Raw genomic sequence first — 140124 nt, forward strand, 5'->3', positions numbered from 1 at the left:
CTAGTGAGGTAGCAAGAATCAGATATCTATCTGACAGCCTTACATTTGTACCTTACCTTTGTTGAAAGATCTCTCCCAGAATCTGGCAACCCGGACTTGAGTGGAGAAATTAATACACTATAAAAGACCCCCCAAAACAATCACATCACTACTGAAGCTCCTGCTCTTCTGTGTAAGTTTTTCCTCTTGCACAGTTGTACATGTGTGAAATAACAGATAACATAACAAGGGGCAGTGATGCCTGCTGGGAAACAGAACCATTAGAATTCATTGTAAGTCTGTGAGCCAACTAGCCATCAAGGTCGTGTGCCACAGGGGGCAGTACAAAATTTGAAATTTCTCTGATTCCCATTCCCACTACTACAGCAGTAATAGTTACTCAAGGATTTCCAAAAAGATTTGCAATTTTTACCTCTGAAGTTTTTGGATGCTCCATTCTGGTTTGATGGGACGACATTAGCTCAAGTATAATCCCATTGCTTATAATGGATAGTACTTGCATGTGAACAGTGGTGCTGTCCCACCAGAACATCTGCAGTGTTAGGAATCTTTCTGGAGGATTAGGAACAGTTAGATTGGGCGCAGGAGCATTGAACTTTATCAGTTCAGAAATCCACAATAATTAAGTGTCCAGTTTAGGACTATTAAGCAGACAAACTATAATCAAACAGACCCTGGATATAATAAATGGCAAGGATGCGGCTACCGACATCTTGATAATTAGCCTAAACCCTTGGAGAAAACTCCAGAAGATTTTCAAGGAAATGCATGCTGGTGTTCACAAATCTGTTTCAAATTTCAGCAGTGCCACTGCTTGTGTTGTCATACAAACCTTTATTATAAAGGAATGTGGTCTGCAAGCCCACTGGATCCATAAAGGGAATCTTGTGATGTTAGGGACCCAGTTATTGGGATTATGGATTGCTGTCAGTATTGTAACTTCCATTTATCAAAGCTTAGGAGTAGCAAGCAAAAGTAGCTTGTTGGGTAGATCTGTTTGGCACCATGCCATAAGTAGGGAAGGTGAAAATGAACCCATTTGCACACCCCATTCCCTGGTATTGTAGCCAATAGAATGTGGCTGATGGTTCAAAGGGCCAGTGTTTTTGCTGCTGGAATACTATCTATAACTTGGACAGGACCCTTAGGAACACTATGGGCAATGGTACATTCTCAAGCTGAAGAACTGAAAATTTTAATCAAAAAGCATAAGAAAACAATTGGTTATCAAAAGCAAATGACTGTTTCTATATTGGCCAGACTGTCAAGACTGTACCAGGAGTTGAGCAAACTGCTAAATAACATCGGTATGAGATTTTTATGGATTATACACCACCATCTGCAACTGGCATATTGTATCTTAGGTTGAAAATCAGGATCATTGTCTTTTTTTTCCTGTATTATATTTTTTTTAATGCATCCGAGTTAGTCCTAACATCATGCTGAAGGCATGTTATCTAATAATAAACTATGATGCTAGACTTTCCCTTGGAAGTGCTCAAAGCTTTCCCCTACCCTCACCCACAGTAAGGCAGGGAGAGTAGCAGTACCTCACCCACTGCAGCTTGGAACTTACCAGACTTTTTGCCTATACTTGAGTGGTGGATTGTGTGGACTCAGTTACTTGAGTCCTGCCCAGGTCTTGTCCTAACACACAGCTCATGCTAAAGCCTGATGAATGGAAATAGCAGTATTACTAAGCTAAAGTGAGAGCAACACGTACACTGGGTGAGAGAGTAAATTTTGGGGTTATTGCCTTTGTCAGCTAGTGAATTTGTGAATTAGTGGAAGTATGAAGTAGGGAATTATCAGCTAGACTAGGCTGCTGAAAGAAGATTGGGCCGTTGTTTGATTGTTACCTAATGAGGTAATGAAGTACAGATTGGCACACAAGAGACCATTGTCCTTTAAACTGGAGAGATCTAAAGGAACTCTGGCATGCATGTCATCCAGAGTCTGCTACGTGACTTTGCTGGCAGGCCACTGACTGTTTGTTCCTTTAGCAGGGGGTAGGTTTTCATTCAACTGCTTTCTGTCCCCTAAGTATTGCTTAGCTATAATAGGACAGAAATGTTTATAGAGAGCTGATACCTGTAATAGTACTGTGAAAATTGTCATTTCATGTTAAAAACAAAAGAAAACATTTCTAGTTTTGTCAAGCTCTGATAACAAGCTATGGTTTGTTTTCTTCTTTCAATCCTCCCATAAAATAAAAGATAGCAATTTATCAGTGCAAGGAGAAAAGAGAAAAGATGAGAGGAATGGAAGGGCTTTGCATTTCTGAACTTCATTTCCTATTTTTGTGCTGGGTGGCTCACTGAGATATCAGCTTTCACTGAACAAAAAAATTCCTTCCTCTGAGAGACTGGAGTCATGCCATCGTGCTGCTTCTTGCTTGACAAGTGTATATTAACTTAAATGGTTTGTTTCATCTGCTCCTTATGGTGCTTTTGTATTAGCACCGAGTGATGATTAAGAAAGGTCTCTTTTCTTTTTTATTCCAACTTTAGAAGTCACGATCACAGACACATTGTATGGGAATAAGGTGTATAATTTTAGCACGTTTTTTCCTACCAGAAGAATTAGACAGTTAGTCATGTGCTAAACAACATACTTTATTTCAGTGGAAACACTACAGAAAAGCATAGTCAAACTCTTCATTTTCCATACATGTATCTCTTCTCTTCCCATGACAGCCTAAGCCATTAATAATGAATGTTTCTAATTTTTTAAAAAATGTAATTTTTCTACATTTAGGTGAACGAAAGTGTGTCAGTTTTCTATATAGCATAGTTTTCCTGAGAGAAATTATGTATTTTATCAAATTATTTGCAACAAGCTTTTTTTTCCCCCTAGAATTAATTTTACAGTATCATTGGGGTTTATGCCAGGAAGTGATTGCTCCAGAGCCAGGAGCAATTGCAAAAACCCACATTGCAAAAACCGTGCTCAGACACTTTTTAGATCATCCTGGACAAGGTGGAAATGCTGACAGGACAGGAGGGCCGTGTCTTTATTCAAAGAAAAATTTTAGAACTTTATAAACACATTGCCTTCACAGAGTCAAGGCCCACCTCAACCCCTTGAAATAGAAATTAAAGGCAGCAGACTGGTCAGGACAAGAAGCAAAACAACAAGCTGTGCCAAGAAATGGAAAACACAGGAAAACAGGTTATCTGTTCTATTCATCACCCCGGGTAGTATTTTTCCTATATCGCAAACTGAAGCTGTAGTCCAGGAGTAGTAGGAGTGGGAAAGAAGGTGTGACCCTTGCACCATTTTCCATGGGAACCCTCCATGACAAGGCTATGGGTGTTTGCAGAGACAAGGCTGTGGCCACAGCAGCATGACAGGGCCAGCCTGGGAAGGGCTAGGGGAGGTGCTGCCTGGGCAGCTGAGGGCAGGCTTGCACAGCTCTGGGAAAAGGCCACAGAGCTGCAGACGGAGCCACAGCAACACCACCCACCCGCTCGGGCATTGCCGGCCTGCAGTGAAGCAGCTACAGGCTTTTTCAGAGAGCTGAGCTGATTTATAACCCCAAACCTGATTTAAAATGCCAGAGATGCAGTTCTTTCTCCTACCATTCAGCCATCAGGTTGTTTCTCAGCTACAACTACGTCATGCTATCCGTGTGTCTGTGTTCTCCAAAGACACACCTGGGCAGCAGGAAGCTCGTGTTGAACAGTTTGTATGATCAGGGATTAGGTAATGCTTGGCTGTGATGGATCAGAGGGGGAGGATTGAACTGCTGGGACCCCCCCACGGGGACCCCTTTTTTCAAACCAACTTTGTTGAATAGTGTGGATGTTGAAATAAAGCTGACTCAGAGCAGGAGCAGCTTTTTGCTGGGTGAGCTCCCTGGCAGCAGGTGCTTGTAAGAAGGTTTTCACCCACAGCTTTTTATCCGTAAAGAAATTGCAGATGGCACCTGGAAAAAGATGATGCTTGTCAGTATTCAGACTGTACCTCAACTATTTGTGATGCAAGATTAGTCATTTTCTGCTTAAATTTTTTCCTTTTAAATTAAGATTCTAAATCACTCCTTTGTTTCAGCTGCTGCAGATTTTAACTGCACAAGATGAAATCATCTGGGAGATGTCTACAGTTCTTTTGGTTAAAAGATTCAGGGAGAAAGATTTAATTCATAGAAAAATTATCAGTATAAGGGTATGTTTATTTTTGGTTTGTACAAGAGCAAGAACTCAACTTTCTCTTCAGGTTTAAAATCTGTGCCTTCTGCTCAATACATAAAGTGTCTGTACATTAACATTTTCCTGTTTCTTCTGTCTATGCAAGTTAGTCCAATAAAAAATAAACTACCTTCTCCTGGTTGTCAAGAAGTTTTAATTTTTTTGACTAGTACCCCACTACCAAATTCCCCAGGAATTGGCTTGGGTTGCATATAAAAAACACATACAGTTTTTACTTACCACTCCTAAAAGCCTGGGGAAAATGGACATAAATTCAAAATTTCTTGAGATTGTCTCAAAGGAAACTAGAAATTTGAATGGCTTATAAGGCTTGCTTGAAGCTGCTGTTGCCCACCTTTGTTTTGGGTGAAACTGAGCCTGCATGCACTGAAATATCTGGACCATGGGATTCTCTCCAGGACACACATTAATAAAAACTTTAATGATAAGTTCTGTCAGAGTTCTGAAATATTTGTAATGAATCATTCAGCACTACATATCGGCCTCCTCTTCTCCCACTGAGTCATAATTTTCAGTAGGAGTAAGCATGGGCAAAATGAAATTTTATGACCCCCTTTCGCCTTTCTCTCACGACTGGTCTACTGAACATCAGAGTTAATTAAAAGGCTGCTAGCAGGAATTAAATTTGGGGATATAAAATGGGCAGCTATCATCAGCTTCAGTGGTAATTTTAATAGGGAGAACATATAGGAGAGGCCCTCAGTGCCAGATACAAACATAAAATCTCATGGTGTCAAGGTTCAGAATTACAGATGAGAAAACATCTGCTCAGTTGCTAGCAGAACTTGAAAACACTTGAAATTCTCTAGTTATCTCCCAGAGAAGATTCACAGTTCTATATATCCTACAACTGAAATTCTATATCTGCTAAAATATCTGTTGGCTGAAACTGGAAAGAACAGCAGTGAAGTCCCAAGCTATGCCCAGTTTTCCCTTGGACAGTGGTGCTGGTGTCCATCCTTCTGTCATGGACCTGTGCTTCACACACAAAAGTAGCCAAGCCTTAGAGCTTCAGGGGGAAGGTGAATTCCATAGGTGCATATGTATTACCAGATGATAATGCCACACTTGTGGAGACAAGAGGACAGGAAGTAAGAATATGCCAGAGTCTCTGGAAATTGTGTTTCAGCCCTAGCAGAAATCTGAATCCAAAAGTCCCTCCACTGGGCAAACAGCTTAGGGTAGGATGTTCCAGGCCTTCAGCCTTGCTTGTTTCAGAACCACTGAACTGATTCTTTACTTTCAGGAATAGAAGACGTGTTCAGGAGCAGTGCTGGCACATTCAGCAAACCCTCTGGAATAAAAAGAAAAAAAGCATTGCTCTTCTGCAACCACTCAGGTGCCTTATGCTATTCATGAAGAAAGACAGGCTGTTCATTCTGCTACTGACATCAGTTTCTTGGTAAACATGCTGGATTTGAGGCTGTTTTGTAACGTGTCTGATTGTCCTCATGCAATGCACAAGAAGCACATGTAGCTATGGTATCTTATATTGCTAGGGTGGTCATTTAAATCCCAGCTTCCCTTTTGTAAACTTCAAAGTATGGAGTGCATAATTTGGTAGCATTAAATGTCTGAGTATATAGCATCCCTGTGTTATCTTCAAAACGTTTCTGTACTCTCAGGCAAACAAGAAGTTTTACCAAAAAAACTATAGGGAAAAACCCCACACTGCAAAAATGTCCAATTGCTTCTAAAATGGCATCCTATAAGAGGTGGTATAAAAACTGAAAAATAAAAAGATGCCAGCAAATTCTCTGTGCTGACTCACAATGAGGAAGGTTTTTAGAAATTCCTCAGATCCCGTTTTACTTTCATCATGTTCAAGTACAATCCTTTCAATAACACAGTTTCACTGACTCCAAAAATGAAAATCTGTAGTTTACCTTCTCCATGCAGTCCTGGAGCCCTGATTAAGAATAGTCTCTGATATATCAGCATGGTTTAGATTCTGGACAGGAGCTAAAGCAATGGCTGTGTGGAGATGTTGAATGAACCTGTGATTTCTGATGCTGTTATTTAGATAGTGCTGTTCCTGCCTTGGCTTGAAGGAATAAACATGATATATATGACAAAGTCTGAAAGATTGGGCCTCACATTTATGAAACTGGCATTCATGTCCAGCACTGTACAAGTGTTTTACAACAAACTAGAGTTGTACCAAAGGACCACCTTCTGTGTGAGGTACTGATAGGAGTACCTCAGCTGCGTCTGTCAAACATACACAATTGGAACAGATTGCTCAAAGGTGATGTGGAGTTTCCATTTTAAAAAATACTCAAAACATAGCTGGAAAAGATCCTGGAGAACCTGACCTAAGCTGACCTACCTTGGGGAGACTGCTAGTGGGGGAATAGATAACCCCCAGACATCTCTTCCAACATGTATTATTTTATGAATTTCCAAATTAGTGTTACCATCTGGTGGAGCAGGAGAGCAATAAGAAAGAGACTTTGTACCAGTGAGAGCAAGGTGGTGGTTCTGAGCTATTTTTAGATAATTTTAAGCTATACAAAGATACCACTCTTGGATGGGAACTAGTTTCTATCAAGGCAGCCTTGTGGGCAGGAGCAAGATCTGAGGCCTGTCTGCTCCTGCTGGTGTTGATGCATTTTATCAGCATAGCCTTGATCATCACATGGGAATGATTTCACTCATATAAACAGTGAATCCAGACATTTGGAGGGCACCTCTCCTCTGAAAATCATCTTGTCCCATGTGTTTCTGTGAGCGGAAGAAATTCAAAGTCAAGTTTCATGTTACTTCAGCATGTTTGATGTGAAGGAGATCCTCAAGTTAAAAGAAAATCAGAAGTGGTATTCACCTCTTATCTTTCAGTGTTGCAAGGAAATTTAGAATGCCTTCACATATTTTGTTACTTACCTTAGCACACTGAAATGAAAAAATACAAATAAATATTGAACAACAGACTAGAAATCACTTGCTGTGACTAAAGAGATAACAGATCATATCTAAGTTATTACTGACATTTGGTAGGCCTCATTTTTAGTTTGATTAATGGAATGTGCTTATATCAGGAATAATCAGCTCTGACAGAAATATGGAAAGAAGCTGAAATCTTTCCATAAATCGAGGTGTTAGAGACATCTATGAATTAAGACTATTTAGTATTAACTATCAAGAACTGCAGAAAAAAAGTAAAGCTAAAAATTAAATGCTGAAGTAATGAAGAAACCGATGGAATTATGAGCTATAAATCTAAGATTAATATATTATTTGAATAATTTTGTATCTGAATTAATTTCAAAAACATTGGTTTTTGTTTGGGAAAAAATCTGTGGTTGAGAACAAGCCAGTCTCTAGTTCTGGGCAAGTTAAAATATCTGTGAGTCCTAATGTTTCTATCTGACAGCTGTTGAATAATTTATAGAATGACATCTTCTTTGTTTACATCTAAAAATAGTAGTAGTAATTTAATAGCAAGTATAACTATTTTCATTCAAAATATCACTGATGCCCTTTGTGCAAAGGAACCGTATCTGTCTCTGTACTTGAACAATAGAAAAACTATGTAGTTTCTTTAGTTGTAGGAATCAGGGAAAGGGTCCTCCAGAGGGCCTTTGGGGTGCCAAGAGACTAACATGTACAGAGAGTCCTCCCTTCCTTTAGTAAAAGAAACTGATGGTAGGACCTCTTCTTTCACGCACTTGTCTTTTTCAGTAAAGACAGGCCAAAAGATAAACTTTTCCCAAATATTCTGGGCATTAACTGCTAAGAGTATCCTTGTTTATGGCACAAAATCTTCTTGTTCAGTGCTGCTGAGAAGGCTCTTTCCCCTCACTTCTAGTGGTTTTGCTGGCTGTTGTCTCGGCTTTGTCCTTGGTGTACAGCTGATAACAAGTGTTTATGGCTGGCTGGTACTGCAGGAGAAAGTGACACTTCTGAGCATTCTCCCTGCTGGCCATGCTGATAGAAAGGACGGTTAGATTGCTCTGCACGTTTCGAGGTCATTGCAGGACACATGAAGCCATAATTAAAGGGGGTTCCAAGTACCTGGAAAATGGAAATTACAACTTTAGGTTCTACAATAATTCAAGAAACTTATTCACTTCTCTCATTAATTTTTTGCACCTTTTACATCCTGTTTTTACTTTTGTGTTCTTGATGAATACCCTTTCTCCTCATAATAGATAAAGCTAGGGAATTTAATAAAGAAAAAATCCATGAAATTTCTTTAAAGCAAAGTTTCATTGGTCTAGAATGATATTGGTACAATACAATTTTCTCTTCTGTGATTCAGAAGCTCATGTGAGTCATACATTATTTCAAAGGCAGTCCCAAGGGCTCAGTCAAGGAAATATTTGGGCACCATTAAGTGCTGCTCTGTCCTTTGAGTCCTAGATGAGACAAAACCAGTAAAAAGGAACACAGCAAATGAGTGCCCTTGGAATGAATAAAATGGCATGCATTTATGTATTTTCTTTATTATCTTGCATTTTAATGACACTACTGAGAACGAGATTCCCTTTACATTGGTAATTATAAAGGAGAGCAGATGGCGAAGGCTTATCTTAAAGTGTTAATTAAAATAGCTTACACAGACAAGCCTCTACTTGAACAAAGTACATCAGGAAGATAGAAGACATGAGTGAGTGCCCTATTCCAGTGAATTATTCTTAAATAAAGCTACCTTGGAGCAAATCCATCAGAGATACTTAACATCACATCAGTGAAATCTCTTTCTCTCAAGTTCATGAAACAAGCACTAGATGACAGGTTCTAAGTGTGTGTTTCTGGAAGTGAAAGGAAGTCTGGGTTCACTAGGAGCGTTTGTATTCATGCCTGCCTTAGTAGGTGTTCAAATAAAACAAGTGAATCTTCCTCACTGTCTCTATAAGTTTGTTGGCAGGCGTGTGCAGGATCACTTCTGTGTGGGCTGTGCGGAACTGGAGGAATGCCAACTCCCCTTCGGGATTCATCCTGTTAATTCATACAGGTGACTCAACACGAGACAGTTGGTTCAGAGAGAGTGCCTAAGCCTCCCACCTTCGTGAGAACCAGTCTGAGGGTGGTAGCTGTCAGTCTGCAATACTCTGCTCTTGAAAGAACTCAGCTTGGTTACTGAAGACATCATTCTAGATGCTTGCTCTTTATTTTATTTTATTTTATTTTATTTTATTTTATTTTATTTTATGTTATGTGTTGTGATATGTTATGTGTTGTGATATGTTATGTGTTATGTGCTATGTTATGTGTTATGTGTTATGTTATGTTATGTTATGTTATGTTATGTTATGTTATGTTATGTTATGTTATGTTATGTTATGTTATGTTATGTTATGTTATGTTATGTTATGTTATGTTATGTTATGTTATGTTATGTTATTTGGGACAGAGCTCTGTAAGTCCTCAGCAGCAGCACATCACAGCCACCTAGATATTTTGTAAAGAAATACGAAGTCACCCACTGGATCAAGGACTAGAAGCCAGTTGTCCATATATACACTGAAATGATCACTGGGCTAGTCATACATACAAACTTTTTTTCTCATTTTATTATCTGAGCCACTACATTTTTATTTCAACTGTAAAAAAATGAAAGGCAAAGAGACGAATAGCATTCCCTCTTCTTCTTTTCTCCTTTGGCATTCTGAACTGCTGAAATGATGACATTGGAAGCTATGAAGATTGAGACTGGACTGCCCTCTTCAGTTCATTTTTTGTGCTGTTAACAATTTTGAGCTCTGGGTTATGAGTATGGAAGAATACAAAGTAAGATTGATGTGTGCCAACTTCAGTGTATTCATCTTAAGGGAAATTTTTTTCCCCAACCAGATACTGTAAACCTCTGTATACAGCTTTGTTTTTAAATAATAATAGGTGGAGGGAAACAGTATTTCTGTCAATTCTTTACATCACTTGTATTGGGTAAGTTTTGGCAGTGAAGACAGAAAATGTTAAAGATCATCTGGTAGGATAACAAGATGTCAAATGCTTTGACTGCCTTTCCTTAGGGGCTCAAGCTCTCAGACTGTTTTCTTTTCTGAAAGGTTACAGAAATAGCTAAAAGTTTGTCCTTCTAGCTGCAAAATTGTTCTTTAACCTTTGCTTGCTTAAAAAGTACGGTTGAGTGCAGTCTAGAAACATAACCAGTTAAATAGCTTCACAAATGTAGGTCTTGCTGGGTTCTTCTGTCATCTGCCCTTTTTATTTGATGTCATTAGATGTGCATGTGTTCTGAAGTACTGAAAAATTTTGGATGATTCAAAGTTGAACTGTGCTAAATGATTCCTGGTCCCTGAGCACAAGAAGACCAAGAAATCAACAAGTTTCAGGCTGGAATCTTCAGTGACTTATGGCATTATAACAGATCACAAATGCGTCTTGGCCTCATGGGAAGTGGAAGGTGAAAGAGATGGCTGTGGCTCACAGTGCAGGACGAGTGGGACAAGTACAGGAGAGGAAGCGTTCTTTGTGACTAAGCACTTCAAAAGAGTTCTGTTTGTAAATAGCCTACCTGGTTTTTCCTGTGAAAAATTAGTATTCAGGTCATATGCAAGACAGAAAACTGCATTTTCCCTTCAGGCTTTTTTTTCTTGTCCTATGTGCTTTGATGTTGCTGTTCTCATAGTGCTCACTCTCCTATAACAAGCTACAGTTAGGAGCAGCTTATGCTGGATTTTGTCTGAGCTCTGAGAATGCCTTTTAGATGCTGCACCTATTGTCAGGAAGTAGTCTAGATTTCAGACTTTAGTAGGGTTTTATAATGAATGTGTGGAAATTGGAAGCCCATTCCATTTTAAAAATCTCTCTGCTAGACTCAAAATTTAAACAATATGTTTTTGCAATAAAGCAAACTATCCACCAGGAACAGAATATTATGCCCTGAGCCTCAGAATGAGGCTGTTTGTCCTCTGTTCCTACTGCATCCTGTCATTCCCAAAAGACAGTCCCTACTGTCTCGTTCAGATGGTAAGCAGGAATTTAACTAGTATGGTTTTAGTAGCTTCTAGGTTCTAAGCAAACCTCTTCTACCCTGTGTTCTGAGCATTCAAGGCTGCTCAGAGAAAATAAAATACTGCAAGGAAAAAGTCTGAGATATTGTCAGATAACCTGATATGAAGACTTTTTGTACAGTACACTGTGTGATTATTTTTCTCCCTGTTCCAAAGAATAAAATAAGCTTCAGACCAGTATTACATCGAAAAATTGATGTATGAACCAGCTGCTAAGGAGATCCTTTCTAAATCTCACTTGACATTTCTGTTTCGATTTATAATGGGAAATATACTATATTAAAAATTGCTTTATAAATTACAGGTTTATTGCAGAGTTTATTCAATCGTTACTCCGTGCTATTACTGAGCTCCCAGTGATAGCATTGTTCATGCAGACTTAACATAGAAAGGCTGTTCTTCCCCCTCCTTTGTTTAGTGAGAACCAAAACCTGCACAATACTTTGACTTCTCTGTCTGATCTCTGAAATGTCATGTACATAAAGAAACAAAGCCCCTCCACAGCCCTTGTCTCCTCACTCTGTCTAAAGCAGACATCAGAGTCAAGACATCTTGTTATGATGATGCAATTATGAATGAACAAAAGTAAAAGTTAAAATCTAATTGTAAAATTTGGATTGAATCACACACAGTCAGTCTTTAGTCCACTGACACCTTCCCCATGCTCAGCCATAGAGGGGGACAGGATGAGGCTGTTGGTGCTATTTGTGTTTGTGTGTGTGCTGAGTATGTCTGTCTGTGGTGCTTTGTGTGTCCAGCCTTCTATACAGTACATAAATACTCTGTGTTTGTAACTCTGTGTACACAGTCGTGCTGGGAGTACATGCTGGATTCAGCCACTCTAAATTCTGAATTCCCAGTGGAACTACCAAATTTCATTATAAAATACCAAAGTGATGTTCCCACACATGATGTTTTACAAAACAGAGAACAGATAGTAGCTGATCAGGGTTCATTTGTTTAGATTGATAACTGGGTACAGAGGCTCTTCCAAAACACATCAGAACTGCCTATTACATAGAAGGAGGTGGGAAGGAAAAAAGGAAAATATAATGATGTCAAAAGAATAAATTAACCTGAATATGTCACAAGTAATTTTGGACCAAAACTACAATCTAAACCCAAACTAAGTTTAGTTTTTGTGTAGCTTAAAGAGACTGTCTGTTGGACACATTCATTATGGTCAGGTGTTGGGAAACATCTGAAGGAGAGGAGAACATATACATCATGAGAGAATCCACTGGAAAACGTTATAGGCAAGTAAAATATTCTTCTCTCATTTGTATTAAAACCACGCCGCCTTTTAACAATCAATGTGCTATTATTAGCATGGATTGTCATCACTTCATAGTCTTTGACTGGCCAGTATCTGAACTGGTGCCTACATCAATGCTTTGCAATAAAATTAGGCAGTGCTGTGCAGTATTTCATTACATTTTCTGATTAACATTTATTAGAGCAATTTTGCCAGACCAACATAAGGTGTTTCACAGTTTGATAGCTCTCCTTTCCTTTCAACGATTATTGTACCAGGGAACATTTTGAGGCCTTACATGATCCCACTTCTCATGGGATTCTAGAGATTGATTGTTTTGCTTCCTCTGATCTCAGAAAATCCTTGCCAAAAGGAGCAATTGTGCACATAACTAGCATTTCTTTCTTCTCATATACATCACTAATTTAATACCACTCCAGAAAATTTATGCTTTTGAAATTTGTGTCTTCAGTCATTAGGAAACTTTTGTATTCCGTGTGTTAATTACTTCCAGTAAGGCACAAAGTGCTTGTTTACTGAGATACTTTAACACCTGCCAATAGCTTGAACACGACCAGGTAGTTTTTATGGGTGACTGTTTGGGGTTCTAAATTTGCCCACAGCATTTCTGTCAATATATTTCAGTGCAACACTTCAACAGAATATGTTGACTGTAGCACATGTATGCGAACACCCTGACTTCTGCAGTGAAGACTTCCTCATCCTTTGAATTACTCATAAAATAACTGATATCTGTGTTCCCCAGGGCACAGGTAGAACCTCTTAATCTTTAATACTTGAATGAGACTTTCCTTCACCAAAGAATAGTGTAGGGAGGTTGTAAACAGAAAACAACTCAGATTCAGATATACCTCTAGCTTCTGGTGGAATCATGAGTCTGAAACGTACATTCAAAACATTATGGATATATTCCTGTAATTCATATTCTTTCTTTTTTTTTTCCTTTCGTCCAAGATCAACACCTCATCTATGGAGGTGTAGAAATGGCTATCCTTACTGGGAGTTTTGTCTCTGTCTAAAAAGTCTCTGGTTCAAAACTTTTTTTTTTTTTTTTTTTTTTTTTTTTTTTTTTTTTTTTTTTTTTTTTATCCATGAAAATTTCCATTTCTTGTTTGCCAAATCAAGTCAACTAGGCATTCGTTTCAGATTTTCAGTCTATGTTCACATGATTTTGATATCTGTTTCATGTTTTCCATTGCCTTTCAGTGTTTATACCCTGGACTGAGTCTGCAGTATAATGGTTGGGGAAGTTTCTGTTTTATTAGTAAACCTAAGACCAAAGAGGGCTCTTCCTGGAAAATGTGTGATATAATTGTGATGAATTCAAGACATCCTGTATCTTAAGAAGGGAGAATATCCATTGGGATGTGTCAGCTTTTCCAGGAGTCCTTGCTAGGCCATGGGTGTGGTGAAGTGTTGTGTGGAAGGATAAATGGGAGTGTGTGCAGGACTGTGATGTGGTTGATACTTTGCCCTTCAAACAAATAAATTTGTACTGCCTGACTGCCTGTGATTACATTTTTAATCAATTTATTAATCTGTACTGTTCCTCCTGAAGTATGTGCAAGTGTCAGAGCCCTGGCCTGAGCAGAATACAGCTGAATTGAACATGTTAAAGTGCTGAATGTGACGTGAAAAATTCATGGACTTAATAAGTATCTGAGTGAGAAGCGGTCAAAAGTTGTCAATAGCACTGTGAGGGACAGGGCACTTGAGGGGAGTTATGTGAAAGGTTTGGGGTCTGCGGGGCTCTGTCTGTGCCTACACTGAGAACTGGCATCCAGCCTTGCTGTGAGACGACGTAAAGATTGAACCACCCCCGCTGAGCACCACTACTTGGGGCTGGAGAAATACCCAGGGTCCCAGCCCTCACTAGGCAGGAAAGAGGATTGCCCTGCATCCCCTATCACAGAATCACAGGTTTGGGTTGGAAAGAACCTTGAAGTTCATCTAGTCCCAGCCTCCTTGCCATGGAGAGGGGTGTCTTCCACTAGACCAGGCTGCTCAAAGCCCATCCAGCTTGGCCTTGAACACTTCCAGGGTTGGGGCATCCACAGCCTCTGTGGGCAACATGTGCCAGTGCCTCACCACCCCCACAGTGAAGAATTTCTTCCCAATATCTAATTTAAACCTACTATCTTTCAGTTTGAAGCCATTTACATTTGGCCTGTCAATACATGACCTTTAGAAAGTTCATCTCTTGTTTTCTCATCTCCAAAATACTTTTTTTTTCCTCTCTGGTTCCTCTAGCAAACACACAGATACAGTGGGCATGCAGCTGAAGCACATGGGCTGTGGGCATGCAGAGTTATAATTTTAGGTGTGTATGATGTAAGCAATAACCTGTTCTGCAGTTGCCTTCATACTCACTGGGGACAGCACAGATACAAAACCACTTGCAGGGCCAAAACGCAAGGTCTGACCAAATGATTTTCAAAAAATGTTTGCTGATTTTTACCAAGGGGCTTCCAGGCAGTGAGCAAAAGTCTGGGGTGTGTTCAAAATAGATGACACTCCAATGTACTCCTATGTATTTTGCCATGTTACAGGTTGGTGTTGCCATGGTGTTCTAGATGTGAGAAGCTTGCCAGAGAGAGAAATTTCTGGCTAGACATCAGGTGGTCATAGCCGTCTTGCTGGCCCCAGTGTTGTTTATTTGAGTGCAATTTGTGCCGACAACTTCGGGTGAGTGGTCTTTGAATTGGCCTAATTGCAGTATATTTGTTCAGAAAAGCACTTAAACACACAGGCAGCTGTGTGCCAGTAAGAGCTGTGCTGAGGGGCAACTAAAAATGTGGTGGGTGTGTGTTAGTGCCACTCTGGCATGGGCAGAAACCACAAAGGCAAAATAAAGCAGTGTAATGAGTGTTATTTTCTGGTTTTTGTCACGAAAGGTCTTTTGCATGTCAGTCTCCAAATTACAGACCTGGAAGACTCAAGAAAATAACTTTTGCAATAATTCTGAGTGCCTGTTTGAGACAGAAAGGCATATAACCAAATGCAGTTCTGGGATGAGCCTGAAGCTCGAGAAACCTTAAGAATTTAAAAGTAAAAAGCCTGTTAGGAGGCGTATGGACACAAAATGTGAGGATGCAGGAAACATTTTCACAGGTTGAAAAGGCCATTTTATAACAACTAGCTGCTGAAGGAAGAGGAAAATCTGGTCACTCAGGATCTGATGTGTGTAAAAGGGAAGCTTCTAGATTGACTGTTTCCTTGCATTTTTGTTTAAGATTTAACAAACTCCACCACACTATGGGGTTTAAAATCCCTAAAGATTTTTTCTTTCTTTACTCTTTATTAATAATGTGCTTAAAAGTACGCATTTTGTTGACCATTCCAAAGACAATGATGAAATTAAATCCAGGAACAAGCTGGTGTTTTAAATAAAAAACATCAGAGCACAACCGAGATTTTTACCATTCTGAAGAAACATGTATACTTATTGCTATGAGATGCTAAAATTTTAAGGTCAACCTGAAGTCTTTGTGAGAAAGAGATGGTAGAGCAGGACACTTTACAAAGAGGAAATAGAAGTGAGAAAGAAAAAGGGTGCATAGGTCTTTTCAAATAACCTGCCAGCTGCTTGGCTGTATAGAGGTTTGTGTGATTAAGGCACAAGGCACAGGATTTGTACCTCCAGGCAGCTGTTAGAGTCTTATTGACACAGTGGTGGACAGATATCTTGCAAAAGAAACCTTGAGATTTGTTATAGATCATGGGAGTAGAATTAAAAGAGGGCTCTTTTTTGAAGTTACACAGTTGTTGACAGAACACCTCTGAATATAAAGGCTGTTTTTCAAAGATTTTTGCTATTGTGAAACCCAGGGGACTGCCTAATTTAAAAAAAAATTACTATTTTCTTTATTACCAGATACAGAACAAGACTGAATATCTTAATTAGATACAAGGTCACTGAAGGACCTGTTGGGAATATGACAGAAAGGCTGTGCTGGAGCTGGGGGAAGAGCTTTGTTTCATGCATTTCAGCTCTCCCTCTGCACCCCTCAGGTGGGAAAAGCCATCAGGAGCAGATGCACAGCCACACTGCCCAAAAACACTCATTGCCTTGGGGCACAGATCATGGTGGGTGTAAAAGGGGATGAGTGTGAGCGTGGTCAACACTGCTGGAGATAATGTTGTCCTTCCTTTTTCTGACTAGGTGAAATTATATCTCAGGCAGGAAAAAGGGAGTTTGGAATTTCCTGTATGATACAATGCTTGGGATGATATGGGAAAAGAGATACTCCACCAAAAGTGAGGTGTGTATTTCCATGGCACAAACTATTTACAGAATAGTAGCATGTAGTACAGGAACAATCCCATGCAGCACATAGTGCTGAATGAACTTTGCCTGAGGAAAAGTGTTGTTAAATCTGTGTGGCAAACTTATTCGAAGAACAAATCTTTACCATCTCAGTGCCATGTGAAATCCTGAATAATACATTTATTCTTTTGCACTGTCACTTTTCCTCACAGAACAACTGGTTTCATCCAGTGACTTAATCAGCGGTGAAATGGCAGCTTGGAGGTATGCCAAAGACCATTATGCATCTGTCAGAAATACGCATGTTTTAGGAGGCTATTTTCCAGTCCTTTTATTTGTTTAGAATGATACAAATGTGGCTTGGCTTCTGTGGCATTTCTGATGCAGAGGGGTAGCATAACCCTCCTCAGAAGGTGTTCGAAGAGACACCCCTATGCCAGCACATCGTGCTCGTGTTTACACGCCCAAGAAATTCCAGCTTGCTGGAGGGGTGGGAGGCCTGCATGACAGTCAAAGGGATTAATTGAAATGCTACAGACCAGTGGGGTAAATAAATCTGTTTTGACTATATAAACAGGGCTGGTTGTCCCCAGCTGTACGGTGGCTGGGAAAAATGATCTAAAAAAGGAGATGTAACACCTATATCAACCATGCAGAAGAGTAAAACCAGGGGAAAATGAGGAAAATAACCTTTGAATACCTAACCAGAAAGATTAGTCACCACAGAAGAGGATTTCTCACTAGCTGTTTTAGAAAACAAATGTACTTTAGAAACAGCTGTTCTCTGATTTACTTTTAGAACTTAAAAAGAATGGCAACAGTGAACTTCAGGACAAAAAAAAGAAAATAAGAATGTGATATGGATGTTGTCTGCTGTGCTACCATCCTCAAAAATACTGTGCAGTGTTCTTGTTACTTGCAACTTCTGTACAAAGGATTGCTTGGCAGATTCTTGTTCATTTTTTTTCTGTGGAAGGATATCCTTTGGCTAATTTCCAGATACCAGAAAGCATGGTAATTTTTAGATAATTTGATACACTCTGCTAGCAAATGGGAAGAGGATGAAATGTGATGACTAAGTGTGGAAAGAGTGGAATCTGACGATCACAGAAATCTTGATGTCATGCAGACAGTCCAAGTTTCTTTCCACCAAGAAAAAACATCACTAGTCTGAACACCAAGTGTGTGCAATCCATGCCCTCCCCCCCCCACCGTGCAGAAGCTGTTGGTTACGGCCTTCACAAAAAGGAATTGAGTTTTACCTCCTAAGAAAGCCTGCTTCATCCTTTGTAAATCTTAGGCTGCCTTTTTTCTTTTGTTTCATTTTGTTACATTTCACACTCATTTTGGGTGTCTCATGGCTGCAGTCTTCTTCTTCTTCTTCTTCTTCTTCTTCTTCTTCTTCTTCTTATTCTTATTCTTATTCTTATTCTTATTCTTATTCTTATTCTTATTCTTTCATCTTCTTTCTTCTTCTGCCACTCTTGGATCACGACTCAAGGAGCATGAACTCTGGATCATGACTCATTGTCCAGACTAATACAGTTTTGGCTCTGTCTGTCTCAACTTTCTGTCTTGTGGCCCCATAAGACCTTAAAGTAATGCTGGATCACATTTTTGCTCTTCATTTTTTCTATGAACTTTCTTTCTTACATAAAAGATGTTCTGGGAAATTATTTTCCAATATTCTCCTGTGAGTCCCATTTCAGTTCCCTAGTCCATCAGTTAGTAAGTTTGTAAAGAGCTATTGTTTAAGCCATATTTAACTTCAAACTTTCCTAAAGCCTCTTTAGATTTTTATAGTTTTCTCTTCCTCATCTCTTCAGTTATATATAACTTTTCCTTTTATCCTGATTATTAAAATGCCTATTGGAAGCCTGAGTCTACTTTACTCTGCTTTTAGTGCATTACTCTCCAAATGAAAGGAGATAGAAAATGGTTTTGACATTTGAGAAGAGATTTGGTTCTCCTTTCAGCCCTGTGTTGATGTCCTGTCATTTTAAATAAGTGGTTTTTATAATGTCTTACTGATATGTTCTACCCACCTTTATCAGTGCAGTACCCAACCAGTTATTACCCATTCTCTCCTTTACTAAGTTCTTTAGTTTCCAGATCCTGAAATACCAGTGATTTCTGCAGTTCCTCATGAGATTTTTTTTCCTTCTTCTCCCCTGTTGTGTTAGGCTTTTGACATAAAATGGAATGAGGACACCTCTCTGATGTTTGTGTGTCTGCAAAGTGGACTACTGCTAAGTTAGTAACACATGCTTCTTTAAGGATCTGAGTGCAATCCTTGTCCCCAAACTGCTTCAAAGCAGGCATAAGCATTAAGAAGTGATCTGGAAGGGTAAAGCATCACACACCAAGCCAGTGAGAGTCCCTGCCCTACCTGATTGCCCCATGTGAGTAAGGTGTTCAGAACTCTGGAGCAAAAGAGTAAGGAGAAAAAGAGATGAGAAATGGAGTGTGGATAGAGAAACTGGTAAATTAAAAATGAGGCAACAGTGTAAAAGAAGATGATAGAGGGGCATAAAACACAGATGTAAAAAATAGATTATTACCTTTAATATTAATCAATACTCTTTGTCATACGTGTTTGTCTGTGTTTCTCCTGAGAACATGAGGAAGATGATACGATGAATTACTTAAAGATTTGAGCTCTTCATCTCAGAAAAATCTCACACCACAGCATAAAGAGGTAAACGTTTTATGGTAATAGGATCAATAAAGACAATTTGCATTCATAAGGGAGGAAATGCTATGGCTTAATGACTTCTAAGATCAGGAACAAATTATGGGTTTGTACCAGTCTTTCAGTTATATCACTATATTCCATGTGAATGGTCACATAAAATTTAATAGCTGAAGATTAAAAAGAGCAATACCTTTCATTTACATTATCTGATAAAATGATTTTAACTTATAATTCTGCAATCAGTCTTAGTCAGCAAGCACTCGGTGCTTTAATGCAGAAGTGATTCATCAGATTACACAGCATCACAGCAGCTGTAGGTGCTGTCCAAATTCTGTCATTTCAAATCAAATGGTGAACAACTAGCCAAATGCTTTACAAACTCAGACATGCCACAAATGAATGCATTATTTCTGCTGTTTTCTTTGTCTTCAGCATTTTGGCACTTTTTTCTTGGTTCTGAGCTTCTTCAGGAGGTATAACTTAGATAAACCTGTTTAAATTTGATGAAATATTGATACAATAACATTGTGAATACCCTGTGATACCATTCCTGCAAACCATGGAATAATTTTAGCTCATGACTATGAGGTGTCTGTGCTCAAACTACAGTGGATCAAGCACTTCCTGAATTATGTCTGTTTCTGCTTTCTGCACTAAACACATTCTCTTCTCTCTACAAGACCTTTTTTCACTTTATCTTCTGTATAAGCAGTGTCAAATAAGTAAACTGTGTTGTTTTAGTCTGTAGTCCTGCTTTGTACTCTTTCTTGCAGGCCATGGATAAATTTTCCACCATACAATCCACACAGGAAAAGCTGTGCAAAGCTGAGAGATATAAAACACCAACAATAGACCTCAAAGATATACAGGAAAGAAATCTCAGGGACTAGAGAATTAAAACCAATCAAGATTATATTAAAGACCCCTGTGGCTGCCACTATCAGACTTTGTTGTAAAGGGGTAGCATCAACTAACACAGCTCTTTCGGGTTCAGTTTCTGATCCAACATTTAAATTCTTTCAGGAAGTCAAAGGCTCACTTAAATAGGTATTAAGAAATGGGGTTAAAATCTTTTGAATATGTCTGCTTTAAACAATAATACACATAGGTGGAATGAAGCTCCTACTGCTGAGGAAGAAATGTCCAGAAATGCTGGACATAGATATGCTTTTGAGACCTTTATTTTCATCAAGTCTTGGCCCGTTCTCGTGTATTGAGTGGTCATGTGGAGCTGGAGCACGTTAGGTGTGCTGTTGACACACACCTTCCAGTTCAGTTTGGTGGCAAAAGAATTCAGTCCCCATCCTGCAACACCCCTCCACCACGTGCACCACAGCAGTGAAGTGGGGGTGATCAGGACACTCACTTGAGGAATGTCCTCACGACCCAAACCAAAGCACTCTGCCACACAACCACCATGGCTAGTGCTAAACCAGCAGCCCCTTCATCGTGTCCTTCACCAGTGGAAGCAGAGGAGTGTGCTCTCTGGAAACACTGCATTAGGAAAAGACAGGAAGGCTTGCACTCAAAGTTTTATTTGAGTCCTCAGTTAACACAGTCAATAAAATTGGTTAACCAAATCACTTGCACTAAGCCCACATTACCATGGTTACATTGTTATTATAATTTAGCCAGCATGCCATTGCTAGCCAAAGAACAACCTCATAGTAATAAAAATATAAAATTTCTTATTTTTCTTCAATAAACAAGGTCACCATGATCTTTTGATCTAACTGAGCACTCTATTTATTTACCTACCTGTAATGCAACTCAGTTCTCAGGCCTAAGTATTCTCCACTCACCGTTTTGCAAAGCTGAAACGTTTCAGCTGGGAAAAGGGCTCCCAGTACTCCCCTGCAATGCTGAGCTCAGGAGTTTTGTTAGTTCACTGCTTACTACATCCAAAACAAACCCATGTTATGGAAGCTACACATGAGTAGTGAGCAGTCTGTTTACAGCTTAAGCTCCAGGATTACTCATCTCTACCCTATTTTCTGATTGTCATTTAAGTTTTCTGTACACCAGTAAGAACAGATGATTAATTTAGAAGTTAGTCCTGATTTCAATTGAGGCACTAAACTTGATGACTTTAGGATGTCCCTTCAGACTTTAGGATGACCCTTCAAACCCACACCCTACTTTGAATCTATGACCAGGAAAAAACTGTCTGCATATTTGTCCTAGAAAACCTGCAGTTCTCATAGCAATTAAACATTTTTTGCAATGAGTGTTTTATAGAATACTGTATACTCTTGTTCACCTAAAAGATAAATCAAACCCAAAGTGATGCACATAACTATATGATCAAGCAACACGACTTTTAGTGAAAGAATTCAAACTTCCCAAAGTCTACCTGATGAATGTGGAAAGAGCATCTCATAATACTAGACTTACCTAGATTTCTCAAAAAAATCCCCAAGTAGGCTGCTCTTGTATCATAGGATGTAGTAAATTTGTAAAAGTTTTGCTCCTCTTAGTAATGTAATGAAAATCCTTGATTGAAACTTCTGTATTTACATTAGGTCTAATCAGAAGCCCATATATAAAGTAACTTGATTGGGCCTATGTGATCTAGATTAATGGAAATTTACAGCATGTCTTTATCTTGCTCAAGATAGACCTTTTGAAAAATCAAGGCATCTTGAGTAATTCTTTTGTTTGCTAGATACTTTTTTTTTAGGTACAGACAACATAACCAAAAACCAGAGATAAACACTTGGTTAATGTGGTAGCAAAACTTGTTTCCTGATCAGCTATATATCTATATATATCTGTATATGTAGGAAAATATCTTTATATATATATATTTCTATGATTTTTATATATATATAAATACACTACTCTTATATGTTACCTACCCTTGCATCTATATTTAAATTTTAAGAAAGCTCTGACAGAAAAGCCATATGTCTTTATTAGTTTTAAAAAATCTGCTTGGAAAGGCATAGACTATCTAGGGATAGACTATCTAATATCACTCATTGTATACTGAACCCAGCTCTTCCGGTTATCATCAGTAGCTGGTAGAAAGGTTACACACATGTGGGTCAAAACAAAATTAAATGGAAGACGTGGGTCAAACTCTTCCTGCAATGCTCTTCACACAGATTTTTATGAACTATGAATTTTCAAGGTCATTCTTCATAACACTTCTTTATTACTTTCAACAAGCACAAAAGGCTTTAGAAACTCAGAACTCAAATACAGTATTCCTCGGAAAAGTGAAGGAAGAAAAACATCTTGAAAAACACAAATAAGAAGTGAAAAATAGTAAAAGTATTTCAAAATCCATAGTTTTTATTTGGCCAGATTGTAAAACAGATTGCCACCAGCCAAGTGTGTAATCTATTGCTTAAAACTATTTTGCTACCAGTAAAATAGAAAATAAATGTCATGGAAATTTTTGAAAACTGCCCCTGGATGTACAAGTCAGGAAGTCTGTCTTCGATGTAAAGAAAACTGAGTGAAAGTGGAATGAAAGAAAATTAATAGATCTGTGATCAATAAGTAAGCAACAGTCAACACAGTTTTTGTAGAGAGAAGTTGACCTTCACAAATTGATGAATTGTTCTTTTAGGCAGTGAAAAAGGAAATGGATAAGTATATTTGTATTTTTAAAAAGAAAAAAAATACAGTCAAGGTGTCTCCTCAAAAATGCTCTCATTAAAAAAAAAAGAAAAAATAGAAATAAGAAAAGATAAGAAAAATTGCTCATTTAAAGAGAGAAGATAAAAGATGAAGTTAAATAGCCAATTCTTACCACAGATCTTTTCCATTAACAGGAATATACCCTAGGATATAGGCTCAATAGGGTCACAAATTACCTAGAAATGCCATTGAATAATGAGAAGCCAAAATTATTCAAAATCAACAAAATTCAAACTGATCTCAAAGATTTGAAAAATGTCCTAGAATTTTAAAAGACTGTGAGATCAAATGGCAGAGGGAATTCAGTGTTACTAATTATGTAGCTGTGGGTAGGGCAGCAGGAAACAGCCCTGACTGCCCAGGTACAGCAATGGTGCTCCTGAGAGGAATCTTGGAGTTGTTGACAATCATTCTTGGTGAACACAAGTGCCCAAGGAAGGAAAAAAAAAAATGGAAATCAGGAATTAGAGAACAAAAACATTATTTTACTGTGCACAGTCCATTCCAGAATACTGTTTTTTGGTTTGGCTGCACAGTCTTTAAAGGATGAGTCACAACTTAAAAGTACAGAGCAATAAACAACAGTGAGCAGGAAATCAGAAAATCAGAAAATGGAAAATCCCAAGTGGTCCCAAAAAAGTGAAATATCATTCCGTGTTTTGTGTCTATTCTCATTCTGAAGGTCTCTCCTCAGCAACAACACAATCACAGCCTGGCTGGTAACCCTTCACAGACTCAGTCTGAATAGCAGCAAAGTGGAGGCTGAGGATGCCCCAGAACGACCTCTGCCATCAGCCCAGCATGGCCCAGAGTTTATCAGCAGAGAGTATCAGAGTTTATCAGCACACGTGGCTTTTGCCAGAGCTCAGGCAGAGCAGGAGCAAGCTCTGGGTGCTCCCACACCTCATAACTGCCTCACTGCTGGAATGCAGAATGGCAACTCGCTCTGGTGAACAGGCACTCACCTGGACAGGAGATCTGAGCATCATTTGTTACATGCATTTACTGTCTCATGTCCTATCAGCCAGCTACTCTCTTGACATTTGACACCTTTGGGACTGGAAAAAATAGCTCTCTTCTTGCCAGACATCCAAAGCTCCATAAAGGCCCAGAGTACTGCTGTGCCTTCTGTATGCTCCATGGGGAATTTCCTGAGCTGGATGTAGTTTAATACTTAAAGCCAAGGCAGCTTACAAGCACAGGCACAGGCCACTTCATGCCAGCTGGCTTCAGTGCCTGGGTATGTTTGCTACCAGGCATATTCAATTTGCTGGTAGAAACATTTGTTAGAGTTCAGTGTAATATCCCTTTCCCGTGCTGTCTTTTGATCAATTTCTACAGAGAACTCTTGCTGCTATTTCTTCTGTGATCTTTGTTCTCTGTGTGAAGTACTTTTGACCATGGATGACTCTGCCTTTGTGCAGACTGCCTGGCTCTGCCTGCTCTCTGCCTGTGTGGTTTTCTGGCCAGGCACCATCTGCCCTGACTAAATTCTGAGGGTACAAATAAGCCTCAACAGCCCTGTCCCAGCATTGCCTGGGACCTCCACCAAACACCCTGTCCCAAGGACCAGGAGCTCTGTTTAGGCTCAGCTCTGGATGCTCTGTTCAGCCCTGAGTCCAGTCACAGGAGTATTGATCTCCAGTTCACCTCTAGTCCTCACTGACCCAGTCATTGTCCTGAAGACAAAATTTCTGGCTTGACCAGGACCTGCCACAATAACATGAACATGCCTGGTGGTCTGGACCCTTGGCTGAAGCCAGTCACTGTCCCTGGTTCTGCCCTGCTCATCTTGCATAGGGGCTGTGGGACTGGGCTCTGGCTGAGACCCCAGCCCTGTCATCTGAGTTATAGCTTTTGTCCTTTAGGCAGCAGCAACCCATTGCTGCTCTTTGATGTGCCCTGATTCCTTTTCAAAAAAATATTTGTTTCTTGCAATGAGGATTACTGAGACAGGAACAGGACCCTGCTGCTCTGTGGTTTTGTTTCAACAAGGCAAGTGTTTTTATACCACTTATGAAGTCAGTCAATTTGTGTTATGTAGGATAATTGCACAGCATTTTCATTCTGTCTCTGCATGAAAATCTGTTAGCTTAGTAGATCCCCTCTACTGTCTCTCCTGTAATCTTCTGGCCAGTGTTAATATAGTCCATGGAGTCTGGGGTTATGTCTATTGACACAACACGAGTCAAACTGTGCCAAGCACATAATCTAATAGTGATACAGGATTCTCCAGGCTGATTAACATTTAATAAGCCCCTGTGGCAAGTGTTTAGCCTCTCCAACTGGCACACTCGTCAGCTATGCCTGGGCATGGTCTGGATGTGGGAACAACCCCAGCAGGCAGTGTGGAGATTATCATGCCCTCTGTCATGTTCACTCTGGCAGACTTAGAGCCCTACCCCAGCTGACCTTGACACAGTAACCTCTCTTACATGTCTATACTTTATAGAATCAGAGAGTCACAGAATGACTTGGGATAGAAGGGAGGGGACCCTAAAGTTCCAACCCCCTGAAAGGTCCTGGTCTAATACCTTTCATTAGACCAGGTTGGTCAGAGCTCCATTCAACATAACACTGAAACACCTTCAGGAATGGGGCATCCACAGCTTTTCTGGGCAACCTGTTCCAGACCCTCACTACTCTCAAATTAAAGAATTAAAGAATTTCTCTAATCTAAACCTAGTCTCTTTCAATTTGAATCCATTCCTCTTTGTCCTGTCACTGCATACCCTTGTCAAATCCGCTCTGCAGCCCTCTTGTAGACTACCCTAAACTTCAGGTACTGGAAGGTCACAATTAGGTCACCTCTAAACCATCCTTTCTTCAAGCTGAACAATCCAAATTCTCTCAGATTTTGCTCGCAGGAGAGGTGCTCCATCCCTTTGATCGTCTTCATCTCCATCCTCTGTACTCATTCCAACAGGTCCCTGTCCTCCCTATGCTGGGGGCCCCAGAGCTGGATGCAGCCCTGCAGGTGGGGTCTCAGCAGAGCAGAGGAGCAGAATCCCCTCCCTCCCCTGCTGCCCACGCTGCTTTGGATGCAGCCCAGGACACGTTTGGCTCTCTGGGCTGTGAGTGCCCATGGCTGGGTCATGTCCAGCCTCTCATCCACCAGCACCCCCAAGTCCTTCTGGGCAGGGCTGCTCTGGATCTCTTCATCCCCAGCTTCTCTTGGGGTTGTCCCTTAGGACCACATCAAGCACAGCCTTAGCTCTTTCTCTGCTACAAGGGAAATACCCATTTTTCTTCCTTCCTAGAATGTCAGATCAAGGGAAAAGAACTTTTTAGCTCTCACTATGGTCAAAGGACAGCAGGCATCTGTGTACACTAAGGAGATGGCAAGCATTTCCTCTCTTTGTTAAAATCTCCCATAGGATTGAGGGTTTGGAGAAGATTTGAGTACCAGCTGTTGTGTCTCTTGCCACTCAAAGAGGGTTAACAGAGCAGCTGGGACAGATAAGCTGCACATAGCTGAGCAGCCATGAAAAAATATAAATATTTAAGACAGAGCATACACAGAATCGAGATTGCAGTTCGTGTTCTGCTGTAGCTCAGCATGAATCCCAGTTCTTTGATAACACAGAGCTTTTGGTCACTGGCAGCCCAGGCTGGAATGCAGTGGCTCCTGTTCAGGGTCCCATTTTTCAACTAGGCTTCTTGGCCTAGTGTGCTGGGAAGGGAAAAAAGAGGCTGAGGATGCCATAAAGGGCTGCTACCACTCAGAGGGTATACACTCCAGAGGGTGTGCATGAGAGGGACCTGCACTACTCCCTTGAGTGTGAGTGATTGTATGCAGGGTATTATTTTATTCTTGACCAGGCAGATGGAGGGTCCTCACTTCAGCTGGAAAAACTAATTGTGTGTGCCCATCTGCAACCCTGAAAACGTTTCAGCTCAACAAATCATTCTGTGAGTCAGAAAGCACCAGTGTTGCAACCCCCTGCCAAATCAACCTGCGGATCAACCGGGAGATGTATGTGTGGCTCTGCCTAACATCTGGTTATTTAGCAAACAACACCTTGAAAACCTCAAGGATTGCAATGAGTCTCAGTGTTCCTAGTCTACATGCTTACCCCTCATGGCTAGGGATGCCAGATATGAGGGAAGTGAGTATACAGAAACTTAAATGTCAAAGAATATTTGTAAATAGTATCGTAAATTAAACACTAGTGTCATTGATTTTCAGCCCTGAATGAATAAAGCCTTAACTCTTTCCCATAGGCAAAGAACAGGGATGGCTCAGAGGCACTGACAAGGGCCACATCCCTGGGCCACCTCTCTATTCTTTGTCCATGGCAGAATCAAGTCAGCTTGGTTTCCATGGTTTCCAGCCGGGCGAGAAGGAGGAAAACAGGGATAGATTTTTGCAGGGATCGGGTGCTTGGTATGCAGTGTACACAAAGCTGGGCAATATGCCATCCCGAGTGAGGGGAGAAATCTTTCATCACTTCATCAGATAGTTTCCTATAGCAACTGCAGCAGTAAAAGCAATGGCAGTAAAAGCAGAGGCAGACAGCTGCATAGCAACCAGCCATGTCAGACCAAGGGTCCCACACCCCCTCCTCATGCAGGCACACTACTATTACAGAGCAATTTGATTAGGTACATGCATCTCCCAAACAAGCTTTGTAGGCACAGCACCCAAAGGATTCTATTTCCCTGCCCTGGAAGAGGATGACGAATCACACATGCTGACCTCAGAAATGTTCTCTGGAAAGCAACAAATGCTGCTGGATCTGCACAGTACCAGTGGAATGAAGCAGTAATCATGGCAACAGCCCCTGCCCACACCTAGTGTTAGCTACGACTCCACTGCAGGTTCCTCTGCCTCCTCCCTTTCCACCTCAAGGAATGGAGTACCTTCCACTTCACCACCCAGAGCCCACATCAGCCCTTGAGCAGCCCTGTCTGCCTGCTGCTGGTCAGTGATGGTTTGTGGTCACTGAGCACACTGTGCAGCCTGCACTACCCCCACCAGCTCAGAGCAAACCTGGTGGGTGCTGTCCAGGGCTCTGCTGCCAGGGAGACATCTTGGGAGCAGGAATGTTTACAACACAGATGCCAGAATAGAGGAGGTCTTGGAAATGGGGGAAGGTTGTAGCCACTTGCTGCAGACATGTTTATTCAATGCTGGTGTCTGGGCAGACCCAGGAGTGGGCCAGCAAAGGGTGCAGTGGTGGCCACTGGCTGCCCTCCCCAGGGCACCAACACCAGAGTTCTTCATGCAGAAGTACATCTCATCCCAGTGGAGAGTCTGGGCATTGTGCTGTGCTCCAAGAGAAGCCCAAAATCTTGGCAAGTGATTTTTTTTTTCCCTAGTTACCATTGAAAGATTTCCCCTCCTGCCATTGAGGGCCATGATTCCTTTTTTCCTTCCCAGGCAGGTGGAGAGGAGATCTCACCTCTATTCTTTCACCTCCTTGGCATGTCAGGCCCAGCTCAGGGGCTGAACTCAGCTCAGGTTGCTCTGAGCCAGTGTCAGTGCCTGGAGAAGGAAAGACACTGGGAGCAGGAGGAGGAGGAGTTGGGCTTTCTGAACACCAGAGGAATATTGCTCCAGAGCTGATCCCTGTCAGGAAGCGTGTGTGCCCTGCTGTGCTAGCTGCATCCATCTTCCTTGCACTTGAAAGACAGCAGACCATCTGACAGGGATGCTGGCCATGCAAGCCTGCTCTCCAGTGACTGATCCTTTGGTTTGTTTTCAAGTCAGGCTGACAGCTGAAGAGATGACAGATGGCCCACAGTGCAGACCTCTGTGTTTGCTGCCCAGTATCACGAAGCCTCTGATTCCAGCAAAAAGTCCAAGTTTTTTCCTTTCCTTTCCTTTCCTTTCCTTTCCTTTCCTTTCCTTTCCTTTCCTTTCCTTTCCTTTCCTTTCCTTTCCTTTCCTTTCCTTTCCTTTCCTTTCCTTTCCTTTCCTTTCCTTTCCTTTCCTTTCCTTTCCTTTCCTTTCCTTTCCTTTCCTTTCCTTTCCTTTCCTTTCCTTTCCTTTCCTTTCCTTTCCTTTCCTTTCCTTTCCTTTCCCTTCCCTTCCCTTCCCTTCCCTTCCCTTCCCTTCCCTTCCCTTCCCTTCCCTTCCTTCCCTTCCCTTCCCTTCCCTTCCCTTCCCTTCCCTTCCCTTCCCTTCCCTTCCCTTCCCTTCCCTTCCCTTCCCTTCCTTCCCTTCCCTTCCCTTCCCTTCCCTTCCCTTCCCTTCCCTTCCCCTTCCCTTCCCTTCCCTTCCCTTCCCTTCCCTTCCCTTCCCTTCCCTTCCCTTCCCTTCCCTTCCCTTACCTTCCCTTACCTTACCTTACCTTACCTTACCTTACCTTACCTTACCTTACCTTACCTTACCTTACCTTACCTTACCTTACCTTACCTTACCTTACCTTACCTTACCTTACCTTACCTTACCTTACCTTACCTTACGCTTACCTTACCTTACCTTACCTTACCTTACCTTACCTTACCTTACCTTACCTTACCTTACCTTTACCTTACCTTACCTTTACCTTACCTTACCTTACCTTACCTTACCTGCCAGAGGGAGAGGGACACTCCTCATGCCTGCTGCTGTTCTCAAGGCAGATGCCATGGGTGGTGGTGTTGAGGCAGGAGATCTGTGTCTAGCCCAGCATGAAAAGTAGACCACACAGGAATGGTCCCAAAAGAGGCAGCCTGTGATGCTACAGGCCAGGATTCTGGCTAAAGACCATGGAAGCTGAGGAGGATAGGAGGGTTTGTAGGGTCTCAGTTCCCAGAGGCAGGGTACAATGTCACAGCCAAATATTTGGTGACATTAGCAGAGTGGGGTCAGCCATGACCGGTTACACTGGATCAGCCTTTCAGGTCTCTAGTCAGCCTGGAACACATTACGGAGTTCTAAAATGCCCCCTGACACTGGCTCACAGTCTGTACTCCTCACATTGTCACACTGGGTCCCTCCAGACAGGGAGGGAAACACAGCAAACTTCTGCCCTTGCCTGCACTTCTTCTTTGCAGGGAACTGCCAGAAGTGGAGGGAACATGAATTCCCACCACACCAGAAGGCCGCTTTTCATTTGCCAAAATTGAGGTTCATGCTACCCTGGAGGTCAGATTCCCTTAAGCACATCAATAAAAATTGTTAATGATATTTCCCCAGCTAGATTCTTAAATAACCTTCTCTTTTGGCTGTTCATGGACTCCAGTGATCAGCCTTGCCTTCCTGTCTGGAGCAGCAGAATTTGCAAGCCTCCTTGGAGATAAGGCAAGGTACAAGCAAAAAAATTCAAACATCTGCTGCAGACTTCTGCAACAAGAGAGCACTGAGGATGATGAAAGAACAAACTGAAGAGGGAAATCATACATATAAATGAGGCAGAAAATCTTGGACATCTGGAGGTAGTGACGTCTGAACACAAGGAGGAAAAAGTGAGCTGAAAGGGATCAGCAAAACAACCAAGGACTTAACTGTAGGAGGGCTGAAGTCTGGCTCTAAAGCAGAACAGCAGGTGCAGTGTATATATTATGCTGTGACAAGGTTAATTCATCAAAAAATCTTTGCTAATTAGATTTGGCACAATGATTTTGTAATAGAACTGGTCATAGTATCTTGTGGGGCAAAACATTCTTAATGCAATAGTAATAAGTCTTAAAGCTGAACTCTGTCAAACACAAATAAGGGAGAATGAAATGCAGCTCTTACTAACACATACAAGCACATCTTATCAGCACAATGAAAAACAAAATATTAGCACATCTTATAGCAAGTACAAAAATGAAAATCATCTTTTGGTTCTAATTATGCAGCCAGAGCACTTGTCTGCAATAAAGACAACTTGTAATCTTCTTGAAGATTGTATCTACTTAGCATGTCCCAGAAGCAATAGCATCTCAGGACTGATGAAGAAGTAAAAACATGATTTTACAATAATTGTAAAACACATTGGGCCCTTTCTTGTGTTTGGGCCATTTGTACCAGCATTTACATCTTTCTCTTCCACACGAGGAGCAGTCAAAGCCTTTTGGGCTTTTGAAAATTTCACAGTCTTGTGGATTTGGAGGTCAGGGACAGCCTTAGCTGCCATGATCATGAGATGGTGGAGTTCAGGGTTGTGAGAGGAAGGAACAAGACAAATTGCTGAGTAACAAGTCTTGGCTTCAAGCTCAAGAATAGTTCATCCTGATGTGCAGAAATTCAAGGAAAAGTAGCCAGCAACTTTCACGTAGCTTCTGACTACAACAGGAACCAGGAACGTAGTACAAGGAGTTCCTGACTGAAGTCACATCTGAAAAATAATGAGCAAGAAGTGGAGGCAGGGAGATATCAACCAGAAGAGACAGTCTGAGCCCACAGGGGTGGGGTTGGGAAAGCCAAAGCCCATGTAATGTTGAATCTGGCAAGGGACGTGTAGGAAAACAAGGGGGGCTTCCACTGATGTACCATCAACAAACAGGGTACACAGAAAAACAGGGCCTGGTGCTGCACAGGGCAAGTCAGGAATAAACAAAGTGCTCAGTGCATCTTGGCTCAGACTTTACCAGCAAGGCCAGCCTTCAGGAAGGCACCAGGCCCTGGGAGCAGTGCAACAGTCTAGGGCAAGAAAGACTTCACCGTCATTTGAGTTATTAAATTAGGGAATGTTTAAAGAAACTGGACAGATGTGAGTCCATGTGACCTGATGGGATGACCTGCAAGAGCTGAGGTTGCTAGCTCAAGGGATAGTCTTATGACCTTATATAACCTTATCCCCTGGTCAGATAAGGATATGTTGCTTGCTTTGCCTTACAGTTAAGGCCATCAAAGACTGCTATAATTTGTTTACATCAAAAAGTAAAGTGCTACAGTTCTTGTTTCAAAAGCATCTGAAACATCAGGTAGAAAAGCAGCCTTTTGCAGAAAATCAATGCATTGATTTGCTTGGCTTTTTTTTTTTTTTTTTTTTAAACAAAGACAAGGAGAGAGCACAGAAAGAGATAAGGGTAAAATGAAGGCCCAAGCATGAAATCAGATATTTGTTTTGGAGCAAGGAAGACAGAAGCACTAAAAGAAAAGAAAAAAAGAGCAGTCTTTGCAGCAGGCATATGGAAATTCAATTTAATTGAAGATACTGTAATTTCTTTTTCAATCTGATGGTGTAGTGATGGCTTGATCAAAATAATGCAATTGACTTTGCATAGGGTGATGGCATTTTAATTTCCACATAGCTGATCAGACAAACACATTTGTTGTTTTATTCCTGCTTTTTATAGCCATCCATGACCATTTGCACATCTGGTCATCAATCTTTAAAAAGATTTAACACATCACAGAAAATTTCCCACATTTCAATTTTCATCAGCTTTGTAAAAAGAAATATGTCCCACTAATGAAAGAAAAAAAAAAGCAGAACACAAATATACATAAGGCTCAAATTGCACACTCATGAGCAGCAATTTCTCAAGGCCATTGTCTTATTTAGGAGAATACTGCTGCTGCAGAAACTATTATGTGCATCAATGATGTCTGAAACATGTAATGTTACCATTCATTTATCTCTATATCTAATAGAAGGGCTTGACTTTGTTCTTTCCCAGGAAGGAATGAAAATAGATCTTTTTTTTAAGAACAAATATTGGAGAAAAATATTTTGACTGAAAATATTTAAAAAACAATTTTTAAAAGAGCCTTATTTTAGAAATACCTACAAGCATCCTGTCAACATCAGTATAGAAGGGCATAGGCAGAGGGAAGTGATTAACTGGAACCACTGGCTCTTGCCATGCCAAATCAAGACAGATGAAATTTGCTAGAAATTTTAAAAAAGCAAATAAATATGAAAGGGAAAAATCAGATGTAGAAGAACAATGGAAATTAACAGTAGGACCTACAGGTAATGATACATAATTTGAGATAAAAAAGGCAGCACAAAATAATAGTAAGGCACTTAAAACCATCAGGACAGTCAAAGAATTGATGTCTCTTGAGAGTGACACCTTGAGAAAATGTGTTTCTTATACCAGGGATTCTGAAGAGATTATACTGGCAGTATCAATGCTTCTGTGCCACGATAATTGTTTTTTCTATTAAAAAAATCAAACTTTCAGGAATCAATATATTCTAGAGCTTGTAAATTATATTAAAATGTTATCCTTTTCAAGAATTAGGAAATAAGGATCTACAAAAACACACTGAAAATTGCATCTTCATTATTTTTAAAACTTAGCCTGCTTCGTGGGGAGAAGTGTAATGGCAACAGACTTTGTCTTCCACTGTGACAAACCTCAGTGAGTCAGAGTTCCATTGGCACCAGGCCTCATTTATGCAGTGACACCTCTACAGATTTATTTAAGCCATCCCTAACGTGTGCAGCTCAATAGGTTCCAGTCTGTACTGAAGGGCTTGTTTTTAAAGAATGCACTTTGAACTCCTGATTTGATTGCTGATGTACTGAATTCACACATTTTGCAGAATCAGAGGTTTATTCTCATCATTATGAGCCCTATAAGGACAAGAGGGCAAACGTCAGCCACCACTTACTTTTTTCAATCAAAAAACTTTAGTTTTTCTGTTGAGGCTGTTGATTTACCGTAGAAATGCAGTTCTTTACTGAATTTCACTTCACCTGCCTCTTTGATTTGCCTATGTTTCGTGTTCTAATAGTTCAAAAGACAGATGCAATGCATATTTAGATCTCTGCAACACAACCAAAATGTACTCAGGACTGTACAGTCATTACTACAAAAAAAAAAAAAAAAAGAGCCTAGAAAACAACTCTTTAATTCTAATGCAAGACAGCCTCTAAGTGACTGAAGCAAGATAAAAATTGACAAAAGTAATTGAACATAAAATTCTGTCCAGAATAGATGAGAGGTGTATGCTTTAATCTTTTAGTTTAATGTAGGTTTTTTGCAAAAAAAGGAGTTTGGCTGTTGGCCAAGGGTAACCCACCATACACTGCCTTCAAGCAGGAAAGGTGACCCTTCAAGGAAAAAATAATGTCAAGGAACCTATTGAAATTATAAGGAATATTTCCAAGCAATACAACAGTAAAAAAAAAAAAAAAAATCACTGAGTTTTAAACTTGTAAAATCAACCTGAAAAGGGATCTCCCATAGCTTTAAATTAATCTGACAGTATCTTCTCTTGTTTCACATATGAATTTATGCTAATGCTGGTTTGTGGTTGGATTAAAAGGAACCAGCTTTAATAGAAAAGTCAATTTACTGGAATTCAATCACAGATTTTCTTCACAGCTTTTGGCTAGGAAGTCTTAGTTTAATATAATTGAAGAAATGTTTTGTGATATTCTTAAACAAAGAAACAAAACAAAAAAATATTTAGAAAATAATGGAGAGAGCACCACTTTGTGCAGCTTTTAAAAATGTATTTTTTACCAAACTCAGAAATGCTTCTGTTGTGTCATCTTTAAATTTTTTGTTTTTCCTTAGAAATAATAGGCTAGATTCTGGGGGCTTTGCCTGCAGGTAGAACCTGATGGAAATCAAGGCTTGTTTTGTGCCACTACAGAAAGTGATCAGCAATTAGAAACCCATGTCCTTGTTTCAGTTTTACAGATAATTCAATGCATTGCAGACAGTAGTATTTCTTTATTTTATTCTAATAAATGCTGATCTGGGGCTAGGGTCTCTGTTAAAATTGTTTCTTTTTTGAACACATGAAAAATTAGGTTTCTTTCTCTTGGAGGAGAACAAATTCTACGTTTTATTGTTCTGATTTCTCAAGAACAAGAAGGCAAATGTAATTGTTTGTGTAGAAGTTTTTGCTTTCCCCAGCAACAATTTCAGCACTGCAAATGCAGTCCAGCGCCTCTGTCTGTAAACACAGAAATCCATCAGACTGTGCTGGGAGATGAACTCAGTCCTAACTGCCAAATGTTGCTATTTAATGAGATGCTGTGTTGTAAATATAAAGGAGCTTATTGACTGTTGTTGTGAACCAATGTTTTTAGGTGAGGGGCACAGGGAAAAGCTCTGTGGTTTTGCTGAAGGTAAAAGAAGATGTAAACGTATTTCTTTGCAGTTTTATTACAGCTTTTTATGTTCATGTTAGTCCCAGGGTACTCATGTTAAGCAAAGGAAAAATTCCTGAGTATACTTCCTATTGAAAGCATTATGTTCCTTTTAGCTATAACACTGAAAATGTGCCTTCTACATCACAAAGGGACATGAAAGGATATTTTAATAAAAGGATGACCCTCTCAGTAAAAATGCCTATTTTCCCCCTGTGCAGCACCTGCTGTCTCCCTATAAAACAAATGATTGATTCCGAATCACTTTGTATGGCAGAGTTACCTTGGGAACAAAATCGTGTACCAGCTGTGTCACAGCCATCACTCAACAATTAGCTGAACTGGTCCTCAAGCAGAAACAATGTCACTTTATCTCACAGGTCAAAGATTTCAGGTCAAAAGAACACAGCTCTGTATTTAATTTTGTATGTCTAAGTCAGTCTGCAAAAGGCTGGAAAGAGACTTATGGAGAAAACTAAGAGGAAATCTTATTCTTTTGCACAGAGATTTAATAAACTGAAACTGGCTAAAATTAAATATTGCACTCGTTCTCTAAAAATATATATTTCACTTTCAATACTGAGGCAACAGACCTTCCCATAAAATGTTACTCAGCTGCTAGATGAATCCTGTGATAAGTATGATAATCATGGACATCATGATCTTAGAGGTCCTTTCCAACCTAAATGATTCTGGTCCATAAAATGCACTTAGTCTTGTGACATAAGATAAAGACAAAAGGTTTGCTTAATTCTTGAGTATTTTGAAAAGAAATTTAAAATGCTAATTTAATCAATTCAGGATCCTTTATTAGTGAAACTAATACTGCTAAGACAGCTCAAGTGATGACTTCACAAGATTATATTTACTGTATTGACCTCAAACTTCTGAAATCAATGTAGTTTTGCTATTTTGCTTATAAAACCATCCTGAATGGTGGGACCCCAGCTCCCTAGTAAAGCATTCTATTTTACTAAAGACTTACAGGTCTACAGTAATTCTTTGAGATTACAATGATGCTTTGGGAAGGCTGACCTGAAACACAGACTGGACAGAGCTAAAAAATAAAGTAAGTATTTATTGAAAGGCCTCTAGGATACAGCTTGGGCAGGACAGGAGCCTGACCAGGGCTACACCCCGGGTAGACTAAGAATAGCCACAAAATGGCTGACTGGTCAAGAGATCTTACATTTTATAAGTTTTGGTCCATTTGCATATTGGGGTTTAATTGTCTAATTACAGCTTCAGGTTGTGAAGTCTCATTCTTCTTGTTTTCTCTTTTTAGTCCACCATAGTTTATGCTTTTGGGCTTGAAAGTTGTCCTTGGTCCTCAGCAGGAAAAGGATTTGTTTTGTCTACCTACGCTGTGAAGAGAGCTTACTGGCACTTAATATGAGGCTCAGAACTACATCCCTGGGCAGCACAGAATCTGAAAATATGAAAGCTAAAACCTAAGGCATCAGCAGCTTCCCTTATGAACCCTGATGCCCAGGCATGGCTACAGAATAAGAGTGCAGGGGGTGCAGGGGTGCAAGTGCAATGCATTTTTTTCAACCCTACCCATTCCTTCTCTCTCTTTCTCACAACAGGGAAGCAGTGAGAGGAGCAATCAGTCGATTTTTTCTGGACTTAAAGAAAAAAAAAAAAGGCAGCATCATGCCAGCACTAAAAGTATGCCACTCTGACTACTATGAGTGACAGCTTGCAGCAAGTTCAGTCTGGAGATCTGGGCCTGAGCTTGGTCTTTGAAATAATTTTACACACTTCCTTAAAACTGTAGGAAGAGTTTTGCTACAAGGGATCTCTTGAGGTCTAGCACAGTCCCCACCTTCTAGCTCTCATATTTTACTTCTGTAACACATCCTCCCCAACACTACAGTTTTTTGTAAATGACAAAAAGGATCAGTAAAGGTGATGCAGAGCAAAGTGGAGATGGGTACAAAACACAATGAGTACAAAAACAGGTAACCAGCAAGTTTTAATTGTTCACCAACCTTCATGACAGAAGAGTGGAATGTGTGAAAACCAACTAATCAGCTGGATTTCTAGCAACCTTCTAACAGGTGCATGGCAGCTACCCTTGTGGAGCAAGGCTTCCTTGTTCTGTGGCTTCAGCTTCCCAAGTTCAAGCAATGGGCTAGGAATGTGCAATCACTGTCAGAGGTCACACTCTGCTTTACAATCAGAGATATCTGAGCCAAGATTTTGTCTGAATGTATGGATTATCTCAAATTAGGAAACTAGTCACCTAAGGAGTTTTATACTGTTTTGGGGGGAGGCTTCTGGAGGGATAGGAAATATCAAAGAGACTTTGTGATGGAAAAGAAACAATCATTCATTGTTCCTTTACAATGAAGGTGTTATGTAAAGGTGAGTTGGGGTTTTTTTAATAGTGAGGTGCAGAGCAGAATTGCAGTGATCTTTATCAGATTTAACTGTTAATACTATCCTCTGTCTTTCTAAATACCTCTGGATTTGTATGTTTGGGTGCCTAAGAAATATTGACATGTAAGATGGTATCCACAGTCTGTCGATTGATAGAAAATATTGTGTATTATTTACAGAGGAGGAAGTAAATCATCTACTGCTAGAGAGATAAAGCTACAACAAAACTAAGCACTGGTCAAGGCTGTAAGGGATGGGCTAGGAAAGGATTCATACTAACAGTAACAAACGTTACAATGAAGTATTCCCGCAAAGGAAAAGTCTCCAATTAAGATAAAGGCACAATTTGTGTGTTATTCTAACATGAAATAGTTAATATTGCTTTAAACATCCTGGACATTTTGAAATATCTGACAGAGATGAAAGAAATAACATGAAGAGGTAAATTTTTATCTTTGATGACCTGTCATGAAATGTATTGAGTACCAGCTGCTGTGAATTTAATTTCAAAGTTGTTTTTGACAGCTTGTTCCAATTATATCCTTATTGAAAGGCTAGATTTTTGGTAGATTGACAAGTTTCCTTTTTATTTTTACCTTCTAATGAGCAAAACAATCTGTTACAGTATATTGATCCAGCTTATTTATTTCAGGATATTTAAAATATAGTCTGTTGTTCTTCTCTTCAGATACTCTTACCACCTGCAGTACAGCAAAATATATACTTGCATTTTCAAAAGTAGGTAGGGGGAAAGGTCACTTTTAAGGAATTAGTGCTTTTTCTGTGTAATGAAACTATATTAAGAGCTCTGAGCTTGTATTATTTAGAGGATTAAAGTATTTGAGTGTGTATTGACATAAGCACACTAAGCATCATTAGCCCCCTCCAGAAACACAGTAGACCATACAGCCTCCTTAAATGGCATGGATTATGACTAATATTTAGATACTATCAACATCTACTGGCCTGGTTCTGAGCAGTGCAGGAAGACCTGGTTGAGAATATCACAGTTGCAGAGTCATCCTGTGGCAGTGACAGTAACAGACGCAGAGTGTGGGAGCAACAAAGGCAGTCCCCGCATCCATTCAGTTTCCAGAGGGACACCATCAACGCAGGTGAGCTTCTCAAAGGATGGGAGACATCAGCCACAACTAGTAGCAGGGAACATTTTCATTGAGGCAAAGAAATATTTACTAAAGCAGACACTACCCAGAGAAGCGACAGAATCACCATCCTTGGAAGTTTTAAATACTGCCCAGAATGAGGCCTTGGCCAACCCCATCTAGCTTTGTGGTTAGCTCTGCTTGGAGCAGGTGACTACAGAGGACCTTCCAGCCTAAACCCTTCTCTGAGTCTATGACTTTTTAAAAAGAAGCTATAAATTAAATAAACCACTCTCCCAGGCAGCAGAGACAGCATTCTGATCATCCATCATATTGGAAATCCAGAATACATTCCACTTACTAGGGACAAGTTCAGAAAGGCCAGAAAGGAACTAGAGTGGTTGAATGGCAATGTAAAAGAAACAAGAGCAAGGACTGTTATGATCCTTCAGTAATGAGGAAAGAGGAAGGATGATCAATACTGCTGGATTAAATGTAAATGTATCCTAGGACTGTCCAGGCATGAAAACTAAGAATAAATCCTTTTTAAATGCTTCAGGAGATGAAAGGCAGAGAGGCGATCAGCAGAAATAATAAGGAAAGAGGATACAGAAGAGACAGAGAAAAAATAACTCATCTGTAGAAAAAATACTTATTGCCAAATTATTATTTCTCTAGCATTTCCATCTTACAGGATACATGAAGGATCAATATATTGTAACATGAAACGAGTTCAGGGATACAAAATATTTCTAAAGTTTAAGATAAGAATGCTGCAAACGAGCCAGCAGAAAAATTCCCAGAATAAAAATTTATGAGACTAAAAGAAGGACCTGGTCCTGAGATAGCAAAACAAAAATGTGCCAGATTGTGATTGTTGGTATAATTGATGGAGTACAGCTGATTTGGATAATTCAGCAATGAGGGCTGGGTCTCAATTTTCCTGATATTAATCATATTGCATTTTCATTTAACGTGCTTTTCCTGATAATTGAATAGCAGTGTGAGGTATTAATACTACTACAGCTGAAGTAGCATCCTAACGAGATGAATCAGATTATGACCATAATAAGAATTTCCACCTGTGTGAGCATTTGAATTTCCATTCTGTGAAACAAGAATGGAGATTTCAAAAATACACCTGTGGCTTTGAACACCACACATGAAAATGCACACATATTCATGGAACTTCATTAATACTGCAAGACTGCATTGCTAAACACTCAGCTCAAGACATATTTCTACAGTAATTGAGTCCTTGCTTGTTTATCTTGTAGTCTGAATGTTAAAAAGGAAAAGGGAATAACTCACCACGTTGTTTTTGGTTTTGTTTTGTTTTGTTTGGGGTTTTTTGTTTGTTTGGGGTTTTTTTGTTTTTTGGTTTTTGTTTTGTTTTGTTTTTTGGGTTTTGTTGTTGTTGTTTTTTGGTTTGGTTTTGTTTTGGTTTTTGTAAGCTTGTAATAGAGTATTTACTTATTATTTTCAAGGATCAAAAGAAGGACAGAATAATGCAAGTTAAGGTGGCAAAGACTCTTGGGAAGCCAGAAAGCCTAAAAAATTTGCAATAAATAACAAATAAATTCTGTATGCATGGTAAAAGCACATTTTTGTTTATTCTGATGGGACAATGTGCATTCATACTTTAGTAGTATGTAATATAGATTAGATTTATTGATAATTCATAAAAGCATGCAGTATTTTCTATCTGTTCATGCAATGGGATGGAGAATCAGAAAAGCATAAGAATTTCACCATATGTTTTGATGCTGGGAAATGCTGAACACATTCAGCTCTCGTTTAACTTTTAGATGGTTGATCAGAGTTTAAAAACTTTGTGCTATGGACAAGGAGATAACAATGTTGAAGTTAATATAGTTTATTAAAAATTTATATATACCTTCATCTAATACGACACCCCCGACCCCTCCCCAAATATTAAAAATCTATGAACCTTTACCCATATCTTCAAAAATTATTTGGAACAGATAAACCAGATAATAGTCATTATTTTTAAAATATCATAAATTAAGTAAAAAACAGATGGGGTTTGGGGTGTTATTTTGCAATGGTATGACTAAATATTTCTGACAGATTGCTGTTCAGCTTGAAATAGTTTCTAGTAACTTCCCTGTATACAGTAGATGATTCTATAATCAGGTACCCATCCTTCATTTACAATATTCAGCATTCAAAGATGAGCACAAAAATCCCAGATTATATTTCCCCCTTTTTTTACTATTTATCATTCTAAGTGTCTTTATTTTGCTTTTGGGAAGGAAAAAAAAAAAAAAAAACCAAAAACCAAAAACAAAAACCAAAAAAAAAAAAAAAAACCACAAAAAAACAAAACAAAAAAACCCCAAACAAACAAAAAAACACAAAAAAACCCAAAAAAAACCACAAAAAAAAAAAAACCAACAAAAAAAAACCAAAAACAACAACAACAACAAAAAAAACCCCAAAAAAACCAAAAAAAACCCACAAAGTTAATGTAAGCTTAGGAATTCTTTATCCCAAGTAATATTTATCCCAAAAAATAATTCTGTTATTTTTGAAGAAGCAGAAGAGTGCACATCGTGCCCTATTAATATTTAATATTGAATATTGAGTGTTTTGCAGTTCATTGCTTGAAGAGAGTGCACTAAAAATCAATTTGACTAATTGAATATAGTGCTGGAATGTAGTTAAATGTCTTTAGACCCCTTCCAACAAAAAAGCAGGTCTTCTATATATTTATACATATTCTATCAGAGTTAAAATCTGTCAGCCAATACTTCATCTCACTGCTTGAAAGGTTTTCTGCACTGCAATCTAAATTTGTCTCCTTTTATTGTGATTTCATCATCTTTATCCTTATTAATGTTTCTCTGTTTTGGTGTTAATGTTTTAACTACTTGCAGAGTGAAGTCATGGGTTTTAAACAAGACATACAGGCTGTTATTGCTTTACTTTGTCATGTAACTTCTCAGAACTGAAATCATTTTTACTCTCTGCTTTCAAATCTCTCCAGGATGTCAATACTGGGTAACAAGAACAGCCAAACAAGATTGCACATAGAGTCTTTGTTGTTTAACAATTGCTTAGAGTGCCTATTCTTTTCCTGGTGTGAGATGTTCTTCTTCTTCATATGCCAAACAAAACTTGGCAAAACACGCTGCACTCTGATTTATTGTCATTGCCTAGTCTCTTTCAGACTTTATATTGCTGAGAGGCAAGGCTACTTGGGCAAAGTCAATTTAACCCTCTCTTCTTGTTGTGCTCAGGGGGGAAATAACCATCTGCAGGAGCAACTTGGAAGGACTCCCGGTGTGATAAAGTGGGAATAGCAGTTGTTTATGAACAGCGACAGTGCCTTGTTATAATTTTTATTCACCACTCAGTCAGGTAGAATTCTAAATTCTTTTTTAAATAGACAACTTTCATTTGAAGAGAGATAAGAGTATTCTCTAAGCATGTGCAATTTGCCACTGTCTTTATGGGCTCTTTCACTTATTTGTATCAAGAAGGACCATCCTCCCTTCTCCAACAGGAAAAATATGCAAAGGAAAAAGAGACTGAGGAGAAAAAATATAAAAAGTAAACAAATACAACTAGCATGAGGGATAGAAAATGAAAGTAAAGGAAAGGAGTCAAAAAAGTAAAGCTGAAAAAAAGAGCAGAGGAGTGTATCACCCTTGTCCTAAAAGTCTTGTATTCTCTTGAATTTGCTTTAATATAATTTATTGAGCTTGCCATCTGTTCATAGATACCAATGAGGGCTCTGCCAGCTCTAGGGCAACAAGATGTTGTTGTCAAGATGTTTCTTCCCTGTTCCCACTAAATTGTTGTGTTAATGGATCAAAGCAAAATTTTTGACTACACAGGCTGAAAACCCAGAACAAACTCTCATTAATACCTTTTCAAAACATCCATATGAATCACATAATTGTGATTTGTTTGTGATTAACCTACTTCTGAAATGAGAAGTACTAATGTTCTTCTAGATCACAGGTATAGTGAGAAGAGGCAGAGGGCCTGTCATTCCTGGTAGTCATTTTACCTGCCCAAAGCTCTGGTGGTGGCTCTCCACATGCATGCTCATCATGCTTTCTCAGGATCAGCACCATTCATTGTCATGCTTGCAGTAGTTAGGGTACTTTGCCCAAACAACCTTCCTTCAAGCCCTCTCATTCTCCTTCCAAACTGCCCCAATGTCTTCAATGTCGATTTTTGTGGCACATTTGGGGATGGATAGTAGGTACAGGAATGGAGAGCAGGGAGACTGACTGTTGCAATTCACTGGAGTGAAGTGAAAAAGTTCTGCTGTGCTACGGGTAGGAACATGCTTGGGACAAGCAATTTAAGTCATTTAACTGAACTTCTTATCTCCCTGAAAACAATACCTAACGGGTTTCCCTATGAAAAACCTAATAATGGTTTTACAACCTTCCTTCTGGCAGCAGCTCACTGTGTGCCAGTAAATGCCTCCTCTTGCAATGCATTGCAAGGCAGAATTTTCCAGCTGCACTGGAATGATGTACAGTGGTGTCCCATGGACAGGGAGAGTGCTACGGACAGCTGAGGAGTGCATTCAGCACTGATGTGGTGTGGCTTTGGAAAGGATCTGCCTTTGGACAACACTCTCAGACACACAGTGTGATTCTTGGGTGTCCTGTGCAGGGCCAGGGGTTGGATTTAATGATCCTGATGGGTTCCTTCTGACTCAGCGATTCTATGATACATATGCATCCAGCATTCTCATTCTTCCTGATGAAGAATGCCCATGGAACACCTCTGTGGACCTGTCAAGTGAAATCTAATTACACTGAGATGAGCTGCAATTATGAAGTGGAGAGCAGCTACAAAATCCTGCCAGGTTTAGGCAACTCCATTAATCACTACAGAAGGCAGAGTCTGAAGTAACTTCTTTGTGCTTCTCTTTTGCAGACATCTTCTAAGATAGATTAAGGTATTCCTAAGGTATTCCTCTCTTGATACAAGCAGTTTTGAATTTGTTTAGGTGTGTGTTCAAGTCTTATTAAAATTTTTGAATGACTGTTTGTCTGGTCCTTTTCACTAAAGCTTCTCTGACAGACAATGGGAAAAACTCAGTGGACAACGATAACCCTTGTTTTGGTTGTTTTATCTTATAAAGTGCTGTTAATTTTGTGATAGGAATGTCCAAGAAATGCTGAGGCAGTATCTTCATTCCCCAGTGTAAAACACTTCATTCATAAAGTTATGGCTTTTCTCTCTGGTGGGTGATACAAAATTTTTGTTTCCTATCTATATCTGTTTTATCGGTTAGACACTGCTCCTGGATTTCTAAATTGTTTCATGCTTCACAGGAAGAAGATGTGCATTAAAGGCCCATTTCAACAGTAATAAAAATAGAATCTAATATGGAACAACATATTACAAGTGAAGACATCTGTTCACATTATTATGAGTCTCAGTCCAATTACATTCACTATAAATTATGGAAGAACAATTGAGATAAAAATGTGCATATTATTGTTTCAGAGCTTCAGGCTGAGTTGAAGACTAGGGCTCCATGCATCCTGAATTCTGAAAGCATTCCCTGAGATATCACAATACAGACTTACTCCAATAACATAAGAAATTATATTCAAAAGCAGGTGAAACACAAGTTTGAAGATATATTTAAACATTGGTTGGCCAAAAATACACCCCAGGATTTAAAAAATCTAGGATTTAAACACTGTCTCTAAATAGGAACCTGTGTCATGTCATACTGTCCTGCACAGATACTCTTCCAATGTCATATTTACCTTCTTTTAAAATTGGTCCTAGGTTTATATAGAAATCAGGAATATTCAATGCAATTCCACTTTGATGCAGCCATATCATTGGTGAATTTACCCCAGTGTTTTAAAAAAATTATTTCTAAATAATCTGGCTCTGTTGAGATGAGAAAGGATTTTATTTTTTCTGCAGGCATCAGCAGGATCATAGGATTATAGAATTCTATAGGTCAGAAGGGACCCATAAGGAACATCTGGCCCAAAATCTACCTCTAAACAGAACCAATTTAGATCACATTATTCAGGGCATTGACCAGTTACATTTTAAATAATTCTGAAGTTTGACATTTAACGAAGTCTCTCAGCAATCTCATTAATTTTATTTTTTCCCCTAACAATTAATTAGAATTTCACACTTTGCAATGTCTGTCCATTTCCTCTCACCCTATCATTTTTATCCCTAAAAGGCATCTGTCTCTATTTTTTCTAAACCGTCTCTTTCAGTAGTCAAAGAAATCAACAAGATCCTTCTCTTTTCCTTCCTGTAAATAGTAATGGAGTGGCAAAACTGGGCACAGTTGTCTTGATACATCAACAGCATTGAACAGAGAGGGGATAACACTACCTGCTGGCTTCACTCTTGCTTATGCAGTTTCAGTATCCTTTGTGCTTTATCACAGGGCTGCATGACTGACTCATCATGTTGTGCTCCTGAAAATCCCCAGGTCCTTTCTGACAGCAAATGATATCGATGAAAGAGAACTCTTTAAGGCTGGCATTATCTCAGTATAATTTCTTTAAAGAAAAGATTTAATAAACAGGGAGAGTATGAGATGGGTCCACTGTTAAACACATTCTAGCAACTCAGTTTGAGTTTATCAAAACAGATTGCTGTTGATTTACTTCATGTTATTGCCACATCTTTGTGTCACAATCTATTAATACCTCAGAGCTTCATCTTACCTCCATAAGAGGGCTTTTTATGAAATTAACCATCATTTTCTTCTCACTTTTGATACTAATAACCTATAATTGCTCAAGCACAAGAACGTAAAATGTAGTCTGTATCTACTCTGCAAATGAAAACTACATTTGCTGGCTGCCTTCAGTGACTCTGGTCAACCACTGGAAGCTGTCAGGCTGCTCTAGTATTCTGGTGTGTGAGCACCTTCCCCTTCACGCTTCCTGATGTGAGGGTAGGTTACTTGCCTGTGTGCTGCAATTAGGAAGTTCATGGACAAAAATTCCTTCCGGTTTTCCTAACTTCTGCTAGGATTCCATCTGTCATATGCTCTTTTGTTGGTTGTGATAGGAAGCCACAAGCTGGAAAGAAAATAAACATGTTTTGCATCTTGATTCACAAATGACTGACACAAACCTGAAATCTCTAACAATTGGCAACAAAATGGGAATAGCAGTGGTTGGACTGCAAGGCAGGATATAGATGAAAAACAGTGGTTCATGCTTTGGAGGTTATATATATACACACACATATATCTGGTAAATAACCTCTGTACAGACAGTATCTGGGTTTCAGTAGCTTGTAAGAAAGTTCCTTCTCATTTCAGCACATTGAGTCTGAACCTTTTGGTTTCCAGGAACACTATAAGGATCTCAGACCTCTGCAAGAGTGAAAGTTACTCAGGACTATGAACCTGTGTGTGTCAGGTTAGGTTAACAGCTTGGAATTATTATCTCCTTAATTTAGTGCTACGGTTACAGCAAATGCCTTGTTTTTCATTCAGTAAATGAAAACTAAACTGGGTAAACTATATCCACCACAGAACCATCTACTTGGGTATCACTTTCCAAAATCATTTTCTTCTCCCTTACATAGATTGGCTGATGGAGAGCTAATGCTTAGACAACAAAATAGGAAACTCAGACCACTAAAGGTATCCAGAATTATTTTATAAACATATCCATGGAATACGGTTGTTTTCTGTATGACAATGATAATTGTTATCATCAAGGATGGCATCTACCGATCTTACATTTTCTATCTTGCTAAGCTTTTCTACTTCTTCCTTTTTAACGAGGAAAACTAAGCAATTTTACTCCACCGTTCTATTGCTTTGATCTATTGCAGTAATCACTGCTTTTCTTTTACAATTGATAAATAATGGATCTTTTTCCTTTTTTTCCTGGCCTAACTAATTTTTCCAATCCCTCTCTGCATGTCATTCTTTCTAAACTGCTCATATGCTTCCTCTTAGAATTCATTCACTGGCCCTTGGATGCAGATCTAGTCTGGTTTTCTTTGTATGCCCTTGGTCTCTGAGCTCTTGTCGAGAGAAATTTCCTTTAGTGACAGGATAACACATTGGTCAGAACCTTGGGGTAGACCTGTTGCACTTTTCTAAAATAAATCCTACCAAAAATATCCAAAGATTTTTCTAACTCTAAAGTTAGGTCTTGTGAGAAGACCAACTGGACTGAGGTTATTTTGCTGACAATGAAAATTGTGTTTGGGGAGAGATAATTCAGAACAACCGTAAATAACTTTGTAAACCACTTTACCTGTGCTGATTGTCCACGCAAAGTTACATCAGATATTACAGTTATAACAAATACCTCACTGGAAATGTGTGCAAAGGCTAGTGCAATACTCACTGCTCCTTTTCTCAGGAAAACAACCAAGGAAAAAAAAAAGAAAACCAAACCAAAACCAACCTAAAACAAAACAAACCCAAACCAATCTTCAAAAAGTTGTTATCTGATTCTAAGCCAAAACAGTCCTAAATCCTGAGAAAGGGAAATTACTCTGAGCAAGTTTCAGACACATTTTGTAACACATGAAATGAGCTGTGTGCATACCTGGATTGTCCTTTTACAGAAGATATGGCAACAATATCTAGATTTTTAGTGTGACCTTGGTTTCTGACTATCATCTTATAAAAACAAGTGCAAGGATCTCCTGGTAGGAACTGGACATTGTTCCTTTGCTAGGGAAGAACTAGGTGTTGCTTATGGTTCACAGGAGAAATAAGGGACAGCATGGAGGCAGAAGTATACAGCCAAAGAGAAATCTGAACAGCTTTAGAGTTAGTTTGAGCTTTTCCTAATAGATCTGAGGGAGCTTATGCTTGACTTGCATGCACGGCATAGTCTGAGGTTTACTTTCACATTTGGTATAAAAAGTGGCTGAGTTCTCATGTGCATTTAAACATTTACTTTGCTGCTTCTCTATACATCAGCCATTGAAAGACTGTTTGTCAGAAATGACAACTTCACTGAGGTAAATGTGTTACCCATTTCTCAAGTACACTGTGCTAAATAGATTTGCTCTATCAGCAAAATTATCAACCATTTTTATGGTGTTTCAGGAATCTTTTTTGCTCCTGAATCCAAATTGCTGATTCAGTATATGTAAAATTATGACTCCAGATAATCCAAAATATTCTCTGGGAACATCTGTCCTATCAAGTAATTTAAGGGTTTGCCTCATGCCAGTTCCCTGGTTGTTCAAAATACACACACACATGTAGGTTTATTTGTTTCTGAGCACCATCTAGGAGTAAGTCCAACTAGTTTTCTCTGCAAAAAATGCAAATGTAGTTCCATCACCATTTGAAACAGCAAGTACAGGTAGGTGCGTGGCTCTTTCTGCCAAACTCAACCATCTTGATACAAGCACCTATGGCACAGAGGGCATGGACACACATTTTACCAGTGTTACAGAAACACCCATTCTGGTGGGCTGTGACAGAGTCCTTCATGGTGTCCCAAAGACTTTGAATGAAATGCCCACAACACCAAATATCTGTGTCCTAGGGCCATGGGCTTGGCCTGAGTCTCCTTTGGTCTTCAAAGACTGTGTGGTTCAAGCAAGCAGTCCTCCTGCTCTCAGCTGCATGGAGCTGGCCTTGCTCAGTTCCATTTACCCAAGCCAGGCCAGGCAGGGAGGGGGAACGAATGGGCATTTGGAGCACATGTAAAGGACAATGTCATGGATGGACACCAAGCCACTTAAGCAGTTCCAGCTACTGGGAGGCTGCTATAAGGACTCCCTAGACTCTTCTCCAGGATGAACAGCCCCAGCTCTCTCAGCCTTCCCTCATGCTGAAGATGCTTCATCATCTCTATGACCTCGTGCTGGACTTTCTCCAGTAAGTTCACATCTTGTTTTGTCCTCAGGAGCCTGGAGCTGAACACAGCAGTCCAGATATGTCTCACCAGTGCCAAGCAGAGGCGAAGGGTCACCTCTCTAGGCTGCTGCTCCTAAAGCAGTCCAAGATGTTTTTGGACTAGGCAGGCCCCAGCTCCTTGTTTCTCTCCCAGCTCCCCCAGATCTGACCACTCCTAAAGTGTGTGTGTGTTTATCGAGCTTTCACATTGTTTAACGCTTTGAAAGCAGAAATTTATCCATTCACAGCAATGCTCCTTCTGCAGCTTGTCTTAGTCATTGAAAATTCCTTACAAGTTTCAGTTACCACAAGGAGAATTTTTCATAAAAGGGCTGTAAACAACATATAATGTGAACATTTTCACAGCAACACATCCCACCTTCCAAGACAGCATTTTAGCTGGCAGCTAAGTTTACTTTACATTTTTAGCTTCTAAGGATGGCAGTTGATAATCTGTATATTATTAATCGTGACATATAAAGCAGTCAACATACCAATTTGGCAAAAGCAGTCTCATAGAGTATGCAGAATATGCATATAGTAAGTGGACTACTAATAAGGAGGTTCCCTGATGGTGAACAGGATTTTTCTTAGTATCATTATTATTGTGATAGTAAAATTATCTTGATCAATGCTCTGTTTTACTGGTGCATTTCTCTTGAGTGCTCCTAATGGTACAATCAGATGTGTGCAGGTCAACCACTGATTTTTTTATATATAACATTTCTACGATGAAGGGTAGAATCATGGCAAATTTTTGGAGAGAAATTGCTATCCTCATTAGAAAAAAACCCCAAACCAAACAAACTGGAATGAATGCAAGAATAGGCTAATAGGTCAACATAGAGGCATATTGACCTGCAAACATTTCTGTGCACATTCTGTTCTTGAGTTACAGAAACAAATTTAAGAGTATATTAGTGCACAAGAGACAAAAACAAAGTGTCGTCGTAAGTGGTGTCTTAAGTTCTTTTTTTCAGGCTAAGTGTGGATTCATTTTGACATTTGCTAGCGTTGGTAAAGCCTTCAAGTTTCATTTTTACTTGATCACTAAAAGGCAGCTTGATCTGACTGACAGATCAGTTTAGGAGAATGGTGGTAGTAGATTGCAGTCCTTTCTGCTGTCAAGCTTAGTGAGACTCTTTCACAAAGAAAAAAATCTTTGCAGCTGCTAAGATTAAAAAATATTGTACCTTTCTTTTTCTTTTAAATGTGCTGTGCTCCTGTGTAAATGTATTAGGATCCTTTTGCGAAAACAAACCAAGAAAAAAAAAATCCTGGAAAGCTTTTGAAGGTGTTACACAGTTTCAGCCTTAGGTGAAGTACTATAGGTATGCTATAAATCCCCAAAATCATACAGGTTATAATGAAGATGTTGGCTTATCCCCAAAAATACAGACAGGGTGTGATTCTGCGTCCTTTTCTGATTGTGATCTAGTACACTGATGCACTTCATTTCATGCAGATTGATCAAAATCAATGTTTAGCTCACAGATTCATTTCATTCTGTTGTTCCAGAATACCTGTCCTCAACTGAATCACTATGCAAGATAATGCATGAAAAAGAAATAAATGGACTGTGATCTAGATATTGCTTCAAGTGGCAAAATCTATGTTCTTCTCTTTGTCTGAAGAAACTCACTGTGTATTGGGTGATTACCTTTTTCCTTCTGCCTTAGTCGGCCGCTTAATTGAGGTCCTGTTTTACAATACTGAATAATGCATATCGATTCATAGCTTTCAGAAAAACTGCAAGAGTAAGATTGGCATCTGGTGGACTTGACAGATGCACGAGGCGCTCACAATGCTTTTCTGTCAGGCAATTCAGTCCCCAGAAAAGGAGACTGCATGACTAATGAGTTTTGCACCTCCTCTTCATGTGCTCATCTGCTTTCCCATTGATGTAATTTATGAGGCACTTCTGTGAGTCACGGTTAGCACACTGAAGTGGCAGCGCTTGGTGGCAGCCATTATAATAACCATAAAGCAAATAAAACAGGATTCAGGGAAGTGGGAAATGAAGTCTTGGCAGCAGAGAACACCTGTTTTCTGTTTATGCCGTCGCTAAATATTTGCAATTCATTAAATAGTCACAATCAGAGTTTGATAACATATTTACATTCACAACATCTTTTAAAAACAAAAATTCTTGCATAATTGCTGGACTTCTGAAGAGCAGGTTTTGTTCATCTCTACTAAATTAAAACTTTCATAGCAGTTTGCTGTGATGAAGTGAGTAGCTCATGTGACATTACTTTAATAAAACTTTTGACACTCACATGACCATCTGCTAAAGAGAACAGAGCAGATATTCCTAAACTGTCACAGGGAGACATTTGTTTTGTCTGCAGCCCCTACAGACAAAACTAGCCAAGCAGCAGATGGGGCTTAAAATAAACTTAATGTATTTGAAATGCAGTTGTGTCACGAAGACACACTTGGAGCCGAGGACAGAAAGTCTTTGGTAACCATCATAAAACTGCTGCTGTCTACAAGGGTCAATAGGGAGCCATTTAGTTGGTTCTTTGGAAGTGTATCAGTACAGGTACAGTACATCACAGTTTTTTCTACATAGTCCACTGGTATTTGAGATTAACAGAAACACTGTGTTTCAGGAGAATAAAATAAAGCAGGGAAAACTGTGTTCAGTAAGGAACACAGATTTGAGGTAGATCAAGACAAGCAGTGATGTTATTGTACATAGGATTTATTCTGACAGAATATAAAAAGGGGTAGTCGAGAGTCCTTCAGATACAAGCCAATAGGACAAGTTATGAATTTCTATTAGCATCCCAAAAGCTGGATTGCTAGAAGTCCAGAAAGCTGAGCAATGCTTGTATGCATGTTGTGAAAGAGGGCATAATACAGTGAATGTGCTCAGCAAGTCATTGATATTTTTATAAAAGCAGACTTTTGCTGAGTGTGACAAACGTCCAGCAATCCAGCGCTGAAATAATCATTAGGGAGAACAGAGACAGGAAGTTCAATAAGAAGTGCAAAATACTGAATCAGCACTGAAAGTGACTGCATGACCAGCAGACCTGCTGAGGAGAACCCAGGAACAGCATGGAATGGCAGGCTGAGTACAAGCTGACAGTGTGGTACTATTGTATATAGGGCAGCTTATGGACTGTCCCATGTCAGGATCATGCCGAGCAGACTGAGGGAAGTTCTCACCTCCCTTCTCTCAGTATTATTGATGAATCCCCATGTATGTGCAGATAGGGGTCCTTAAGTTAAATAGGGTCATCGAGAAACTGGAGAGGATCCAGCAGATAAAAGCTAAGATAGTTTAGGACACAGAATGTATGTGAGGAACTGGACTTTGGTCTTGTGAAGAAGTGATCAGAGGAGCTGGGCTTTCAGAGAGGTGATCAGCCTAAGTCTGTGCAAATGGCAGCTAAAAGCTGATGGTGTCACTCATCTTTGCAGAAGCTCAAGATGGACTTGAGTTGCAGTTTGGGAGGCTTAAGGGAGACATTAGGAAAAGATACATTCACCAGGAAGGTAGTGCAGCACTTGAATGGCTTATTTGTGGGACAGCCAGAATCTATGATTTTGGAGGTTTTCAAGACTTCTTAAACATAAACATGACTTACTGAATCTGGTGCAGCAACAGCCCTGTTTCAACCAGAAAGCTGGAGTAGAGACCTCAAAAATGCCCTGCCAGACATTTTTTACAGTTTTAGGATGGTCTCAGGGTTTAAAACCACCTAGCAACGAAATATCACACATCCACTTGCTCACTTCCCCAGCTTGATCAGAGAGAGAGTTGGAAGCACAAAAGTGAGAAAACTTATTGGGTAAAGGTTTAAAAGGTAAAGCAAAAGCCATACACACACAAGTAAAGCAAAACAAAGAATTCATTCTTCCATTCCTGTGGTCAGCCAGGTGTTCAGCCACCCCTAGAAAAGCAGGGGATGCTTATACAGTGATTTGGGAAGACATATGCCATCACTACAAATATCTCTATATTTGTTCTTCTTCCCCCAGTTTTATACACTGAGCATGATGTCATATGGTCTACAGTATCCCTTTCATCATCTGTGGTCAGCTGTCCTGGCTGTGTCTCCTTTCATCTTCCCATGCGCCTCCACCCTCTCACCATTGTGCCAGTATAAGAAGCAGAAAAGGCCTTGGCTCCGAGCAAGCCGTGCTCAGCAATAACAAAAACATCTCCATATTATCAACCCTGTGTTCAGCTCAAATCCAAAACACAGCCCCATACCAGCCACTGTGAAGAAAATCAACTCAAGCCCAGCCCAAACCAGCACAGACGGTTTTCTTATCCAACCTGCCCCACACAATCTAGCTGTAAGCAGTCTGAAAGCAGGTGGGAAGACTGAAGCCATCTCAGCAACACACGAGTTAAAAAGCTGCCTTAAAACTGAAGGATTCATAGAGATTGCCTGCAAAGGCATCCAGAAAGAGAGAGTGGAAAACAAATTAAAACTCTGAGAAAAGGCAATCTGAGACAAACACAACTCAAGCTGAAAAGAAGTGTTGAGAGGTAGGAGTACTCTAAGCCCATTTTTTTAAGGTTAAGAAGGTGAAGTAGTATACTGCAGCATTGAAATAAAAAGTTACATTTCTACAACCATTTCCAGAGGTGACAGAGGTGTCACTCCTTTATGAAAATAAACATTGGCACTCAAAGAAGAAACAAAGATCCTGCAGAAGGGAAGTAGTTTTCTTCCTCCTCTGCCCAGACCTATGAAGCCCCTAATCTTTCCCTGCCTGTGAAAGTCTGGAGAAGAAAGATGAGATTAAAGACTCAATTTATTGGAGAAACCCACTCCAACAAACAGAAGCTCAATAGGGAGAGCACCCTGATACCCTTACAGGCTATGGTGAAGCACGTTATACTTGCTGAAGGTAATGAATTAAAAGTAGAAGAATGGCACAGAATTTAGCAATTTTCTAAAGATGAGTCTAAAGGTGTTTAAAAAGTCAATGAAGCCATTGATTCAAAAGCAGTCTATTTGAAAGCTGTTTCAGTAGATTGTACCTACGTTATGTGTACAGAAACTAACATTTTCTTAAACATTAGTGCTAAAAGTGGAGGGCCATGATGATAAGGACATGAAGAATGTCATGAATAAAGAATGTCTCTCCTATCAGGACAGGCTGAGACAGCTGGGGTTGTTCAGGCTGAAGAAGAGAAAGCTCCAGGGAGACCTTAGAGCAACTTTTCTCTACCAAAAGAGGGCCTATAAGAAAGATGGAGACAGACTTTTTACAAGCACATGTAACGACAGGACATGGGTCAATGGCTTTAAACTAGAAGAGAGGAGATTGAGACTAGCTGTAAGGGTGACATCTTTTACAATGAGAATATTGAAGCTATGGAACAGATTTCCCAGAGGATGGTAGATGCCCCATCCCTGGAAAAAGCTGAGGCCAGGTTGGATGAAGCTTTGGGAAACCTGTTGGAATAGAAGATATCCCTGCTCATTGCAGGAGTGTTGAAAAGGTCCCTTCCAAATTAAACCATTCTGTGATGCTGCTCTATGACTAAACTCTATACATAGCATTATTTCAGAGGTGAGCCACACACTTTTGATGGTAGCACAGCTATTTACCAACATAAATGAACCAAGACCTTGTGTCTAGGTACCGAAAGAAATCTATCTACAATTCCCCAAGACAAGTCTGCACACTGCAATCTCTGTGGTTCAGAGGCTGAGTTTGCTGCATTTGTGTGGTGTTCTATTAACTGAAACTGCTGATTTTGGATTAAATTTAAATTTTAACCCGAATTTGATTATTGTGCTTATTAATGCATTTCTAGTTTAGTAAAATCATAGTAACTTAGCTTAGTGTATTCTCAATTAAGTAAATATTGATCTGTCCAATACAAGTGAGTTGTATGGAATGAACATTGAGACCTTAAGTAACCTTAGACAAGAAATTTATGACTCAGCTTTCTCTCTGCAGGTTCATTTCCTCTCAGCAGCAATTCAAAAAAGAATTAATCCACTGCAGAATTAGCTTTCTGCAGAAATGCAAATCTGCTTCAGCAGAGCAACATTATTTAAGCACTTTTATTGCTCAAGCAATTGGGGGTGACGTCTTCTTGGAAGAGCTTACAGAATTTTGTAGAGTGTGAAAGTTACAGTGATGTGCAACCACAGTTCAGAGATGGAGATAGATACAAGATGACAGGAACCTGAACTGTATGGAAAGAAGCCAATTTTATACTTCATTATGATTTCAGACATAACCTTCTCAGCCACTGCCTCTGTTCCACATCTGTTATTAAGAATTTGAAGAGTTCATAATCTTGGTATTTACATTTTTTTCATACTTCTGAATCATTACATTCATTTGAAACAGAAGGTTAAAGATACAGGGTCTCATAGTCCAATTACACACCCTGTTGCTGACAATCTTATGGCATAATATTTTGAAACTTTAGTTAAAAAAAAAAGTTTTCTAGCCTTCCAATGTAGGAGCAGATAAATTGTAAAGACAAGGACATTTCTGAAGAAGCAGCAGAACAGCTTCTTCCACAGCTACATATATACAAGAATACAATACAGACATATATAGATTTGATCTATTTACCTCCTTCAAAACTAAAAAGCATTTGCAGTTAGAAACTGAATCATTTTGGGGGTGGGCAGGGGGAAGAGGCACTAGGGAAAGAGGAGATGGAAGAGAAATTACTACAGCAGCATGATGTTACATTTTTCTGGTTGTTAGACAATAATTTTATTTTTTTTTACAGGCCAAAGAATGATTCTCTAGTCTGCTATTTAAAACACAACTGTAACATTTGAGTTCCTCACAGCCTTGAATACTTTCACACATTCCATCCTCCCAAAGAGAGCACAAGTGACACCAGCCTGATTTCAGAACACAAAAGTGTGGGTAAATCCCCCCATGTAGTTGAGTAAGTCAAGTAAAACTATCTAATTTCCTGCACAGAGCTGAGGAGCATATTTTGAGCTGTATGAGTTCCCTATGGAGAACATGAAGAGAGTTAAGGTGCATCCAAATGCTGACTCTAAAGAGCCAGCTCAGCCAGACAACCTGTTGCGAATATTTGCTTCAAGTTGACACGAACCCATCTCTCTGCTGGGTACACATGGAGCTCGATGTGACTGGCTTGGATGTAAATATGTAAATCATAAACCTTTTTTTTTAGTTAAATGAATGTTACCTGGAACAGCTACAGTCTGCCTAAAGTAAGCTGATGGAGAATATTCAGTACACATATGACTCTTAAGCCTTAGTCTTCTCTGGAAGCTTCCAGAACAGATCTTCAGCTGCTCAAAAGTGTTCCATCTCCTTCTGTAACAGCAGGTAGAAAATTTCCCTCATAATTCAGCATTCGGGCTCATTTTTTCTGCTGCCTTAAGAATGGGGACTGTATCTTGTCTCCTCAAAAAGTTTCCCAGTTTCATTAAAAACTAGGAAAACTTTTTTCATTAAAAAGTTTCATTAGGCCATGAGCTGTTCGGGACATAGCAGCTGGGAGGCAGGAACAAAAAGAAAAGGTTTGGATTACAAGTGCCACATCCTCTCTTTACCTTTTGGCACCATGAGCTGTTTGAAGTGGAATTGTAGACTACCTGGAAGGCAGCTGGAAGGGAGAACACCAACGCATGCTCTCATTTGCTCTGGATGCTGTCTCAAGCACCCAGGGGCTCCTGTGACCCACAGCTGCTCCCCAGCTGCTGCACAAAGAACCCCACAAACACATATGGAACAGGGAGCCTTCCACAACCTGGAAAAGAGAAACAGAATTTCAGGGGAAGACAGGATGGACTGCACCGGTGACGCACTGGTCATGGCTTTTTCATAAAATCTTTGCTTGCTATCTCTTGAAAAAAAACCAAGTAATTTAAATGCTGCTGCATCTGTAGGCTGCCAGGAACAGAGCTGAATGTGGCTGCTGTGCACGGGGCATGATTGCACCAGCCCCACCCCTTCACAAAAAAGCCTGCCTGCTCCAGTGGGGAGAGAGTGTTTGGAGTTATGTGTGCTTTGTTTTCACAATCAGGCACTAGTTATGCTTAAGGTCCATGAATCTGGTCTTGTGGTTTTAAAAAAATTAAAACTCTCTGTATAAGCTATGCAGCATGGGGTTTTTTTTGGATTCAAGTGGTATTATAAAACGAGAATATAAGACACGTGTAACAAGCCAGGAAATTTCAAGAACAAATCTATTTGCTCTAAGTTTCCCTCTTGTTTCTACAGTTTCAAAAGATTTTCTTGCAAGATTTATTCATGGCCAGTTCCACATCCTGGGATCCAAATTAAAATCTTCCCATCTTATTCATTTAGTGAAGAACATAAATGTGTGAAAAAACACTAAAAGCAGGTATAACACAGAAAAATGAATACAATAATCCACAAATATTTCCATGTGGAGAATATTATACAGTTAGCATATAGCAACTAAATTAGAAGAAGGTAAGCAAACAAAAATAATCCCCAAACTTCACAAACTCGTTTTAATGGAAAAGTACAGTTGCAAGAGTATCCAAATTTGAAACATGCTCTGCAGTATCCTTAGCATATTCTGTTTACTAACCCTGCATTCTGACAAATATTCAAAGCCTTCTTACTGAAGGAGAGAACACGCCATCAGGTTTAGACACTGTGTTATCCGGAATAACTTTCCTCCTCCACCATTTTAATGCTGGAGACAGTAAAAGATTCAGTATTCAAGGATTTGCATGCATTTTTGGAAACTTTAGACTGACTTCCCTGTTATTATTTAACCAAAAAATCAAAACTGGCCACAAGTAGAAGAGAGGCATTAATGCAGGAGCTTAGTCTTTATAATATGAACCATCATAAGAAAGATAATTAAGAAACAATTTTTACTGAATGAAATACAATTGATTTGCCTAACCTGACTTCTGGCACATGGAAGGTGGCTCCTTCTCCATTTGCAGGACAGTTGCAGAACAGGTTTGGTGATCTCGTACCCAGAGAGAAGCAGAATGTTGCACCTGTGGAAGCATCCAAGTTGTCCATGCATAAACCACATATTATTGACAGAAGGCAATGGCAGGGGACAGTGGTGTTAGTTCTCCATTTGTGGTGGACAGAAGCCCCCATCTGCCTCCTTGGCTTGCTATCTAGATTGATTCATGGCTTGCCAGGGGCTCAGATCCAAGATATAGCAGAGGGACTACCAAGGATCTTGGGCTATCATTCCTTGCTGCCTACCCAAATGGATGCCAATAACACTGCCAGAGGAGATCAGTCAGGTCAATAGTGCCTACAAGGATCTTAGAGCAAGGATCGGGAATTACAGGCTGGGCAGCCTGCAAAAATCCTGGACCAGAGCCCCCTGAAGCACATTTCTGGGCCCATGCAGAAGGAAGTAATTAGGAAGAATCATCATAGGTTTACCAAGGATCAGTCATGCCTAAACAATCTGATTGCTATCTATGACAAAATGACTGGACTTGTGGACAAAGGCAGAGCAGTAGATTACTTTGACCTTGCCTTTAGCACTTGTCAGCCCTTTTAAAAACACTCTTCCTTCTCTCAACTTGAAAAATAAAATTTACAACCAATAAAGTTCTGTACTATTTCTACCAGTCAACACATGGGTCCTTAGCAGCATCTGACCACAGTAGGTTGGCTTGGAAGAAGGACTCACACAAATAGTTGTGTGAGTCAATTTATGGCTCTGCCATGCTGCAGATACAGGGAAGATATTCTCATATTTATTTCCATGAAAAAACAACACAGATTTCCATTGTATTGATAGATTTTTCTCCCACATATGAACAATGGCGTACACCCAGATCTCTTGGTGGAGGTCTGCAGTCCAGCTGAGTGGATATGGGCTGGCAGAGCACTTGGGATAATGTCACAAATGAGGAGAGGAAAAACAACTGAAGTGTCAACAACAGGAAATGAAACTGAAGATATCAGAGCACTAGTTGTAGAAGAAACTTTCTGTGTTTCGGTTAACCCTGACAATAACTAGTCACATTTCTAGAATCACCAGCAACAGTGCACCTGCAGGTTTAAAGCTTTTGTCTGGAGACTACAGTCTTTCCTTGCTCTTCAGCTGAGAGCAGGTTCATCTTCCCTTTGTCTTTTTCTGTACTTCTCCCATCTGGGTAAGCAAAGGCATTGTATAGAGATCTGCTGACATCTTGAGAACCTTCTCTGTCACATGCCATCAACACTTACCATTTTTCTTGACCTTCATTGCCTGTAAGGTCTTCCCTTTCTAGGCAAACTCATCCAAAGCCCTCTGCAGCAGATCTCTATAGGTGATGCAACATGCTCATCCCTAAAGGGCACCAAAGCCACTCCACTCTGCCCACTGGCACACTCACATGGGCCTGAACACACCATTCCTGTTTCTGTGAAGTAGTTTCTTCCAGAAACAGCCCCCACAACTTCAGGGTGCTTTTTGACAGCAGTGAGACGCTGGATGTAGGAACAGGGCACAAGTACTTGCTTTCTGCATGCCAAGACCTACACTCTCATTAGCATACTCATATTAGCATAGAAAATATTCCCTCATCTGGGGCAAAAGGTCCCCAGCTGTCCAGCTCCTGAAGACAACAGCAAGAAGACAACCATAGAACAGCTCTCTCCCCATGCTGGCAGCCCATCCACACCTTTGCCTTTTAACTCTACCACCTCAGCATGTTCATGCTGATTTATTTCTCAATCAGCTTTCTGCAATGATGTTCTTCATCATTACTTCCATCTATTTTTGAAGAAGAGCAAAGTGTCCTTTGCAACTCATCATGTCAATTTCATGCCCTTAGAAACACCCTCCACAAACCTAAAAAAAAAAGCATAAATTCTTCTCAGAATCTAAGCACACCAGACACTCATTTCCCACAAACAAGAGTGTCATTAAGCCAGGACCAAGAATGGCTTCAAAAGAGTAGGAATGAACAACTTGATTAAGGAGATGTCACTGGAAAGAAGGAAAACTATCACCTGCTGGCCCTGGGTACTGCACATCTGTTCTGATGAAAGAGGGTACTGTTCCTGCCTGTGATGTGGTCATCCTCAGCTCCTGAGTCACCTCTTGTGGAGAAGCCTTGTTCTTGTTGCTCCCTCACACTTCTTGCTCCCTGTGGCACAAGGCCATCCTCCTGCCACAGGCATGAAGTTTCTCAACTGCAATAGGAGTTAGGCAGTGCCTTTGCGTTGCTTTTGCCTAGTTGCTTTTTCCCTTGGGCACTATGCCAGTGTAACATTAGCCCTGTAATGTGATATTGTCACTGCTAGTGATGTGCCATAAGCCTGGTTTGAGTCTGCAAGGGCTCAGGACTCAGGTTTGCGTGCTCTGTCTCAGTTTTCTGTGACCTGCCTGCAGCTTTATTTCATGTGGTTTGGATGTGGCAGCAATTTTTCTAACTGCTGTATCTATACCAGAGCTGCTTGGTGTACCTTTGTGTGATAGAAGCATTGTTTGCTGTAGGTAACAGTAACAAGCAGTTGTTCCAGGTAGATCGAGAATTTTACAACTCAAATAAAATGCTACTGAGTAGAGAAATATAGGTCTGCAATGACAACCACAAGATGTGGCAGACAGGATTACAGTTATGGAATGAGAAGAGATGGGGCACAAGACTGGCACTGGAGACTCCATGCTATAAAAAGATCAGTCATGATTAATTAATCTGCAGACCTGGAGCTGGACAAAACTGGGGTTAGGGCCAGGAAGAAGAGCAAAGAAATAGTACATAACATACATAAATCTAAATTTAATATAAATGGTGCTATGTAACCTGAAGCTGCAGACCAAGGATGAAAGGGAAGGGTGTACAGGCATGTTAATTTGTGTGTACACAGTATTATGTATATCATACTGTTAAAATGAACATCATGTTTCTCCTGGTAAAGGATTCCACATGTTGTCCACTTCCCATAATATTCCCTCCGCTGCTGACACCAGCATGAAATTGATGACCTTCAGACACCGAAGAGCAATGGAAGGGTGAGGATAACACTATAAAAATGGCAGAAACTAAAAGGTGTGTGCTTTACAATTACCGTTGTGTTACTACTATTACTATGGCTTTTTATCTGTAGATAAATATACCTGTAATTTTTTTTTAGTACTTACATTTAGACCAATAATGATTCCTGAATTAGACTTAAGATTTTACCTTTGCTAACAATAACTTCTTGACCTTTATACACAAGGTGTGCTTCTTCTTTGCACATAGACTTGAATGCAACAACACGAGTGGGTTTGAAACTGTATTGAGAGCCTCCACTGATAGCTTTTGATCTGGGATCTTTACCCAGTTTTCAGTAGAATAATTGATATTTGTCTATGTATTGTTTATGTTTATATTTTTACTTGTGTATTTATTTGCTTGTCCATACATAATATTCCTTGCTTGGATTGTTTCTATACACATTTAATTAAAATGCTTACAATTAAAATCCACATTTGGCTTCTATCACAAAGCAGAGACATGCTCCTGGCAAATTATTATTTACAACAAAGCTGGTGAGTGCCACAAAAGTGAGCTAGGGATTAATAAAGTTATAAATATTTAGTAGTAGAATAAGTTACTGGGTTCCATTCAATGATTTCTACAGCTACAGCCTATGGTGCCCCCTTTGCATGCTCACTTATGTAGTGGAAGTGTAATTAAATAAGTGACCACTGGAACTACAGCTCTCTTTAAGCCTCTTTGTGTTCAAGTGAAAGTGAGTTATTTCATTAAAAGGAGGGAATCAAATCATTTCCACCTGAATTCTGATTTACAGGGTTTAGTAGCACTGCACTTGTGTTAAGTATGAACATATATATCACCTTGGCTTCTCTTTATTTCAAAAGTGGAACTGATCTGGGAATAACCAGATGACCTTCTAAGAAGGTCGAAGCGCAGGAAGGAAAGAGTGGTATTAATAATTTTAGCAAGGAAAGGAGTTGTGCACTCAAATGTTGTCCAGTTATCCCTCCTGGTGCCTAGATTCAAATTTTAGATTCTCAAAAGTTCCATTTTGCTTGATACCTAAGCCCTAAAACATCTGGCTAGAAGTGCCAGTGTTTATATGCTAGCAATTCACATTCTTCAAAGTCCTGTAGAGGATGGTCTCACCTAGTTTACAGAGAGGAGCTAAGGAGGAAAGAGAACACGGTGAGTTGAGAAAGAAGTGTCATCTCTTTTATAGAAGAACCCTGAGGTTGACATCAGAGACAATGCTGCAGAGACAGTGTTTCTCTGCCTGTGGAAATCAGGATCTAAAGCTCCTTTTGAACACTCTCCCCATGAAACTACATTGCAGTTTCTCAAGCAGCACCTCACAGGCTAATTTGAACTGCAAGCAACCAACAAGTATCCTGCTGATACCAGGAGTCTTTCTCTCCACCAAACTTCACAGGATGTGATAAATGTGTGTGAATGAGGGAAGGGCCAGAGACCACTTTTAGGCTTTTGCAGTAAGAGTAAAGTGGAACTGGAGTACCACTGCTCAATCCTTGCTCCCTCAATCCAACCCTTTGCATGTGCATATTCACCTTCCTTTTATTTGTCAGACCTTACCCTCACAAATAAAAGGGTGGAACCTTCTTGATACCAGAAGTCTGAGATGAAAAACCCTCAGCATTCCAACCTGTCCCACTTTGTATGGACTAATTATTGATTATTGAATCAGAGATTTATGGCAACTACAGCTGAAGTTTTAGAATACTTGCTTAGAAGCTGCTGAATACCCAATATGACAGTGCAGTATTCTAAAAACAAGGACTGTAACCCTTTCAAATTAAAGTAATGAAAATCAATACAAAATCCTATGAGAAGGAAAGGTTATATTAAACTAAATTTAATCTCCACCCATCCTATCATTCCTTACCCAGTTTTAGTCATATAAACATGTACACTGGTAGTATGGAATGGATCACTTCTGATTAACATGAAGAATTAGAGGTGCCAGCTGCTGAATCACTGTTATGTATTGTGAAATCTCTTTGCTGGTAGCTGCTTTGGGCCAATTATTTTGTACCTCTCAGGAGTCCCCAGTTATTGAAGCATAATCTTTTGCCTCAGGAGTTCACTTACAATAGCCTCCAAAAATGTCAGGTAAATGACTGCCCATTTTCTGTTATTTCCTCATTTTGGGTGTCTTGTGGCGGCAGTCTGTCTTCCTACTGGAATTCCAGGATGAGAGGGGCACAACCCATGTGATATAGCCATGCAGCCGTTCTTTTGTTGTCAGAGAGCCAGTCTTCTGCTGCTGAGGCAGTTGTCTTGCTGCCTTGCTGCAAGCAGCACCTCCCTTAGTTGCCACTGATTTTATTTCTGTCATATACATCATTGGCCATTGATGCTGGCCATTCTTCCAACCTGTGCTCTAGTGCTTCTTGGGGTGCTTTCATGTAGATCTGTTTCTGTTCATGCTGTCAACTCAGTCTGTGCATTTCGGCTCTTTAACTGTGGGTTAGATGTTTTCCTCCACCCTGGGTGAAGCTATGACAGACTTTGAGAGTGAGCCTTAAAGCTTGTGCTTTGCCTCAACCTTTCCTATGAGCTGGAGAGGCTCTCAAGGTGCTGGGCTTTCTTCTCTCTGATCTGTGGGTGTCAGAATGCATGAGAAAGAATGCAAGAGACAGAGAATGAGTATATTCCTATTAAGCCTTCCAGAGGCACTAACTTAAACAAGAACAGCACTCCATACATGCAGATACACTCCTCCAAGCTGTGGAACCAGACCAGAGATGTCAAGTGTATAAATCCTTCTTCTGGAAGAGTTCCCTATGGAAAGAGGAATCAAATATCAAATAATATGTCAATAGTTTGCTACCATCTCCCCCTTTTTGCTCAGCTGTTTAAGCCTTACTGAAATACAAGAAAAAAAAACCACAGAACAAAGTTCACAGAGTTAAATAAATTATCATTAAAACTCACAGATAAAATTCTTGTTCTTCAAAACTCATTTCAAAACTTCATATATGGAGAGACGGTCCTTAGTCTCAAGTCTTTGAGAGACCATTGAAAGACAATAGTTTGCAGGTGTGAGGTTCAGAATTCCTAAAGCAAATCTCTCCTGAAATACTTTATTTTTAAGGCTTGATAGACATAAACAGAGCTATAGAATTGCATGTGCAAGAATAACAGTAGCTCCTGCTGGAACTATGCGCTATGCTCATCTCCATGGTAGCCAAGCAATTAAGAAAAGAATAAGCAAACATCTACTTCTGCACTTCTTTCCCTCAGTCCTCTTCCTGATTTTCTGTTGTTTGCCAGCATTATATACTATCATGTTTGGATCAGAAATGTCAAGTTTAAAAAGGTAATGTTACTGAACAGGGCAAAACATTTTATATCCAGCCCTTCAAAATTCTTTTCCTGCTGAAGGTATCCAGCCTGATCCTGTCCCACCTGGAATGAGGAGGGACTAAGGAATGAGTGTTGCAATGACCGGGTATCAGCTATCAGCTCTTCCCAGAAGCAGCTCTGCCAAGTCTTCCATTTCACATTGGCAACTCATAGGCCTCAGCCCTAATCTCCTTTCCCTCATGTCCTGTTGTTGGCACTGTTAACCCTAGTGACCCATGTCCCCTTCTCTGGTTGCTGACACAGACTTCCCCCAGACAAACACAGGCTAGAGAGTGAGACTGCACAGGAAAAATATAGTAAATAGGATATAGGGAGAAGATCAAAGAAACTGCAGTTGATGCAGGATTTGTTCAGCCACATTAACCAGCAGCCTGCTTATACATGACTGTCCTCATCTAGCCACACTTTTCTCCATTTTCCTGTGCTTGTAATTCCTCCCCTACACTTTGATCCATCTCTTCCCACCCTTATCTCCTCCCAAAGAAACAACTGTAGTTACTTTTCCTTCATTGGTTCCATTTTTGCTACATCCATAACCACATTTGGCATTTCTGATACTATTACAAAAGCTATTACAGCTATTACATCTCAGCTTTATATGATACAGAACCATTATGGATGGAAAATACCTCTAAGATCATCCAGTCTGACTGTTAACCCAGCACTGCTGGGTCCACCTCTAAACCATGTCCCCAAGTGCCACATTTACACATTTTTTTAAATATCTTCATGGATAGTGACTCTACCACTTCCCTGGGTAGTCTATTCCAATGTTGACAACCCTTTCTGAGAAGTTTTCCCAAACCTCTGCAAGGTTTATGATATAGTAACCTGGACACTGTGGGTTTTTTCCCAAGAAGACTCCATTATTGCCCTCCAGTTGTCTTACAGTTACCTGGGAAGCTTGTCCTTCTCTCACAGAGTTCCCCATAACCAGCTGTGAAACCCAGCCATTTTTCATGGTGTTACACTGTAATGTTTGCCAGCTGCTCACTCTGCTGTTTGTTATGTTTGGCAGTTTCTCTTGGTTTTTTCCCCTATTTTCTCATGCTCTCCTCCATTACCTAAGCCTCACCACGGGGCCTAGCCATCTTCATAATGCATTTCAGTGGGAAAAGTAGTCTATAATGTATCCTGGTGCAGAAATCACAGAAAAATACAAATAATTTGTCCCCTAGATGAAATCACAGAAAACATGATTGGAAAGGATTTCTGAAAGCCATCCAGGTGAGTCTTGAGAACTGCCAAGGAAGGAAATTCACCACCTCTTTGGTCAACCTGTTTTAGTGCTTAACTACTCTCACCATGGAACAATTTCTTCCTTACATATCACTGGCATTTCTATTGCTCTGCCCCATTGCTGGAAAATTTTCCTCTTGTCATTTCACTGTGCACATCTGATCCAAGTCTGGCGCAAAGTTCTCTTTTACAGCACGAAAAGAAAGTTTGTTCCCATATCCTATGAAGTCCATTTCTCTGCTTATCCCAGTCACATCAGCAACATGAGCAGTTTGGGACAAAGAAGAGGTTAAAAAAACCTATTACAATTAACCAAATTAATGAAAACAAAAGTCAGCTGCCTTTCCTCATAAATGGTTCAAAGGCCATAGAGATATATCAAATACATCACAGTTTTCAATTCTGTGGAATCACTTCCCCTAAATCAAGGCTACCTCTTGCACAGAAAGGAAGCGGAGAGCCTTGGGTTTAGAGCAGGAGAGGCAGGGAAGCTATTCCAAAGCTTTAAATTAAAGGAAAGATGCTGTCAGAAATTCAGAAAAGGAACTTGATACCTGGCTAAGTATGTTAGTATTGTCTGAGTTGCTAAGCAACTACATAAGTTAGTAATTTCAACATTAAGCAAATTCTGTTATTTCAAGAATGAATTACAGTCTGCTTTGCATTATTTAGAAGAAACCAAAACATACTTTGTAGTCATAGAGTACTTCTCAGCCTTTCACTTTACAGCAGCCTGCCACTAACATATAACATTCATGCACTGGTTAAAAAACATAAAATTCTTAATCCAAATGTGGATAGCTGGATAGAAGCAGCCTTCTTTCCTCAGTTTTTCCTCTTTCCTTGGGATGTTTTAATGTCACCAAACCTGACGTTGATCTCTACCACTCAAGTCCTTCTATTTTTTTGTATCTGCATCTCTGTCAGTTTATGGCAGAAAGATGTATTACAGTAATCAGTATTCTGCTGAAGGTACAGCATCTTTTTTGATGCTTACAAGATTTATGAGCTAAAATAAGGCCTGGTCAGCATAGATGTTAACTATTTCAAAAATTGCTGTTGAAATCATCCCAGAGTACTTTTTTTTTTAATTTTTTTGTGCTGAAATAGATGCCAAAGCATATTCAGACATTTTGGTTGTTATACCATCTCAAGGTAAAGAAAAGAATTCAGTGACATGAAAAAAGAGAAAGCCACACAGGATAAGATGCAAAATCATTGAAAAGAAGATCAGCAGCTTAATACATTTGCAGATGTAAGTATTTATGTATGACCTTCTGTGATTTGTACCATGTAAGAAATTCATACCACATACTTAGAAGTAATACACAGATCATTGCATAACTTCTCACCAGTTAAAACGATTCTGCTTTCAACTGTACCATGAATACGCCGGGCCAAATTATAATTGTCACCTAGTGTAAGCTGAGGAGGTTTTACAGGTCTCAACAGACCAATTTACAGTGGTCAAGCACCTGATTCATCCTTCCTTCTTCTCTCTTCTTTCCTTATTGCTGTTTGGGGAAGGAAGGTCATTTCACATTTGCACTCTATCTAGGAATTTGTTTATTTTCAAATAAGTAAAAGTTCATTCTGGGTGTTATTTGAGGGTTAACAATAGCCTCAGAACCTAATTCAAAAAGCATACAGCATACTGCTCTTAAGCATACAGTTACATCATGAATATTTATCTGGCTGCATGCAAAAACTCTGAATATCTTGGCTCCACTGCTCTCATTCTGCATGAGACCCCCCTTTGTTGGGAAAACGCTGCCATCGCAACCAAGGGCAGCAGAAGGCAAGGGGGCTGGCAGGCAGAGAGAGAAAGCAGGTTGGGTTTTCAGGCTAATTATGGGGTTTTGTGTTCTGGGTCACCTTGTAAATAAGATATGATGCTCAAAAAGCTGCAGCCAAAGCTGCTCAGCAGAAAGCGGAGCAAATGCACAAAGGTTCTGCTGGTGTTTAGCCTTTCTTGAACACAACCTGCAATTTTCATGGTGAGCAATTACAATGGCTCTAGAAAATTGGTTCCTAGGGCTTCTTGCTAAATAGACAAAAGTTGTTTTTATATGCCAGGCTGTAAAACCATTCACTCTGTGTCTGGTGAGTGATCTGTATCAATAGACTTCTCCCCTCAGAATTCTTTTGACACACTTGCTAAAATGCATTAAAATTAATTTTAACACAGCCTCAATGAAACAGATTTGAGCAGCTTTGCAAGCTAATGCTGCTTCAAAACATTTTGTCATATTGATCAGTTTAGCACTCCTTCAGTTTAGGGCTGACATGATTTCTGATTATCTGTACTGCACATGGAAAACACTTCTAGGCTATCTGAGGAACAAATCTGAAGGCAGCTGGAGTTTGGTTCCTACATCTCCTCTGCCTGTGGCCTGTGCTCATGCTGTTCATTCACCTTATAATTCTGCAGCTTGAACCACATTTGCCACAGGAATATAGTGAAAATCAGTATTTGCACTGCTCTTTGGAGACACCTCACCCTCACTCCTGCTGTTTTCTGGATGACAGTGGGCTGGTTGTTTATTTACGCAGTAGGGTTCTGTTCTGAAATGCTGCTTCACATAAATGAGCACCAAGAACACTTTCACTCTTAAAAAACCATCCAGGGTGTACACATGTTAGATCATACCAGGGCTGATTCCTGATACAGGGTATGGATGTTGTGGGGACACGAAATTGCAGACAAGACTGTAAGGGCACCTTGGGGGCCCCTCAGGTAATCACAGTCTAATGCTCCTGCACACTGCACCTTGGCTTTAACTGTGCAGCTCTGCAAGGAGAGGACTTTGCTGCTCAATATTTGCAGCCCCAGAGATGTTTAAAAGCTGTGTAGATGTGGCACTTAGGATATGGTTTAGTGTTGGACTTGGCAGTGCAGGGTTAATGGTTGGACTCAATGGTCTTAAGGCATTTTCCAGTCTAAACAATTCTATGATAGTGTTTACCTGAGATGTTGATGAGGACATCAGGATGGACCTCTGTCCCTCACTATTCCCTGTCTGCCCCTCACAGACTATTCCCAGCACACAACAAGATTTCTTCTCTTACAGTTTTGGCTTTGTTCCTGTCTGCCTTGAGCAACACGGATAAGTCACTTGCAGAGAGAAAAACAAGGGATACAGTGAGTCATCACTTCGAAAGCTCAGATCAGGCACGTAACTGTTAGAGCTTGTTCATAAATTTGCAGGTCACAAGGTTTAGTTTACATCAGAGTCATTGTGTCTAAGACCTGCTTTTGCATTCTGCCTGCTTTTTAGTGAAATATTTCAGCCTAGCTCAACTTTTATGACTAAGTCAAAGAATGCCTGAATGAAACCTTATGTTCTCCAATATTAAGAATTTTTCAGAGATGTAGTAGGGCCGGTAAGATGATCTTGTCTATTCTAGCCTTATACATAAGCATTTTATTAAGTTTTTTATCTACTTTTGAATTCTCTGGGTTTAATATTTACAGTCGCTCTGGTTTTGAAATTTTTTTATCTTCGTTGCAGTAATACTAAAGGTTGCTGTTGTATAAGAGCTTCAACTGTATGAAAAAATCCAGTCAATTTTGCATATTCTCTCTGCAACAATAGGGCAGCATCTTCCTTTAAAATATGTCATTCCTTTGAAATTAGCAAGCAATTTGTTGGTCAGTGCACTTAAATACTAAAGAGGCAGTAAATTGATCCCTGCCCTCAGGTCCCCCTGTTCCAGAGTTATTGCAAAAGATGCAAAATTAAACAAGATTTTTATTCCAGTGAACAGTCAGTTCAGACCTATGGAAGAATGGGAAAACAGTGTCAATTCCTCAGGCAAATCGAAATCTTTAATCCTGCCCTTTTTGGGGCTGCCTCAGGACTGTTGCAAAGACAACTACTATAAAAATGGATCAGAATAGCCTTTTGCCTGATCATCACATCTCCCTAATACTGCTGCCTCTGCAATACTTTTTTGTGTTTCTACGCCCAGGAGATAAACCAGCTTCAATAATTTGCAGCAATTTATAATTATTGATGAGTCTTCAGGTTACCTTCTTTGAAGGGAATACATATCCCATCAACCACGTATTTGATTATTAGGACCCACTTCAACCCTCTCTTATTCTACTATCAACTGGACAAAATTGTGTGGAAATTGTTCTGCAGTTTTCTAGCTCTGCAGTTTACCAGATCACTTAGAGAAAACAGACCAGCAAAATTGCTATAATTACTTTCAATTTTTAATAGCTCTCTTGTGCTGTGGCTTTAATCTGTATGAAATTGCTAAAACACTGAGTAAATAAAGCAGCTGTTACAGCTCATGGAGCTACAACATAGCCACAGCTTCCTGGAGAATGTTCAATATTACTACACAAAGTACATATAGTCACTTACAAAAATATGTTAGTAGAGAATATAGAATTATAGTTTTTAAAAGGACCCCTGGATTCTTATATGAGAAAATGTCGTACCATATGATATGCACAGTGTGGTATGGAACCATTAGAACCTGGCAGATGTACAATGCCTGTGTAGGGCTGGATGACTGCATACCTGTACATTCAAATACCATTTTTATAGCTGTTTACATGTAGTCGTTAATGTGCATCTGTGGCTGTTTAAACGATTGTACAACTGCAGGCTATGATAGTTTGAACTTTTACATATTCATTTAAATGTGTTTGTGTTTACTTGACCAGCCCCAGAGCGCAGACAAGAAGATAAGAAAAGGAAATGCCAAAGCTGTGAGAGAGACATTCTTTTTTTTCTGTACTTTTCAAAATGCATCTGATGTAGTTCCCAGATGGCTTACAGGGGTAAGTTAACACACTACAATATTAAAACTCAGTTGATTAAGCTGTTTTGAAATTAAACTTAATGTTATATCAGTGGCAAGAGGTCTTAGGCACAGCAATATGGTTTTATGCTGGAGGATCTTCGTGAAAAGGAGGATGTCTCTGTAACTCCCAGTTTAATATTTACTTTCAAAAAGCACATGCACCTGATCCAGCAAATGTACATGTGGCTAAGGTCCTTTACCTTTGCCATCATTTAGAAAAGAGGATTTCTAAACATTCTATCAATGTTGACAAATCCTCTGAAAAAATACTGAGGGTTTTATAGGTGAACTGAAATCGACATATACTTCATGCAAATGTTTGCTTAAAAGCTGTGTACATTGTCTCTGCCTTAAATGGTTCTGGATAAATACAGTGTGTGCAGATATCTTTGTAGGTCAGGATTCTGACTTGCCAACTACATTTGTAATCCTGAAATAATAAGGAAAAACACTTCAATCATCGAGGAACAGCAAAAGCAAGATTATATATTAAGGAAAGTATGTATTCAAAAAAAGCTGACACAGCTTTTGGTACAGGGAAGGCTTTACATAGATAGAGGGAGGGCTGTTGGAGCTACCTAAAAGAATGTGTGAGTGTTGGACATCAAAGATGCATAGAAAGACTCTGGATTCCTGGCCTTCAACAAGATACATTACAAAGAATCTTAGAGCATCTCAGGTGTTAAAAAGACTGAAGTGAATACTGGAAACAGTTCACAGAAGAGTGGCAAGTATGATCTGAAGCACACAAAGGCTTCTGTGAGGAAGAGCTAGACAGAGTAGCCTGAAGCCTGGAAAAAATATGATTGGGAAGGGAATATTGCGTTATTCCATACAACCACAAGTGAAGAGGAGAGAAGAAGATATATTCTCCAAGCACATTCCAATGCAAGCATTAAGAATTAAATTAGTGGATTACTGAATCAAAACAAATGAAAGAAGACTTCTTCGCATAATGCAAATATGAACTATGGAACTCCTTGCTCTGAGATTTTGTAGATGTTGCAGTTTAAAGACATTTAGAGGGCAGCACAAAAAATTCATGGAGAAAAAAAATTGAGACTTATAAAGCTCAAGAGTAATATATATCAAGATGATGTCGCAGAATCATAGAATAGTTAAGGTTGGAAAAGACCCTCAAGATCATTGATCCCAACCTTTAACCCAGCACTGCCAAGTTTACCACTAAACCACATTCCCAAGTGCTGCATCTACATCCTAAATCAGTGGAGACTGGGAAAGCATAGCCAGTCAGCCAGCTGTGTACTGCTACATCGTTCTGAGGCACAATTTTCTCTGCCTGTAAATCCTCTCTTCGCGTGCCTGTGATCTTTCCTCAGGCTGTTTGTGTTCCTCAAATAATGATAAAAGATAACAGCAGTAGCAACATTTGCATGGCAAGCTTTGTAACTGATTCTATGATAAATTTTGGAGCCAGAAAGGTGAGAGAAGAGGTTTGCTAATGACTTCCTTTCTTTTGCTTTCACCACAATCTCAGTGATTTCCAACATGTAATCCTAAGGGTTCTTTCCCCTCCACTCAATCTAAGTGCAGCATCTAAGCTGAGCAGCAAGTTTGATTTTTCTTGGAATCATAATGCTCTGCAACCCTGAGTATCAGCTTCTAGAGATGACAGAGGTTACATGTACCCAGAGCAACTTTAGGAAGTCCATTTATATAAAAGCAGAAAGTCTGTCCAAGCAAACAGTGTATATGTGAAGCTTTGTGTATTCTGCAGTGTGCTGCATAAGCAGAGAAATTCCCAGGCTGGCTAAAAAGCAATGTCACATAGTTTATGTCTAAGGTCTCTGAAATAAGAAATGTCGTTTGGTTTCTTTAACTATACTTCTCTTCAACAGGATTTGCTGTATCACTGAATCCATCTTTTGTTTTACTGAGTAGCAGATGCCTATTCAATTATTCATTTAAGTATTGTAACCTAATAAGTGATGACCGGAAATTATATTAAATAATCTTAGACCGAGTGACATCTGGTGTTTGATTAGAGATCTATTCAAAGCCATTTTTATCTGCTGGAACTTCTTGGGTCTTACACTCTGACCAAATCAGAGAATGTTTCAAAAAACTTTTTACTCTTTACTGTGGTATGTGCAGCTCCTCCTCATCCTTTTTTGCCATATTCTCGTGTGCTTATTCTCAAAAAAGTACAGGCCAAATGTAATAGGATAGTAGTTAATAGTCTATTATTGAAAATGTAGTAATAATTGAAAACAAATAATAAACTTGAAGATGGAATTTCTCATATATTTAAATGAAAATCTCGTAATTTATCAGTGGTTTCTAAGATGACTAAAATACTTTTTCTACAAAAATGGGACCTACCAGTGATTTCAGAGACAATTACAAGCTTCTGGCTGTTTACCGACAAGGACTGAAAGTTTCCATGATGAAATAGAAGTGGCTTGGTATATGCCATTACATTTATACAGACACAGGAATTTTGAATCCCTAGTAACACTCCAAGCAAAAGTTTATGAATGTCAACAATTAACATGAAGAGTAAATGCTATTTTTTTGCTGCAGAAATTATATAAATATGACCCAAGTAACTTATTAAATAATGCAGCATAACACTAATTTGAATTACCTCTTCCCAGATTATATATAAAAGTAGCTTTATCTTCCTTTGCAGAATATTTGGATAAATTTGTTTAATATAATGAAATTGCAAACAGCAAGTAGAGTAGAGTCAGGTAAGGTCTGTATGAAAAGAAATTTTAAGTGCCATTCTTTAACACATGAAGAGACTTTTCTTCCAGGAGAAGAAAAAGAATTGTTTTGGAAATTTTCATTGTGTTCAGAAAGATGTTTCTTTTTTACTGTCTGCATTACATCTTGTTGAGACTAAATACAATCTAGTTCTCAGTATGAAATATGTCACAATACAGAAAATACAGATTCCTGATTTAAGAGCATTACAAGAGCTGTTACAGAGGTATCCTTTAAAAGTGTGCTCACTTCTCCATTGCTTTAATTAAGAAAATATACAGAAGGATCTCAAGCATATGGAAGTAATTGAAATACATGCAGCAAGCACAGTTCTTTGAGAGCAGGGCAGATATTCGTGTCACCTTGGCTCTCTGCTCTGCAGAGCTGGAAGGACATCTGGCACCTCCCCAGAAATGCTGCAGCTATTAATCATAGTAGAGTAAGAAATGACTTTGTGTTGAAATATGAGCATCCAGAAATATTCTTGGCAGGGATGTTTCTCTGTTATGAACTTGCTTTTAAACTGAGTGTTTGGAACACTTCTTACATGCTTTTTAAGTCTTTGTTTATAGAATTCACCTTTTAAATACTTTTATTTAGTAAGATTTCAGTAAAGCTACAAGTTCAGTGAGTAGTTTCTAACTGATCTAGTTAAAATCTCAAAGATCATTTAAGGCAAAAGGAAGCGGATTGCACAGTTTATCTGCTCTATTTCTGAGCAGAGAGGAGTCAGAGCTGAGACTACAGAGTACCTGGGGTAACTGCTAGAATCACACAGTAAGCACTTTCAATCACTTGGAAACTGCATTGATCCAGGAAAGCAATTTATAAAAACATCACAATATGAAATATTTGGGAAATTGTCAAACCATTCCCACTATTTAGCAGTTCATCCAACCGAATTAGAAAGGTCAGTCACTGAATCCCAAACTGCTCTGCTTAGGATGACTTTTTTGCCATCAAGAGACTGTCGTCTGAGTGGTTCTGAGAGAAACAGATTGTCTCGGGCACACTGGTGATTCATCTTACGCTGAGAACTCGCTAACAATGACAGTGCCTTGATCTGCATGAAAAAAAAACCAAATTAACAAGAGCTATAGGTTGGATAAACCAACACCTGAGCAGCATCCAACTCCTGTAGCAGCTATGTCTGTTCCTGTCAGACTGCACAGCTCTGCATTACTTGTTCTTCACAAGGAGGTTTAACAAAAAACGTTTCAAGGACAGGGGAAGGCTGGGCCTCCAACTGCTTCTCCTTCCAGTAAAAAAAGGGACAGAGAGGATGCCAAGCCTTAACAGGTTGCAGTAAAATCCTTAGCACCTTCTTGATCTCTTTCTTTCTATGCCTCAGCAAAAGAATTTTACACTGCCTTTGTTTATCCTAAATAGGAGCATGCACTCCATTTTAAACAACTGTGTACTGAGCAGCATTATCTACCATCTTCTCATCTCACAATGCATGTAATAAAGATAATTTTTAAAAAATAATTACCTGTAATACGTATTCCCTATTATTTCCAAAATCTTATCAATCTTATTAAGAATTCAAGGATGCACTTGAAATCTGTATGGCTTCAAACTTTCCTTTGAGATAATTAAAGGGCAACAAAAATCTACTTTAGAAGCTTTGCTCACTGGCTGATGTTGTTTTAATGTTACCCTTAAATAAAATTCCATCTCACCTCCAATAATGCAATCCAGGTAAGAGAGTGGGAAAGAGGAAAGATCTAACAGTCTCCTTTACTCAACACCTTGAAGGTTATTATCAAACAAAGCAGACATCAGGATAATTCAGACATGCTCCTTTTTGGAGAACCAATTAACAAATGAGAAAAATTAGGCAGGATTTTTCTGTTCTATATGCAATTGGAAATGGAAAACACTACTGTTTCTAGCCATTCTCATTCTACATCATAAACTCATATGCACTCATTCTGGCCACCTTTTCTTCTCTGAGACAAACATAATTTACAACAGTTACCTCTCTTCAATATAATACTAAATATGGATAGTTGCAATAATGGCAATATTTGCATCGCTAGCCCAGAAACAATAAGCGAAGCAAGTATAAAATAATAGAATAAGAAAATATGAAAAAGTTGGAACAGAAGCTGAGCAGAACATGAAACCTGATGATTTAACTGAGAATTGTTTGTTTTTAATTTATTTTTATTCCTAATGTATACATCCACCACCCCAAAAAATGTTTTCTTAGATTCCTCACAAAACACAGGCAGCTGAGATTTTGTGATGATGTGACCTAATGTTATTCCCTAATCCTCCATCTCCACTAACTATCCCAGTTGTCATGTTTACCACAACTACCTAGCTATCCAGGGAAAGCATGTGATCCATGCTTTGGGTGTAAATCACCTCTCTGAGCTGGGGAAACCTCAAACCTTCTCATCAGCAGGCATGAGTCCCAGTGTCATGGGGGTAGCCATCGTCACTGTCGCCGGCCTTGGGTACATAATTTATAACTAATGACAATCATAAATCACTACACTTACAGAGCAGGCGTTTCACACATTTTCTGGGCTGTGGAGCTGCTTATCCCTCATGGCTCTCTAACTCCAAGCTAATCCCAGCACAAAGGGTGATGGCTTCAAACTGAAAGTGGGCAGGTTTAGCTGAGGTAATAGGAAGAAATTCTTCGCTGTGAGGGTGGTGAAACACTGGAATGGGTTGTCCTGGGAAGCTGTGAATGCCCATGTTTGGAAGTGATCAAGGCCAGGATGGAGGGGGCTTTGAGCAACTCCTCCACGGCAGGAGAGTTGAAACTAAATAATCTTTAAGGTCCCTTCCAATGCAAACTATTCTGTGATTCTATGAATCCATGAGATATAAATAAGACTTCCTGGAAGTACCAGTTTTAAAGAATCCTACTCCACCAAATCTGACAAAAGCTGGTGTCAGTGCTAGGTGACAGAACACTCCAGTATCCAGACCAGTATGTACAGGCTCCTTGCCTCCTAAATGTTCTCTCAACTATCATTTAAAGACAGCTTCCCCTGCCTGCTGTCAACAATTTTGCTCTTAAGCTCCTTTTCCAACTGCATTATACACACACGAAAAATCCTCTTTACTCTCTTTACTCATGTCCTACATACATCCCACTTGGCAGCCACAGGCCTTGCTCCAACAGCTCCTAGGGATCCAGAGCAATGCAGACCGAGCCAAACCCAAACACGGAGTGCCTTCCCTTGTCACTCTTCTCTTCCAAGTTCATACAGTAAAATTGTGAAGGTGAAAGTGATTAAAGGTGGAACAAATACAAGAAAAAGCAAGTGTGCAGGAGATGAGGCAGTGATTAATTTAGACTGGTAGGTAACAAATTTTGAAAGGAACACCTACCTTTCTATTTTCATTTTTCCTCTTGCTATGTCAAAGTTGGCATCACGGATGGGCTCTGCTTCAGGCAGGTAACTGAGCACAGACAGAGCTTCAGGTGTGCAAGCTGTGCCATCAACTCCAAACATGCCTAAATCCCTGTTACGTCTTTAGCAGACTAGGCAGGCCTGCTAATGGAACACGTGCATATAGTGCTGTTTTGGAGCTCCTGCCAAAACCACTCCATTTAGCCACCAGGAAAAGTTAAAGTAATAAAATAATTTGCTGATAGAAAAAGTCAAGATAGATCTGGGAGAAAGAATATAAGCACAAAGAGCTCCACGTTCACAAATACCCAAGACTAAAAAGGCTCCTCTTGCTCCCACTGCAAACTCAATCTATCCCATAAACCTCTGACCCCTGGGTATCCTATTCCATACTGGGGCTCCCTTATCTGTGAACAGTTACAGATCCCACAGACGAGCTCACAGATAACCAGGACTTCAGGCAACAATTGCTGATCCCAGAATCTCCAGTTTCAGGTACTAAAATGGAAATTTTTATCATAAAACCAAAACACCAAGCTGACATCGCCTTCAGATGTAGAATTTTAAGAGCCAAGTTTTGATATACATTTTATTTCTATCAGTGTGGAACTGAGGAATAAGCTAATTTTTCACAGCTTCCAGTTCACACTCCAAAGAGAAGTGTACAAAAGAAAAATGTCAGGATTTAGATATTTTTCCAATTTTTATTCAACAACCTGCTTGCAGAAGATGAACAACAAAAGCTTACATTAAATACTGTACAAAATATTAAAGTCATAGAGGAGCTAGTCCCCAGGTATGCTCACTTTTTATATCCTCCGCCTTCTGCACTGCAGCTCCCAGAACAAAACAAGATCTGAAGGTTTTCCTGCCTGAAACTAATTATGACACATGAGAACTGCAGCCCCTGACAGGCTCCTGCTCAGCAGAATTTGGCAAGACAAAAGCAGTCAACTGTTTGTACAGCAGTAAGAAAAAACCCTGAAGTTTACAAATGAAAAATAATCAAGTGTAATAAACGCATTTCTCTTAAAAAACAGATGAGCCCACAATCCCGAGGCACACTTTTCAGGAGACAAAAAACCATGTTTTTCTGCTATGGAAATGCACTTTGTGGGAAATGCTCTGCATTGATGACCTGTAGGCAATTACACTTTTCAAACCCTTCAGGAAAGAAAAGCAGATTACCACAGGAAGTTCCAACCACAATGACTGAGTAGAAGTCTTCAGAAGGATTGAGTAGCTTCAGACCAGAACCATGAACAATCACCAAGCTCCTTTACAGTCACCACTGCCATTTTTAGTACAGTTGTTAGGAGGGCTTGGATTCCCTCTCTCCAATCAAAGTATTTATAAGATGGTGTCAGTTGATGGGACATTTTTAGAGCTATCAAAGGCCAACTTAGGGAGGAGGATCTTCTCCTCTAATAGCTTTGTACTTTGCCATATCTTCTGGGAACACCTTTGTCAGTTCTTGAATTAACAGGCTTTTAAATTTCTGGAAAGAGAAAAAAGATGTATATATACATCATCGGGACAATTTATTTAGATTTCATCAAGCAACGTTACCTGAGGAACAGAAATGTTTGTACCCAACACATCTCTCAGTGAAATGAAGCACCCAAAAACCCCCAAAACCACGCAAAGAAAGAAAGTTACATTTACAAAAGTCACAGAAAATGCCCAAGTGAAATCCACCAGGAATGCACCAGGCAAACTAAAATGTCCTTGAATTCCCTGAAATTCACTTCCATTTTCTCCTAAGAAACACAAAGCAGTTGGACCTCTCAGGTAAACTCTGGTGCACCAATATCTGCCTGACCTTATCAAGGAAAGCTGATTAAGGACATATTCTCTTGATTTGATATAGAATCCACTCCACCTTCAAAAATGCAACTCACACCTGCTTTAGAAGTACACAATTTCACAAGCACAGAGAAAAGGACTTATCTCCATGTCTACATTCCGCAGTACAATTTATCATCCTCCACACTAAGTTCAGCCAAACAAAGAACATTCTCAGAACTCACTAAACTTCCCTTTCTGATTGTGTTTTTCTGCAGTAGTTCCAGGAGCTAAACAGTATCACAGAGAGCTCAGGTTCATACTACATGAAAGTACAAGTTCAGAAACTTGTACTAAACACTGGCATGCATTTTCACTAATTTTATGAAGATCAACTGATGATTACAGAGCATATTTGACATTTTAACCCTCTACTATCCATTCAAGACTGGAAAAATACCCCTTTTGTTTTGCTTATTTCTACGTTTGCACACATCAAAATTATACACCTGCAAAAAAAAAAAAGTCAAGTAAAATATCTCTACTGCTACATATAGCTTTAACCAATACAAAATCACAGTGAAAGCTGCATCCCCAACTGAGGGATGAACTACGGGCTTCCTTTCCTGAACAGGCTACATCAGCATCAATTAAGATATAGGGAAGCAGAGCTATTGCTAAGACAAATCGCATAATAACAGAAATTAATAACTGCCCAAGTGAAAAATACCTACATATTTAGAGAAAAGTAAAAACTTATCAAACACATTATTGCATTATACTTCCATTAATTCTAGTTTACCTTCATAGTGTCAATTTTTCCTTTCACTTGCTCATTTTTAGCCAAAGCTCGCTCCAGACACTCTTTAGTGTAAAGCTGAGGATTGCGGCCTTGATCTATGTATCTGAAAATAGAAAAGCCACTACTAAATGATCATATTCCTACCAGGATGCTCTCCAGGGTACAGAGTTACTCATCTTGCTGTCTTTTTCTTTCTACTGTTATCCAAAATGTGCCTTTTAGAAACCACCACAGTTAAACTCGGCCATTTCCAAAAGGAAGCTCAAGGATGAGGCCACAGCCAGCAAACCTGGAGAACTTTGAACGAAGTATTAAAAGCACACACACACGCAAAAAAAGAAATATATATATATCTATGTCTACCAGCTCCTCACAGGCAATAAGCTCAGATGCTCAAAGGAAGTTGGTCCTTTTCCAAGCAACTGAAAAGGCACTAACCAGGAAGGGGCCTAGTTAGGACATGGTGGGCATTAATGGTGGCACCCTGCAAATCAAGGATGAGGAGGAGCTGCACATACCACAGTAAAGAGTAAAAAATTAACACTACTGTATCAGCAAGCCTATGTGCAATTTTGTTCTGCAATACAGCTCCTGGCAAAGGGAAACTCGCTAGAGAGAACATTTAAGAGAGTCATCACAAATTTACAGCTGGAGTAAAAGCCCAACTGAAAAAAGCTCTGTTCAACCAGCAACACACTGGAGTACAGCAGACCAGTAACGTCTGGACTTAGAAGAAACAATAGGAAATTAACTTGTCAGCTACATCACAGAAGCTCTCTAGTACAGCTCTTCCTCTATGTTCACTTTTCTTCTAATGTTCCAATTCTCTGCCAGACTGCCACTCCTGAAACTACACACCTGAGTACTGACTTACTTAATTTTCACTTGCAACTTTAAATCCTGATCCTAATCTAGTGTAGAAGTCTGTTTTTAAAAATGAAAGCTAAATGGGTGTCCCTGCCCTTGGCAGGGGTGTTAGAACCAGATGCTCTTGAAGGTCCCTTCTAACCATACCCATTCTGTGATGGTATGAAATCACTCAATTCGGCAGAATTTGTGTAACTGCCTATATATGTAAGAAGTCAAAAAAAAAAAAATCTGAAAGGCCAGACTGGACATGGCTCTGAGCAACTTATCTAGTAGGTGGCATCCCTGCCCACCGTGGGGGAGTTGGAACTAGGTGAGCTTTAAGGTCCTTTCCAAGTCAAAGCGTCCCGTGGTTCTATGAAGACAGGTGTCTATTTTACCTCTTCTACAGTTCTGCCTTCCCACAGGCAGAAGGTACTTCTGACCTCCTCCTGCCACATTCTTATGAGACATTCAGAAGGACCAGGTTCGACACAAGCAGCCCTCAGCCAAAATGTCCACTCTGCGAAGCCAGGCTACCTCGAGTCACCGGCTGCAGCACCTCCCCCTCCAAGCACACACACACTTACTCAAAAACTTCCAAGGGCACGCTGATATCGTGAAGCTGCTGCCGGCATTTGTCGATATCCTGCAAGCCCGTCACCATGAAATTCCTGTTGGGGAGAATAACGGGTCGGGTTTAGCCGATTTCGGGGTCGCTGCGCTGCCCCTGATGGTGGGAGCGAGGCCAGCGATACCCAGACAGGGGGAGAGAGCCCCGAGGCACCACCCTGGGCCTGGAGGAGGAAAAGGCCCCGCAGCCCAGCCCGGCCCGCCCCGGACAACGGCCCCTCACAATTTCTGATTGAGCCCCGTCTGGCTGCTGGGCTGGAAGTCGCTGACGATGATGCCGAGCTGCCTGATGTTCTCCACGAACTTCTCCAGGTGCTCCTCCAGGGAGTCGAACTTCTCCGCCATGGCCGCCGCCTCCCCCGGGCCGCGCCACTTCCGCCCAGGGGCGCCTGCGCGGGAGGGAGGCGCGAGGCCGGCTGGCCACGCCCCCGCGCGAGCCGCGCCCCCTCCCCTGACGGGCGGCCCCGTCCCGGCTCGCGCCGCGGTGCGTGAGGGGCGGCGGGGCCGCGGCGGTTGGGGAGCGCAGCCCCGCGCTCGTGTGGGCTCGGACGCGTCCTGCGCCCGCCCGCTCTGAGCCCTCCTCACGCCGGCGTGGGAAACAGAGGCGGTGACAGTTCCTTCATAGTAAACCCCACACTGGAATCACCTGGGGAATAGCAAAGCGTGGAAACAGAATCGCAGAGTGGTTTGGAATGGAAGGGATCATCTAGTTCTAGTTCTAGTTCTTTGCCATAGGCAGAGAAAGCTGCCACTAGACCAGGTGGCTCAAAGCCCCTTCCAGCCTGGGCTTGAACACCGCCAGAGATGGGGCATCCACAGCTTCTCGGGGCAGCCTGTTCCAGTGCCTCACTACTCTCACCGTAATGAATTTATTCCAAGTACGCAATCTAAACACACCCTCTCTCAGCTTGAGCCCATTACTTCTTATTTTATCATGAATGGGTCTATATTAAATACTCCAACTATCAGTCGTCCCTGTGGGAAGGTTGTCTGACATGCTCAGACCCCACGGCACATCACAATAACTATGTTTTACAAATAGCTTGTTTCCAGTATGTGTGTTTTGGGTTGAATCCGAGCAGATCAGTCCAGTAATGTCAGGAGATAACTCATCCAGCTCTGGGGTCTGCAGCACAGGAAGGACATGGACCCTTGGAGAGAGTCCACAGGGGGCCACCACATTGATCAGAGGGATGGAGCACCTCTCCTAGGAGGAAAGGCTGAGAGACTTGGCATTGTTCAGCCTAGAAAAGAGAAGGGGAGACCTAATTACAGACTTCCAGTACTTGTTGGGAGTCTACAAAAAATATAGAGACGGACTTTTTACAAGAGCATGCAGTGACAGGACAGGGGAGAATGGCTTCAAACTGAAAGACAATAGGATTAGATTAGATATTAGAAATAAATTCTTTACTGTGAACATAGTGAGACACTGGAAGAGGTTGTCCAGAGAAGCTGTGGATGTCCCATCCCTGGAGGTGTTCAAGACCAGACTGGATGGGGCTCTGAACAGCCTGGACCAGCAGAAAGTACCCCTGCCATGACAGGGGGTTGTAACTGGATGATACCTTCCATCCCAAACTGGGATTTAATGTATTTTATGCATTTTGTAGCTATAACTTGCAGCGATTTCTGCTCCACACTGAGAACCATCAGAATCCACAATTCTTAGTAACAAGGATGTATCTTATTTTTCCATTTTCTATTCATGACAATAATACCATCAAATGGTCAGATTCTATTCTGGGTTACCATGCTAGACTAGTAGCAGAAAGTTGGGTTTTTGCAAAATATAAAGCACTGTTTGGGAGTTCATAGGATTAGGTATGCTAACCTAAAATTAAAAAGCAAGCAACTGTAAAGAGCACTGAATATTAAGGAAGATATAGGACTGTGCAGATGTGAAATTAAAAAATAATCCTAGGATGCAGAAAACAATTTATCAGTTCTAGGCCTTGACAAATATTGTCATCCTATGATAAAGCAAACCCACTGTCTATTGATCAGCAGTTGCTGACTATCCTGTATCTATCATTGGCAGAATGTTGACTGCACGGCTAAAGTCCCAGGATTATGAGATTTTAAGACAAGTACTTTGCACATGAGAAATCTTGGTCTGAAGAAAAGAATAACTTTTTCTAATATTTGGAAGGAAGTATGTAGAATAGGATGCACTTACTGAGTTAGATCTGAACACAAAGAGGGGCATCAAGTTTTGAAAGAACAGGGTAAATACAAACAATTGTGTCAGGTGTGGGTCTGCAGGCACAAGAGACTGGGATTCAAACAGAAGAGCTGCTTTATGTCCATCTTTGCTTATGGGCAAACACATCCAGTGGAAGCAGGGAGCAGAACCCCTTGCTTTAAATTCAGTAAGAAACAAGGGCTTTGAGGTACTGTTAAAGCTTCCTCTCCCTCCTATTTGGGTGAAAGCCTTTGGTTCTTGGAACTGAGCAAGTACGACTTTTAACTTGCTTGGGAAAAATCCTACAGATGTCCGTGATCACATCTAACTTAGGGAATGTATTCAACAGAAGAATATAATGGAAGTTTGACATCAAATATAGAGATATCCAGTTCATTGTAAATCTATGTTTACTAGCCTGGTTAGGTTAGATTAATGAATTATATCAAATAAATGTATACAGTGCTTTTAAAGTTAAAATTTGCTATAAATATATTACCAGTTAAATTTTTCTCATGATCACCAGTTTGGGCATTGTTTTCATATTCAGGGGTAAAATGTAGAAGTAAGAAACTTGTGTTCCAGTGAGAGAGAGAGAAACAGAAAGAAAGAAAGCCAGTCTGATAAATTGATCAATAGGTACATAGAGACAGGAAGATTTAGAAAGAGAATGTCATGGCTCATGATGTAAGAAACTGTATTGCACTTGTACCCTGATTTTCATACAGGAAGTGGGCAATTACAGACTTTTAAGCTGGACATCTGCACTGGCAGTTAAGTAGGGTTTGTAAGAAAGGATGGAATGAGAGGCCATATGGATCAATATGACCCATTTGGGAAGAGTAGCACAGATTACAGGAAAGAAAATCCTGTTTTGCAACCCCTTAATGAGTTTTTCAAGGGGTCAGCAAGCATGTAGATAAGAGTGGTCTAAACGATACAATCTACTTGATTTCCCATCAGCTCTTAGAGAAATCCTTAAACAAAATCTTTTAAGGAAATAAAGGAATGGAATAAGGGGAGAAATCCTAGACAAAATAAAGAACTGAATTCCAGATAAGAAATGCAGGACAGGGGTAAACATTTAATTCTTGCAAGGGGAGGATTGATCCCAGAAGAATCCATCAGAGAACTAGGCTGAAAATTGTGCCATTTAGTATGTTCATAAGATGACCCAGAAAAGAGATCAGATGGTGCAGTGAGAAAATTGGCTTATGAAAAAATTATTTGGCAGACTAAATGTGAATGCAGTTTGTAGGAAACTGCAGAAGGACCTGAGAACACTTTAAGATGGATCACGTAAAACCATGCGCGTAGCAAGCAAAAAACTCCTAGTTTCACATGAAGATTTGTGACCTCTTGACCATTACCATCCAGGAGCAAGACCTGAGGATCAAAATAGAAAGTTCTTTGAAAACATCAGCTCAGCGCTCAGCAGTGATCAGAAGTCATGTGGAGAGTTAGGAATTGTGAGGAAAGGAATGTGAAAACAAAGCAAGAAATGTCATTGTGCTACTGCATAAATCTGCAGTTTGCCCCAACCTTGAATACTGTGTGCAGTTCTTATTCCCTGGAGTGGACCTGGAAAAGAGTCAGAGCATGGCTGCCAAGATAACTGTAGATATGAAATGGCTTCTGTAATAAGAAAACATGAACAGACAGGGACTCTTCGGCTCGAGAGAGAGCCTACTAATGAGACTTATGGTAAATACTTCACTGTATTTACAAGGCCATGAGGTCTGGAGCCTAGACTGTCTTTCAGCACAAAAACTAGGGGCCATCAAAGTAAAGCCAAGAAGTGACAACTTCAGTACACACAAAAAGCAGTGATTTTTGTCATACAAAGTTCATCAGCCAAAGGGCTGATGAAAAAGGGACTATTTGCCAATGGATGTTATGGACAGAAAATGCTTAGCTGTGTTGAAGGGAAAATGGGACAAATGCTTGGTAGACAGCCAGGGAGATGTAGGTAAACCACTCCTGGCTCAGGAAATCCCATGAACTGAAGGTAGCCCAAGGCCAGGAGGATAGTCAGGAGAGGTCTCAGATGCCTTTCTTGCCTTTGCTCATCAGCATTGACTTCTGGTTAGTGCTGAGCACAAGATATTGACCCAGATGGAACCTTCATGTGAATCTGGGGCGTTACTGCTATGAGGTGTTACTGCTTGGAATGTCAAATGATGACCTGTGCTGTGAAGGATGTAGACAGATTGCATAATGGTTTCTTACCAAGCAGAACATAAAAAGATTGATTTGACACTGTTTATACAGCCTTTGGGTATGGAAAAAGCTCAGCTCACTGTTTTCTTATTTAGTCTTACATATACTCCAGATAAATGACTTGTCCAATGTAATATGACACAACGGTGTTTAAGATTCATTACTGAAAGTGCTGACACAGTCAGCTTCTCATGGATACAAAAAGCAACAAATAATTTTTCTGTTTGTCCATCTTTAGAACTATGACTCTCCTTCCAGCTCATGTTTTCTGCTGCTGGCCAGTAAAGTGGAGGAAAATGAATAAAGAAATGAAAATACATCATGTTTTCTCTCCTGTCTTTCCCTCTTTTCTTCTGCTTGATTGAATTACTTCTTCATTCTGCAGGCAAAGAATTGGATATTGAAATTTCAGGTCATTAACTGGGAGCATTGCCTGCTAAGAATTCTGTGAGCCATTTACTCTTCATTGTTTTAATTAAAACAGGTAATAAGCAGAAGAGAAGCAGGGGAGATAGATGTGAACAGCACAGAGGATACCATTCACCTGCTCTTGATATGTCAGGCTGATGGCGATTTTGTTTAGGATGTTTTTCAGCTGACTCAGAAGCATGTGGTACTGTCACATTTACTGCATAAAAATAATGTGATACAATAAAATAAAATAAACAATTTTTAAAAATCAATTATGCAGCTGAATAAGAGCTGTAATTATAATTTCCATACAGATTTTGTGTTTAGTAATGTGTTCATTAATGACTTGAAATAATACATGTTTATCAACAAATTAGCAGGATGATGCATTTATGCATCATGGCTGGATCTCAGTCTTACTGAGATCATCTAAATTTATTTGTCTAAGAAGCAGCAGGATCAGGATTTTGTTCATAAGATAATTTTGTGGTCTTCCAAGTCCTGCAGATTGGAGAATGTTCTGGGACCTGATCCAAAGATAACTGAGACCCATGAAGCTCTTTCTATTGTTGGTAAAGGACATTGGATGACAGTCTGTTCTCACAACACTGCTTCCAAGGGGGTCAGCAAGACACAGCAAAGGACTGTCATGTATGTTCCAGGACAGAAATATTATTTTCAGAGTGTAGTGATAACTCATCTAGATCTGCAATACTGAAACCTTTTATTTCATAGTACCGCTAATATCCCATAAAGAATTAATTCTTAATTTTGTTTTTCAAAAATATGCTGAGAAATCAGTGGAATTGTCTGTGGTTTTTTTTCTCCTGGAATATTAAACTTATTCATCAGGCTCAGTTTATGTTACATTCATATTGGTGCCATATGTCATTTAAAGCAAAATTAAGGTCTACTCTTCTGAAACGCAGAGTTCCATTCAATAGTTATCAAGTAGCCTTTTTTATCACATGTGTGAAAAAGACATGTATATGTATATGTGTATATATATGTGTATATGTATATGTATATGTATATGTATATGTATATGTGTATATATATGTGTATATGTATATGTATATGTATATGTATATGTATATGTATATGTATATGTATATGTATATGTATATGTATATGTATATGTATATGTATATGTATATGTATATGTATATGTAATCACACTCCTATTAAAATGCTCCTCTGATTATGCAATACTAACAAGGTTGATTTCTGCTGCTTTTTCATTTTTCCCCTGTAACTCAGAATAAGTAGCATCCTGTATTTAAAACTGATACCTTTTTCACTACCAATGATACAGGAAAGAAGGTATAGGAATATCCTGGGCTGGGAGAATTTCTAAGACACCCAGACAACATGTTGTGCTAGCAAATGAAAAAGACCTAGGACCATTTTCAAGCACTGACTCCAGGTGGCATGGAGCAGCCCTTATTTGTATTCTAAATCCTGAAATGTACCTGAAAGCAGTTCTGGAAGAATATGGGTGGTCCAGACGAAAAAGCTGCCTGTGTACCTTTGTCAGTGTTCTACAGTGTGGGTGTCTGTTCTCCTGTCACTTCTCATTTTTCCTGTCACTTCTCATTTTTCTAAGGTAGATCTGTTAGTCACAGTGTACAGGAAAAAGGAAGTAATGGCCACATGGATTCAAACCAGGGGATAAATCAGCAAATCAGAAAAATTACTTAGCATTCAGGGTTATGCCCCTGAAAGAGGTTTAGATAGGCAAGTTGAGCACAGCCATGGTCACAGCTGGTATGGAGCTACTGGCACCACTGGTTTGGGGCTAGACTATCATAGAAGGATAGAATATAAAAGGATAGAATGGTTTGGAAGACACCTTAAAGATCATCTATTTCCAACTTCCCTTCCATGGACATGATCCCTTGGTACATTCCACGTTCCCCAAAGCCCCATCCAGCATGGCTTTGAACACTTCCAGGGATGGGGAACCCACAGTTTCCCTGAGCAACCTGTTCCGGTGTCTCACCACCTTCACAGTGAAAAGCTTCTTCCTAACATCTAATCTGAATCTCTCCTCTTTAGTTTAAAACATTTCCCCTTGTCCTATCACCATCTGCCTGGGTAAAAAAAAGTTGGTTTCCCTCTTTTTTATAATACTGGGCCTTAAGGGCATGTCGTGTAGTAGAGGCTGGAATCAGTGAACACTACAGGGTTTAGCCTGATCAATACAAAGTGTCTTATGTTCACAGAAATCCCCACAAAATTCCTCCAGTTCAAACTGGGACTACCAGTTCTTAGCTATTAGCTAATAGTTCAGAGCTATTTCTGAAGTGCACAGGTTTAAACCAATAATGGTGTTCGAATGTGTGGGTGAGTAGGCTCTGGGAGACTTCAGAACATGGTGAGGCAACAAGCTTGAATATATGGCTCCTCCAGTCCATCCTGTCCTGTGGACTCTTGGGACATAGTCCTAGCCTGTTGGATCTCTGGTATACTTTGTCATGTCAGCAGGAATTCCTTCCTGGAAGGCACTAGGAGACAGGCAGGCAGTGCACCAAAAACTCTTTCTACTATTATTTGGGAGGGGCCTTCAAGTGAATCTTCAATTTCAAACTCGTTCTTCACACTCTTGCATGTTGATATCCCACTGTCTCCACAGTCTGCCTGCATCACTGTGAAAGATACTTTATGATTCATAGCCAGCGTCCAGTCTTCAAATAGGTTTTATTTACAGAAGTTGCCTGAGGAAGACTCTAATTTATAGCTATTGATTCTTTCCACACCTCTGTCTAACTGATGAAGAAATGCTTTATTGCCCAGTTAGTTTAGATATAGATAGTAAACATATCTATTCTATGCTTTAATCAAATAATTGAATCATCTCTCAGACTTCTATATGATAAATTAAAACCACTGAATTCTTAACACTTTTTTCTTTAATGAGTTCCAGCTTTTTCAGTGTTTCTATTTTTTCAGTATCAGCAGAAAAGGGAAGGTGACCTGCACATTGCAATCTAGTACTGGTCCCTGCAATGGCGTTGGTCCCTGTTCTCTGATGCCTTGTGCTTCTTCCATACCCCTTCCTATTTATGCACTGCAGGGCTGCAGAATTCTTCTATTCAACAAGATTCCTCCATGCCACCAGATTGCAATCATCTGGTACATAGTGAGCCCTAATTTCCTTTAATGTTTCCTTTTACAGGGAATATGGTCTGCAGTTACATAAACTTGCATGATTTGCTCCTAGTAAGATGACTTCACAAATGTTTTTTATTAAAACACATTTATTTCACAAACACAGCTATTCAATTCAGTCTGCCTCCACACTCCTTATCGCTTTGCTGGCCTTTCTGTACACTCTTCTTCTATTTGCAAGTTTTTATTTACCTCCAGAGCATCAATACAACTATTAAATTATAGCAGTAGTAGTCCCCTGGGAATTCTGCTGCCAATATTGCCAGATAGTCCCATTTGTAAACAGATCACCTGGTCTGTCATATTGCACCCAAAACTGAATTTGGAATTATTAGACCAGCCTGATGTGAGGCAAGTTCCAGGTTAAGTCTGGCATAAGGGACTGCCCCAGGGTCCTATTTTTACAAACTTTATGGATGAGTTTTCTCAGATTTGCCTTGTTTGGGGAATTAGTCCAATGCTATTCCAACAGGCGTCATGTCCCTGCATGTCTCCACAAGTCCTGGCTTAGGCTGTACCATATACAGCCTTATCATCATATAATAAAAACACTATTTTCATGGTTCTTCAGTGTCCCTAACTTTCCAAAACAGTTTCTAGCATAGGCTGTCAGACTGCTTTCTGTACTGTGAAGGATGAAAAGCTAGAGCAGGAAAAGTCCATTCTCACAGTGACCACCTCACAGACCCCATAGTTTGTCTCTTTCCTGTGCCTATTGCCTCTTTTCTTCTCCCCAGCACATCTTCAGACACAACCTCAGAGCACCTCTCCAGGGAATGCCAGTTGGCCCTTCTGCCCTGGCAGTTCTTCTGGAATGGAAAAAATGTGACTAGAGATAGAGGTAAAAAAATCTGTAGGAGCACAGTTCACCATGGTATTGTGGCTGGGGCCTCATGTATCTTCCCTGATTTTAACCTTAGCAGGCATCTACTGAAGAAATAAAAGACACTGTATGTCCTAGGGACCATGGCAGAGAAGACTGATCATGCATAGGTAGGAAACAGCCTGCCCTGATGCCAGAGAAAGGCTGATGGAAGAGGAAGGGACCATCTGTTCTTAGAACAGGAGGAAATCAAAAAAGTTAAACTGATTCAGGAGGTGTTTGGTCCCCTGCCTGCTCAAGGCCCTGGTGCTACTGGGTTGACAGCAGTCCTTCCACTTTCTGTCTTCCCTCTGCCACCAGAACCAGCTGTCAGACCTTACAGCCTCCTTGGACGAGTACCACAGGTAGAGGGATGAGTCCTTCAGCAAACCTCATGAGACTATTCTGAAAATAAGCACACCCTACCTAGAAGCCTGGATAGATCCCCCTTTTCCAGTTTTCACATATTTTTCTGCTTTTGCATTTCATATACAAATGCCACCACTGGCTAAGAGTTCAAGAATATGTATGAATCTTGTTGCATAGGATTCTGTTGCACTAGCCAGCTATGGCTGAGAAGTTGTGACCACTGCTGTAGTTGTGTCTGTCTACAACAGACCTGATTTAACCCACTATGAATGCATGTCTTAAACCCAAGAAGATGTTTTGTTTCTGTTTCCCATATTTCAGTCTAGAAACAAGGATGCCCAGGGTCATCTTCTATCTCAGTATATCCAGATAAGGCAGTATTCTTTAGAAACAAGAGGACTGACTGATTCCTTCTAATTTACTTAATTGCAACAAATTGATTTTCATAGGAACAACCAGATATGAAGCAGCCATCTGAGGTTTGCTCTACAGTACAACATCCCAGCCCTGACAAACTCCCTCTAAAGTACACAGCAAGCCAGCAGCTGGGGTACCTTCCAATGCTTCCAGGACTCAAGCACAGGTTTGCTCCTACCCATTCTCTTGTACATGATCCTGCAGGAGGAAGTGCCTGTTGTTCCTAAATCTAACAGAGAAAAGACTCCATCCTTTTGGCTTCCTAATGATAAACCCAGCAGCTGATCTACAACTGTGTGCAGATTCTGATAACCCACCATCTCTATGTGCCTCTTCACATGTACAAAGGACCACTGACCTGCACTGATCCCACATGTGTGGCAAAATCCCTTCCTTTACATCTATGAGTGCAGCCACAGGGTGACAAACCATTTGTTCTTCACATGGTATACAACTCAGTGCTCGCTATAGTCCTCCTTTTATTGGTTTTTCAGAAGCAGCAGTGCATCATGCAAGGAAATGTCATTTCTACTTCAAATGGAGTTGCCACACAAAAAATTATTTCTTGAGCCTAAGTGGTGAAGCACATGATGTCATCTAATCATAGAAAGAACCAGTGTTGCATGCCTGATGCTGTGAATTCAGCAGGCTTGCTGTTGTAGCCATGCCTGTGGATAACTGCTGACTGGGAATGCTGTCATCAGTTGGCCCTGTTAACGGGGAACCATGGAATCAGTTAGGTTGGAAAACATCTCCAAGCTGATTGAGTTCAACCATTAACCCAGTCCACTGCCAAGTCCACCACAAAACTACCCCAAGTGCCACATCGACCCACAGTACAGGTCTTCTGTCATATTCCAAAATGTACGTCAGACTGGATCAATGTTTCTATAACATTCTGTGGATGTGACCTTCTTCAGAGTCCACCTGTCTCCGTGGGGTTCTTTGTGTAAGCTATGTATTCGCCTCTCCAGCCAAGGACCAGAGAACTACCAGCTGGTGGCAGCAGCAGCTTCTCCAAGATCAGGATGTGAAGACTTGATCTCAGTTCCTGGTGACACTGTGTGAAAGTAAGCAAATAAACATTCCTCATTTTAAAGAAATGGAGCCATTATCAGCAACCTTGCAACTAATCTAACTATCTTAAAAAGAACTTAGCTTCTCTAATCCTTTGGAACCTTTTGAATTTTTTTTTGCATAGTAGTTTGGGGTTGTAATAGGCACTGAGAAATAAGAAGCTAAAACATGTCTCTGTTGTGATGACCAGGCTGATGTTAGGATCTTAGGATAAAGGAGGAAGAGTTTGTTGCCCAAAAATGCACTGCAAGTGACCTTTCTTATTGGCTGTGTGCTGTAAAGAGGAAAATGAGATGATATGGTGAGATTTAAGGGAATATGAAGGTAAAGAATTGACTGGGATCAAAGAAAAAGTTTGGAGCTGGCATCAAAGAGGAGTGTGTGTTGTTCTGGGATCCAAAGGTGATCTTACATCATCTTGTACAAATGTTCTAATACTTCCCCATCTTTACTCAAAATACCTCACTGAGTGCCATCTTCAGTCACATCAACCAGTTCTTTTAAAGCTGCATCACTCTGCCAGCACATCTTTTTAATCCCTTCTACCAACACATCCTTCTTTTTTTATCTCTCCCTTCTTTGTCTACTTGTCTGGATTTATGTAAAAACTCCTTATCACTGGCCCCTCGGGACTTTGTACATTGTAATACGGAACTTTATTATGTTCCTGTCACTTCAGGAGAGCAAAAGGTCTGTGATACCATTTAAAAACTTCTGATCCAAAAATTACTTCATGACACCATAAAGTCTTTGAGACTAAATTACTGGAGTCCCAGCATTCTGCCTTTAAAGTTTAACTAAAGCTGGCGTCTCTGTGTTAATTTTGTGTGGTTTGTACCAACATCCATCTGTTGCTTAGATGACCTACAGTGCTTTTGCAGAGAGGTTAATCTGGTGCTCTGAGCAGGTAATAAGAGAATTCGTGTGTCCTTTTGGTGCTGTGAACCAGAGTACTGGAACACCTGGCGTGCTGCTTTCAGGCTCAGCTGCTGGGCACTGACAAGGTCTTGCAACAGCCCTCAGCTTCATGTGGAATGGACTGCAGCTGAGGCAGGAGACCCCTCAGACTCTTCTTGGGGTAAAGAGCCATCCATGAACAGGATACTCTGCAAAAAAGGGGCTGTCTGGGGCTGAGATTCATATTGTTTGCCCCCAACTAAAAGCAGGATTGTTGCAAGGCCTCACTGATGGCCTTGGCTCTCTTGTTATATGTAGGAATTTAGAAAAGTTCATGATCTCAGGCCTTTAAAAATTCTAGTCATAATTGACAGAGTCACACAAACAAAAATTTTGGTACCCTAAGTGGAGGGACCATCAAATAGTTTCCATTCCTCCAACCATTCCATGGCATATATCTTTCTCACTCAGCAGCTACAGAATCACTTCAAAGATTATATTGTAGGACAAAAATGTGGCCAGATGTCAAGGCTGAAGGTGAAACAAGGTAAAGCATGCATTGTACCTTTACTTGGGGAGAAATTTGTGAGTGACTTCTGCTCTTTAGGGTACTGGCCACATCTTGAATTTGTTTATGAGCGCAAGAATTTAAAAATACTCATGTGTGTATGTGAGAAGGTCACCTCTGACACAGAGTTCTGTGAATCAGAATTGCCAGATGCAAATGCTTTTTAGTCAGTAAGTAGTAATACATGGCCATGAACACCCTGAACATAAAAAGCTTTTCCTGAGCATTTCCAATGCTGTGCAGACTTAAAAATCAGCCAGCCAACCATATTCTCCATGGATATTGTTTACCCCACTCATTCTCAAAAGCTATCACTGTGATACAATGGCTGTTCATTTACCCAGGTGTCCTTTGCATTTACCTGGGTTTATCATGTCTGTTGAGTGGAGGTCACCTCAAGAATGTTATCTAAATCAGTAAAAGAGATTAGCATTTCCAGATGGACTTCCAACACCAAGATGAAAGTAATTTCAAAGGATGTGTTGACAGGAACGTAGGAATCACACATATGCCTCTGTAAATTTTAATATTACAGGAGTGAACAATTTTGTGTCTTTCTTCATTCTTGCTATATGTTGCTGAAAATGCCTTTTTTCTGAATATCCTTCTAAAAGTAAATCATGTCACTTTGGAGGATGAAAGGAGGCAAACAGAAAATGGACAGTCAAAGGTGCCCAGTGAGATAATAGTATGCATCAGGACAACTCAGGCAAAAGAGAGAGAGATTAATAAATGGCTTACCTGCTGAAAAAGTGTGTGTTTGCAAAGACTCAGCTAAACATAACTCCATTTGATTCTAGGAAGGAGGCTGTGTCCCTTGCTATAAATGAAGTCAATGGAGCCTACCAAGATGACCTAGGTAAATAACTCCTTCAAAAGAATTCCAGGCCTAGAGGCTGGCCTAATCCTGAATATATCGGCAGGATGCATGAACCCTAAGATTCTAATGCCACCTATGACAGTTTATCTTCAAACTTGCAGAGGAAGGAAAAAAAAGAGCAGTAGAGGACAAATCATACATCAGGAAGAATAAAATAAAACCTTTCCCAACTCCAGTGGAAGCCCTGAGGCACGGAATTATTATAATGCAAATTGACAGTGATCTAATCTATTTTCTCACACACTTGGGGATACTGACACACCAGATGCCCAGGGACTCATAATATAAGCTTAATTTTCTCTCTTCAGGCATTTTCCTATTCTATTGTGTTGTATAATTATGCCCATAAACTTCTCAGGCTCCTTGCTACCCAACTGCAAGCTACTCCTTCCAGTGCTCAGGAGAGTATTCAAACGTTTCCTTCATCATATACGTGGCAGCCCTTTGATTTCCAGTGCAGATGTATTCAGGATTACTCACTGTACTGCCATTTGATCATGTGATGAAGTCAATATCCTTCTCTGACATTTACTTCTCAAATATATTTATAAGGTGTTATAGCCCTAATCAGTCTTTGCTGAGCTGTACTAAACAAGAAAAAAATCTTTTAATTCTCCTATAAAGAAATGGCTTTTGTTCCCTTAATCATTCTAGAAATGCTTCTGTGCACTTGCTCAATTTAAGTAACATTTTCTCTCACTTGGCATTAAAATTCTGCTGCATTTAAATGGAAGTAAACAATACACATATGAACTTTTTACTGAACCACAGGTAACTCCTTTTCTGAAAACTCAATAAAAACAAGAAAACCACTGGCCAATTTTATCCTACTAGGAAAAGAAAAACCAACAAAAACCCCACAAAAAAAACCCACCTTCCTACCAGCCCAAATATAAAAATGGTACTGCAATGGGAGTTCAATCTCCAACTAGCAGCAGATGGTTCTCTACCACAAGAAAGTCTGAGATGCCCTTCATCAGCTGCACCCTGCTCCACGTGGAGCTGAGGGCTGCTGCCAGACCTGAGCTTTGAATGCTGTCCTGTGTCACTAATAAATGGCTGAGCCTGAAAGCAGTTCTGCAGCTGAATATGTAGGAGAAATACCTGCCAGAGGTCAGTCTGTTCTTCATACCCAGATGCCTCTCTGATTTGAAAGTCATTGCATCAGTCTAGGACGTCTGTATGCACTGTAAGTGGATCAACCAGTCCTGCTCCAAGACAAGGACAGGAGAGCCTTGTCTGGGAGATGGCAGGTGAGTTCAGTTTGACTCCTGCACTTGGCAAACTGGTGAGAAGGTATAATAATGAACAAAGTTAATAGATATGTTTCTACTATTTAAGATACTAAGGAACAGAAATTTATTAGGAATGTGTAAACAGAGATCATGGACCAAATTTAATAATTTTTTTCTCAGTCAGGGAATATGTGGATAAGGATAGTCTAGATACAGGGGATGTCTGCCCTGCAAGATGCTTTACTGTTTACCTGTTTTCTCTCAAGACTTGACTTCAAGCCATCCAGAGTCCATACTGAACTAACCAAATAACTTGCTTGCCAAGGAAGCTTGGGTATGAAAAAGAATTTTATCCATCACTTCGGCTTTTCAACCCTGCAGACAGTATGGGCACAAACTGTGATGAATTTCAATATTTTCAGCACTACCAGAGCAGCGCCCTGTGGCAGCAGAACCTTGTTTGGCCAGGCACACCTATTACACCTTCCTCATTGCTGAAACAACTTTCTCATCACTTCTGTCATTAATCTTGTACCATTTCAGAGAGCAGGGGTAGAAGGCCACAGAGAGGATGCTTGGCTCTGGCCTGCCTTTTCTTTTGGCTTCACCACTGGATAGACACCTCAGTTATGTAAGACAGGTAAACAACTCCCATAATGTTAAATTAATGATCACAGCTCCTGCTGCCATCTGCCACAGGAACACCATGCAGAGACCTTTCAGTTTAAAACATTAGTGTAGCTGACACAAAGGCTCGCATTGCTGGCTGGCAGTGTGGTTCAGTTCTGCATCTGTGCCACCCTGCTTACCCAGGCATTCATCCAGAGGTGACCACCGAGCGCCTTGTTCCACCTGACTGCCCGGGGGGACTGAAGCTGCAGGTGAAGATTCTGTGACTGCCAGCTTTTGCACCAGAGCAGGAACAGTCTCGCAGCCTGTCTCATCAGGTTTCTCAGTGCCCTGCTCCATATGCTGATGAGAATTTTCCATGTCTGCCTTAGCTTCTCCCCCTGCAAGTCCTGCTGGAGTCATTTTCCCAATAAAGCACAGATTACTTGTTTCCTAGAAGCATCACACACCACAAGATGTCTGAGTGCAGTTTGTCTGCATTTCAGAAATTTCCCAGCTCGGTGGATGGGCCATCAATAGTTCAGGGGAGTGGCATTTCTGCCACACCAGAAGGCTACTAGGAGAAGGCTTGGACACAGTTTCAAATAACCTATGAACTGGGGGTTCTTCAACTGCTCAGGCAAATGTAGGAGGTGAGAGGTGAATACGGGATGAACAGAACAATCTTTGACACTTCAGCCTCCACCCACTTCACATTTGACTGGAAGTCTGACCTCCAGGGAAACACTCTGTCAACAGTACTTCGCAATACAGATCTTCTCAGGGCTAGGGGATTTAGCAAACAACTCTCCTGCAGCAGACCCAGCTGGGTATCTGCACACAGGAAAGGATCAGAGAAACTCCAAGGGTTATCACACTGTTGGATAGGCAAGGTCAACAGGACAGAGGGCAGGAGCAAACAAGGATAGTTTATGGCACCTGGGCCTCCCAGGCCATCACTGACAGTTTGCTCACAGCCCTTCATCTTCTCCCTGTTCAAAGCAGGCCGATGGAGAAGCACTGGCTGTCACACACAGGTCAACTCTGCCAGTATCTCCTGACATTGCTCTTCAGTGGAGTCTTCGGGGAGGCAAAAGGAGATCCACCTCCAGATCCTCCACTGGGAAATGTGTTATGGAATATAATGCTGCTACTTGCACACTGCTTATTGCTTTACATCCTCCACACGACAGATGTAAAATCACACTTTGGGGCCTGCCTTCAACATTGCCCAGTTCAAAGCATTTATTGTATTTTTTTTTCATTTCCAGTCTGTGAAGGTAAAGAAGATGGTGAGGGTAGAGGATAGGTGGGGAATCAGCTGCTCCTTCCTGTGCTACAGAGTCCCAGGACAGACCTACTTGGTCTGGAGGGGAGCAGGTGTAAGAGGGATGGGATATATATATATCTCCTGTACTGAAGAAATCAAGATTGTCACATCATTCCCAACCCAACAAATACCAAAAAGCACGCACACACACACATACATATGCGTACACTTACAACTATTTTTAACCATGTTTATATATCGATTTTATAGGCATTACATATTGTGATTATCTGTGTTTAGGCAGGTAGGTGTAAATACATCATCACACATGCACTGAAATGCCACCGTGTCCTTACACACTACCACAGAGCTATTCTGTCTCTGCGTTAGGTGCGGGCTCTGTCCGTGTGCACACACGTGCGCGGAGCTGCCGGTGTCGCTTCCCGGCCGTGTGGGCGCCACACGCGCGAACACACACACGTACGTGTGCAACACCTGCCCACGCACCCGCGGCTCTGTCCCGGCGCCCCTCCCGCCGTCACCGCCCCCGGCCCGCCCGGCCGGCGGGGCCGCTGCCGCAGCGCGGGGCGGAGCGGAGCGGGCCGGTCCCGGCGCTGCCCGCGGCCGCCGCCCGCCGAGCCCCGCAGCGGCGGTGCCGCCAGGCGCGCAGGCGGCGCGGGGCGCTGCGGGCTGCGGCCGCTCTCCGCGAACAAAGGGCCGAGCGCGCCGCGGGCCGGCGCGGGCACGGCGGGGGCTGCGCGGGCGGGCTCCGACCCCCCGCCCGCCCAAGGGGAGGTGCCCGGAGCGGCGCGGGGCCCGGCCCGCCGGGAGCCGCCGGGGATTGGCTCGGCCGAGCGCGATCCGAAGGTGCCGGGGAAGCCATCTGCAGCGCAGGCGGTTTCGCCGCCGCTGTGCGGGGGGAGGGAGGGGGCTCTCCCGTGCGGGCGGCTGGGGGATTTTTTTTTTCCCTACCTTTTCCCCCCCCCAACCCTCCTCCTCCTTCCTTTTCACGGGATCATGGCCACGGCGGCGAGGCCGTGATGTCCGCGGGAGCAGCCCCGCTGCGGCAATGCTCCCCGCCGCAGCTCTAGGCAGGGGAGGCGTTTGAGCGGCGGCCGCACATCCTCCGGCACCGCGGCGGCACCGCCGCCTCTGCGCGCCCCGGACCGGCGGAGAGGCGCTTCGCCAACAGCGAACCCGCCGAGCCGGGCTTTAAATTGATCATAACCACGCTAGAGCCCCGCCGGTGCTCAGAGGCGGGAGGGATCGCACAGCAGCGCACAACATGGCCACTCTGCTGCGGAAAATCGGGCTGATCCGGCTGCACAGCCGGGACACGGAGGACCCCAAGCACCACCACCACCGCAGCAGCAGCCAGCAGGGCTCCTCGCTCCGCGGCAGGGGCAACCAGAAGAACAGCAGCAACAAGCCGCAGCCGCAGGCCCCCCCCGGGGGCGGCTGCAGCAGCAGCAGCAGCGAGGGCAGCCCCGGGGGCCACAAGAACAAGAAGGCGCCGGAGCCGGCCAAGCAGCCCCCGCAGCAGGCGCGCTCGGGAGTCGGCCGGGAGAAGCCGCGGGAGGCGGGCAGGGAGCCCGGCGCCGGCAAGGAGGCGGCGCAGCGGCCCGGCCCCGGCTCCGGCCCCGGGTGCGGGTCGGGGCCGGCGGCGCTGGTGCCCGCGGGCCGGCAGCAGCACTGCACGCAGGTGCGGACCCGGCGGCTGATGAAGGAGCTGCAGGACATCGCGCGGCTCAGCGACCGCTTCATCTCGGTGGAGCTGGTGGACGAGAGCCTCTTCGACTGGAACGTGAAGCTGCACCAGGTGGACAAGGACTCGGTGCTGTGGCAGGACATGAAGGAGACCAACACGGAGTACATCCTGCTCAACCTCACCTTCCCCGACAACTTCCCCTTCTCTCCGCCCTTCATGAGGGTTCTTAGCCCCCGCCTGGAGAACGGCTACGTGCTGGACGGCGGGGCCATCTGCATGGAGCTGCTCACCCCCCGCGGCTGGTCCAGCGCCTACACCGTGGAGGCCGTCATGAGGCAGTTCGCCGCCAGCCTGGTCAAGGGGCAGGTAGGGCTCCCTGCTCGGGGAGGAGCGCACGCATCCCTCGCTCGGGGTGTGGGTGCGGACGGGAACCCCAAAGGCGGCCAACCCGCGCCTGTCCGCGACCAGGCCCGGTCTCCCCGAGGTCCTGGTGTCACCGGTGGGGCAAGGGACACACGTGTTTGGCTCCGGGGCAAACATCTTTTCGGGCAGGTGCTGCAGAGGTGCGGGGCAGCTTGGAGCGACGAGGAGCACACGCATCCGTCGTGTTGTCCCGCCCGGCTTTTGTCCCTGTGCTTGGCTCTGCCGCCTGTGGCACACCAAGATACCGTGCTCATTTCCCCTGATGGGCACCTCCTTCGCCCCGCAGCAAAAGGGGGCACTCCGGGCCCCAGTGGGGTTTGGGATTGGAGCCCCCTGCCCTTCACCAGGCAGTCGGCCATTCTCGCTCGTCCCTTGCGTGTAGAGCTGCCGCTGGCGGAGGGCGCGACGCTGGAGCTGCTGCCCCAGGTCTTTGTCTGCGCTGTCCCGCATAGCATCCCTCCGGGGACACGGGGCGAGCCCGCCTTTGGCGCTTGGCACATCGCGCTGAGGTGTGTCGCGGGGTCACGCCGGGAGTCGCTGCCCCAGCTGCTGGCAAACTTGTACAGGATTCAAATCGTCCGGCCCGAAAGGAACGAGTAATTTGGGATAGGTACTGCAGCTGCAGCAGTCCGACGGTGCCTGCCAGCTCTCCTCTTCAAAGGAGGTGGTCGGTTCTCCCGGCAGAGAAAACCCGAATCTGTGCATTTTATGCTGCTTTTTTTTTTTTTTTTTTTTTTTTTTTTTTTTTTTTTTTTTTTCGTTGTGCAGAATACCCGTAGAGAGAAATATTTCATAAGCTATTTTTAATAAACGGGCAAATATTGCTGGTAGACATTAGCTCTTTATGCCATATATTACGCTTTATATTTTAGTGGGCAATGCACACCGGGCTGTGACAGGGTGATTTTACTGTTCGTAAGTGCCCTTGAACTCAGAGGACATGCACAGCTCTGTCTGTCAGTAAGTTATACTAAAGTAACTTCTTAAATTTTTGTCTTGGCAAGGAGGTGGGAAAAGAGTAAATAATAACATACTTTTTATTTGCTTAAAAATGAGGTTACTCCTGTTGCTTCTATGGAACTGTTTGCTTGAGCAGAAGTAAAGGCTTGTTTCTTCTTAAGACTGAAATTAATTTTGATTTTTTCAACAGGCTCTTTTGTAAGTGGCTTGTTTTCCCTTTAACCTATTTGATTTGGGCCTACTGCTCCTTTTTTTAATCAGTTGGTATTTTTCTCTGCACTTCATTTCAAGAGGTCAGGTTTCCTAGGTCACCTTGGGATATAAAAAACATCTACCAAGGGGAAAAAAACCACCAGTTTTAGTTAACACGGAGCCGCATTGAAGTTCAGTAAGCAGTAAGCTGCTCTTACTGCATTTCACTGTTTGTTAACTTGTCTCTTTTTAGAGAGGTCATAGTCGTTGTTATTTGTTACAAGAATTTAGAAGGACAGTGCTAAATTCTCTCATTTTGTAACAATCCAGCCTCTTTCTGCAGTGTTGAATGTTAAAGGGGTTAAAAGAATATTTACTGGGATCATAAAATGGCTCAGTGAAGAGAAGCACTGAATTGTTTTATTAGTAATAAATTCTAAGCTATATAATCTGACAATTTTCATCTCTAAACCACTTAAGAGATTTCCAGAAAGTATCAGCAATTTTTTATGACCAGAGGATGTTTGTGTGTGCATCATTAACAAATGCATTTAAAAAGCAAGAGTTTCAATAACATTCTTCCAGAAGTTTGCAAAGTCAAAGGCAGAAATAAACTGCTGACAGTAACTTAGTAGTTAAATTGATACAACATGGCACGTGTCAACCCCTCAGATTGTTCAATCCAAGTGGAAAGGTTATTAGGCAGTACAGTCAATACATTTATTTTCTGGGTTAGAGAGATGTTGCCTGTGATGGGTTTGCCGGCCCTGACACCGTAGCTGGGCTCTGTGTCATGGGAGCCACGTTTCTGTAATTGCACTCCCCTCGTTATGTAATCCCCACTCCATTGCATAATAGGGCTCAAAATACGACTGGCGCTCCCCTATCCCTGTTTCATTTTACAGGTGATCTACTTTTGACCAGTTAGTTTTTTAAAATAAAAATGGAGCCGACAGAGCATCGAGGGCAAGGGTGCTGCATTCCCCAGCGCCGTGTGGCCAGGTTTGGGTGACTCCTGCCGTGCCGTGGGCAGCCTTGGTGCCTGAAGGAGCTATCCCAAACAAATAGCTGTGGCTGTCACCAGGTTAATTGTGTAATTTCTGTAAGCAGCCTGCAATAGCATGAAATATTCAAGATGCTGTTCAAGGCTGGAAGGGTGAGGGCCATTCTGCATCGCCTCAGAATGAACCTGCCTGAGCAAATGGCAGCAGCCGTCGGGCTGAGGGGGAGATGGGGCACTGCCACCACCAGTGAGTCAAAGGGACCTTCCAGAGAAATGTCACTGGTTCCCAGCACCATGATTTAGCATGAAATCACTGTGAATATTCCAGCCTGTGACGCATCCAAGAGTGCCCGGCTGGCACGGGCACCAGTGCGAGTGGGCAGGACTGCGCGTTCCACTGGCACACCTTCCTCCTTGGGAAGTTCAGGAGATAGAACCAGGGTGGCTCATTTCTTGAGACATTTTTCATCAGTCCTATTTTGCTGAGCCAGCTGTGCCACTGTCATTCTCTGCTGGTTCTTCAAAGAGAAACAGCACTTTTTGGTCTGCTGATAGAGCTAGTAGTAACTGTGAGCATGTATGACCTTCTGTTTTTTGACAAAGTGATCCAAAAGCAGATAAAATTAACATTGAAAAAACATTCTCAGACAGTTAAGATTCTTGACAAACTCAGATTTTTTTCATGGATTTCACAGACCTTTTAGCAGAGTAGAAGAGAAACTGAGATAAGTCATTCTGACATCTCATGGGATGTCACTCAGGAGTTGTCTCTACAGAGATTTAAACGTGCAACAGAGAAATTAAGAGTTAGCACTTTCCTGTTACTTTTCAGCATTGCACTTGTAAGTGGCAAAACCTGTGTCCAGGCTCCCAGAAGTGAGTGTATCTCCCAGGGCTTGGATTTAAAGCAGGGTGGCTGTTTCTCTAGATTTCACCAAGCAGGAACCATACACCCAGGTGACCTTGCTTGAGAGATGCCCTACCTTATGGGATGCACACCCTAGCTTCTTATCATGAATCTGGCATTGTGGTTTTAGATATATATTTTTTTTTTTTTGGTTTAGTTTGGTTTTTTTTGTTTTGGGTTTTTTTGGTGGTTTTTTTTGGTGGGTTTTTTTTTTTTTTTTGGGTTTTGTTTTTGTGGGTTGTTTTTGTTTTGTTTTGTTTTTTTGTTTTTTGGGGGTTTTTTTGTTTTTTTGTTTTTGTCTGCAAATAAAAATGTTTAAAATGGAAGAGGAATGACTTTTGTTTGACTATAACAATTCAACAGTCCCAAATTTAACTTTTTTCCCCCCTCAGTTTTCAAGGAAAAAATGTTAATTAACAAACAAGTTGGGGTTTGTTTGGTTGGTCGCTTCAGCTATTCAGCTGAGAAAATCAATTATTCACACAGCTCTAGTCAGTATCTTGAGGGGAATTCTCAGTACATCAAAGGCCAAAGACTGTTTATCTGTCTGGGATCCAGAATCCTATTTTAAAAAACTTGGTGTTGTCCTTAACTCAACTGTAGCCTGGCTTTTAAAGGGATGACTTTGTACTTGCTTCCTGCACAGTCAGCTGCTCGCTGGCTCCTGTCATCACAGGCAGGAGCTTGGCCCTGCTGAACTGGCCAAACAGTCCCTGTGAGCTGCTGCAGAGCTGGGGTGCCAGCCAGGGAGGCGGGGTGATGCTAATGAAATAATTTAAATACCAGTTGTTTATCATCCTAGAGGCAACTGTTCGACATGTCTCTCCAGGCAGAACTTCCCATATCTGTCTATCCAGGCTGGGGAAGTGGCCCATGGAAAATTACTCATTCGTAGCCTTTTAAAATGATTTATTGATCATTTCAGAGGGAAGTTTAAAAATTAGTCAGTTGCTCTCCACTTCCAGATAATGGTGTCATTGTCGCAATAATATCAAGAATGGAAAGAAGGAAGAGTGGGTACCAGTTGTAGGAGAGAGGTGTCACAGCAGGAGGTTCATCGTGGCTCTCCTTGAGTGACCATGCACACAGATGAGATCAGTGCCCATGTTTCAGGGAGGAGTCATCTCTGTCCTTTGAAAACATGGTAGATGATGTGTTCCCAAAGGAAAAGGAGCGGACTTTGTCCAAAAATAAGAGAGGGTTTTGTGCCTTTTAATAGATGTGTTGTTTCTCACTGGACAGAATGGTTTGGTGGATGTTTAAAAGAGGGCAAAGCTGTACATACCAGTGTCCAAGTAATGCACCAGGGGGTTGTTTTTTTTCTTTTTTTGAGAGCAACAAACAGAGCTACACCTGATGCCTTGGGGACTGCTGGTAGTGCTGACCAGTAGATGCCTTGTCTTCTTTTTTACTAGTCCCTTGTTCTCTCCATGGAGGCTGGGGACCAGAGTGCCAGACAAAGGCAGCTGTCAGGTAACTGTCATCTCTGCAGATTGTCATGAAAAAAGGTCTTCATTTTGAGGGAACCACTCCCTTGTTTTTCCAGTGAATAGGGGGAGCATAAAATTTTTTCCAGGATTCTTGCAGGGAACAGAAGAAACAGAAATTTTGCCAGGACGTACTACAATAGGAACAGGGTACCCCTAATTCTGAGTATTCTGGCTGTTGTGAGCTTCTAGAGAATGATTTAAATAAAAATCAAGAAAGAGTTTATAGTTAAGCTTTAATTTTGTATCAGAAAAGGTACTGAATTCAAACAAATGTTGTTGATGTCTAGTACTTTGATCCCTCGCATTTTAATATTAGAAATACCTCAGTGGAACCCTGTTAATTTGCTTCAAATGCCGTGTGCCTTGTATGACTATTGAACAGATTTATCTATTTTAAAGATTCGAATATCCCAGCAGAGTTTTACCAGATTGAAACAGTAGAAATGGGCTTGTTTTATGACCAACAGCTACAGAAGGTAGCTGTTAATCATAGTCTGAATTATTCCCTCTTCATCCTTTCAAACAGAAGTGTGAGCGAGCAGATAGCAGATGGGACTTGCACGGTGTCCAGGAGGTCAGCAGACTCCAGGTCTTTCAAATATGTATAGCAGAAATTAATTGCAGATCCATGGGTTTTCATACTCCAGATGCTGGGTTTGAGGAGTGTAGCCATGAATAAATCAGCTAATCTCAAAGGCTGCAGAAACGTACTGAGAGCACAGTGGTCTCTGAATTATTTGGAGCCATTGTATCCTATTAGGGCCTCAAAAATGGAATTGTTTTCCTTTTTGCTTTTGGTTAGTTGCCTGAGCAAGTGATCCTCAAGGGAGGAAATGTTGCTTTAGGTCCATGGGTGAAAAACATCCACTCATATACAAAGATGACAGAGGATACCAAGACTGTGTTAGGGGACTTGTTTCCCATGAAAAGGTATAAATGCTGGGCCAAAGAGATAACAGAATATTGTTTGTCTAGAGAGGAAAATCAGATCTATTGGCCTTCTAAGATGTCTCTTTCATTTCATTTGAGAAACGTAGGATTGGAAGCTGAAGTTTTAGTAGGAGCATGTGTGTTGAGATGCTGGGCCTGATAAACAGGCTGGAAAAAATAATTGTTCATGTGTACTCTGATATATTGGTGTTCTGACCATCCACTATTATTATGCAAATGCATTCCACTGAGAGGAACGAAGACACAGGGATTCCAACTCATTGAAACAGGAGGTTGGTTTAATTCATCTGAAAAGCAAAGGGAACATAATCTCCATTTTTCTCCTTCAAAGCACAAAATTTAAAATTTTAAAATACTTTCAACTATCCTTATTACTGTTAAAATAGTCATCAAATAAACTAAATCCCTAAATTGAGCCAAATTACTAATTTTAAAACATGCTTTTATTCTTCTTGGCAATACTTAGCTGATCTCCTAAATAAGAGTTTGAAAGAATTGGGGCTTTGGATTTTGTGAGAAAATTGAATTTGCTGAAAAGAGCAAGATTCTTCTTCCCTGAATTACATAAGTGCTCATTTTCTTCAATGTGAGTGTTCAGGCACAGAGAACCATGAAGCATTGGGGTGCTTTGTCAGATACTTCACTGAAAACTGTATTTTTTCAAATGCAAAAAGCCTAGTCACGGAAGGTGATGTCCTGAAGGAGTAACCTAAATAACCCACTATCTATTGTGAGGAAGATTTACTCTTCCTTTTACAGGCTAGCCTTGAAAATATGCAGCTTTCCCAGCATCCACACAATGCCCAGGGATTTCCATGCATGGCCGGATAGTTCCAGATTGAAGATTTGTAACTGCACAGTAATTCAGCTCCTCATATCCTGGGAGTCTGATTGCCAGGCATGGTCTGGGGCATGTCCCCCTGCGGGCATCTGCTCTCACTAAGTGGGAGGGTGGTTAAATAACATAATATTTATTGTGTTTCTTTCCCCGTCTAAGCTCCTTTGGGCTGGCGAGAGTCATTGAACGGCTCTTCTTTTTCCTTGATGTATTCAGTCCTTTGCATGCAGTTTCCAGTTTTCTCCTGTAAATGCCAAAAAAGGTAGTGCTGACATTCAGTGCACAGAGAGATGGGCAGTGGGAGGACTGCTGGGTGCGATTCCACTGCAGTTAAACTGGGAGAACCTGAGATGCTGTGGTAGTTGTGCTGACTGAATGGCTCAAAATCTACCTTAATTGTAAGGTGCACAGGATCCAGTTGTCACATTTGTAAATGGAATAGCAGGTTTCTCTTGGATATCATTGTATTTTTTTAAAGTGGGGCGGTCTGGTCTGAGCTGTACTCCACAGGTCATTTCTGGGGGCTGCTGAGCATTACATGGTGTTGGCCTTCAACTCCATCTGGAAACAGCAGTAACTGAGTAGATCCTGGAAGTCTCAGGCCAAGCTTTACAGGAAGGACTTGATACTGTTACCTAACCTGGCTCCCAGTGCAATGAGCGCTGCACTGGGAATTGAAAATGCCTGAGCTAGGGAGAAGCGTAGGTGTGCTTTGATGAAAGTGAATTTGTAGTCCCTACCGGTGTGCACAGAACAGGGAGGTGGGCACCACACTTCAGATGTTCAGGTGATTCCTCCTCTGGAACAGGATCAAGGTGCCAGTCTGATTTGCCCCATTGCCACTGAAAGTCACACTGAGGAAGGATATATCAGACGTGTACATCCTCAACCAGGCATGGCAGATGCGTGCCTGCCTCGTGCACACTCTGTCCTTGGAAAATGTCTTTTTATCTGCTTCACAATCTTGTACATTTTCTCTGCTAAAATCGATGATCCTCATTGATTTAATCCTTTGCTGCACAGGCTCTCCAAAACCCATGGAACTTCTGCAGTGACTCCTTGATAGAGTTACAAGTCAGTTCTAATCCCAAACCCACATTGAAAGACGAGTGAAAATAAACCCAAAGAAGGAAGACATAAGCCTGTCTTATGAAATGGCCTGGAGCTCAGATGCTTGTCATAGTCAGGCTTTATGAGCTGTGGAATGACTTGGTATTTCTCCTGTTTCTAGGCTTGTGCTACAAATGGTAACAAGCCCCCAGGTGCAGTAAGAAGGCCTCATTTCCATAATACACATCCATGAAAAAACCAAATCATCGCAAAACAGAAGAAATTGATGTTACTGGTTTTTCAAATTTTCTATTAATTTCTACAAATTTTAAATTTTCTGTAAATCTGACAATATTATTTCCATTAAAATATACCTGGCATTGAAGTTATTTGCGAGAGAAGGTTGTTTCAGAGTTTGAGCACTTAGCCTGAGAAAAGGTGATCTGAGTTCAGCTTCCAGGTTTCACCACTGACTTCAGGTACAGTTATAGGCAAGTCATATAACATCACTATGTTCCTCTTTCTCCCATGGAAAGTACAGACAAATTTATAAATGACCTGAAGGTCGTTTGAGGATATGTGCCTAAAGCACTCAGAAGTGAAGGCTCTCTGAGTAGATGTCCATGTGCATCAGTATGGAACATACTGCAGTCAAGAGATTGGCACATGCATATAAATAGCAGGAGAAAAGCACATCCACTTGTGACTCTGATCTTACTAAATTTGGATTTAACTTGATTAGATGTTCCCAGTGGCAACTTGCTTTCTACTACTGTTTAGTTCACTTTTTTGGTTTTTTTTTTTTTTTAGCATTGTAAAACTTAGGGGAATGTGAAGATAGGCATTGTTATGGTGCCTTTGTCTTTATAACCTGTCACAAAGGATGGTTGAGTTGGATTTGCTTATTTGCTTTGCTTTGGTTAGGTTCACACCCATGACTGTGTTTGACTCGGGTAGCTTCAGGTTCCTGATGTGGAGAACCTGTGGCCTTACGCAAAGAGTTGCTCTCCTGTTCCCAGCCTTCTCACCTGGATTGGCCCTCAGGAACTCTGCCAGTGCCTGATTCCACAGAGAGGTTGTCCAGGGAGCTCAGCAAGAGACTGAGAATACATAGCAGAGAAAATATCCCTCTGTCACCTAGACTAGCAAGTGCCCTTCTGGTGGCAGGGAACAGGGACTGGCTCTCCTGACAGAAGCCCACCATGTTGTCATACCTTCAGCCCTGGAGGTGCTTGAGTCACCAGTAATGTAGCCAGCCACCCAAATTTTCCTATTCTTTTCCCAGCACAGGGTTTGTCCCACCCATAAAATGCAGGGAGGGAGTTTCTTAGCCCTCATCTGTGCTGAAATCATGCTGCCAGCTCCGTGCTGACATAGGGGAAGGCAAGGAGGAGCAGCGCAGTGCTCTGTAGCTGTCAGACAGAGACTGGGGCTGTAAGTGTTGGTATCGATTAAGAGCTACTGGCACCAGGCTACTGGCACAGACAAATGAGCATAAATAATTACTCAGCTGCAACTCAGATTTCTTTTTCCTGGACAAAGAAGAGTTATACTCCCAGAAGGCACAATTTATAGGATGCTTTAAAGCCAGAACTTGCTACTTTTTCACTTCTTTTATGGATTATTCTTAAAAAGGAGACTAAAAAAGGCATGGAAATACTGCCTTGGAAATGACACATTTGCAGGAAATCCTCCTTGTTTCAATTTACGTATGCTGCAACATTATGAGTATTTGTCTGTATCACTTTCTATACCACTTTATTTTAGCTACAGCTAATAATTATATACAGTGCAATGTAAATTGTGTGCAGTTTTTGAGACATGATTAACAGTGCCTCATCAGTACATGAAGGAGAAAAATTATAAACCATGTAATTGGGGGGAGAGACTGTATATATTGCTCTCTAACAGTGATGTTGTGACACATTGCAATCACTGCACTGAGAGCATGACAGTACTCACTTCAGCATCGCTCCGCTTTTGAATGCGTCTCTGAAGCCAGTGGAAATATTTCCTCTGAAAGCTTGTTTAAATATTCTAGGATAAGGTTCAGGCTTTACCACTGAGTACCTCTGTTCCTTATCAAAAATGTTTGAGTATGCTTGCGTAGAATAGTTGGGGCCCAAAGCCTTTAGTCACTGGCACATTATGGAACATGTTACGTGCCAGAAACTCACAGCATGCTTCAGTATTTAGGAAATCCATAGATTTTGTGTCATCCATGGAGAAGCCTGGCACAAGAGACTTGGAAAATGGGCATATCCTTGTGTATTATCCTCCTGTCCATGGAGGGATCACCACAGATGCCATGTCTGGCATAATGACTTCCTGCAGTCTTTTGCGTGCTTCTCTCTCTCTGCTTATTTTCCATCTCTTGACATTTACCTGGGGTTGGGTCAGCAGAACCTACAGTAGAGATCTGTTAAGAGATGGAGGCACAAAAGGAAACAGTAGCCATCCGTGTGTCCTTATGCTGGCTTACATGATGGGCCAAGTTTAGCCCTGTGTGCAGAAGGCTTGTGTGATTTGCCCATGGGAGACCAACCTGGAGTTATTGGCATTGCCAGGACTAATGAAAATACACTGGGTTGAGGAGATTGTGTTAAGAGCTGTGCTAACAACGTGAAGGCTTACCTGCTTCTGAGTCTCTTAGCTGTGCACTACTGGAAATGTACACAGCTCTTTGTTAGCTGGTCCAGGTAAAATGTCTGGGTGTGACTGAAGGTTTTCTGTGACACCTCAGAGATCCACAGCACAGGGACTTACACTGTTTCCGCAATAACATCAGCCCTGTAAGGGCTCATGGCTGTGTACACTAAATCTCTGAAAATTTGGGACCTAATAAAGCAGGGCATTGTGCTCACTTGCGCTTACTGTGCATCAAGAGTGGACTGAGCACAACCTTAAAGGGTTCAAGACCTGACTGTGCAGTGCCACAGCTGACCTGTGCTGACAGTCAGCTCCAAGTGTCTAAGCTGGACTTGGAGACCACCACAGCTCCCTTCCAGCCTTTTGGTGATTGTGTGATCCCATGGAAGTCTGACCTCTGTTATATAGTGCTGTCCTTCTAGGCAGTGCCAGCTGGAGACACATGGAAGCACACCTGGTACTGTCCTAAAATTATTTGGTTTGGATGTGGGAGTTATTTGACAAGAGAGGAAACTCCCTTTGTCCAGAGAAATCCTCTTGAGTCTGTCCTGACTCTGGAAGGACCAGAAGAAATGTCAAGACTGCATGTCATGACACTATAGGCCAGCTGTGGGTAAACATATGGTCATAGCGGGCTCAAGAGTTTCAGGCTTCATATTTGGTTTTTGTACAGGACTTAACTCTGCCTTTGGACTACTTTGTGATCTGGTGATGCTGGGGAAGAATTGACGTGACACATTGCTGATAGTGGTACTGACAGATTTTAAAGAGCTAATGGTTGTTGAATGGAATATTTTTGAGGATGTGATTCAGTGTCAGAGAGCATTATGAAGGGGAGATGTGTTTACAGAGACTACTGTGGCATCATGTGGAAGTAGAAAAGCTCTCAGATTTGCCATAGATGGCAATAGATGTGGTCCATAGATGTGAATGTGTCATGCTTTAACCTCAGCTGCCAACCAAACCAAACTCAGTCACTCCTTCACCTCATCCCCCAGCTGGCTGGGGAGGAGAATCAGAAAAAAAAGAGTAAAACCTTGTGGGTTGAGATAAGGAGCTTGATAATTGAAACTAAGTAAAATATAATACTACTAATAATAACAAAACCCCCGATTGTAATTAAAGACAGAGATACAAAAAACCCACAAGAAAACCAAGTGATGCACAATACCATTACTCACCACCCACTGACAGATGCCCAGCCCCGTCCCCAAGCAGTGATTGGCCCCTCCCAGCCAAGTCTTCCCAGTTAATATACTGGGCATGATGTTCTATCATGTGGAACATCCCTTTGGCCAGTTCAGCTCGCTGTCCTGGCCAGATTCCCTCTCGGCTTCTTGTGCATCTGCTCACTGGTAGAGCACAAGGCACTGTGAAAAATCCTTGGCTTAGTGTGAGCATTGCTCAGCATCAGGTAAAACATCAGGGTGTTACCAAAATTATTCTCATGCTAAATCCAAACCACCACTTCTACTAGAAAGAAAATTAACTTTTCTGCAGTGGAAACCAGGACAGGGGGATAAATCATGTGTGAGATTCACCTTGGGTCTTTTGCTGAACATGGCAGCGGGGAGTGGCTGGTCCCTTGGTACAGCCGGGGTCCTGAGAAGGCTGCACGCAGCAGATCGTGTTCCAGGAGGTCTTTCTGCCCACAGTTATCGGGGTTATGGACTGGATGCTTATCAGCTGTTTGTGCAAGCTCATTAGTTTGGGCAAAGCCTGGATGAGTGGCATGTGATTGCTCACTGTGCCACGCAGGCTGGCCGCAGCAGGAGCACGAGCGAGGGAGGAGGCTGAGCACAGCACACGTCCCCCTGCGCTTCAGCACGGCTGCATAAAAACCAGTTGGGTGCTGTGGCATTGCTTTCACCTTTCATATGTTTCTAGCTTGTTAAAATTATATCTTGGTAAGTACATGAAGTCACAGCAGATGGCAAAATCCAAAACGTTCTCTCCAACTCTTTAATTAGGTTTTCAGTTATCCCTTTATGAAAGGCGCTCTGCAAGTGTCTGAAAGTATTGCAAGTATTTAAATAAGCTCCTGGTGCGACTTCTCCGAGCTGAAGGCGACGGTGATATCTTTATGAAAGGCTTTTTGGGTTTTTGCTGTTTGTAACCTCTTGTGGAATGTTTTGATCTTGTTCACATAGCAGTTTGATAGCTTTCCTTGATGTGATGCTGGACACATCAAGACATCAGCCATGCAAATGATCTGTATTCCTTACAGACCAATCCTTTGGGGATTGGTCAAAATGCAGTTGTGCCTAACAGAGCTGTGGACAGCACATATTTACATACTGTATTTACCATCACTACCACATTTACAGAATGCAGCAGCTCACAGGCTCCTGTCCAGAGTTAAGATGACTGCATGTTTAAGTAGCAGGCTGAAAATAAACTGTAGTCAAGGCTGGTAGCAGTGCCTGGTAAAACATTTGACACGTTCTTCTGTAATTGCGTCCAAAATGACATTTGTTACTTAAACTAGGGAAGAATTTTCTGGGAATGGCAAAAAACTAAAAATCACTAAGACAGTAGATACCACCCAAATGTAGGCTCGAAAGCATCTGAAGTCGGTCAGCTGAAATTCCAGCCTTCTTTCTTTTTACCCCAGGTTTACTTGAGGCACCAAATAGGGAAACTTTCAGTCTAGGAGGTTAAATTTTATCCAAATTATAAACAGCTGACAGGATATTGGTTAATAGGAGACAGTGCTGACCATGCCACCCATAGTTTCTGTATAAGCATAGCAATACATGGACTGCAGCAGGGTAGAATTAGCTGGTCTTTGATGGTGCAGTTCACATACAACCTGCATATGGTACCAGTGTGGAAGTGGATTTAATGATCCGTTGCATTAATAAGAGAAAGGTTTCAGAATAAACTCAGGAAATGGTGCCCCTTTCATCTGATATGGCTCCAGTAACAGTTTACATGATGGGATGATGTTTACTACGTCATTATGACACCAGAGAATTCTTACGTTCCTGCTTTGAAAGCTATACATAGTCGACACCAAACATGAGCTGTTCACAGTGCAAAGATGCTATTGCTAGGTGAATCATACTGTCCTAGGTTCTGTGCATATAATTCAGAAAGGTATCAAAGCCTTAAAGGATAAAAAATAATGTGCAAAACAGAGGAGATGGCAAATGGATCTATTCCAAAAACTAAGCAGCAGAGTAAGTTTATATTTACTTTCAAAAGGATTTAGTTGGTGAGATTTTGAGGACAGCATTTTCTGTGCTGATTTAATTTTCTGTTGCACTTTGTTTTAGCTTTTCCTATGTTTCTCTAAGTGTGCTTCCAACAGAACCCTAGATTAGGAAGAAAATACAAAATGTTTTGTAACCACAAAAATGCTCCTGCAGAATAACTATGATTGATAATTATATGAGATATAATTATGTATGATAATTATTCAATAAGATTTTAAAAATATGTTACCCAGCTTTATCTAATTATTCCATCTGTCACAACTAAAAATGAGCACTTTCTAAGAAAATTTATGATTGGGACTCAGTTGAGAACCATTCAGATCATCTTTATTTGGGACATATTAATTGCCAAATTTGTGTGGAGATATAGAAGGTGTCAGCTGTTTGGTCTGTCAAGGGGGTTTGAAGAGGAAATAGATTCTGGTCTGTAAATGGCAGCTAAGGAGAAAGGCAAGGAAAAGCACTGACAGGTAAAACAGCTGTTTTGGGAAAAACAAATGGGTATAAATTGACTGTGAATAAATCGAAGTGGGAATTGGAGGGTGTTTGTAATCTTGGGTTAAGGTATGCTCTGAGAGACAACTCAAACTACACCGAAAAATTATTTGTTGAAACAGGAGTAGGAAACATCTTTTTTCTTTCTTGTGTCCATAGTTTTGCTGTAACAGGAGCAGTACTGAACACAAAAGAACCTCTGCAATGTTGTGACAGCTTTCTAGAAAGAAATTGTTTGTCCACACTGCAGACTAATCTTACTCGTTTTAGTCTGTAAATTTGATACTCTGAGGAGAGATTTTTTTCTTCCAATTTTCCCCCTTTTCTTCCCTCCATGTGCCTGACTATTCCCAGTATTTGTTGCATGCTATTGCAAATGCCAAATTTTGGGTTAAATTCCAAATTGACAGTAAAATCAAGGAAGAAAAAGATGATTTTTGAGCTAAAGAACAGGAAAAAAAAAGAGTACATACTGAATTGAAAGAAAAAAACGAGAAATACTAACTTGGCTCTTAGTAATTGTAACACTGTAATATTGTATCCGCTCATCAAATACAATTTGTTAAAAAGGCTTTCAGTGCAATCTGTCAAATAATTACTAAAATTACTAGACTAGTGACTTTAATAAACTTCTGTTTTGTAACAAGTCCAGTAGGCATAAATACTTTAAAGGTATTTATTTTATTTTCATTATTTTGTTTAAAGGTATTCATTGCTGTAGAGTGGTATTAATCTGCAGCTGTAATTCTTTCTTGTGTCTCTTTTGGTTGGTAATTGACACAGACCAGTGTGAAAAATAAGGTAAGCTGTTGATCACTCAGTAAAGGTCTCTACTGCCAAATAAGAATTTGAGTTTTCATACAGCTGTGCAGTTAGAGGTAATACCTAACAGCAGAGTAATAAAAATGCAGTATATGCGGATGGGTATATTTTCATTCATTATCAGCCTCGGCATGAAAGGGGTAATAAACCAACTCGAACATTCAATTTAAGATGGAAGCAAGCTGGTTTAAGGCGCTCCTTTTAGAAAGGGCAGAGCTGTTCGTTTCTCAGGGGAGGCTGCGGGAGGAGGGATGCAGTGTGTGCCCGCGGGATGGATGTCATTTTCGGTGTCGCTGCGCGGTGGCAGCGGGGGCGAGGCGCGGGCAGCCCTGAGAGCAGCCGGGCCCGGGCAGTCGCTCTCTGCCAGGGCTGCCCCGGAGGAGCAGGAGGGGCGGGCATGGGCGGCCTCAGGCCGAGCACGGAGGAGCCCCGGAGCAGCGCAGGGGGAGGCGAGCCCTGGGCACGGCCGCGGCAGCAGCCGCGGGTTGCTGCAGGCGGGGCAGCGCGCCAGCACAGGGCTCGCCGGGAAGGAGCAGCTCGCCAGATGCCTTCTTTTCTTTTTTCTTTTTTTATTTCTCCTTTTTACCCGTTCACTGAATGTCATTTTAAGTCATCTTTAATAATGCATTTGTCTGCTCGAGTTGGGGAACTGTGCTTGCTGGAACCTGTAAGTGAATGCCTCTCGTCCTGATGAGCTGAAAAGTTAAGCTGTGGTTTCCAGATGCGTGTTCACATCTTTAATGAAGGTTTTCTTTTTGTGTTTGGCGCAGGGCCGTATCTGCAGAAAAGCTGGCAAATCAAAAAAGTCATTCAGTCGAAAGGAAGCTGAAGCAACATTTAAGAGTTTGGTGAAGACCCATGAAAAATATGGGTGGGTCACCCCACCCGTCTCTGATGGCTGATGTTAGCAACCTGCACTTGACAAAAATGCTGAACAAAAGTACTGTGACATCTCCTCAGTGCTGTACACCGCCCATCCTTTTCTACTTCAGCTTCAGTTACATACCATGAATGTCAAGGAGACATCTAAGTTATTTATGAACAGATGTGTTTACAGAGGGAGAGGAAAAGAAATGCTGTGTAGGATTATATTTCAAGACTGGAGAATGGTCATCGTTGAAGTCACTTGAGCGGATGCTGAGATTGCGTCATTTGCCCCCATACAGCCCACATTGTCTTCAGCTTCTTTCCATGACAGCAGCACCAAACAGCAGTACTGGAAAGTCTATCCATTACTGCTCAGTTCATTTAAATGTAAATGAAACAGTTAATATTTAATAGGGAAGCAGTGCATTGCAGGTACATGTTTGCTGTGCTGTTTATCTTTGTCTCCTAGCAGGTCAACATAACTTGAAGATTTGTCTTTATGTGGAACTGTGGTCTGCTGTGACTAAATTTAGACCTCATTTGTGCTCTATATATGACCTTTAATTCATAAATGAAACCAGAATTAAAATGCTGAAAGGTCCTAGTGTTAAAAAATTATTAAGTGGAATCACCCAACCGGTTACAATGTGCTCTCTGTGCCGATATTGTGATGTGCTGTTCAGAAATAAACCAGTGCAGTTAGCTGAAGGTTAGGTGGTTTTTTAAAACACATCCACACCAGGGCTCAGAGGGGTTGGTTGGTGGTAGTAGAACAATGATTACCCTGCTGGTACCTTCTGCGGTAGCATGTGGCCTGTCAGTTCTTCAAAACAGCGAAACAAATGAGTGGAAATGGACAAAGAAACCTTAAAATTTTATCTGTTTAATTTTGAAATGATATGCCAGTAACAGAGTAAAAATTTTCAAGTCAAATGGAACATGGTTTGTAAGATGATTTGCATGACTGGAATTTTTCTTTTTTATTTTCACACAATAGACATTGTATGTACTTAGAGCCCAGTATCTGAGAAAACCCACTGATGTATATAAATGTCCTATTATTTAATCATTAAAATTTAAGTTTTCTGGTAAACAAATTGAAAAAAACAACTTTCTAAGGGACTCCATAAAAGCTGAAGGTAATGTTAAGAATGGTAAAGTAAAGCATTAAAAATGTGGATTCCGAATGGAAAATGGTATTGGACACGTGCTGAATAAAATCACCAGTATCGTTTCTGTTGCCTCGGGAATTCGATCATTTTGGGTAGCTTTTGTATTCAAAGTAATGGGTTTTCTGTTGTGAGATTCTAAGCACCATATAGATGTATCTGTTGTGGTGGTATTTTAATTGAAAGTAGGACAGTATCGATTGTAAGACTGATTTGGAGGGGGAAAGCAGTGTGTGTTTGGAAGCACTTTCCATTATATGGCTAACGCGAGAACAAATTGAAATGGTTGACCAGTGTCTGTGTTACAGCAACATTGGGGACTATACAGAGAGCTTGGGGCTCTGGAGTTTGATTTAAAACTACATGCAGCATAGAAGAACAAAAGCAGTACAGTGGAATTCAAACACTAGAGAAGAAGCAGCAGAGCAGATATTCTTGCAGTACTGGTGCAAAAACAGTGCTCAGTGAGGCTCTCGAGCTTTGTGAGCTAGATACAAAGAAAAATAATCAAAGCCTTCACCAAAAGGAATATGCAGGTCAGAGCCACTCAGTTTTGTGGGCATACCTGGTTTCTTGCACTTCTGATCTCCATCAGCAGTCACTTCTGTTTCTCCTCTGATCATTTGTGGTGTGCCTTAACTCAGTTACAAAGAGAAATCTTGGTACCACAGATCTTGCTGTCATGTCATCTCACTCCGCTTTATACTTGGAGACAAAGCTATAAGCAGTGTATATATGTACTTTTCCTCTCAAGCTGCGTATCAGTTCTGTGCATCCAGCAGCAGAATGTGCCTTTTGAGTGAGGAATAACATTCCAAGTAATTCTCAGTTTTTATAAACTTTCTTTGCTCTTCCTTATGGAAGAGGAAACTGATATATTTAGTTAAGCATCAAATAATTTGTAATCCCTAGCAGGACTCCCTGAGAACATAGAGAGTGATCTAGCACTGGAAAGCATAAGGTTTGTTATTTCCCTTCAGAAAAGCTCTTCCCTCATCAGCACAGTAAAATTATGTTAAAAACAGCATGAAGGTGTGGTAAGTCTTTCAGGGGAATTATTTCATTTTCTGCTGGTTTTTAACCTTTTTTTTTCTGACAGTGGGTTATTTTAAATCTTCCTGAGAACCATATCTTTAATATTTAATTAAAGGGTTAGCTAAAAGGAACGTAGTGGGTGGATTGCTACCACTTCCCTCAAACCTACTTATTATATGTCTTCTTAAGTGTGCTTTAAATAGTTAGAGCAAACATCATCGCTAAAAATCACAGTTACTTTCTGGCTGTAGGAGGTTCTCTGCATCACTCAGTGTCTTGGAGCAGTAGGAGAAGCAAATCAAAAAATCTGGAGTGCTTTGAAGCTGTAGCAGAAGGGGAGCAGAGTGCGTGTGATGATAAGCTGCGGCAACAACTCGTGTGAGGAGGAAAGAAGACAAAGTACACTGCATGAACTAGGGCAGCATGAAGTTCCTGCTGCACCAAAAATAATACTGCTGCTATTAAAGAGACCATGGCTTGTGGCAGGAGCAGCCTGTGCTGGGGGCATGCAGGAAAAAGGGGACAGCAGGGAGTGCAGAAGCTTTGTGCTTCCAAGCAGGAATGGAGGGAGGGAGATGGCTAGGAGAGTGGTTAATTAAGAGATCTATAAAGAGAGTTTATCTATTTTAGGGAAAATTAGTTCATGGTTTTAGTCTAGCTGTATGGTAGACAGGTTCTACTTTCTCTGCAATAGACAAACCTAAAAGAAGAGGGAAGGAGAAATTGGGAAAATAAGGATGTATAAGGAGAAGGAAAAGAGGAAGACCTGAGGAGAGAAAGTGTGGTCTGGAGAAAATATAACTGAGCAAGTAAAACACAGGACAAAAAGTAAAAGCCTGATAATGGAAGGGTATAAAATGAGGGAGGCAGCACAGCATCAGAAAAAGCAGTTTATGTAGGACATACTGCAGGAACTTATTTCAGAGCTGCTCCCAGTACCTAAGATCCAATAATGTCATTTTTGTTTGTATCCCAGAAAGTGAGAGCTTCTTCCATACTCTATCCTTCTGGCAGCTGAGAAAAAGGATGTTAGGATTTGGAGCTGTGTTGTGGAACTCAAATCAGGCCGTCATGTCTCTTCTGTGACTGAGAAATAAACCCAAGTGTCATTCCCAGATTCTAAATCCCAGGAGGCCAAAATGAAAACAGATTGGACAGTCATCTGGTTGGTCAAAGTTCCTCAAAATCAGCGAAGTGGGAGGATTTCTTTTGCAGCAAGAAAATCTCAATATTCCCCATTTATCCAATCAAAAATCTCCTTAGGATTTCTTGTAAAATTAGCAGTCAGCACAGGTCCTTTGGCTCTCATTAGACCCATTTTATCAGGAACATTATTTTCCATCTGCTGTCCCCAGAACAGATGATTAATTTGAAACTATCATCTGAGGAGGTGTGAAGCTGTATTGGGAAGTTACTTCCTGGCTTCTTTAAAATATATCCTTTTGGAGGATCTTCTTTGAGTCTGAAAAAGCTATTTGAATGAATACAGGCATTGAGAAAAGCAAGCTTATGATGAAGGACGAGTGCTGTCCCTGAATACCTAAATGCTAAAAGATTTCCACAAAGAACGGAATTGATGATATATATGGGAATGTATTTCTGTGAAATCAGTCCTAAATTGAACAATCGAAACCTTAGCGGTCAAAGGCCTCTTGAACTGGTGTTGTTTTCTGTCCCAAACACAGCGTGTCTCCTTCATTCCAGCCTAAACTTCAGTCCTGAGCCCAGAGAAGGATCACAGATATGGTGTGTTTATTTGGTGCTGTGATACTCTACTATGTTAATGAAAGAGACTCGTTTCATTACCCTTGTCAAAAGCAGTGCATACGATCCTAAAATGAAACTTCTGTAGTGAACAGCCAGGTTGGAACAAAGCCTTTCCAGTATGATAAATACACGTGATCTGACAATGTAACATACATATATAGTTTTAGAAAACTCATGTAGAAAGACACTGAGAGTCACAATTGCCAGGCAGTGATGGCTGTGGTGGCCAGTGCTCTGACGTGCATGCACTTTCCCTTCCACAGGAAATTGCAGTAGGGAGAAATACCTTCTTGATAGGCTGACTGTACAGAGAAAAACAGTGTAGAATTAACTGGCTTTGGGATTTAAATCATTAATTTAAATTAAATGGGTTTTCTTCTCCCCTTTTAAATTTATTTTTTTCAAGATTTTCAGGCACTCACATGGAGCCACACTGGGGGTATGATCAGTGTGGTAATTTACATGACTCCAGTTTGAGGTGATTGATTGTGAACACGCTTTTTGTTGGAGAAGATTTTAGAGGGTAACTGACTTCCAGCTGAATGCCTGGGTGCGGAGCTTGGCAGACACAGTGAGGATTTACTTGTCAGTGTTACGTAGGCAGATGTGATGCATGCGTAGGCATCCCAAAGCTTAGCTGAAATGATGGGGGAGCATTTCCTTAGAGTCAGTGTGGAAAGTTTGTCTCTTCCACGCGGGACGTAACTTCAGGCGAAGAAGTTCCTCCGAAACTGTGCCATGATCTATACAACAGAATGAAGTAGGCCAGCCTGCTGACAAAATAAAATTCTCCAGTTATGTTTTCCCTCCCTGACAAGCATCAATTCAAATAGTCTGCTATAGACAACAAGTTTCAGAAGATGACTATTAGTAGCAACGCTGAAGTAAAACTCCTGGATATTATCTCCTCCAGCCTTCCCAGTGCATTCCTGAGGGGAAGATGTAGCCCTGATCGAAGTGACCAAGAGAGACAGAGAGATCTGCGCACATGCACTAAGACCATGCACTGCCCTACAAAGTGACAGCTGTGAGATGAGAGGGCAGCAAGCCTCTTGGCTTACCTGGGCAATGTGCATCCTGTCTCGTTGTCGAACACTGACCTTGCAAACGCTTCACAAACATGCACATTACTTGGGTTGAACCGAATGGTTCAGTACGCCTCTGACCCAAGCTCCTGCTAGCAGAGCAGATGGGTTACTAAATATGCACTGGGGGCTTTCGTGTAAGTTAGCAGCACAGTTAAAGTTTTGCTTTGCTGGCTCTGAAGAATAAAGTGGCTGTCAAACTAGGTCTGAGCACGAATAGGTTGGAAGTGAGTCACCTGCTATTCAGAACAGTTGCACTGTAGAGGTGGTTTCATCCTTACATCAAAGGGTGGAGGTGAGGTACTGAGGGAGAGTCACCAGTAGGACACTGCACGAAGTTAAAAGGACAGCCTTCCTCTGTCATGTGTGTGTCCCACATTGCTGACTGCTTAATTGCATCCTCTTAAGTGTGCGTTGCTCTGCTTTGTAAATTGCAGCCCCTTCGAAGTTTTACTCATGTGCTAAGGAAACATTAGGCAAGTTGTGTAAATTTACATTAAAAGCCTCATTTCAGGCTGGAAGCACGCAAATGCCATGCTGACGCCTGTCAAGTTCCACCAGCAGCTTCCTTGCTCAAGTCATGGACAAATCAGTGATGACGGTAGTTAACACAAAAATAGAACCTCTGTAATTTGGGTGTTTGACTTCATCTTTTCACTGATTGCTTTGTCTTTCCGTTTGACTGACTGCAGACGAGAGCGTCAAGCTAGCAGCAGTGGAACTGTCATAGCGTTTGTTTATTTATAACAGTTCCTTTTGTTCATGCTGCTAAATAAGGTGGCAATAAATATTCATTGCAGTTGTGCTTCACCAAACAGGAATTCAGAGATAACTCCTAGCACTCTGAAAACTTTGCATTTTATACTCGGTGTTTGCCACCACACATAGCATTCATTATCTTTCGCTGTCAAATGTTCTCGTATTTTCTTATTCAGTGACCTCCTGTGTTTTAAATTATTTGTGGTTCATTAACAGAAATATGTGAAGTATGTTGCAGGTCCTCTTGGCAAAAATCAGTGAAATGTAACTGAACCAATTCTAGTTGCCTGGGTGATTTGGAAGCGTACTTCACTTGCCATTTGCATTAGCAAGATCTGCAGGCTTTTACTAAATATTCCGGAACAAAACCAAGACTTCAGTTTCAGCACAAAATCCATGCTGACACGGATTAGCATGTGTCTCAGGAATGAAAGCAGACCATCATTACAAGAAATTTAAACCATTTATGCCAGGATCATTTAGTTCTGAAAATGCACGGTAACAATACAACACAGGTAATGTCTTACACTGGATGAGGTTTTAATTATTTGGTTGTTACGTAAATATACTTTTGCAATGTACTAATAGAGTTTATAATAATCCAAACAAACTGGGAGGAATGATTTCCTGGAAGCAGGGCTCACATTCAGAGGGACCTAGAGAAGCTGAAGGAATAGGCCAACAGGAACTTCGTGGAGTTTGACAGTGACAGGCATGAGACCCGGTATTGGATCAGATGGAGACACCCAACTGATCAGGACAGGCTGGGGCTGTCTGGCAGCACTGCAGGAAAGAACTTGGAGTCCTGGGAAGACAGGAGTTACAAGGGATCAGCACTGCACTCCTGTCTCAAGGTCTCAAGGAAGACCAGCCACACACTGGGCTGCACTGGCAAAGGCATTGCCAGCTGGTCAAGGAGTGTCATTCTTTCTCCTCACTTGTGAGCTGAACATCTGGAGTGCCGTGTCCAGTTTTGGCCCCCCAGAATGTGGCACATTTTGACAAATTGAAGGGGTGCCAAGAGGGTTCAGGGTCTGGAGCTGTGATGTGCAGGAAGAGGGTGAGAGAGCATCTTCTGCTTAGACTGGGAAGAGAAGGCTGAGGGGGCTGACAGCAGTCTTGCACTGCCTAGAAAGGGATTACAGAGAAGATGCATGAAGCCATCTCTGAGGTGAACAAAGAGCAAGAGGTAGTAGATGCAAATTGCAGGAAACAGGGTCCCAGCTGGATAAAGGGAAGAACATTTTCCAACCATGCAAACAGACAAGCATTAGTGTAGGTTGCCCAGAAATAATGGAATCTCCACTGTGGGAGATTTTTGGGACTCAGCTGCATAATGCCCTGAGTAACCTGATCCATGCTTGAAGCAGGCATTTTGACTAGAGATCTCCATAAGTCTTTTCCAAACTAAATGTTTCCATGATTCTGTTATATGTATTATAAAATTCTCTTCAGAGATATTGGGAAAACAAAATGTATAGCCAAAAATATGCCTGATTCTTAAAACTGCTAACAGCCAGAAAGGATAAAGTATCCCTTTCCATGCATCCTGTACTTTAACTTCACTGTAAGGTTGTTGGAGTATGAAGTTGTACAAACACCTGCTGAAGGTGTCATTAATTCACCCTAAAATTCTTGCATACCTACACCAGCAATGACTCCACTGTTACAAATATTTTCCATGTAAATGCATGTTCTGAGAGAACTTTTAATTCTGCTTTCCCTGAAGAACTTTTGTTGTCTGTTTTCTTGCAATGCAAGATTGAAAAATACTTGCCTCAATAGAAGACATGGAAAGCAAGCCTTACAGAGGGGATCTTCTGCAAGAAAGATATTTAAATTACAGAAAGCAAGCTACTCTAATTGAAGTTGTGTCACGGTGCAAGTCTTTCAGGATTGCTAAGGTGAGCTATCCTTGAGTTCTTAGGGCCAAAGCCTCCGTTCTCAATAATGCCCTGGTTTTACCTCCTCTAAACATTCTGCAAATTAACATTTGAGGAGAAGAGGATTTTGGTGATGTTTCTGACAGGACTTTCTCCTGTAATGTGTCATTTCATAGAATCATAGAATGAGCTGAGTTGGAGTGGACTCACCAGGATCATCAAGTCCAGCCTTTGGCTCCGCACAGGGCACCCCAGGAGTCACACCATGTCCTGAGAGTGTTGTCCAAAGAACTCTGCTTGAACTCTGTCAGGTTTGGTGTTGTTAGCACTTCTCCTGGGAGCCTGTTCCAGGGCCCAACCAACCTGGGTGGAGAACATCTTTCTAACATCCAACCTAAACCTCCCCTGACACAACTTTGGGCCATTGCCTCCAATCCTGTCACTGGTCACCACAAAGCAGAGATCATTGCCTGCCCCTCCTCTTCCCCTCATGAGGAAGCTGTAACTGCAGTGAGGTCTGTCCTCAGTCTCCTCCAGGCTGAACAGACCAAGTGCCCTCAGCTGCTCCTCATATGGCTTCCCCTCAAGGCCCTCCACCATATTTGTTGCCCTCCTTTGGACACTCCTAATAGTTTAATGTCTTTCTTACATTGTGGTACCCAAAGCTGCCCCCAGCACTCGAGTTAAGGCTGCCCCAGCTCAGAGCAGAGCAGGACAATCCCCTCCCTTGCCCTGTTGGCCATGCTGTGCCTGATGCACCCCAGGACAAGGTTGGCCCTCGTGGCTGCCAGGGCACTGCTGGCTCACATTCAACGTTCCATCAGCTTGAAACCATCACAGACCCCCAGGCACCTTTCTGTAGCAGAGCTTTCCAGCACCTCACTCCCCAGTCTGTCCACCCATCCAGGATTGCCCCACCCCAGGTGCAGAATCCAACACCTGACCTTGTTAAAGTTCATACCATTGGTGATTGCCCATCTCTATAATTTTTCAAGGTCTTTCTGCAGGGCCTCTCTGCCCTTGAGGGAGTTCCTCCCAGTTTACTATCACTTGCAGATTTTTTAGTATTTCTTCAAGTCCTGCATCCAGGTCATGCATGATCTTCTGCTTTGCATTTGATGTCCACATTCTGCTGCACAGGAGGCCCCAGTTTGGTCAATACTGATACTTCCCCTGTCCACCTCATAGGGCCCAAGGCTCTACAGGCAATATGAGGACCTGGATTTACCTTTCCTTCCCTGCTCCCATGTATGCTTTACATCACTGCACCTGAATACAAAAGCCTCCTCTGATTTCACTTATTTTGACCCCATTTCTGAGATCAAGTTGTGTTGTCAAGTACCCCTCCCTCACAAGGGCAGTCAGAGCACTTGGAAAAACAAAGGGATGGAACAAAGGGCTCATGTATTCCAAGTGAGTCGCCCTAGAGCACAGCTGGTAACATTGCCACAGTGAATACTGCTGTGATTCAGCTCCCTTATCCTCTGCGTCCCGCAGAATGGAGTCATACTGGAAGTGCCCTCAGTCTGAATGTTAGGCACTGCAAGAGCAGTTTTGCTGCTCTCCGTGAGCACAAGTGGTGCCCAGCCTTTACAGGGCCCTTGCAAACAGGGTACATCTCTGCTGAGTTGCTTCTCCACTCTCCTCACAAAGCAGAAAAAATCGGACCCTCATCCTGACCTTCCAAACAGTTACTCTGTGGGCAGTCAGTTATTCCTGATGTACTTTTAAATTTTATATGTATTTTTATTTGGTATTTACTTTTATACATGCATACGTACATATATATATATATATATATATACGCATACATAAATACATACATATATATATATATATGTGTGAACCCTGGACCCAAACCAAGACCAAATCAGACTCTGTTCATAACACCCATGAGGTTTTCAGACATGGGGCATAACACAGACATCTTCTGCAGGACTTGGAGTAGAAATAAAAACTTTATCTACAGCCATTTCTGCTCTTCTTTCTGCATTGGCAGTAATAAATTTAAAGGTCCCTGCCCACTGGAAGTGACCTGAAGAGTCCAAGTATTTTGTGACGTGAGTTTCATGGACAGATGATGTGATCCATCCATTGCTAGCTGGAACTATCTACAATTCATGCACCAGCCCTCAAAATGTCACAGCTGGATGCTGCCCATAATGGACATGGTCAGTTCTTTATGAAAGAAGCATAAATGTAACTAGACAAAGCAGGGTATGAGTGGTGACAATCCACCAGGGTGAAGGTGGGAAAGGAGGAGGCAGAAACATCCTTTACCAGTACCCCTACTGACTGTGTTCCTGTGTTGGAGTCCAGGATATTCCTCTGGCCGCCCTGGAGGATTTGAAGACTGTACAGGAGGGTCTGGGGTCTGAACAGGGGGGTAAGTTAGACCCACACAGGTCCCAGGAGGACACTGACTCTGATTCCTGTCCATGGGAGTGAACACTCACATGCAGGAAGAATCACGAATCCTAAGAATTTAGAATAAGTAGTGGATGGTTTATTATAGAATATAAATATAGAAATTAGAATTCTTAGTATACGGGGCTGAAGAGACAAGATGGAGGAATTGGGGAGTGGCCCTTGTCCTCCTAGTTCTTGCTCTCTTCCCCCATTTTGTGCTGAGTTAGGTTTTAGAGATTGGCTTAGAGTAGAATTGACATGTTAGTATAGGTAATAGACATTGGCAAAATTTTGTAAATAAAAAATACGTCTCGGACAGTGGTTGGGTCAAAGATACCGTACTTAAGGTGCGGGGCTCTCTGATCCGCCCAGTCTGCCGCGTGTCCTGCTCTGCAGAGACACCTTGCAGAGCTGGACAAGAACTGATAGATAATTAAGAATAAACAGCTTGATAACACGAACTGCTGGACTCAACTTGTCGTCTCTGGCTTCGGTGTGAAACACTTAGGGCAAAGAGAAGACTGAAAACCGTATTACCTCTGGGAACAGCAACCCAGGGGAAACTCCCAGGGAACAGCAACCTTGGGGGAACCCTTATCACCTTGGGGAACAGGAACCCCAAGGAGAATCTCAGGGAAACAACAACCCTGAGATTCCTGCAAGAGCTTACAGGTTCTTTGGAGGGAAAAGAACCAGAAGTTATTGCAGTCTCCTGAGGGTTTATGCTCTTGGTTTCTCTTGAAATCTTTTAACAGAGAAGAAGATTAATTCCTTCCAGTAAACACAGCCAAAGAGGGGAGGATGAGAAGTCAGGGGTTGCCTAGATATTTGAAAGATGACCAGAAAATTCTTCTTTATAGCTCCTTGTCCTATATTACTTCATATGCTTTGAGCAGCTATTATGTTAAATACACCTTTCCACCTTCCCAGTGTTTTCCCAAGTGATTTGGAGTACATGTGGATTGTACTCAAGGGGTCTTGTCAGTGACACCATCAAAGGCCAGTACAGACTCCTTTTAAATGTAAAATTGCTGGTAGGAGGGAGAGCACTCACAAACGTTAGTGTATTCCCTGCATCCTCAGCTAGTAGGCACTTGTAACTGCAGCGCTATTCTTGATTTGATACAGTTTTAGGGGAGTTTTGTGCAATTTACCAGCTGGAATGAGAGAGCAAAATGGTTCTTAAAAAGTAAATTGAAGTGTGTGTTTAGCTTAATGACTACAAAGAAACATGCTGCAGCCTTTGTGTGGTTTCAAGTTATGATTTGCTGGATCAGAGCAATTCTGGCAGCCATCTCCTGTTAGAGCTAAATGTATGAATCTGAGAGTAGACAGCCCTGGTTTATAACAAGGTCATCTCGTTTCTGTCACTGAAAATAATTTCAAGAAATAGATTCTCTCTTCAGGACACTTTGTCAAGTTATCTGAGATTTTGCCACATGACATGAAACAAGAGCTCTAACATAACAGAGAAACTTTGATTTCCCAATACCAACAAAATAGCAAATAGCAGTATTTTGATTTCCCAGTACTGACATCCCTTCGTCCTCTAATGCTGATGCTCTTAAACAAATGAGGAAAGCTTAAGAATACTCATTAACTCATGAAAGTCAACAGCTGGTATATCCAGCTTAAACTGACGTGGGCAAAGCACAGAGGGTTTTTTAACATTTGGCCAGATTTTTCTCTGCATAAGCAGAAACTGGTAAAAGGATAGGACGCCCCTGTTTCCAATAAAAAATGTCTTCAAAGGATCCTTAGGAATGTCCTTAATTTTTTACAGAGGATAGTTTTACATTAAGGGCAAAAAATCTCTTAAACAGAGCCTCCTGCCACTGTGCATTGCTTCCAGCTCCACAGACGTGTCCTGCCCCTGGTTTCTTGATGGACTGCCAAACCAGGAATATCATTGCTCAGTAAATGACAACACTGGCAAAGCGTAGTCAGCATCTGCAATGTGAAGAGATTATCCTCTGTGACTCAAACAACTAGTCAAAAATCTGTAATACTTTGTAGTAAATTATTTCAACTAGATTAGATTTTTCAATCTGGAAGAGAAACATTTAGGCATCTTTGATGGCATCCACCCTCTTGTAAGAAAATGTGAAGTCTTAGCTTCTCCATCTAAGAAGGAAATATGCTGTAGGAGACTGCTTTGTATTTCACAGCTCCTTGACCAAAGACGTCTCTTTGTCTACAGGCTACCTATGGAAAAGGTAGATTTTTTTTCCCTTCCCACTGTTTTACTTCTCTAAATGAATCACCTGCTGTTGCCCAAGGGTAAACCTATCAGATTTCTTGTGCTGGGGTAGAAATGGAGGGAGAAGAGTAGGGCAGGGTAAGGGACAAGAAGGGAAAGCAAAGTTAACACAGAGTTAACCTGCAAAGATGTTACTAATCTAGCCAAAGGGAGCAAACTCAGAGAATCAGCTACAAGAAAATGAATTGACCTGAGACAGAAAACCACCCTTATGTCACTCCTTCTGCACTCTTTTTGTCACTCTCTATCAGTAAGGCAAACATCCATAAAAGGGACTCACACAATTAAATCTCAGTTGCCAGGAAATACCTTGCCCTCCCTTTGTGCATCCATTCCTTCCTTCCTGAGCAACATAACACTTTGCACTGAACCTGAGAAATCACTTAAAAGGAAGCTTCACCTTTTCAGAGACAAAACTAGTTAAATCCCCATCCCCAAAGAAGACAACAAAATCCCATCCATTTTATCAGTACTAGTCACAAGCAGGCTTTTTACTCAAATAAAAATAAAAAATAACTTTCAACTTAGTGTTTTAACTATTTCAGAAAGCGCAAAGTGACTTTATGGAAATCAGTAAGAGTTGGTGTCAACTTCAGAGTGACCCATGTGTCATTCTGAGGATGTGATGGCTTCTCCAGATTGCTCCAAATGACTCAGCACTGGGTATTGCCTTGAAGGATGCCAGCATTGCCTCAGAGCTGTGCATGTCCTTAGGGAGCAATTGAAAAGGATGAGAATCACAGAATCACAGAATGGAGTGCTTTGGAAGGCACCTTTAAAGGACAGCTAGTCCAAGCCCCTGGCAATGATCAGGGTCATCTTCAGCTTGATCAGGTTTGTCAAAGTCTAGCCTGACCTTGAGCGTTTCCAGGGATGGGGCATCCACAGGTTCTCTGGGCAGCCTGTGCCAGTGTTTCACTACCCTCATCATAAAAAATTTCTTCCTTATGTCTGAATTGACTTTCAGTTGGAAGCCATTTCTCCTTGTCCTATCACTTCATGCTCTTGTGAAAAATCCCTCTCCAGCTTTCTTGTTGGCCCACTTCAGTACTGGAAGACTTTCTACAAAGTCTCCCTGGAGTCTTCTCCAGGCTGAACCACAAACCTCTCAACCTTTCTTCACAGGAAAGGTTCTCCATTCCTTTGATCATCTTGATGTCCCTCCTCTGCCCCCTTCTCCAACATTTCCCTGTCCTCCCTGTGCTGGGGCCCCCAGAGCTGGATGCAGCTCTGCAGGTGGGGTCTCAGCAGAGCAGAGGGGCAGAATCCCCTCCCTCCCCTGCTGCCCTCTCTGCTTTGGATGCAGCCCAGGACACGTTTGGCTCTCTGAGCTGTGAGTGCCCATGGCTGGGTCATATCCATCTTTACGTTTGTCAAAGATTCTCAGTTTGCAGTTAGAGCTTTGATTTTGTCTATTATTGCACCTGATCCCTCTGCTCAAAGCTGATCAAAAGGGAATCTTTGCTTTCACATTGTTACATGCGGGGCAGCTTTGGCTATTTGGTAACTTTATTGCCAGGATATTTGAAGGCTCAGAACGTGCTCTGCTAACATACAGGCTTTTCCTAAAGAATGCCTAATGATATTTATATATTGTATCTTAAAATCTTTCAACATTACTTGCAAATTCCAGCCTGTGTTCATGATGTGCAATGAAAAAAACTGCTTTAGGCTGTGCTAGGCAAGATTTGAAAGAGGCATCTGGTTTGTATTTTTGATGTAATATAGAAATGTTGAGATTGTACAAATTAATTGTCCAGCTGGATGAGAAATTCATCTAATTCTGTGTCCTGATGGCTCAGGGGGAGAGTCAGAATCTCATCCCAGGGATCAGAGTGATTCAGGTTGGAATGGAGATGATCTCGTTCAACCCTTTGCTCCAAAAAAGATCATCTGGGACATTAGATCAGATTCCTCAGGGCATTGTCCTCCTGAATTCCAAATATCTCAAAAGGTAGACACTTCCCCACCCCTCTGGGCAGCCAGTTCCAGTGCTTAGTTACCCTCTGGGAGTTTCCCCTTTTCTCATGTCCAGTTAGTAGCATGGCTGCTGGCTCTTGTCTTCTTTATGACAACCTCTGATAGAGGTCTGCATTGATGAGAATAAAACCAGTTCAAAAAGAATGGTTAGGTTTACCCAGTTTGTGTCTCAAGGTGACTTTTCAGTGTTTTATCCTCTTGGAATATCCCACCCAGCAGAGGTCTCCCATGAGCTGCCTACAGCAGTGCCCAAATCTCACCACCATGTTGGTATTCTCCATCTAAAATTTAGGTGTTTGATGAGTTTTATCTTCTCCTTCCACTTTTCTTTCCTTTGTGTTGACTAGGAAGGGCCATTTGTCATGGAATCCTCCATTCACTTGTCTCTCATTAGGTTCTTTTTCATTCAACTTGCCTTCTAATAGTGTCAGGCTTTAACTAAACAGATCCACAAATTTTGCTGACTCACTGTTCACATCCCCTTTCCACATGTCCACGTATTTAATATGTCATGTAGATCACCTGTTGAAGCTCAATGTTTTTAAATATCTTGATGTTTTTGATCTTTTGCCACCCTGAAAACTGATTTGTCAGTTCTACTCCGCTGCTTGTATCATGGCCAGATTTGTAGCCGTAAGAAAAACCTGCGTTTTTATAGCTGCTAAAAAAGGACTTCCTGAAAGATTTTTGAATGATAGATTGCATTATGTTGTCCTTCATCTCTTTTTTTTTGTTGTTGTTGTTGTTGTTTGGGGTTTTTGTGGGGTTTTGTTGTTGTTTCAAATGACCAGTTAAATTTATTTGCAAGCTGCAGCCTTAAGTTTTACTGGCTCTTGATTCTGAGGATCACCTAGAAATCTTGTTTTTTTTAATCTGGAAAATAAAAAAATAGCAACAGAACCAAGACAGATACTCAGCATTTTGTGTCTCCTTAACCTTCTAGCACAAAATCAGGATTCAGTGAGAAATTAATGTCTAATATGTAATAAATACTATTTAATACATTATGTAATAATAACTATATAGATAGACTGCATAATGCAATACTATACATATATTTTATACATTCTATAATGTAAATAGAACTGCTTACATTGTGTTATACACTAAATCATTATAAATCAAAAAGGCTTCAGGGTGGCCTAATTGCAGGCTTCCAGTACCTGAAGGGAGGCTATAAGGAAGATGAACTATTTACAAGAGCAGAACAGGGCAACACGGCTTCAGACTGAAAGAGAGTAGGTTTAGATTAGATATTAGGAAGAAACGCTTTACTGTGAAGGTGATGAGGCACTGGCACAGATTGCCCAGAGAAGCTGTGGATGCCCCATCCCTGGAAGTGTTCAAAGTCAGGGTTGGATGGAGCTCTGAGGAATCTGGTCTACTGGAAGGTGTCCCAGCACATGGCAGCGGGTTTGGAACGAGATGGTCTTTGGGGACCCTTCCAACCCAGGCAATTCCACAACTCTGTGCAACAATATGTGACATGTTATTATGTAATCTGATAGCACATATTACATAATTACACTAACATGTGCATATATTATACACTCTCTGCTATATAAACCTATAACAACATACATATAGAGTACACAGTGTATGTAACATAGTTTATAATATAAAATACATATAGTTTATCAATAATCAGTAAAATTTTAAAGTAATAGTTTTAAAGTATAAATAAATATAAGCATTTAACGCAAAGCAAATCTATTGAGTATATCCATATTTATTAGACATTGAATGTAGGGTAAGCATTGAGGTTTACAATGTTTTATATACTATGACATAACTTCACTTGCACCCCTTCAGTGTCCAGTTTCCAAACTCGCGAGCACAAGTCAGCCGGGTCTGCTGGAACAGGCTACTCTTTTAGGTGCCACGTTGGTTTGGTGCCTCCTGTTCTGTTCACCAGATTGTTCTGGTACTTGCCATCCTCAGAAGACTTTACCATTGTTCCTGAGCCCAGAGCTGGCATCTCTTCCACGCTGTCTGCAGAGGCGGATGCCGTTAGGAAGTCGCCTTGCTTGCCTAGCAATGGCCTAAATTGCTCCCTTCTAGCACCAGAGAGAGCAGCTCTTGCATGGACACATTTCCCTCAGGAGCTGGGGCCACTAAGTGCATCAGTGCTTCATCACATTTCTCAGTCCTGGAAAGCAGCAGTCCCAGCGCTGTGCATACACACAATTCCCCAGAGGCATCTTTTCCTTTTAACATCAGATGTTTGACCTTCAAAATCCTTCCACATTCCTCTCACCCGCAGCCAGCTGCAATACTTTAAATTGCTTGTTATTCCTAATGTTGCAGGATTCCTCTGGCTCCCAGAAACCTCCTCCAACTTCCCAAGTTCCTCCTAGTGCTTATGCTCTGCCCTCCCACTTCCCATCCTGTTCATCCCTTCTTCCTGAAGCTTCCCCTGCCTCACAGCCTCGCTGGGGGCTGGCTGCCTATGTCACATCCCTGCTGGGGAGCCCTTTGTGAATGGGTGCATCCTTCTGGGAAGAAGCAGGCACGCAGCATTTAAGAGCATCTCACAGCCAGGCCACACAAGCTTTTCCCCTGTGCCAGGAAAGCGCTGCAGGGATGCAGCGCTTAAGGAGACCAGAGGCTTTAACTTGGCATTTGTGATGGTTCCACTCGCCTACCTCTGAGGAAGCACTGCTCGGGCACACTGCTCTGCTCAGGGCTTCTCCAGCACCCTGGGCCCCTCCAGACACATCCTGCGCCCACCAGGGGAGCAGGGAGGCAGAGGTTTTGAACAGTTTCTTCAACAAGGCCATGCCCCTCTGACGAACACTGACACAATGAGAGCTTGTGAAGTTGCTCTCAGAAGCTGCCTTTGCTTTGGCTTCTTTTGGGAGGCTCATTCTGGGCATCCCTTAGCTGCGCCAGAGATGAGAGCAGTTTGGTGCTGGTAGCACACATCTTCCAGGTAGAAGGGGGTGAAGATCTTTGATCCCAGTCAGGGGTCTGGAGGCAAATATATTGATTTCCAGGAATCACAGTGCATTTGTTAGATTCCTGTTCTCAGATCTTGCTTAGAAAGAGTAGTTGGCATCTGTGCTTGTTGCAGCCAGCCACAAACACAAGTGTTGTCCTCACCAGCTGTTTCAGACCTTTTATATTTATCTTATGACCAGCATCTACTCTTCACTCTTTCACAGTAGGGCTCCTCTATTGGTAGTTTCAGCAGTGAGCCTGACAAAAGTTATCATCTGTATATTCTCTCTTTAAATCAATGGTAATTTGTTGGCAATCGGTCATCTCCTACTGAGACCTCTCCATCATCCTCTGTACTGTGCTTCTTTTTGCACTTCTTTTTTTTTGTGTGTGTGTATGTGTGTGTTAAAACACATCTACAGTATTTCAGGAAAACACAGTATTTCAGTATAAAGTATTACTCCACACAGCTCGCCGGGACTGGGGCAGAGTGGCTGGAAAGCTGCCCATTGGAAAAGAACCCGGGGTGCTGGTTCACAGCCAGCTGAACGTGAGCCAGCGTGTGCCCAGGTGGCTTGTATCAGAAACACTGTGGCCAGCAGCCCTAGGGCAGTGATTCAGAGCTGGTCAGGCCACACCTCCAGTGCTGCATCCCATTCTGGGCCTCTCACTACAGGAAGGTGCTGGAGCATGTCCAGAAAAAGGCAAGGAAGCTGGTGGAGGGTCTGGAGCACAAGTCCTGTGAGAAGCAGGTGAGGGAGCTAGGGTTGTTTAGCCTGGAGAAAAGGAGGCTTGGGGGATCTAACCTCTTTCCACAACTGCCTGAAAGGAGGATGTACTGAGGTAAGGGTCAGCTCCTTCTTCCAAAGTAGCAAGGGATAGGACAAGAAGATATAGCCTCAAGTTGTTCTAGGGAAGGCCTAGCTTGGATATTAGAAAAAATGTCTTCACTGAAGGAGTTGCCAAACATTGGAGTACCCAGAGAAGTGGTGGGGTCACTGTCCTTGGAAGTGTTCCAAAGGTATGTGGATGTGGCACTTGGGAACATGGTTTAGTGGTGAACATGGTGGTACTGGGTTCAGAGTTGGACTCACGATCTTAGAGGTCTTTTCCAACCTGAATTATTTCATGCTGCTATGAAAGGGTCAGCTGCCTGGGTTTTTTTGCCCGTATTTTGCTGAATGGCCTCCATACAGGAGCAGGTAAGCACAGAAGCAGCTGCCCAGCAAGGCAGTCCACCCTGGACATTCCCAAGACTCACCTAGACCCTGAACAACCAGGGAGGTTGGCCCTTAGTGGTGCAGGAAGCTCACTGCACCGCTTCCCCAGGTCCCTTCCAATGCAGCCTGCTCTGCTGTTTGCACTTGGTTTAGTGGACAGAGTTGAATTGAAACACAAATTCTCGTTTGCTTCAAGAACAGAGCCCGGAAATTAATCTAGAGAGACGGAAAATGACATCAGTTTCTTGTAGATGGCTGACATGCTACAAAGAATATAGCAGGGAAATACCCTGTTTCATGATGTTTACTTTTTCAGATTAAATCTGATTTAATGTGCTTTTCTATAAACTTGAGGAAATAATCAGGCTGAGTTTGACTTTCCTTTCAATGTAGTTCAGGGAGGTCAACAGCATCAGCCTGTTATCAAAGCCCTGTACCAAGACAGCCTGCAGTACAAAATGTTAATGTTATTCCCTCTGTTCAGACACACCATTTGTATTACATTATCCCTCCTATTCCTTCTTCAAGGGAACAGCACAGTCTCTGTAATAGCATGATCAGCAATTTCATATTATTTTAACCCTGTAAACCCTTTTGTATGACATCAGTCCTTAACAAAGTGTGTCACGTCCATGACCTGTTGCAATTTGTCACAGGAATGAAAACATTAAAGAATGAGTTCTTTTTTGAGGCTTTTGAGTAAGGTATTATGAGAGTTTTCCAACCATTGGATGTAAATTAAATCCTGTTTGGATGTGAAAAGCAGAATAACTGGATTCTCCATAGGAATCAAATAAATTGTTCATCAGTTGTGATGACAGCCTTTGTTATTTGACACACATTTTCTAGGTTTCTCTTTCTCTCCTCCTTTTTGCCAGTGTTGCTTAAGAATGCTTTGACTAGAAACCCAACCAAAAACCACCCCACCAAACAATTTTTTTTAATATTACAAAGAAAACCTAGATAGGCTAATATCAGAAACAAATCAGTTAAACATTGAAGTCCAACTCACAGGGAAGTAAGGCTCAGTTAGTTGCTCAGTTGCCTAAATGTTGTCTCTGACTGTCTTTAAGATGTTCCAGAGCACCAGAAATATCTCCACAGGACTGGCTGATATCCTGTACTTACAGCTTACAGGACTTAGAGCACACCATCAGCACACACATGTGTTACTTGTCTCCACAGAACATTTCTTTTTAAGACAGTCAAACCACTTGCCTGATATCAACACCTTCTACTGGTATGTCTTCCCTGGAGCCCAGCTTTCTTGGAACATCCTGTAGTCCCACCAGGACAAGTGCCTCACAGCCGTCATTCCTTTTGTACCATCACTTCCTTTTTGAGTTAACGAACAAACTGAATTTCCTGCACCATCTTAGTTTACAACACTTCAATGAGCAGTGTCTTACATCCCCCCCAGTCAAAGCTCAGGCCTGGGTGGTGACCATCTCTTGACCAAAACTGAAGGGGCATGGATTTTCCTGTGCTGTCTAGCAACCAGATAACCATGACTTTTTTTTTTCTTTTTTCTTTTTTTTCTTTTTTTTTTTTTTTTTTTTTTTTGAGGGAATGAAAATGTTGTAAAACTGCTCAGATCTGCCCTTTCTATCTGAAATCCACAGTCATTATGTACAACTCATCCTCTGCCTCTAGAGACAACGTAACATTTACAGCTGAACACATGACTTAATGAAAACGGGAACAATTCAGATCTGTAGATGCCTCACACTATTCATGTGCTGCAGCTCTCCTCAGCCAGCAATGCAGCATTTTGGAACACAGGACACAGAACCCCAGCCTTGTTACCTCTGCAGTGTTTCTGAAGTAACGGTGGTGGTATAAAATGCCACACTGGAGGCTCATTTCTACCACAACAATCTAACATGAATGATTTCATCAGCAGTTTCAACTCTTTTATCCTCTGATTTATGATATAGTTGAAAGAACCATGAAGTTACTCCTCCTGCATTTTGACAGACTCCACTGAATCAGTTTGAATTACAGAAAACAAAACACTGGCAATACCAGCCTGCTGTATGTAGTCAGTAGGGATCCAGTAACTGCGTTGTTAGACCATGGCAGGCTGGTTGAACTCGAGTTAGACATGCATAGGTGCTTCCCTGGTCACTGAATGCAAATTTCCTTGACTGAAGAGCCAGAGGGTGGGTGAAGGTGTACTCAGGAAAAAGTCTTTGGGGGCTGTGGCTGCCTGTGCTTGGCAGAAGACATTCATCTAGGAAGAGATCCTAGAATCAGAAGAAGACCAAGGTTTGAATCAGCTCTGGAGGAGAACTGGTCCAACCCTCTTCTCAAAGCAGAGCTGGCTTCCTGGCTAGGTCAGCTTGTTCAAGGCCTCACTCAGAGAAGTTTTGAAGATCTCCAAGAATGGAGATCCATATCTCTATGGGCCACTTGCCCCAGTGCTCAGCTCCTTTTGTGGGGAGTAATCTTTTCCTGGTGTCCCACTGAAGCCTCCCTTGCTGCATCTCTGTATCCTTTGCTGTGAGTCACATCACCATGCCCAGACAAGTGCCTTTGCAAAATGAGATTCAACTTAGCAAGAGAATTTCAGGATAACAAGATAGCATTCTCTGCAGTTTGTTCTTACCTTGTTGAATGGCCCAAAGAAAATGCTGATACATGTATTCAAGAAAAAAGGATCAGCAGATGATTTCAAGCTGAGCTGCCTATTATTTCCTTTGAACCTGCATTCTCTATACAGTAATTAATGTATCTAAAATGATGACCTAGCCCTTAAACAAAATGAGGCTATTCATGCAAATAATATCAATGGATGTTCTTCCTCTTAGGGACCAGAGGAAGAACAAGATAGAGAATAATGAAATAAGTTACACCAAACTAAATTAGACAACCTCACAAATTAGACAAGGCTGATAAACATCATCAGAGGATACCTAGAGAAGCAGCTTTCACTGACTCAGAAGACTCAGCAGTCATCTGAAAAACTGAGTATGGGAGATTAGAAAAGAGCAGATGTCTTTAAAAGGCTGAGAGATGCTGGGAAATAATGGAACAATCAGCTTAACTTCAAGGCTGTCAATCTGCCACCTTTCACAAGCTCTACAGTATTTTCACCAATGAAAAATATAAATCCAGATAACCTAAGCTGATTTTGCAGCAATCAATTTAAACCCCACCATAAAATATATTACTAAGGTGTAAAAGACAAATATTTCTAAGTTGAAGACCATTTCAGATCAGTTGAGTGTACTTGTCTCTCTATACTCAGATTCAAAGTTAGGAAATTATAAGATAGAGAAAATGCAAAGTTTTCTATGGGGTAAAATGGCTTTAAAAGTCACCTGGGACAAATGACACAGACAATTTGAGTATTTCAAGCTGTTTCAAACTCCTTCTTCATTGCCCTGAATTATCAGCTGAAAATATGGACACACAGTTGGACAGTGTACGAGACTAACAGCTGGCCAGGGAGACACCCAGACCTACAAGGGCAAGAAATCCTGGTAATGTACAGGATATCACCTTGTTGCACAACAAGTTAGTTGGTGAATTTGAAGCCTAAGAAGCCACAGAGGAGTTTAGAGGGTAGTTCTCAAGACCCTCCTTGGTCGTTTTCTAGGTTGATGAGCCCTGGAAAAGATTTGGAGGAAACTGAAGTTTTGCTATGCCCCTAGAGACCGATTTTTCCCCTCTAATAAAATGATATTTTCCAGAAAACAGGCGTGCTATGGGAGTACTTTGTGGATGTATATTGAATTACTTAAATATTAGAAAGAAAATACTATAGCCTCTTTTGGCTCCATCATCCTGCTCATCAGCATTTTGACACAAAATTCCTCTCCTGTGACCTAGCCATAATAAACAACCAGCTTAGGATCTCTTCAGAGCTACTGAGAACCTGCAGACTCCCAGAAAACTATTCTGAGTGAAACAAAATTCAGTCAGCAACTACTGGTTTAGGTCTAGCTTCAAAGAATTGCAGAAAGACCTTACAAGACCAAGGCAACTGAGTGATGAAACAGCAAACAATCTCAATGCAGACAAAAGTGATTTATGGGGGGAATAATAATGCTATCAGCACATGCAAAAAAACCCAGGTTCTCAATTGCCACTCAAAACATAATAATGAGGCTATGGCAAGAAATTCCAGTGAAAACTCAGCTTGATATTTAGCAGCATGAAAAATCACCTAGCAAGTGTACTGGAGGACAGAACAGTGAGCACACGCTTCCACAAATGCCACATCCTAAGCACCGTGTGCAGTTACTCCCCATGGAAAAGGACATAAAGGCTGAGAAAAGTTCAGAAACATTTGATAAAGATGACAAAAGATCTGGAGTAGTCTCCATAGAGGCAATACACAAGTTAGCTAGGACACTTCAGCTTGGAAAAAAAGATGACTGATAAGGGATGTGACAGAAGCCAATAAAATCACAAGTGTCCTGAAGAAACTACTCAGCAATCAGTTGCTTGTTGTGGCTTTCGATGTAAGAAGTGAGGATCACTGAACAAAACTATTAGGTGCTAAAATAATACTTCACACAACAGGAAGTAGGATTTTGGGGCTCCCTGCTATAGGATGTCATGAGACCTAAAAGTCCATATGGTCTCAGGGAGCAAATTTATGGAGGACAAATACATAAAGGACCATTAAACCCAAAGACATAATCTCGGGTCCAAGAAACTCCTGGAGTCTGGAAGCATATTCTGGGCAAGAATCATTGTATATTTACTCCCTTCTTACATGAATTGTAAGAATTGTTTCGGCCACCAGTCATACTGGTTTTCCCTTTGAGAACAGACCATTATTAACACAGCTGAAAGCATTCAAGTGACATGAAAAAGAGAAACTAAGGAGAAGTCCATAATTTCAAGGGATGACAAAGAGAAAATCAGAAGAGAGAGGCAAAATAGCAGAAATATAAGGAAATATTCAGGTGAGGCAGGAGTGTACAGGCACGTTCCCAAGTGATGGTTTGGAGTTTCCCATCCTGTCAAAATCACACGTGGATAAATCATTTAAAGAAAAAGAAACTGGCTACCTGGGCAGGCACCTATGTAGCCAACAGCTTGCTTAAATGTTAACTGAATAGAAATACCTAGTGCCTAAAATCTTAAATTTGTAACACCAGCAGCCACACCCTAGGAAGAAAGCCAGATTCTAGTCCAAAACAGCGCTCAGGTTAGTTTAAGAAACGCGGAGCAACGAATAAAATGGCGATTACATACATGAGCGTGGTACAGGGGTGAGTCAGAGGTGCGGCAATCCCCCCGCGGGAGCACGGTGCGGGCAGGGTGCGCTCCGCGGCACCGGAGCGCTCCGTGCGGGCACCACGCGTGCGGGGCCGCCGCGCCGCGCTCCAGCTGCACAGCCAGCGGCAAAGGCAAGCGGGCACGCCGGCCAGCTCCAGCGGGACAGTCACGGCTGGGAATAACAGAACCGCCCTTGTGTCTGCGCCGCTTCCCCGGGGTTGTTTACAAGGCTCGTCCTGGGCACCGGGAGCGTGCCCGGTTCAGCGCCGGCAGCAGCGCAGCATGAGCACGCCGCCGATTGTTTTCCGGGACGGAGTTTTCCCACTGGAAGAAAGAAACGCTCTGATTTTCCTTCACTCCAGCTTCAAAAAGGGCTCGTTACGCGAGCTAAATTGCCTTTTTTTACTGTTTCATCTAAATTTGAAATTCATGGGCAGGAGTTTTTCATGGCATCTGTATACTTTGAGAAGCCTCATTGACTTTTAATAGGATTCAGACCTTTAAGGGAAAGAAAAATCACCTCAGTGGCACTAGGCTGTGGTAGATTAATTTTGCAGCAAACTAAGGTAAGAAAATTCTAACAAATTCCCACAACTAACAAAGACTAACATCAGGTAAATGTCGAAGAAAAGCACCCCATGTGGTGAGTTCCCTTTGTTCTCTCCTTAGCTTTCTAGGCTTTCCAGTCAACAGATTTTCTGAAGGATCCAGCAGTTATTACTGAGGATTTCTCTGAGCAGCTCACCATCACAGTATTCATTTAGATTAATGATTTTTTTTTGTTTTCCCCTCTATCACATATAACACCCCCTACCATCAGTGCAAACATCTACAAGTCCTGAGTTTCTAAAAACCAGCAATGCTAACTAGAGAGATCTCACAAAATTTAACGAGGACTACTTATAAGGACAGACTTCATAATTTGTGTTCAAGCTTAATGTGATTGCTTATCACTTTTCTTTTGTCTTCCTCTCAAATTATTTGCAGCATCCACCTTGGCAGAGGTTCAGCCACCTGAGCATCAGAGCTGCAGTAGCAGAGAGCTCAGCAGAGACAAACAAACAGCACACACCCATTTCATCAGGCTCCCAGCCTGGGAAACTGGGACAGGGCTTTCAGCCACTACCTGCACAATTTTGTCCATCTTTCTTTCTGGCTATCAAGGCAAGATCAACTGGGACAGAGCAATTGGGGTAAGAAAACTCGCAGTATTAAAAAAAAAACCCCACAATAAATCTGCAGTCTCTGGATTTGCTTGGAGATGTAGAAACTGCCGAACAGCACAAGAAAATTAGCCCCCTAGTTTTTCAGCTGAAATCTCCCACTTGCACTTGACAGCAAAATAATACACCTCCAAAAAGTCTAGAGCAGAGCAAAATTTCATAGATAACACAGGAAAATGGGACTACTAAGAGGATTTAAAATTACAGGTCCTTATTCCATTACAAGTCTAAGTTATACCAAATTTCAGCCAGTTTATGATCCAAGAACCTATTTTTCTTTAGCTCCCATCCCAGATAAAAGCTTCCTACTCTCATTTTAGTCTGCCAGTCATAAGCTCAGTCAAAAAATCCTAATGAGACAGTTCATTTTCTATAGTTTGCTTTCTGCTGGATTGTCTATATCAACAAGTATTCTTCTCAGCTTAACCTGTCAAACTTGTATGCTTAGCAGAGTCACGGACTGGAAAGAAACTGAAGCTGCTGCTCAGGAACAGTCGTAGATACAGTAATAACAGGTATAATTCAAAACACATTTTAGTTCCTTCTCATAGGTTTTAACACTTGACCTTTTTATAATTTATGGAGCTCATCAGAGCATAAAGATTAGATGGAGTCAAATCATCCTCAGGGCTGAGTACTGCAGACCACAATGACAACTTATACGTGACACTGGTCTTTCCACCCTTCTTCGATTTCAAATGCCCAATATGCCAGAATAAATGCAAAGATATGAAAACATGCTTGAAGATTCAAGTTGCAAAATCTTTCTCTTCATATACTTTAAGAATTAAAAATTATATTTTGCACACACCTCTGCTCAAAAGAAAATTCTGCTGTGCTGCTCTTCAGCCTAAGGAGCTGTCCTGTCACAGCTCTTGACTCAAAGAACAAACTCAAACCTTAGCAAAATACAAGGGCAAGAACTGATTTTTTATTAACCTATTTTACGGACTCTCAAGAGGAAAATGAGTCCTGTCAATGGTTCCTCACTGCATGAGACTAATATCTCATCAGAGGACATGGCATTATTTCACTTTTATGTCTGTCCCTCAAGAATTCTCCCTTTGATGAAGTAGTTCAAGGGCAGACATCAAAAAGTCTGTTGCAGCAAGGTACAGCAAATGGATCCAAGCCACATAAGACTTCACCAATAAAAATATTCATGGTAAAATTCCACTTGACAAGCATAACATATATTTACACCACTATGGTCCTAGAGGAGGACAATACCTTGTGCTGCTGGTCACTTTCCTTTCAACCTGACAAAAGTAGAGTACTGCTGAAACTAAGCCACAAAGGATAGAATTTATATTAAATTTATAGTTTCTGAGGTAGGCAACTTTTTTTAAAGTCAGATTAAATAAATTACCCTTCTAGACCTAAATAACTTTTAAATATCTACTATACAACAACATATAGCCCACCATGCTTTTTTTTGAAACTTGTTTCAGCTATAAAGAAGTTATCTTACACAA

At 41.4% G+C, this 140124-nt stretch overlaps 2 protein-coding genes across 4 annotated transcripts; one reads left to right on the forward strand and one right to left on the reverse strand.

The window, feature by feature from the left end:
* Positions 1-45525: 45525 nt before the first annotated feature.
* MED10 (mediator complex subunit 10) lies at positions 45526-80338 on the reverse strand. 3 transcript variants are annotated; one of them, XM_063399568.1, is made up of 5 exons: positions 80164-80338; positions 79898-79981; positions 57275-57374; positions 55986-56140; positions 45526-45604 (listed from the first exon to the last, which is right to left on the reverse strand). In XM_063399568.1, exons 1-5 carry the CDS (start codon positions 80283-80285, stop codon positions 45541-45543), a joined length of 525 nt encoding a protein of 174 aa, XP_063255638.1. In that variant the 5' UTR covers positions 80286-80338; the 3' UTR covers positions 45526-45540. The 3 variants fall into 3 exon arrangements, with proteins under 3 accessions (XP_063255638.1, XP_063255645.1, XP_063255654.1); XM_063399575.1 differs by lacking the exon at positions 45526-45604 and adding an exon at positions 78462-78564 and having other exon boundaries at positions 55093-56140; positions 80164-80332; XM_063399584.1 differs by lacking the exons at positions 45526-45604; positions 55986-56140; positions 57275-57374 and adding exons at positions 76565-77372; positions 78462-78564 and having other exon boundaries at positions 80164-80328.
* Positions 80339-97108: 16770 nt separating this feature from the next.
* Positions 97109-114918, forward strand: UBE2QL1 (ubiquitin conjugating enzyme E2 Q family like 1). The gene is made up of 2 exons (XM_063399592.1): positions 97109-98185; positions 113588-114918. The coding sequence occupies exons 1-2, from the start codon at positions 97397-97399 to the stop codon at positions 113717-113719; spliced, it is 921 nt and encodes a 306-aa protein (XP_063255662.1). The 5' UTR covers positions 97109-97396; the 3' UTR covers positions 113720-114918.
* Positions 114919-140124: the final 25206 nt, after the last annotated feature.

This window comes from Prinia subflava, chromosome 1, assembly GCF_021018805.1.
Source record: "Prinia subflava isolate CZ2003 ecotype Zambia chromosome 1, Cam_Psub_1.2, whole genome shotgun sequence".
Taxonomy (NCBI): domain Eukaryota; kingdom Metazoa; phylum Chordata; class Aves; order Passeriformes; family Cisticolidae; genus Prinia; species Prinia subflava.

Bases quoted from the DNA above. Each gene is read 5' to 3' on its own strand.
- MED10 (XM_063399568.1), bottom strand. From the start codon at position 80,285: ATGGCGGAGAAGTTCGACTCCCTGGAGGAGCACCTGGAGAAGTTCGTG. The intron at 57,375-79,897 runs GTAAGTGTGTGT...ATGCTTCCACAG, and splicing joins GTGCCCTTGGAAGTTTTTGA to GTGCAACATTCTGCTTCTCT. The intron at 45,605-55,985 runs GTAGTCTACAAT...TTTTCTTTCCAG, and splicing joins CCCTTCCAGCTGCCTTCCAG to CTTGTGGCTTCCTATCACAA.
- UBE2QL1 (XM_063399592.1), top strand. From the start codon at position 97,397: ATGGCCACTCTGCTGCGGAAAATCGGGCTGATCCGGCTGCACAGCCGG. The intron at 98,186-113,587 runs GTAGGGCTCCCT...TGTTTGGCGCAG, and splicing joins CCAGCCTGGTCAAGGGGCAG to GGCCGTATCTGCAGAAAAGC.